Source organism: Sphaerodactylus townsendi, linkage group LG01, assembly GCF_021028975.2.
Source record: "Sphaerodactylus townsendi isolate TG3544 linkage group LG01, MPM_Stown_v2.3, whole genome shotgun sequence".
Classification (NCBI taxonomy): Eukaryota; Metazoa; Chordata; class Lepidosauria; order Squamata; family Sphaerodactylidae; genus Sphaerodactylus; species Sphaerodactylus townsendi.
The window spans coordinates 141,002,306-141,103,308 of record NC_059425.1 but is presented as its reverse complement, the minus strand read 5'-3'; the positions used below and the strand labels follow the sequence as shown (position 1 = coordinate 141,103,308).

The 101,003-nt window shown below is 43.6% G+C and overlaps 4 protein-coding genes and 1 non-coding gene across 9 annotated transcripts in view; 1 reads left to right on the top strand and 4 right to left on the bottom strand.

Annotated features, from left to right (window-relative positions):
* The window catches only part of LOC125437822 (cyclic GMP-AMP synthase-like), a gene marked incomplete at its 3' end in the record, with an annotated part of 19,205 nt that extends 8,727 nt beyond the window's left edge, over positions 1-10,478 (bottom strand). The window contains 2 exon segments of the mRNA XM_048505832.1: positions 5,365-5,593; positions 10,113-10,478. Of these exon segments, the coding sequence (XP_048361789.1) occupies positions 5,365-5,593; positions 10,113-10,478 (595 nt within the window).
* Positions 10,479-19,227: 8,749 nt separating this feature from the next.
* MTO1 (mitochondrial tRNA translation optimization 1) lies at positions 19,228-36,783 on the top strand. 4 transcript variants are annotated; one of them, XR_007244465.1, is made up of 12 exons: positions 19,228-19,542; positions 23,291-23,490; positions 24,537-24,654; positions 25,141-25,430; positions 26,685-26,797; positions 27,121-27,311; positions 27,826-27,956; positions 29,854-30,058; positions 30,144-30,309; positions 31,785-31,903; positions 32,403-32,531; positions 36,320-36,405. XR_007244465.1 is itself a non-coding variant. In XM_048495843.1 (12 exons), exons 1-12 carry the CDS (start codon positions 19,317-19,319, stop codon positions 36,572-36,574), a joined length of 2,172 nt encoding a protein of 723 aa, XP_048351800.1. In that variant the 5' UTR covers positions 19,228-19,316; the 3' UTR covers positions 36,575-36,783. The 4 variants fall into 4 exon arrangements, 2 of the variants coding, with proteins under 2 accessions (XP_048351800.1, XP_048351807.1); XR_007244464.1 differs by having other exon boundaries at positions 36,203-36,405; XM_048495843.1 differs by having other exon boundaries at positions 32,374-32,531; positions 36,320-36,783.
* Positions 34,879-35,069, bottom strand: LOC125425481. Its single transcript, XR_007243371.1, has one exon. It is a non-coding gene; the product is annotated as a U2 spliceosomal RNA (small nuclear RNA).
* A 4,001-nt stretch (positions 36,784-40,784) lies between the features above and the next one.
* On the bottom strand, positions 40,785-45,235 carry EEF1A1 (eukaryotic translation elongation factor 1 alpha 1). The gene is made up of 8 exons (XM_048495869.1): positions 45,083-45,235; positions 43,885-44,073; positions 43,187-43,366; positions 42,789-43,085; positions 42,390-42,540; positions 41,930-42,186; positions 41,595-41,829; positions 40,785-41,184 (listed from the first exon to the last, which is right to left on the bottom strand). The coding sequence occupies exons 2-8, from the start codon at positions 44,026-44,028 to the stop codon at positions 41,060-41,062; spliced, it is 1,389 nt and encodes a 462-aa protein (XP_048351826.1). The 5' UTR covers positions 44,029-44,073; positions 45,083-45,235; the 3' UTR covers positions 40,785-41,059.
* Positions 45,236-66,075: 20,840 nt separating this feature from the next.
* SLC17A5 (solute carrier family 17 member 5) lies at positions 66,076-100,527 on the bottom strand. Of its 2 annotated transcripts, none has more exons than XM_048495823.1 (11): positions 100,350-100,527; positions 95,979-96,175; positions 93,558-93,791; positions 91,714-91,801; positions 91,122-91,208; positions 90,124-90,242; positions 89,487-89,645; positions 77,694-77,826; positions 73,182-73,329; positions 68,213-68,303; positions 66,076-66,666 (listed from the first exon to the last, which is right to left on the bottom strand). In XM_048495823.1, exons 1-11 carry the CDS (start codon positions 100,456-100,458, stop codon positions 66,529-66,531), a joined length of 1,503 nt encoding a protein of 500 aa, XP_048351780.1. In that variant the 5' UTR covers positions 100,459-100,527; the 3' UTR covers positions 66,076-66,528. The 2 variants fall into 2 exon arrangements, with proteins under 2 accessions (XP_048351780.1, XP_048351789.1); XM_048495832.1 differs by lacking the exon at positions 100,350-100,527 and adding an exon at positions 97,619-97,721.
* Positions 100,528-101,003: the final 476 nt, after the last annotated feature.

The following is a 101,003-nucleotide window of genomic DNA, read 5'->3' as shown; positions in this document are numbered from 1 at the left end:
AATAAATAATGGATTAAATCTCCAATCTTCCTCTTTCCATATTTACCTTCTCCTTATCTCTTATCTTTTATCTAGATCTATTAATCCATTGCTCAAACTTGGAATACAGCTGTTTCTGTGGAAATTCCAAATTGTGTCTCCTTACGTGTACAAAGTAAATAGTGTGAAAACATTTTAAAATAGCAATATTTCATGATCTTCTAAAAGCTAGAACATGCAGAAACAAGATATAATAAATTAAGGGGGCTTAAAACCACAGCTGGTTGCCAAAAACTTTGGTTATTCTTCCAGGCATACTTAACAGAACATAGTTTGTTCATAACTCCCTATTATACTCTGTTCCACAGAAAGCATGAGAATTCTTACCCAGTCAGATGAGGTGCTGCGGTCGAGTAATATAGTCTGCTTCTGCATTAGAATATAGTATTGAATGAATAGGAGAGTTATTATTCAATTTCTGTGCTGCCTTTGTCAAAACCATTATTTTGTGCATTATTGAACATGGTTCTTTGATACAAGAGTACTTATAGTTTATTGAACAACTATCACCAATAGTTGCCTTTTGCAAACTGCGTGGACGTCTACTTCTGGAGAGAATTCTCTTCACTGTTATTTTAAATCCAATCGCAAAGAGCAGACAATTTGAAATCAGACCCAACAACTTGTCCTGAACGTATATTCACACATTCGGGAAGATCAGCTGAGCCTAAGCTGTTGCAGAAACCTCAAGGTTGACCAGCGTGTCTCCTATGCCCATCCACAGGGCAAGGAAGCAATGGCACACAGTAGGCAGAATTCTTGGGAAGCCAGGCAAGAAATGACCTCACATATTTAAGGCAAAAAAAAAAAAAGCAATGCAAACTGTTGCAGTTTTTCTTGCTGTGCAATTCAAATTATTGTCAAGTTGGTTAAGGAGTTTTTCTTTTTTTCTTTTTTTAAGTGAAAGGTTTAGAAGTTTTCTGCCCTTTGGTTTCCTTTATTTATAATATATATTATGTTAACATTAATATTTGTCAAAGAAAGAAAAACTTGAGAAAAAAAATGAGAAAGAAACAGGACTGTAGAGGAGGACATGCCTTCATCCCTTCTTCAAGCAAGCATGGCTGCTCTCTGACTGAGAAGGTGGGTGATGGTTTTTGGCCCCCTTCCACACCTTTTCTCCTTTATATATATTTTTTTTTTCACAAAAAAATAAGAAAAGGAACAGATTTAGAAGAAGAAAAATGACTGGATCTGCAATAATCAGTATATTGAAGGAAAACTTCCACTTAGATAAACACAAACTTTGGTGTCCTTGATATCCAACACATATGCTTAAATAAAATTTCACAATATATACCGTGAATGTCGAATCAGACCTTTCTATATTTTTTCTTTAAATTCACACTCTGGCTTTCTATTAACAAGGTTTGTCAGTTTGGTCATAATAAAGTATTCTCTCATCTTCCCAGTTTTCTTGAACAGGATATTCTATTTTTCCAGTTAGATGCAATAATAAATATAGAAATAATTCATGATGATGTTTTGGTAGGTTTACCGGGACAATTCTGAACAACGTAATTTTTGAGTCCATTTGAAATTTAATTTTTAGTATTTTTTGCATTTCTGTGGGGATTGTTATCCTTTTTTTTGCCTTTTTGCAAAACCACCACATAGAAAATAGATCCAATTTTTCCTAGACATTTCCAGAATATACCCTTACCTTTTTTATCCATTCTTCTAATATCTTCTGGAATTATGTACCATTTGTAAAGCATCTTATACCAGTTTCCTTTCAAAAGTTGGCATGTAGTAAATTTATGTTTTTTATCCATAATGTGTAATGTTTCCCACTACTGGAAGGTCAGTTCCCCTTGAACGGGTTGCATCCATTTTGGCACACACTTTTTAACCTGTTCTGTCACTGAACTGTGTCTAAGTGATTATTTCTAAATTCTACCCATTAATATTGTTTCTGCTGAGTGATTCTCCCTCAAATTCTGACATTTCTCTCGAAGTACCTCCTGTCACTTTTAACTCTTTTCTTAACCTTGATGCTGTTTGAAAGCATGTCATTCACTGTTAAGGAGGCATTCTTGAGGGGCCATCTGGGAAGAAGAGCTTGGATTTATATCTCCCCTTTCTGTCCTGTAAGGAGACTCAACGGGGATTACAATCTCCTTTCCCTCCCCGCCCCACACTGATGGTTGTGGCTGAGAGAGCTCCAAAGAACTGTGGCTAGCCCAAGGTCACCCACCTGGAATGTGTTGGAGTGCACAAGCTAGTCTAGTTCACCAGATAAGCCTCCACAGTTCAAGTGGCACAGCAGGGAATCAAACCCAGTTCTCCAGATTAGAGTGCACCTACTCTTAACCACTATACTACACTGGCTCTCCCTGCAGTCGGAAAGGGAATTGTTTGATTTATGCTCACTGTGGGAGCAAGTAAGGGTTTGTGGAGAATGCATTGCTTCTTTTTCAGCCTAAAACAACAGGCCATTACCATCAGGAAATGAGTGGAGACAACTTCAAAAAATGACTTGGCAAGTTGCTGCCAAAAGTGTAATCATCATGGATAATGCCTCTTATCACTCTGTGAGGTCTGAGAAGATCCCAACAACTGCATCCAAAAAAGGATCTCTGGGTAGCCAGAGCCAGTTAAGCCTGAGCTTGTTCTTCTGGTTCAAAAGCACAGATTTATTCGATTTCAAACAGAAGAAATGGCAGCTGTCACTGGGCATCAAGTGCTTCGCCTCCCTCCCCCACATGCAGAATTAAACCCCACTGAGTTAGTATGGAGTCAGATAAAAGGACATGCGACAATAAATAATGCCACCTTTAAACTGGATGACATTGAAAATATTCAAGGAAGGGGTGTGTGCAGCAACTCCCAAGATATGGACCAGTTTTGTCCAACATCTGATCAAAAAGGAGAGGCAATTTTGGGATCTTGACTTCCTCCAAGAAAACAATGAAATGTCCCCACTAAAGATCTATTTGGGGTCAGATTCTGACAGTGATTCCTCTGAGAGTGAAGAGAGTTATGAAAAACACCAAGGTGACAGCTTTTCTTACCAACAAGTTGTGGGGGAAGCAGACAGGTAGGCCCCCTGCTCTGGTGCAGCTGGGTTGTGGGTCTGTATGGCAGCGGCTCACGGCCGGCAAATGGGATCTGGATAAGGGAGGCTTGCAGCTCACTGCCCTTGGGCAGCTGGCACCAGCAGGGAGACCAGGATTATGGTGTGTGGGTGTTTGGGCACCATTGGGTGTGATTGTTATATAATTAAACTGAATGCCAAAATGCAGGGGTGTACCTAGGCAAACTGGCGCCCGGGGACAAAACCTGCGTTTGCCCCCCCCCCCCCCGCCCAGCGTATGGGAAGCCACCCTCCCCCACCATGACCAAACAATGATTTTTTGTACCAGCTCACAAAACACCTCCCACTCCCATCAAAACATACATGGCTCTCTCCCCACCAACCCTTTTCCTAATTTCTCCTACAGTCCACAACAACCCTATGAGGTAGGTTGTTAGCCTGAGAAAACAACCTCAAGCCAGTGCAAGTGGGTATTAAAAGCATGTAAAATCTCTCTACAAATCACCTCCAGCTAGAAACATTTACCAAAACAAATGTCAGCATCATCTCTCACAAAACACCTCCAGTGGAATCACACCCCCAAACAGCATCACTTTCAATGAATTGGTTTAAACTAGGGGAGCTCCAGATTCTTCTTTTAAATCCCGGTTAAAACAAAATTGAAAGTGATGCTGTTTGGGGTAGATTCTCCCCCACCCTAAGAAACAGCATCACTTTTGAGGGTTGGAGATTCCAGATAGAAAACAAACAGCAGATTTGACTGGAATCTGGGCAAATTTGGAGCACATTCGGACAAAATTGTCCAATTATGTCCTGCCCAAATATGAACAAATCACCGAGATGCAAGGTATTTGGGTTTTGGGGGGGAGCTATTATTTTTGGTGTTTTTTCGGCCTGCAAAGAGGAGCTAGCGTTTTTTAAAGCTAGTTGGCACCATGATTTCAGGGGCATCATCCAGAGACTGCCTTGATGATACTACCCAAATTTGGTGATGTTTGGTTCCGGGGAAGCAAAGTTATGGACTCCCAAATGGAATGCCCCCATCCCCATTGTTTTCAAAGGGAGCTAACCTGAGATGGGGGCTACCCATTTGAGGGACCATAACTTTGGTCCCCCTGAACATAACTTCACCAAACTTGGGTGGTATCATCAGGACAGTCTCTGGATGGTACCCTGAACTTTTGGTGCCGCTAGCCTTAAAAATGCGCCCCCTGCAGGCCGGAACGTGAAAAAACACTTAAAACGTTTATTCCCCATTGGCTACAATGGAGCAAAATCACTGCAAAACAAAAGAATCTTAAGGGCGAAAATCTTCTTGGGGAGTTGCTCTGGAAGGGTGTATTTTTTTAAAGCTAGTGACACCAAAATTTCGAGGTGTATCATCTGTTAACTATTCTTATGATGTCACTCCAAGTGTGGAGAGAGTTATGTTCAGGGGGGACCAAAGAGTTATGTGGCGGTCCCTCAAATGGAGTAACCCCATCTCCCTGTTAGCTCCCTATTGAAAACAATGGGGATGGGGCACTAACCCTCTTTGGGGGTCCACTTAACTTTGCTCCCCCTGAACCAAACATCACCAAACCTGGGTGGAATCATCAGGACAGTCTCTGGATGGTACCCTGAAATTTTGGTGCCGCTAGCCTTAAAAAATGCGCCCCCTGCAGGCCGGAACGTGAAAAAACACTTAAAACGTTTAAAAACACACAAAGCGACTCACTGAAATGTTGAGCTTCCACATGACCATAATGGGGGAAGGCGCCTGGGGACATAGGGTACCCCCTGTCCCTAGGCAGGAACGCCACTGCCAAAATGTATTTTTACTGTCAAACGAGGGAGGGGAGAGAGACAACAGGGCTAGGTAGGCACTAGGACCCAGGTAGAGCATTCTACAACAGGAGGTCCAGCAGGTAGGGAATGAATATACAACCCTACTGTCATCTTTTTGTGGAACAGAGTATATAGTCTGTTGTTTGTCTCTTTTCTGACTCAAGCAGAAAACCTGCATTCTGTCATCACACTGAACCAGCCATGGTTTATAAACTATTTTATTTTAATGTCTGAATGCATACTAATTCAGATGCTCACATACTATTTGGAGCACTAGTTAATTTTTAAATTTTTCTGATCACTCAAAGCCTTGCAGTTTTCTGTTCTGTGGGACCAACACTGTTATAAAGAGAGTTATGTGATTTTAACTTGTACTTTGAGCCTGTTGATTAAAATATGGGACTTGAGGGAACTGGTTATGAGGTAGTATCTTTTTTTATCCACAAGAAATTAATACCTACCCTTTATAGTCTTTACTTCATCTGTTATAATGGTCCTCATTTCAGAAAGCATTTTGGAAGCAGAAAGATATTCCCCATCTACGAATTCTTCTAGTTCCTTTAATTTAGGATTCCTTTTCAGTTTTACAAAATAATGAGCACCTTTGTAATCACTGTCATTCTCGGGCACCAGCTCAAGTCTTGCAGATGGCACTTTAAACATAATGTCAAATTCATCTGGTTTATTTATCTGTAAGACAACCATTAGAAGTTACAAAAGTATAATTTTCTGTGGAGATAGAGAGTTCATACCTCAAACACTTCTGGTAACAAGTCTCTGTTCTGTCACCCTGTTCGCCAAGAAGGAAAGGATCTAGAACGGGACCCCCAAAACATACCCCAAGAGGACACACTTTTGCATGCACCAAAACTCACTTCATGTGGCATATTGGACTTGGTGTTTCTTTTAATGTGGATTTTAACTTGGTATTCGTGTCGGCACATGAAAGAGAGCTTCTTCTGTCTGGCTGACCTGGAGAGCCAACGTGGTGTAATGATTAAGAGCAGGTGGATACTAATCTGGAGAACCAGGTTTGATTCCCCACTCTTCCACATGAACAGCAGACTCTTATCTGTTGAACTGCATTTGTTTCCTCACTCCTACATTCCTGATGGGTGACCTTGAGCGAGTCACAGTTCATCGGAACTCTCTCAGCCCCACCTGCCTCACAATGTGTCTGTTGTAAGGAGAGGAAGGGAAAGGAGCTTGAAAGCCACCTTGGGTCTCCTTACAGGAGAGAAAGGTGGGATATAAATCCAAACTTCTTCTTCTTCTTAAACTTCTTTGACCCCCATCCCTTGTCTTGTTTTCCTTCCAAGCTGAGGCACCTGGGAAGAGTATGAAGGGGATTTGGGGAGGGGGCAAGAAACTACACATTTAACTTTTTTTTCTGTTTTCCTCATTTCTCAAAATGGGTAGGGAACCTAGCAAAAAACTCAGAACCTGCTTTTTCAGTTCTGACTGAGACAAGATACAGTTTTATGGATGAGAAAGAAATCTGTATGGCTGTTTTGCAGTTTAACTGTTGCAATTCTCCCAAAGAGTGCGTTGAAAGACACTTTGAGACACAATACAGCACCTTTTCAAAGACCTATCCACTGAGTTTCAGCACTTCTTGGCTGTGTAGTGGGAACCAGCCCCTGCACATGGATTCATTTGTCTGGCTTGCTTCCTACCCTGTTTCTCCGAAAATAAGACATCCCCTGAGAATAAGACGTAGCAGAGGTTTTGCTGAAGTGCTAAATATAAAACATCCCCCAAAAGTAAGACATAGCAAAGTTTTTGTTTGGAAGCATGCCCATCAAACAGAACACCAGAACATGCAGCTGTGGAGCGGAAAAATAAGACATTCCCTGAAAATAAGACATAGTGCATCTTTGGGAGCAAAAATTAATATAAGACACTGTCTTATTTTCAGAGAAACACAGTAGTACCCAGGAGACCTTTTCTCTCTCAAGTTTCATACGTACTCTGACTCTCTTCCATTTCAACATAGACTCTTCACAGTCACTCTTCAGTGTCAACCAATCACCACGATTTCTTTCAAACCCACTCCCCCATCCTTCTACAACTTTCCTCTCATTTTAAAGAAACACACTACATCGTATGGGGATGTAGGGGATGTTTGCTTCATTCACCTATGGGCTACACTGTGTTTTTTGAAAGCAGAACATTGTGTCTCTATCAGAGAATGTTTCTGGACTGAAAGTATTTAAGGAGCTCACTCTGGCATACTGTGGGGGGGATGCCCTCTGGGGCAACATGTGCTCTGGGTGCCCCCATGCCCCCCACTTACCTTTGGAAGCCACAGGCCGGCTCATGACGCCCAAAGGAGGCTGTGGAGGACAGGAGCTGGCCCACCAACATGAAGCCCTGCCCCCTGGTCTCCCTGCATTTTCATTTTCCTGGTTGGCAATTCCTTTTTCTTCTGAGGAGGAGGGTTAGTTCCACATGTGTTTGCTGCCTCTAGTAGGTGATTCGGTATCACGCAGGTTTCTATCTCACCAATCCCCCTATAGATTTAAGCAGAAGGTTTTTATGCCAAACATTAACCTGTGTGATATCAAATCAATCACTAGAGAGAGCAAGAGGCACGCAAAATGAGGAAATACAGAATTTATAAGTGAGGAAAATGAGAATGCAGGAAAGTCATTAATTAGCATATGAAATTGTATTAATTTGTATATTTATGGAATGTAAACATGTAAGTTAAACAGTTAATTTTCTATTAACAAAATTTTAAATGTATCCAATACAAAACTATAGAGAATGGCCAACTGCTGCAACCATGCTATCGTATAACATTCATTCATTCCAATATATAGATCCTTCTAGAACAGTGATGGCGAACCTTTTCGAGACCGAGTGCCCAAATTGCAACTCAAAACCCACTTATTGATCGCAAAGTGCCAACACGGCCATTTAACTTGAATACTGAGGTTTTAGTTTAGAAAAAACGGTTGGCTCAGAGGCACGTTACTCGGGAGTAAGCTTGGTGAAGCAACTGTGCAATGCTTTGAATGGGTGAATCACGACCCTAAGAGGGTTTACTCAGAAGCAAGCCCCATTGCCAGCAACCGAGCTTACTCCCAGGTAAAGGATTGTGCTTTAGTTCTTCGCATGAAAATCAGTGGGGCTTAACAGCGCTTAACAGGGTTACCTGCACTGCTTCCCCAAAACTTGGTCTTAGGTTTAATGCTAATAATCGAGCCCAGTGGCTCAGGCCAGCCTAGATGTGGGGGATGACGACTCTGTTTGCGCGTGCCCACAGAGAGGGCTCTGAGTACCACCTCTGGCACCCGTGCCATAGGTTCGCCACCAGTGTTCTAGAACTTCCCAAAAGTTCCTCATGTTCATATTGAGGAAAAAAATTGGGGTGGGGGAAAGACCTTGGAAAAAACATGGTTATCTTGCATATCTCCTCATTTCTACTCCCAAAGCAAAAAAAATTACCCATGTAAGCTAGTCCTGTCCCTGTCAATCTAGGACAGGGAAGGTACAATACACAACTAGCTCTCTAGATGGGATAGGATGGACTGTGTGAGCACATCTGGTCCTCAAAAGCTGCTTGAGCAAATATATTCTTCCCAGGGAGCATTAAAGACAGCAACAGCTTTTTTTTTTTTTACTACAAACAGCATTATTAAGAACCTTGAAACCCAGGACAATCACTAAAACCAAGAATGTGTTCATGATTTCACCTTTTCTGACTCCAGTCTACTAAGGCCTTCAGCCTTACTGAGCTTGCAGGCACCTTTGGAATTCTAAGAGGGGATGGTCAGCATCAACCCCAAATGGCTGCTACAGAATGCAGAGTCAAACATGACAACATCTTTATTTTGCAAATTAATCATGGAAAGGGGATTTTTTTTAAAAAAGGAAGAAAGAAAGCTGGAAGGGGACACACAAAAAGCAGAGGAATAAACAGATGGAAACTGAAGGAGGAATAGAACCAGAAGCTTCTGTACTTACTAGTTCTCCTGATCCTCCAGTGTTTGCAGCTGCTATTGCAATTCTTGAAAACTCTTTAATTAGAATTAGAGCAGCCGGTAACTGCCCTGCCTTCCAATGGCTTCACCCACTTTTAGAAAATCTGGGTGGTTGTCAGGATTGGAATGGCTGGTGCCCAGTGGTGGGATCCAAAAATTTTAGTAACAGGTTCCCATAGTGGTGGGATTCAAACTGTGGCATAGTGCCAATGGGGCGGGTGGGGCACGACGGGAGCGTGGCTGGGTAATCCAGGGGCGGGGCATTCCTGGGTGGGGCTGTGGCAAGGACGCAGCTGCTGCGCCGGTCCTTGGGTGGGAAACGAATGCACGCAGGCGCAGGCTGCCACGCACGCCAGTGCACCTCCTGCTAGACTGCTTCAAGTTCTGCACGCTACTGCTGAGAGGAGGGGTGTAACTAAGGCAAAAATCATGTGGCAAAATCACCAATTAGTAACCCCCTCTCGGCACACACAAATAATTAGTAACCTATTCTCGGGAACCTGTGGGAACCTGCTGGATCCCACCTCTGCTGGTGCCCCAACTAGCACCCGTGGAAATCACACTGGTGAACCCTGTACTAGTGTCTTTCTGTGGAGATGACTAAAGATGTGTGCGTAGTGGTGTACCAGAGTCTCTTTCCAAGAACACTAGAAATGTGTCCAGCATCACCATCCTGACAACAAGATACCCAGTTTCTCCACTGCTTTTTGTTATCTTAATGTGTATTACTGAGAATGATGCTTGTTTAATTGAAAACATTTCACTGTGTGTAAAAATAACTGTAAACCAATTTGGAGAGGTGTAGTGTAAATGTTTCATTAATTAAACAAACCCTACTGTGCAGAAGTATTTGCTGAAGGAGTGGGAATCAGTCCTTAATCTCAGCATCTGGGATGAAATAACTATTAAAGTAAATTTTAGAGTTGGCAGGCTGTGTCGGGCTCAATTTAGCAGATGAAAATCCATGAGCTACTTTAGAGACAAAAAATTGATGGGCTATTTGAAGTATACAAAGCCTGCCCCGCCTAAGGTGTTATTAATTCCGCTGGGAACAGAAAGGCAAAGGGCTGCCAGTCATAGTTCGCTGTCAGGAGTCAGGATTTAGCAATAGATTTAGGGGAAGGTCACTCCGCCACAGCAACTGCACTAAGCAGCGAAGGACGCAGCTAAACGGCTGAAGGAAATCCGCGGTGCGCCCCCCCCCCCCCCCCGCCCTTTACCTTGAGCTGCTCGTAGTAGCTGCCGGTGCCTAATATCTCAACAGTGCTGAAGCACGTCTTCTTTCGGATCGCGTTTACCAGCCGGGTTCTCACCCAGTTCACCCGCTGAGACGCTTCCGAAATCTTCCTCTTGGGCAGCTTGAGGTTTTCCACGACCTCCCTCAGGAAGCTCCTCCGGGCAGGGGGCGGCGGGGGAACAGCTTCGGAGACTCTCCTTTCCTCCACAGTCTTTGCTTCAGGGTCGGATTTCTTCTGGGCTGCCTTTCGCCCTCGAGGGGCAGCTTCTCCCTCCTCCCGGCCACACGGTGCCTCTTTGACTACAAGGCTCTCCGCCTCCTCCAGAGAGACTGCCCTTCGCCTTGACATGGCTCCACTTCTCCCACAAGCGGTCCTTCGTCCTCTGGGAGTTCACTGCTTTTTCCTGCCCGGTCCCATTTCTGGCCTTTCTTCTGGGCTGCCTTTCGCCCTCGAGGGGCAGCTTCTCCCTCCTCCCGGCCACACGGTGCCTCTTTGACTACAAGGCTCTCCGCCTCCTCCAGAGAAGCAGCCGCCTTCGCCTTGACGTGAAGCTCCTGCTTCTCCCCTGAAGGTCCTTCGTCCTCTGGGAGTTCACTGCTTTTTCCTGCCCGGTCCCATTTCTGGCCTTTCTTCTGGGCTGCCTTTCGCCCTCGAGGGGCAGCTTCTCCCTCCTCCCGGCCACACGGTGCCTCTTTGACTACAAGGCTCTCCGCCTCCTCCAGAGAAGCAGCCGCCTTCGCCTTGACGTGAAGCTCCTGCTTCTCCCTGAAATCGCCGTCCTCCTGGGGAGTTCACTGCTTTCCTGCGGTCCCATTTCACCACCCAGCCCCTTTCTTCTGGGCTGCCTTTCGCCCTCGAGGGGCAGCTTCTCCCTCCTCCCGGCCACATGGTGCCTCTTTGACTACAAGGCTCTCCGCCTCCTCCAGAGAAGCAGCCACCCGGCGCTGGCGTGAAGCTCCTCGCTGCTCCCTGTCCTTAGGTCACTCTGGGGTTGTTTTCCTGCCCCGTCCCATTTCTGGCCTTTCTTCTGGGCTGCCTTTCGCCCTCGAGGGGCAGCTTCTCCCTCCTCCCGGCCACACGGTGCCTCTTTGACTACAAGGCTCTCCGCCTCCTCCAGAGAAGCAGCCGCCTTCGCCTTGACATGAAGCTCCTGCTTCTCCCCTGAAGGTCCTTCGTCCTCTGGGAGTTCACTGCTTTTTCCTGCCCGGTCCCATTTCTGGCCTTTCTTCTGGGCTGCCTTTCGCCCTCGAGGGGCAGCTTCTCCCTCCTCCCGGCCACATGGTGCCTCTTTGACTACAAGGCTCTCCGCCTCCTCCAGAGAAGCAGCCGCCTTCGCCTTGACGTGAAGCTCCTGCTTCTCCCCTGAAGGTCCTTCGTCCTCTGGGAGTTCACTGCTTTTTCCTGCCCCGTCCCATTTCTGGCCTTTCTTCTGGGCTGCCTTTGTAGCCCTCAGTAGCTTCTCCCTCCCTCCAGCCACCACGATTTGCCTCTTTGACTACAAGGCTCTCCGCCTCCTCCAGAGAAGCAGCCGCCTTCGCCTTGACGTGAAGCTCCTGCTTCTCCCTGAAGGTCAGCCGTCCTCCTGGGAGTTCACTGCTTTCCTGCCGGTCCCATTTCTGGCCTTTCTTCTGGGCTGCCTTTCGCCCTCGAGGGGCAGCTTCTCCCTCCTCCCGGCCACATGGTGCCTCTTTGACTACAAGGCTCTCCGCCTCCTCCAGGCAGCCCGTGGCATTGAAGCTCCTGCTTCTCCTGAGTCATACCGTCCTCCTGGGGAGTTCACTGCTTTCCTGCCCGTCCATTTCTGGCCTTTCTTGGGCTGCCTTTTAAGCCCTCGAGGGCAGCTTCTCCCTCCTCCGGCCACGAGTGCCTCTTTATTCTAAGGCTCTCCGCCTCCAGAGAAGCAGCCGCCTTCGCCTTGACGTGAAGCTCCTGCTTCTCCCCTGAAGGTCCTTCGTCCTCTGGGAGTTCACTGCTTTTTCCTGCCCGGTCCCATTTCTGGCCTTTCTTCTGGGCTGCCTTTCGCCCTCGAGGGGCAGCTTCTCCCTCCTCCCGGCCACACGGTGCCTCTTTGACTACAAGGCTCTCCGCCTCCTCCAGAGAAGCAGCCGCCTTCGCCTTGACGTGAAGCTCCTGCTTCTCCCCTGAAGGTCCTTCGTCCTCTGGGAGTTCACTGCTTTTTCCTGCCCGGTCCCTTTCTGGCCTTTCTTCTGGGCTGCCTTTAAGCCCTCGAGGTGGCTCTCCCTCCTCCGGCCACCACGGTGCCTCTTGACTACAAGGCTCTCCGCCTCCTCCAGAGCAGCCGCCCTTAGCCTTATTGAAGCTCCTGCTTCTCCCTAGAGTCCTTCGTCCTCCACAGAATCACTGCTTTTTCCTGCCGGGTCGTCGGGGGTTCTTTTCTCCAGGGAAGTTTTTCGTCTTCCAGGGTCAGTTTCTTTCCCCGCTTGATTGGCTCTGTTCCCTTCCTCCAAGAGTGACCCCTTGGCTTTGGCAGGGCGCTTGGAAGAGGATTCCTGCACCCTCGGGGCTGAAGCAGCCTTAGCCGTCCCTTCCTCCGAGGCTGCGATGGTTTTTCTCGTGCCATCTCCTTTCCCAGCTGCTCTCTGCTCCATTGAAGTAACTTTTTCTGGACAAAAAAAATGACTATGACCTGAACGACCCAGGCAAGCCCGATCTTATTGGAAATTAGGCAGGGTCCTTCCTGGTTAATCCCCGGCTGGCAGACCACCAAAGAGGTCCGGCGGCTCCACGCAAAGGCAGGCAAGGGCAAATAGGCTCTGAATGTCTCTTGCCTTGAAAATACTAAGGGGTTGTCATGAGTTGCATGCAACTGGATGGCCCTTTCCACTCGCACTCGAAACCTCCCGGATTGCTCGCCCAAGCACTTCCCGTCTCACTTAACGCCCAAGCACTTCCCGTCTCACTTAAATACACTGAATTATGGGAGGGGCTTTTCTCAAAAAGAAACGAAACCAATTCATAAGGAGAGGCAAGTTTGTGGAAATCCTTCTACACCCACTCTTGCCTTCCTCAAAGGCAGGTTTAGGCTTGGCTTCTTGACCGATCTTGTTATTTTTATGACAATAGATTCGGGAGGGAAATTTTAAAAAGTGGTAGCCTTATTAGTTTGTAGCAGCCAGTCTAATGGCACTCTAAAGATTACAGCATCAGTTTCAGTTCGTAATAATTAGGGTTGCCAGAGAAAAAAAAGTCCTGTCTATTTTATTGCATTGATACCCTCCCGATTCTTGACCGCAGTCAGGCTTGGGGTGGCTTACAAACATATAAAAATATGATATTAAATAAGGTTAAGAACACTAAAATCAGGACATACATCTCCAGATGGCAGAAATTATAATCCTTTCATGAAACCTACAGTCAGCATCCCCAATCTTTTATCTTTAATAGATTTAATAAGGGCAAATGAGCAGCTGAAGCCCACCCCTCATAAAGGTAAATAAAATCAATTAAGTCTATTAAAGGGACAAGACATTTGTTTTTCTCCAGGGAGTTGACAGTTCTCTCTAGCAGTGCCAGTGCCTCAATGGATCAAATTCCAGAATAACTAACAGTTTAATTTATCAGCTGGTCCCTTCCTCTCCTACCTAAGTCTAAAGAGCCTCTTGTTTCACCTGCAGCACCTCAGCACCTGCAGTTAGCAATCCATTGGTATCAGCAGAAGCAAAGAGGTAGGTATAGATTTTTTATGGGGGGATCAGGGGCAGGACCACACCCCCACCTGCCCCTGGGGCATGGCCATGCCTCCCCAATCCCCGCCCCCGCCCCCAGTGCTTTTAAAAGCAGCTCTCCAAGGCCGGGGACAGCAGACTCCCATGCCCTGCCCCCCCATCCCCCCCACCAGCTGGGCTCCCAGCCGGCAGCCCCTTCTGCCCTCCCCTCTGGGCAGAGGTGTAGCTAGGGAAAATGGAGCGCGGTGCAAAATCTGAGTGTCCCCCCCCCCCCAAGCGGCCGTTGTGATGTTGAAATCCACCCCAAAACAGCATAATTTTCAATGATGTTTAAACTAGGGAGCCCAGATTCTCCTTTTAAATCCACCTTAAAGGGAGAATCTGGGGTCCCCAGTTAAAACAACATTGAAAGTGATGCTGTTTTGGGGTGGATTATCCCCCACCCTGAAACAGCATCACTTTAAACTGGGGACCTCAGACCTTTATTAGGCATAAAATCAGAAGTACCATACATTCCAAGTACAATAACAGGATCATTGTTACACATCATGTAGAATACGGATCAAAAACGTGGCAACTGCTTCAGAAATTTCTACATTAGGGCTGTTCAATAGCTTAGACATTTTTCGTTTGTCTGAGAAAAACATAAATTCTAGAGGTAGTAAAGCTCTCAGATCGGTTCTAATATCATTATACCTCGAACAGTAAAGCAGGATATGAGGAATTGAGTCCATAGTGTTGGGACAGTACCGACAACAATGCTCACTGGAAACGACCTTGAAGATAGACAGAGGGGAATGAGTTGCACCTTGCTCTGGTCATGACCCATCTGCACTTATAGTTAACAAGCTTTTCTAAATGTATATTTAGAAATTTCTGGGGTGTGATCCCAAAGTATAGAGGGGAACAAGAGCTTTGCGCAGCGCTCAGGAGAGGTTGGTATTCCTGGTCATACAGTCTGGTCTTTAGACGATGGTACATTTCCGTGGCAATAAGCATATGAAGAGACTTCCATGAGAAACCCAAGGAGAAGATTTTTTTTTTCAATACGAAGCCACCACTTCGAAAGCTGAAGCTGCCTCATTTCTAGAAGAGATAAGCTTTTTGGATCTGTGCAGAAGCATAGTCGCAGCCAAAACTTAAATGTTACAGCCCATGCCCTAGTTTCTAATAGATGTTGCCCTGATTCCAGACAAAGCACACCATAAGGGACACAATGTGGGGTGCCAAATATCTTATATAGGAAGTTTGATTGGATGCGCTCCAGGCTCTTGTGCCAACCTTGGATCCAGACAGGGATACCATACAATAGGTACTGGACCACCTTGGCATTAAATACCTTCAGTGCTGCTGGAATAAACATCCCACCATGGATGTTAAAAAATTTCAGAACTGCAGTGGACAGATTCTTGCAACCTTTAATAGTGTTATCCCTATGAGTGGTCCAGCTTAACTTATGATGAAATGTTATCCCAAGGTATTTGAACAATTTGACTTGCTCTATGTCAACCCCTTGGATGGACCATCTTATGGGTCTAAAGATGTTAGAAAAGACCACTATTTTAGATTTCACAGGGTTAATAACCAACCTATTGTTTCGACAATACTCTTCGCATTTGATCAAGGAGTTTTTGAGACCTAACCTTGTTCTTGATAGCAAGACTGCGTCACCGGCATAAAGGAGGATGGACAAAGGAACACCATTCAGATAAGGACAATGAGGGTTGGAGTTATTCAAAATGGGGGCAAGGTCGTATTTAAAAAGGTTAAATAATACAGGTGCTAACACACAACCCTGTTTCACCTCCTTTGAGACCAATATTTTGGGTGTCAGAGGACCTGATGACGAATACCTTTCCACTCACACCCGACGGCCCTTTCCACTCACACCTGAAACCTCCCGGATTGCTCGCCCAAGCACTTCCCGTCTCACTTAAATACACTGAATTACGGGAGGGGCTTTTCTCAAAAAGAAACGAAACCAATTCATAAGGAGAGGCAAGTTTGTGGAAATCCTTCTACACCCACTCTTGCCTTCCTCAAAGGCAGGTTTAGGCTTGGCTTCTTGACCGATCTTGTTATTTTTATGACAATAGATTCGGGAGGGAAATTTTAAAAAGTGGTAGCCTTATTAGTTTGTAGCAGCCAGTCTAATGGCACTTTAAAGATTACAGCATCAGTTTTCGCACCCATCTTGTAATAATTAGGGTTGCCGGGGGTGGGTGGGTGGGTGGGTTCCTGTCTATTTTATTGCATTGATACCCTCCTGATTCTTGACTGCAGTCGGGCTTGGGGTGGCTTACAAACATATAAAAATATGATATTAAATAATATTGAGAACACTAAAATCAGGACATACAGCTCCAGATGGCAGAAATTACAATCCTTTCACTAAACCTACAGTCAATACCCCCAATCTTTCATCTTTAATAGATTTAATAAGAGTAAATGAGCACCTAAAGCCCATAAAGATAAATAAAATCAATTAAGTCTCTCTTAAAGGGACAAGATGTTTGTTTTTCTCTAGACAGTTGGGAGCTCCACCTGGCAGAGCCTCAACGGATCAAAAATAAGGCGCCACTATACTCTTTTCAACATAAAGAACTCAGGAGATGTGTGAATTAATTTGCCACATCTTCCCGGACCTGCTTTATGTTGGAATGCTCCGTTGGGTCCAAGTGCCTGCCTGCCCTTGTTATCTTCACTGGGAAACATAGCACTTTGACAAAATAGCATTATATTGCTCCGCACAGCTATTAGCAAGACTTGCCTTCTTGTGAAGTTGTGCCCGCCATTTTCTTTACAATGCAGGCACACTCTGCCAGAGAATCCACACTTCTTTACAATGCGGGTGCACGCTTCTCTGACTTCCACTGGAGCACTCATGACTGCGTTAAGTTCTTTTTCTTGAACAGAGTATAGACTACTCTTTCAAGATTAATAAGATTTTATTCAAGTGTTAAGTTTTCATGGACTTCAGCCTTTTACAACAGTGTTGAATTATACATGGAGGAGCATTCACAATAGTTTCACATTCCATACGTGACCTTAAGTAGTAAAATCTATTCTACCACTTCAGGGCTCTGCCCTTTTACTCCCCTACATGTCTAAACCATGCCTTAGCAATCCCAGCCATTTCACAAAAGCCTTTACTTAGCTACACCCTTTTCAGGATAAATATGACAGGAGATTTGTGAATTCATCCGCCATTTCCTGGGCTTTTTTTGCGGTGCTCCACTTGGATCCCAGTGCCTACCTAGTTCGGTCCCCAAGGCACTAGGACCCAAGCGGAGCATGCTAGAACGATCAATTCAGCACAGCAAATGTATAGCAGGTTGCGGTCATTATAAAGGAGCCCATTTTCCTTTTTTTTTAAATGAAGAAGTTAAAATGTTTTTAACAGAAAAAAAGAGATTTGCAAAGGCATGAGAAGGCAGGACGCTTGCCAAAATCTTTAGCAATTTCCCAGAAGGGAGGGTTATTTTGCCAAAGTAACAAGAACAGATCTGTTTAAAAAGCATTCCAACCATGCCTATGAGTAAAGACTGAAACTCACAAGTTGCTTCAGCTCACCGCAAACCACAGGCCAGAGGGTCGCTTAAACTGAAGTTGCTTAGTAGGCTAATAAATATTAAAATTCACGCCCCTGGATGAATAAGGGGCATTGGTAATGAATGGTAAGGGACTTGCTACATATGGGGAGGGGGCTTTAGTATGTTCATGATATGTATTATGTGGATCGGAAAGGATGTGACTCTGACCACCCTTGGCCAATGGGGGAAAGGAGAGGGACTACTGCAACATGGGAGTGAAGGGGAATATAATCAACTATAATCAGTGTGCTGGTTTGAGTAGAACAGTACACACCACCCAGAGGTGGGATCCAGCAGGTTCTCACAGGTTCCCGAGAGTAGGTTACTAATTATTTGTGTGTGCCGAGAGGGGGTTACTAATTGGTGATTTTGTCACATGATTTTTGCCTTAGTTATGCCCCTCCTCTCAGCAGTAGCACGCAGAACTTGAAGCAGTCTAGCAGGAGGTGCACCGGCGTGTTTGGTAGCCTGCGCCTGCGTGTATTCGTTTCCCGCCCAAGGACCAGCGTAGTGGCTGCGTCCTTGCCACAGTCCCGCTGAGGAATGTCCCACCCCCAGAATGCCTGCCCCCGCCTCCATTGTGCCCCGCCCAGCCCCATTGGCGCTATGCCACAGTTTGAATCCCACCACCATGGGAATCTGTTACTAAAATTTTTGGATCCCACCACTGACACCACCTGCTCTGCTCCCTTTATTAATAAAGCTGCTTTAAATTCTAACAACTGGGTTCAATGTTTCTCCTGAACCTGATAGAGCCAGTTGCAGAGTCTCTTAAGAACCTGATAGAGCATGTGTCTGAGTATTTATAACACTTCTTCCTGTTCACATACGTGCCATGAAGGCAGAGACTGGAGCCCACGGAAACAAAATGGGTTACTTTTGCACCTTTGCAAGGAAATGCTTCTCTCTCTCTTTTTAAATTTCCTGCTACACAATACAATTAGCTGCACATGCGTAGCTATGCAGGTGCAACACACATTTTAAAAATAAGAAAATAGAAGGGGGCCTCCCTGAAACAGCAGAGCACTGAGAGGCGGATTCTCCCTGACAGTGGACAGCATGGTGGAAGGAAGGCAAATAAAGCACCTCCTGCCTGGCTGTTTGCACAGGAGCAACACTTACTCAGGATTTTTCAGAAGGATTGCTGGTTTAGCGATTTACAAAAATCCCAGGTTGAAGGAAATAAAACAGGGTTGACTAGATTTGGGGGTGGGACCTGTGCAAAGTCCCCCCCCCAAAAAAGTTTATCTGGCATCCTACACCTGTTATATTTGCCCTGTGTGTGGCATCAACCAGTGTTAAATTCGTTGATTGCTGGTCAGTTCTGCACTCTCAAGCTACCTTCCAGGGTTGTTGTGAGGGTAAAATGGAGGACAGAACAACGTAGCCCACTTTGGCTACCAATGGAGAGAAAGACAAGGTGTTAGTGATGTGAACAAACAAATAAACATCAGCATGTCAGAGGATTGCGCTCCTTGCTTCTTTCTCTCCATCTACAGATATCACTGAGGGTGCAGAATGAACCTTCTCAGGATGAGAAGGGCAACACGCTGACAAGTGAGCGCGTGGACCACACCCTCCCCAAGCACCGCAGAGAAACTTTCGTTTCTAAAAAATGCCCCGCGAAACAGATGCCACCGTCTAAGCCAGGGAACGGGTCACATGACTTTTGTGCAATGAGCCGCCCGAGTCCCAGCGTGTGACAGACAAGCCCTCCTTCAACCCTCCCACCCCCGGTGGCGCATGAGGGAATGCGCCTGGGAAAGGGGTGGGTTCTGAAGTGCCTGTCAATCATCTTGTCGTCAGGGTTACGTCACTGGCAAGATGGCGGCGTTCACAGAGTGCGCTTGATTGGAGACCGGCGGTTCTTTGCAGCCCCTTAGTTGGGACGTTCTGGCCACGCGTACATGCTGTCCTGGTGTGGCAGCGCGCGCCGCCTTACCGCGGCTCCCGTTTCCCACGCGTGGCTCCGGTGTGCACGGAATGGCGCGGCCTCGGCCGGTCGAGACCTCCATGCTTCGAGATATGACGTTATTGTTATTGGGGGCGGCCATGCGGGCACAGAAGCAGCCTCGGCGGCCGCGCGGCTACAAGCCCAGACGTTGCTTCTCACGCATAAGATAGATACTATAGGTAAATAAGAATGGGAAGGAAGTCGATCAGTCTCGCTGAGTTAAAACCTTGCTGCTTTGAAGTCGTGTGCACAATAGGCGCGTGTCGCTCACATTTTTGTAAGAGAGCAAGTGTAGATTTATTTAGGTACTGTCGGAGGCTTGAAAGAACCTGAGAAAGTCAGGATATGTTCCTCAGGATGTCTTGATAGTTTAATGGCGGTTGGTTTTTTCCCCTCTCCCTGTCCTATACTACTGGTAATCGGCGTATCAAATAAAATTGAAAGTCAATAGATTTTATGGCATTGTTTAATAGCGTCTTGCAAAGTGAGGCTGTTGGCTTCCTTTAGTAAACCGATCCATTAATATTGGCTCTTCCTCTTTTCCTGATGCCTTCAACTTTTCCTAGCGTTATTGTCTTTTTCGTTGAGTTTTGGCTTCTTTTAATATAATCTCATTTTTTTTTTTATTTTGCAATGAGAGTTCAGGATTGATTTGATCTGGGACCCACTTATTTGTCATAGGATGGACAAAATTTATCCATATGACATGGCTAGCCATGTGGCTTAAAAAAAACCTTGGCAAGGTGCTAAATGATTATTTTATTTTCTGTATTAGAAGCTGCATTGCATTCTTCACAGCCTGATTATGGCTGTAGACCCGAGCCTTGTAAATTTCTTTGCCCTACCCTTGACTTTATTAACTAAAAGGGACTCTTTAGCTAGCAGATTGGTGGGGAACTTCCATTTCTAACCTGTGTGGGGGGGAGGCATAAACCAAGTGCTGGTAAAGATGAGTCATTGATGGACTGATGTCATAACTCATTGGTTACCAGCTACCTTCTGTGTTTTAAACCTCATCCCCACACAGAGCAGGCAGTGCATTGTGTGTGAATGTTGGTGTGGCTTCTTTTCCTGATGTATGAGAAATCCTCTTTATACTAAATGTTTGTTTTATGACTTGAAATACCTGAGGGAAATGACAGCTGTAACTCTGGTGTCAAGCACTGACATGTCCATTGTTGCGTCTTCAGTGCAGTCCTGCACGGGGACTCTACAGATGCAGGCCAGCTGTAGAGATGTGACCTGAAGCTTTTGAGCACTCTTCCCTCTAGAGCTGAGAGGAGGCTGGTTTCCCATCCAAATGGTCAGAGGAAAGGAGGTGGGAAAGAAGAAATTCGAAAACCAGTAGGAAATTTTATTGGAGGAAAATTCAGTATCGCCCGATAAAGATGCTATAAGGAATTATTATATACATTTTGGGATGTTATTATGACTCCCAATAAGGTTCTTTTTTTTTCTTTTGACACGTCCTATATGGAACTTAATTGATTGTTGTACACTCTTTGAGTGAGATAGTGAAGTCTTACATTGTATATTATATAAACAAAGAGATTGTGATTGTTTCTTTCTGTTGTAACTAGCTGTTAATGTATACGTCTTAGAGATTTCATTTTTGTAAAATTGTTATTCTAAATAAATTTTATTTTAATTTTTAAAAAGAAGGGAGGTGCAGAAAGCTGTTTTCCCTCAGTTGTCTCTTTGCCAATGTGGAGAGAGGAATCGTAGAACTGGAGGAGACCACAAGGGCCATCCTATCCAACTCCCTACCATGTAGGAACACACTATCAAAGCTCTTCGTTTAGGTGGAATCTCTTTTCTCATAGTTTGAATCCATTACTCCGTGTCCTAGTCTCTGGAGGAGCAAAAAACAAGCTTGCACAATCTTCAACATGACATCCCTTCAGATATTTAAACATGGCTATTGTGTCACCCGTTAACTCTCTGTTCTCCAAACTAAACATACCAAGGCCCCTAAGTCTCTCCCCACAGAACATGGAATCCAGACTTGTTACTATTTTGGTCGCCCTCCTCCAGGCTGGTCCAGTTTGTCAATATCCTTTTTGAACCTGCTCCGCTGAGCACTTCTGTTTTTACCTCAGGATTTCATTCCTTCATGATAGCTGTCTTCAAGAAATATTCTGAGTGTGGCACAAAGATGGCATCAGAATGATGAGCATGACGAGTGCCGTCGCTCCAATACCTGCACTTGTCATCATTTCTCTCTAAAGGATAGGCACAAATGGGTTTTGAGACTTAAGACTTCCCCTTGGGAAAAGTCTCTCCCTTCAGTTGATACTCCTTCCACAAAATCTTTGACGAGGACAAATACACCCTTGTATTTTTTTTGTCCCTACAGTTTGGTCTGGGCAGTAGTCTGACAATCGTCTGGGCAGGTTTGAGAAGCAGCAGTTAAAGCTGCACAATACATGGCGTATAGTGTCATGCTTTCAATACAGGGCTGAGGAAACATGCTTGACTCAGGTCTTCCTCATTACCCCTTCACATAAGGGCTATAGTTGAAGATCTTCCTTTTGAGGGCAAGATTTCTTTAGCAAGGAGACAGGTACCATGTTGGACAGGATAAGGAAAAGTTATCTCACTGCCAGGTTGTTGGGTATTACTACCCAGAGTAGTTCCATATCTTTTAAACAAAGGTACTTTCCATGTTGTTCCCATGAGCGTTCCAACTAATATTCTCCAGGATATCTTGGCAGCATTTGAAATTGTTGGCCGTTCTGTATTCCATGAATGTTCTTTCCATGGAACACCAGTGGATTGATTGAAGAGATATTGATACTCACTTTCATGGGATGTTTTTACTCTTGGCTGGTTGAAGTACTACCCATATTGAAGTGTCTCTTCTCATATACAAAAAAACTGTCGCATTTGTGACATTATTGATCTGTTTTTGCATAGACTGTACTGGCTATTGGATACTTTCACTGTGTTATTGGATCCACTGTTGTTCATTGTTATTGTTTCTTTAATAATACTGGTTTCAAGCAAATTTACTGGAACAACCTGGGGCTACATGGGCTTTTAGGGATTTTGTCTGGAAATTTTGGTTCATTTCACATGGTCAGAATTTATAAGTTTTTAGTTTAAAGTTACTCCAATCTAAACTGATGGGCTGCACTGTTAGACTTCTTTAGACCCATGTCTTGATATTTCATCGAAGCTTGTATGACCAATTTCTGAAATTTACCATAAGAAGTTTACAATGAAGTTGGTTGCAATGCAGAAATTAAGTGGAAAGTCATCTGGTTAACAGGCCATTTAACCATATTTGAGATTAGGTGATGTCTATTTATCATCTTTAGGAGCCGCGTGGCGTAATGGTTAAGTACTTGCACTGCCACTCACACGGTCAGGAGTTCGAGCCCCCTGTGGGTCAGATATCCTGGCAGCTGGCTCATGGTCAACTCAGCCAGCCATCCATTCCTTGGTTGGTAAATGAGTACCTAGCACATAGCTAGGGGGTAAAGAATAGCCAGGGAAAGCAATGGCAAACTACCCCACAAAAACGGTTTGCCTATGAAATCACTGTTCGCAGTGGTACCCCAGGGTCGGACACGACTGAAGGGGAAATTTTACCTTTATTTATCATCTTGTGGTTAATAGTAAGAAGATAGCTGGATTAAGACAAATGAGAGAGTCTCTGATTTCTGTTGTTTACTTTTTGTGTTTGCCATTTCAGTTAATTTCAGTGATTTAGCTGAACAATGGATAAATTGCATAAAGGAAATGCCAGTAATAAACCAAATGCTCACTATCTTTGGGTGCTGTAACTCAGGTCCCCAGTCCAATATGTCGTTTATGTTATGCCTCATTGGGGCAGTGAAGGGAGATGGGACTGAAGCCTAAACTTCTGATCTGTATACCTGTTGTAGTCCGATAGAAGTTCACTCTCTTTTTTTAACCATCTAGGACAAATGTCATGTAATCCTTCCTTTGGTGGAATTGGGAAAGGACATCTGATGAGGGAAGTGGATGCACTGGATGGGCTCTGTGCTCGAATTTGTGATCAGTCCGGTGTGCATTATAAAGTGCTAAACAAACGCAAGGGACCCGCTGTCTGGGGTCTCCGAGCTCAGATCGACAGAAAGCTCTACAAAGAAAACATGCAGGTGAGAATGTAGAAATGAATGGGGAAGAGACACACAATAGACTCTTGAGGTGTGGGGTGCAGTAAATGGGTGAACTAATCTGGATTATTTTCTGATTAACCCATGGAACATGACGGATGCTTGAGTGCATCCAATAATAGTGTGCATTTGTTTTTTAAATGTATAAATTGCTATCAACCAACCATTTTCCAAACTAATGTACAAAACAGTAAAATGAAGAGACTTGATCAGAAAAATGTATTCATTGCTTTTTTACTTAAATCTCTAAGAGTGTAACTTTTTGGGAAAGATGGGGAAAAGACTTAATGATTATTTTGAAAATGTGAGCCAAGATAGAATTAAGCAGTGTATCAGTAACCTTACATGCAGACTTCCACAAGTTTCACTTTCAAGGTCATGCTTTTCATCTGAAGTGGTCCTGGTTTAACACTGTATGACTAAAACCTTTGGATTCTCTCTTTGTACATAATCATTAATTGTAGGAAAAGCGGTATTGTTAAAGAAATGATGCTTCAAATCCTAAAATAAAATAATATTTTATTTAATTCCACCATTTCTGTGCCAAAGCAGGGCTCAGAGCAGTTTACAGCAAAAATAAAACAATATTTTAAAATACTTTATGGGAGCCCAAGGTTAGGGTATTTTTAAAATCTTCTTGGCTAAGGAATCAGCAATTTAATGAGAAATTGACTAAAAGTGATATATATCAAGGAAAATGTCCTCAGAATGGCCAAAGAAAGCAGATCAATTTTTCATATTTTAAAAATTTAAAGGAAAATTTCTTTTAACAGTCTCTTTTTGAGAAAGTTTGTGTTTAAATTGAAGCATAAATATAGTTTGTGTGCTTAGATAGATGGTGAAACATAATTGTTTATACCAGTTGAATTCAGAAAGGGCCACTGGAGAAATGTGAGGTGAAATGTGAGAGCTTGTATAAAGTTAGGAGATGTCCCTGAGAGGAAGAAGGCAGTTTTCTTGCTTAGGATTCCTTGAAAGATCCTGTCAGGATGTGTGCACATCTGTTAATATTTCTCTTTTCCTAGTAGAAAGAAGTTCTGCAAACCCCTTGTTTGACGATATGTGAGGCATCTGTAGAAGATCTTCTGCTGACAGAAGCAGAAGCTGGGCATCCTGGGAAATGTCGTGTCAGCGGAGTCATTCTGGGTTAGTAATGTAGGAACAAACCTGCCTTCATAAGTCACAAGAATAAAATATCCAGAAGTATTATCTTGTTTTGTAATATAACAGTAATAGAATATGTTATTTTTTACCTTATGTTATTCTTTTCCTGTAAGTTCACTCTATTAGTCAGGTGATTAGTCAGAGCTTGTATAGAGCTCATCTATGGATGAGAATGACTTCTTGTTGATCCTATGGCTCACAATATGACTTTTCTAAAGTTTAAACAGTTCATAAATGGTGGCAATTACAGTGCTGAGTTTGATATTGTACAATTCCCCTTTTTAGGATGTGAGTTACTTCCTGGTACTTCCTGATTTCTTTAAGGTGATGCACAGTAATTGCAGAGGAACTGGAGAGCAGGACTGCATGAGACTGTATCAATAAAAAACAAAAGACCAGCACCATAATTACCTTGAAACTTATCATACTGCAAGACCAAATTATTGTTGCTTTCTCTCTCTCTACAAGGGGATGGAAGGAGAGTGTATGCTGGGAGCATTATTCTGACCACAGGCACATTTCTGAGGGGAATGATCCTCATTGGACTGGAAATGCATCCTGCTGGGCGGATGGGAGATCAGCCCTCCTTGGGCCTTGCTCAGACGTTGGAGAAACTGGGATTTACTATGGGCAGACTCAAGACCGGGACTCCGCCCCGGCTGCTGAAAGACTCCGTTGACTTCAGTGTTATGACGAGACAACCACCTGACAACCTTCCTGTGCCATTCAGCTTTCTTAATGAGGCGGTGTGGATCAAGGTAAGGAGTCCTGAGCATGCATGCGGCTTGCAGAGGGACTTGTTTAGGGGACTTTGTACAGGAGACTGTCTATCTCTGAAGCTACTGAATGTAGCACTTGAGAAGGATAATGTGAAGCACCTGCTTTGATATGGAATGGACTTGATTGTTGGAACTCGCCAGAGTGCTTGAATGTCTATTATATTTACTGGTAACTATTCTTCTTAAAAATGGCTGGGAGTGGTGCAAAGGATTACTTTAAAGCATAGGTGTCAAACTCGCAGCCCTCCAGATGTCATGGACTACAGTTCTCATCATCCCTGCCAGCATGATGTTGGCAGGGGATGATGGGTACTGTAGTCCATAACATCTGGAGGGCTGCGAGTTCGACACCTATGCTTTAAAATCTTTCCTCGCCCTTTCTGTTACTGTCCTTCAGAACTGCCTCCTTTAGAATTCTTTGTCTTAAGATATCAACTCTCCTAGATATGTAGGACTGTAATTTAAATATAAGTTTCTTTCTTCACCAGTGGCTTCTTGCCCCTGAAATAGTTACCTTATGATGTGTAGATGAGGGAATTCTTTGATCCTTTCAGCTACATGCACTAATCCCCTCAGTTTGTCATTATTTTAAGTATGAACATTTTTTGTTGTTTAGACAAGCTGTTAAAATTATGAATGGTTCAAGTTAAATGTCTTCTTGAAGCACAGAGAGAACCATTTTAGAATCCTCTCTGCCTTTTTAAAGCTCATATCCACACAGAACAACCAGCATTGCTGGCTATCTGTTTGGGTTCTGGAATTGGATTAATATCTGACTCACTTGACTGTGCAACAGATTTCCTTTGTGACTTTGCAAAGGACTGCAGATTGAGTGAGTTATCAGAGTTACTCCAGTCTATGCTTATTGAAACTGATACATTGTACAACACTAAACAGTGTTATGGCTTAGAAAAGCTACAACTCTTTTTAAAACTACGTATTACACTCAGTAACCAGAGGATTGCATTGATAGTTGTGAGAGCCTGTGCTCTCTTTAATAGAATGGTGTGCTGGTAAAATAGCTTAAAACTTTCATTCTAGTGGCTAGAAGTTAACCTGCATTTCTGTGTTGTTAGCAGTAAGTAGAAATAGTGATGTTCATGCTTTGTGGTAAAGATGAACTGAAAACTGAAATGGTTATCCATAGAAGTTACTGTACAAACAAATCCCTGGGTATACTAATGTATTCTAAGTCATTCACTAAATCAGAGTGGTTCTTGCTCTCTTTTTCAGCCAGAAGATCAGCTGCCATGTTTCCTGACTCACACCAACCCCAAGGTGGATCAGCTCATCCGTGACAATCTTCACCTGAACAATCATGTCAAAGAGACAACGAGAGGACCTCGGTGAATTTCCCCTTTGTATTTTCACCTGTGTAGACTTAGGACACTTCAGAATGACATAAATAAAAAACAGGGATCTGTGTCCTGAGGAACTTACAGGCTAATGTTTGACCGAGAGGGAGGCTACAGGGATAGTAGGAGAGGGGAAAAAATGGGCAGGGTGACAGAGAGAATGTGTGAATGGAACTACACATATTGAGAAAAGGACTGCAGCAGAAGGAAAAAGTGCCTGACTCTTGCACTGCTTCAGGTAGTCACGAGGAATGCACACCTAACCCTTCTCAGCATGTCAGCATCCTGATCTGGCTGGTTATTCCTGTGCCTAGGTACTGCCCCTCACTTGAGTCTAAAGTTCTTCGTTTTCCAAACCGTGTGCATCAGCTCTGGCTTGAGCCTGAAGGACTAGATTCCAATGTCATCTACCCACAGGGAATGTCACTGACGTTGCCATCTGAAATCCAGGAGGAGCTTGTCACCCACATTAGAGGTCTGGAAAAAGCAAAAATTGTGCAGCCAGGTACGAAATCAAATTTCTCCAATCAAATGAGGGTACATCTCAGTACCTAGGAGAACATTCTGTATAATTTCACTTCTTGACTTCATTTGTATCCCTTTTTTTCGTCCATGGGGAACTTTATCAACTTAATCAGTTTCCTCTCTATTTTATCCTCACAACAACCCTATGAGGTAGGTTTAATAAAGTGTATAACTGCCCTTCCATGGCAGAGTGCGGGTTTCATCTTCAGTCTCCGAGACTAGCCCATGGGTCTGCAACCTGCGGCTCTCCAGATGTTGGCCATGCTGGCAGGGGCTGATGGGAATTGTAGTCCATGAACATCTGGAGAGCTGCAGCTTGCAGATCCCTGTCCTAGCCCAATACTGTAACCACTGCATCACACTGGCACATTGTGGTGCATGTTTTTATGGTCATTAAATGTGTGTGTTCACAGACGTCTGTCTTTGATGTTTGCCTGAATCTATACAGCGGGTGTTTCCCACAGTGATTCTTTTGATGATTTTGCTTCTCCTAGGCTATGGAGTTCAGTATGATTTTCTGGACCCACGTCAGCTGACTGCCTCCCTTGAGTCTCGTCTTGTTCAGCGGCTCTTCTTTGCAGGACAGATAAACGGCACAACGGGCTATGAGGAAGCTGCAGCCCAAGTTAGTGAGTTGGAGAAATTGTGGCAAAAGCAGATATATTGCTGTGAAAATCTGACTAACGTTACTGGAGGATTTCAGCCAAAAATTATTTAATTGATTATATCAAACAATAAAATGCCCGTCTGGCCCCAGCTCATCAGAGCTTGGGTGTTAAGCAGGGTTAGCCACTTGGATGAGAGACCACCAAGGAAGTTTGGGCTTTCTGTGCAGAAGAAAGCCTTGGCAAAGCATTGCGACTGGATGGCACATTCTTCATTTTCACTTCTGATTCTCCTGGCCATCTACACCTCTTCTCACGACTAGTTTTCCTGCCTCATGCTCAGGCCCTTGCCTTTTCATCTTGTTTTCTGAGCTGCAGAGGCGTAGCTGGGCCAAACTGCGCCCGGTGCGCATTCTAATTTTCCGCCCCTCCACGGCGCCCCCCCTCCCCGCAGCGCCCCCACTTCCCCCCTTCCCACATTTACCTTAGTTCCTTTCCTTTTTCAGAACTTTTTCAGGCTGCAAAAGGCCTGTTCACAGTAAAAACGGCCTGATGGGAACAATACTTCCCAGGAGACCTTGTGAGCCCCAAGGTCTTCTGGAAACTGTAGTTCCTCAGGCTATTTTTACTGCAAACAGGCCTTTTGCAGCCTGAAAAAGTTCTGAAAAAGGAAAGGAACTAAGGTAAGTGTGGGAAGGAGGTGGGGGGCGGGGGTAGGGAGAGGGGCCTGGGGGCGATTTTCCACACACCCCAGGTGTGCGCCCGGTACACGGCACCCCCCCCCCCCCGCTCCCCATCTCAGGTTGGGGCCCCATTGAAAACAATGGGATGGGGCACCCCCTTTGGGTCCATAACTTTGCTTCCCCTGAACCAAACATCACCAAATTTGGGTGGTAATTAATTAGGACAGTCTCTGCAGGAAAATTTCAAATTTTGGTGCCAGCCTTTAAAATGCTACTCTGCAGGTCGGAACGGAAAACACTTTAAAATGCTCATACAAACGACTCCTGAATGTTGGTTTCATCGCGGGACTAAATAAGTGCCCGGGACAAAGGGGCACTCCCCATGTCCCTAGGTGGTGGAATCGCCACTGCCCCTCTCCCCTTTGTAGCTCTCTGCCACAACTGCTGGACTGTCCCCCTTTCCAGCCATCTCTTCTGAGACCTATCTTGCGAGGTCACAAGATCTTTATTGTAATATTGGAAGAGGCAAACAGAAGAGGAGGAACAAAAGCTGCTGGATGAGCCAGGTGGAGGATGCGGAAATTCTGCAGGCAGGCAGGCAGGCAGGCAGGAGGATAAGCTCTCCTTCTCACTGCTGCATGAACCAGATGGGCAGAGTTGGAAGAACTGCAAGCGGGGGGCCGGGAGTTTTCGGGGGGCTGGGAGTTTTCAGTTTTTTACACATGAACCTTTTCTGGGTGACCTTGGGCCAGTAACGGTTCTTTCCGAACTCTCAGTCCTGCCTCACAATGAGAAAGGAAGGGAAGGACTTTGTAAGTCACTTTTCAGATTGAGAAAAATGTGGTATAAATCAAACTCTTTATACCATCATCAGAGAACCGCTCTGATGCAATTTTGTTTATAAGGCCAGCTCAAGCAGAGCTAGAGTCTTCTAATCCTGTTGATTTCTATGGACTTAAAAGAGTGCAACTCTGGTTACCATAATTATGGTGAATACAGTGGTTGGTGACAATAGCATTTTTCATGTGTGCACCACATGAACTGCTGCTCTTAACTGTGGTCTTCAGGTGGACATAGTTGTGTCTTCAGGTGGACAGAGTTCATTTAAAATACATAATGGCTGTGGCTTCTACACCCCCACCCCCCTTCCATCAGTGTGCTGGCATTCTGCTTGAAGTCACAATGTATACAGTGACTTTGCTTTGTTTCTTATGGCCTTGTTGTTCTCCACTAGGGTATAATTGCTGGAATTAACGCTGGCCTGCGAGTCAAAGGTAAACCTCCCTTTATCGTCAGTCGTACTGAAGGCTACATTGGTGTTTTGATCGATGATCTCACCACTCTGGGTACCAATGAACCCTACCGGATGTTCACAAGCCGTGTGGAGTTTCGGATGTCTCTGCGTCCAGATAACGCCGACTGCAGGCTTACCTTCCGAGGTAATGCGTTTGTCCAGCCATGTTTCTTTGGCACCCAGGATTCTGCCTTCCACCTCTCCTTATTTTCCACTTTCTGTTTCAAAAGGCTACACTGAAGCTGGCTGCGTGTCCCAAAAGCGATATGACCAGGCATCTCGGATGGACACAATGCTGGAAGAAGGGATTGAAACACTGAAGGCTGTTGAGTTCAGCAGCTCAAAATGGGCTCAGCTGATTCCAGATGCTGTCATAAGTACTAATCACAGGCTCAGGTATTGGCTTACCTTTTCTGCTGTTTGCAGGAGAGTATTTTAATAAGGCCTTCACAGAGAGATGGCACTGAATCACTGTACCTTGTGTTCTTGCCCTCTCAAATTTATCTTGAGTAGTAAGGGATTAGAAGGGTTTAATAATGCATTTTTTAGTATTTTTATAATGGTATTATGTTTCTTTTTTTCTTACTTTGCCTCAGTTCTTTGTTCATGTGAGATCCTGAATTGGAGCAAAAGTGAGCTCTAGATCAGGTGCTTTTTGCTGAAAGCATCAGTGAAATGAGCAATATTTTCAATGTGATCACCTGTCTCACAGAAATAAATCATTAAAATTCATTCACAATCCCTTCTCTCATTGTAACCTATCCTTCACCTAATGCAGTCTTTTTATTTCTATCCTTTCAACATTATCAAGATCCTGATACAAGATTGAAGCTCTGTGTGTGTGTGTGTGTGTGTGTGTAATAGAGAGAGCACACTACAAGTTAAATTGGGGCTCTTTTCACTAGGTCTCTTTTCTCCTTGGAGAAATAACTCTATGAATAATAATAAAGCAGCTCACACAGTCAGAGTTCAGACTTCTGTGCAGATTCAGAAAGTGAACTAGGGTTTGTAGTTAAAATAGGTTTGTAGTTAAAATAGAATTCATTGCTGGAATATACAAATAGAGACTGAATAGATGGTGCCAAGATAATTCCAGCTTTAGAAAAACAAACATGTATCCATCATAAATTCAAGTACATGAAATTAGTATTGCAAAAACTAGGCCTGATTCTTTATTTTTGATTCTGTTGCCAGATATCAGTTGTATTTATCCTTAGTTACGTTGTAGGCAAAAACATCCACTAGAATACTCTGTTCTTCCATTTTATATATTCACGTTCTATCCACTGTGAATTTCTGAGAAAATGTGCTGACTTTTGGTTTCTTGTATAGTTCTTCATAACCTCCTATCTATGGTTCTTATATTGGAAGACAGCTGTATTGTTTTGTACTTGAACAATGCCTAATGCATTATGATCAGGATTTATTCACGAACAACGTATTTTATTCAAGAACAACGTAAACCTGTAAATGCCTTAAAAAGCTGTGAGAATAGATATTAGCTAAGATAAATTCAAGGACCCCTGAGGCACAGAGTGGCAAGCTGTAGTACTACCAACAAAACTCTGTCCACAACGTGTGTTCGGTTAGCTGGCTCAAGGTTGATTCAGTCGTCCAACCCTTCAAAGTCAGTAAAATGAACTATAGCAGGCAACAGCAAACCACCAGGTAAACCAAGACTGCCTGGTAATCATTGTGATGTGACATTGTCCCATGACTTACTATACCTTTAAGATTCACTGTGGTAATGATCAGAAATGTTTTCTTTCTTTTTTAATTTTATTTTTATTAAAAGTTTAAGCATATTACAGTCCACCAAAAACCTTTCAAATTCACATTTCGGAAGTAAAGTTTTCTTTCTGATTGACCAGTGCTCTGGACATCCTTCAGTACCAGGAGGTGAATATGGAGGTTTTGGCAAGAATTTTCCCTGAGTCCCTGAGAAAGTTTGCTGAATGGAGACAACTGGCTCAGAGGCTGAAAATAGAAGGTAAAGAATAGCACCAAACTGCTAGGAAGATCTATATCCAGGAGACCCATTCTCTCAGTCAAGCCATTTTCTGCAGTTCCACGAGAAACTGTTTTGAGTTGTATAAAAATTGCTTATCATTGTTGTTATCCCAGAAAGCTCCTACCCTTAGGGAAAGATGTTATTTCTGTTCTCTCTGAAGGTGGCAGGTGGAAATGTGGATTCATTAAGTTCATTTTTATTGTGACAGCACAATATTGTTTTCTAAGTGTCCAGAACTTGTTTATTTGCCAGAAGCTTCCGGGGTGTATGCTGTTGAGTTTTTCAAGTCTTTTCCTGCTGGTTGTTTTTTTTTTCGGTGGGATTCAGCAGGTGATCTGCACTCCACTTCGCTGTTAAATGGCGCTTTGCATAAACAACCAGTTGTTAAATTATTTGAATCCCACCACTGGGATAACCCTTCTATTCGTTTTCCTTGTTATTCTTCAAAGCTGTATACAAGCAACCTGTGTCCATTCAGCAGGCAGAAATAGAAGAAGTGCGTCAAGATGAAGCTCTCCAGCTCCCGGAGGATCTGGATTATTTTGCCATCAGTGCATCTCTGTCCCAGGAAGCGCGAGAGAAATTGGATTCCCACCGACCTCAGACGGTAAAGAGCTGGCATGGAAGGGGGTGAAGTGTTACAAGAAAGTTGTGTCAACTATAACTGCCATACCTGCCTCTAAACTGAACTAATTTCCATCTGAATTGTTGTGGTAACTGAGGGAATCACTGGAACATTTGAATAAGGGGGTTGCTTGTTAAGGAATCAGATGTACTTTGGATCCCCACATTAATTTCTGGGTGTCCCCCTTTGGGAATGATAAACATTTCACTGATAGTAATTTTTCACTACTGCAGTGAATGTATGGTTGGATCCTACAATAAAAAAATATTCTTGTGGCTGAAGAAATTGCCACTGTTGGCAGAGCAGATCCATAGGCTCCAACCCATTCTTCCACTTGGTTTTTTAGTACTCAAAATGAAACCTAACTGAAGGAGGAGAAAGGGTGGCAGAAAGAAATGAAGCAGAGTGATTTGTATAAACTGATGACATGACCCAAATCTTATTATAGATATTGTCACTATTTCTTATATAATCCAGCATCATCTATCTCTCTCCTACCCCTTTGTAAAAGGAGTCCAAGATAGCCCATAATGAAAACATCATGGTATGTTGATATGATGGAGTTCAACCGACCCTTGCAAACTTAGTTAAACATCTTGGGGATCATACTTGACATAGCTTTGTTACTGGAAAAACAAGTTAATATGGCTGCGAAAGGCCCTTCTATCAACTTAGCCTAGCATATAAAAATGACCCCTTCCCTTGATGTGGCTGATCTTACCACCAGGATCCACCCCCCAGTAACATCTAGACCAGGGGTCGGGAACCTGCGGCTCGCGAGCCGCAAACGGCTCTTTAGAGCCTGTGGTGCGGCTCCACGCCCCTTCCTGGGCAGCGTGGGATTACTTGCTCCCGCGCAAGAGACTGCCGCTGCAAGTTGCGTCTCCGACCGGGGAGAGAGAAGAAAGCTGCCTCACCAGGCCGCTTCTAGAAGAAAGCGGCATCCGCGGTAAGCACCGCTTCGAGAAGAAGAAAGAGGCCGCTGTCACGCCACCCCCCCAGAGAAAAAGCGGCTCCGGGCCTCCGCCGCCACCCCCCCCGAGAGAAGAAAGCTGCCTCCACGCCGGCCACCCCTTAGGAGAAGAAATGGCCACCGGGGCCACCCCTGTGAGTAGAAAAAAGCCCCGGCCTGGGCCTCCGCCACTGAGAAGAAGAGCGGCCTCCCGGCCACACTACTGGCCACGCCACCACCCCTCGAGAGAAGAAAGCGGCCTCCACTACACCACCGCCATTTGTGGGAAGAGAAAGCTGCCCTCCGGCCACAAGCCACCACCACTTCCCAGGGGAAGAGAAAAGGCTGCCACACAAGGGCCATGAAGCCCAGTTTTCGCGGTCTTTGATAGTGAACTCTATCAGGAGCCTCAGTGTTAATCTTCCAGGGCTGAGTTGGGATTCTGACTGGACTGGGGATTTCGAGGCTTTATTCCAGACCGGTTGGCTTTTTTTTTTCTCTTCCAGGGGGGCCGTGGAAGCAGAAAAGCCAGCACTCAGCCAGTCTCGCCCAAAAAATCCTCTAATACAAAGTCCACGGACATCCCCCCAGCTCAGCCTCCTGGAGTTGGCAACGAGGGGATTTTTTTGATGGGTTTCTGCTTATGGGAGAAGGAGGGGGGAGTATGAAGCAGCAGCCAGCGAATAGCTGTCCGGGCTGTGAAAGTGGTGAAACCTGCCCGGAAGGTGGCTCTCTGCACCACTGGTAGCAAGAAAGCTGCCTCACATTCAAGGCCCGTCTCACTGACAGAGGCGGGGGGGGGGGAGAGAAGAAAGCGGAATCCCCCCCCCCCCCGGTGGGGGGCCCTGAATTTTCTTTTCCGGGGAAAATGGGCCCAAATGGCTCTTTGAGTCTAAAAGGTTCCCGACCCCTGATCTAGACTAAGCTACTATAATGTGCTGTTCACTGGTCTCCCCATAAAATCAGAAACTCCCATCTGGTTTAGAATGCTGCAGCTTGGCTGTTCATCAGAGTTAAACAGAACATGCATATTACTCCCATTCTGCAGATCCTTCATCGGCTGCCTACTTATTATTAGGCTCAGTTGATTTGGAAAGGAGGTCTATATTGCTGTATATAGTATGTAGGATCTTATTCCTTGCCAATGCGGGCATGCATCCACCAGGTTCACTAGTTTCACGAAGCGCATGTTTGCTGCCTCATGTACTGGCCAATTGGTCTCTTGACCAGCCTGTACAATAGTTTGGCGCAGCCAGGGCTCCCTTGAGTGCCTCTGCCAGAGTGTACTTACTATGTCTAGTAGGGCTGTGATTATATGGTCAGCCCCATAGAAAACTTCCCAATCTGTTTTTTAACTAGCAATATTCTCCCCAGGTGGGGAGGTGCACCATTCCTGGAGACACTGCAATACCAGGCTGATGCATGGAGTGGATGGAGCAAGCCCCTATTCCATCTCCCAGTCCCAAAAATCAGTTTAATATATAGTCCTCAAATAGAGGACATATCAGATTTTAAGCTGATAAGAACAGATACTACACTTGATCTTAGCCGATAGGCCGAGAAGCGATAAAAATGCTTTGCTGGAAAAGGAGGTTTGTCCTAAGGGATGCCTTTCATGGGCGGGGTGAGTGACACCAGAGGGGCCCAAGGCCACCACCAGCCCAACTGGGGTCAAAACACCTTCAGTCCCCTTCCCCAAAAGCCGATCTTGCTGCCTTGCAGGTCTTCACCCCTCCAAAGACAGACTGAAGCCATAATTTGGGAGATTCTCTCCACTCTGTCACTTTTGTGAATTTCACTGCCAGGGCTTCTGATCTGCATATCTCCGCCTTCTTTCCCATGATGCCCTGCAGTTCTGTTAACCATTTACAGTCAGGGCTGATGGCCAGAAGTTTCCCCTTCTGCATTCTTGTTCCTGGTTTTTCCAGGTCCAAGAACAGTTGTTCAGAGAAGCTGAATCTGTGTGAGTGAAATGGCAGAAGGGAAAGCACATCACAGGCATTAGTGCATCTGTTCTTTTAATTAAGGAATGAGAACTGTTCTGTGGTCAAACTCACCGCTTGCCCCTCCTACTCTGGAGTCATATTTCCTTCCTCATCCTTTTCATCCCCTTGTTGCTTTCTCTTACACTGTCCCTCCATCGTTTTCCACAATCCACATCTTGTGCCTCTCAACTAATGCTCAGGATTGGAGCAGCCGCAGACTTCCCAAGACCCAATCAAGATTGCTTTTCATTAAAAAAAAAAAATCAGACAGAAAAGTTACAATAAAATTGTCAGCCAGATTCCACATTCAAATGTTGGAAACGGCACAAGGGAGACAAATAAATTAATAAATAAGTGATGCTGAATATGTTAATGCTGCTGTGTCTTAAGGGTTTTAATATCACGGGTATTTTTTTGTTTTATTCATTATTTATTGTAATTTAATGCACTGATTTGTTGCAATAATCACCTACCATGAGCCCCTTCTAAAAATTATTAAAATGTAATTATTATTATTAATAATAATAATATTCATGTAATCATTGTTTATTTAAATACGTATGCTATGCTTCAGTTCTTTCTGTTGGTTTCCAACTTCTAAAATCTTCATTCATTGATTATTGAACGCCCTGCTTTGTCCAGTGTACAAAAATCACCATGAGTCCCTTTGAGAAAGGTGGCATATAAATTATAGAAATAAATGTTTCTCTTTCTAGATTGGAGCTGTCAGCAGAATCTCTGGAATTACACCAGCTGCTGTTGTCAATCTGCTAAGATTTGTGAAAGTCAACCGTAAAAGAGCAGAAGGATTTAAGTGACTTCTCCCTTTCCAGATGCAGATTTGCTGGAGCAGTGAAACCTCCAAGTTCCTGATGAGAATGCTTTTTGAGCAGAAGCCATTAAACTATTATTTATTTATGCTCTTTGGACATCTGGCTTTAAGATTGTTCCCACAGTACGAAAGGATGGACGACATACTGGTAGTAGTACAAAGTTACCCCAGTGACAGCATGCCACCTCATTGCACTGTGAAAAATGTCTGTGGTCAGATAAGACAGTTTCTGCTCTTTTATGCTGGATGCCACTAAGACATAGCAATTTATCTATTACAGTAGGAGAATATGATACAAGTAATTGCAAATGGATCTCATTAATAATGTCCCTCAGTAAACAAGTGCAGTACACACAGGCTGGTTATTTTGTGTTGTTTCTGGCAAGGAAAAGGAATAAAAGTGACTCTTCAACTGCATAGTAACCGTTTTTTTTAACAATAAAAAAATTACAAATACTATTGTAATTTTTGTAATTGTAAACTCATTGCAAGACACATTAGTAATCCAAAGAAGGATGAGATGGGTTCCACTTTTAACTGCACAGCAGAATGGGGATTTGAACTTTGGTTTACCAGCTAACCATTATGCTAACACTCCATAGTTAACCTGTGTTTGCTGTGGAAGCTCTCTGGGTGACCTTGGGCTAGTTAAATATTCTCAGCCTAACCTGCCTCTCATATGGTTGTTGGGAGGAGAAAATTGCTATGAGAGAGGAAGGTGGAATATAAATAAATATAGCTGGAAAGGTAGGTTTGCTTCTGAGTGGGGAGGAGGAAGCAGGGAAAAAAGAGGAGGCAAGGCCCTTTCCAGTGTTTTGGCCTGCGAGGGGGAAGACTTATCAGATTTGGCCTGACAGCAGTCACTGGGTAACTTCCTACCATGGAATTTAGGACTGTCTGCTTGTGAGAATTCAAGAGCAACCTTATGAAAGCTGGTGTTGCGTAGTGGTTAAGTGATTCAGACTAGCATCTTGGGAGACTCAGGGTCAAATCACTCTGCCTTAGAAACTGACTAGGGACCGTGTGCCAGTTACACATTCTCAGCCTAGCTTACCTCACAGGGTCATTGTAAGGACAAAGCAGTCTACAGGAGAATGATGTAAGCTACTTTGGTTCCTCATAATGGAACAAAGTAAATATAAAGTAAATATACCTCAAGACCAGGGTGCAGATAAAAGGGAGGTTGGTTAATGAGAAGAGGAGGCAGGAAAGGTGAGCATAGAAGTATTGGCCAGAAGGAATGAAAGTGCATGGACAAAGGGATACAAGAGAAATTAGATTCTTCTGGCAAGTTCTTGCAGTTCCTGTTTGTAATTTTATAAGAAACAAGTTTTGGTTGTAAACAAAGAAGAGTTTGCCATTTTCATCACTCTTCTGATTGTAATAGTCAAAGCACTATAACCTATGCTAATACACACACAAAGTAGTCAGCAATCTTGCCACTTCTACTGAAATTCTCTTAACCAAATCTATCACGCAGCACGGTGGCCACAAGAGGGCACTGAACAAGCACAGTGCAGGATAGAGTGATTATGTTGGTCCTCCAGCTTAACTAAGCAAACATGATAACCTGTTGGACGAAGTAATTAAACACTAGGAACGACACCCCCCACCCCCAAATTACAAGCTTTTTACAAGTTGAATTTGTTTGAAATAGCAAAATGTGGTGTTTGGGGTTATAAGCACACACTCTCCTTCTGAGAAGTCAGGCTGTATTATACACAATTTCACCATTTCAAAAACATGTACAAAATATCTACTTTGTATGCATTATGGTTCTTTTGGGAACACTGTACTGGCAGCCAGTTTTCTTCAGTTCAACTCAATGATAATGCTGTTTAAAGCACTTCATAGCAATGAAAATGTCTGCCTCCTGGAACGTTGGATGTGCCCAATTCACAAATGTGCGGACCTGGCTCCCATGTTCTGCAATCCCCAAAGCAGCTCTCCCTTGCACTATGACCTTAACCTTTTCCTTTCAGTCCATGATTATGTACTTTGCCTCTACTTGCCCCTCCTACCTGTACAGCAGCCAAGTAAATCTAATGTACCTACTCTTTGTAATGCTCCAATATTATCTTCAATTATTATATAATCAGTGTTCCAGAAAAGTTTGCAAACCAAAAATAATGCTGTTTTAAAAATGAATATGGGGAATTTGCAGTAAGATTCACCAAATGATGCAATTCCTTTCCAGTCATGACTAGACAGCCCAAGTTATTAGCAGCTCATTTGCTATTTGCATCAGGTCTGAAACTGTCAGAAAAACTGCTCACTAAACATGATCTATCCTACCTCAAAATAAACCACCCATAGAAGTCAAACAGTTCTAGTCTCAAAATTTATTGAAGAAACTAAAGTCCAAATGTTTGCTTACAAAATTTAGTATTTTTCATCAACCCAACATGTTACTATCACATATTCATTGGAAAGCAAAATTAAACTAAGGAAGGGAACTGTCATAAGACAAAATAGCAAAAGGTCAGTTTATATGTAATTTGGGCAGTATTTGGCACAGACCATGTCAAACCACCTATTTGCTCCCAAGGCGTAGAATACATAAAAGTCCGTATCACTCTCCATCCCCCACTACAAGCATAATTGTCATTTTACAAACTTGGGAATAACTTTATTCTGAAACTATCATCCTTTAACTCCAATATGTTATCCAGATAGTCTTATATTGTATAACATGAGATCATCAAACCTTGTTTATCTGCTGTTTTTCATGCCATTTCAGCAATGTCCCAGCAATTTATCTCAGGTGTTTCACCCAATAGCGTTTAGTTCTGTGACTCTGAAAATGCTGACAAAAGCAATGTGTGACACATACACCCTTATCTTTAGTTAAGGCTGTATTTGTCAGATCCTTTTTCAAACATTGCCAGGATTCTGATTTGAAATGTCAAGATGCAATGAAACCACATCAGTATGTGGAAGTCTTCCTGATCCATATCATTTTTCCAATTTCTCTAGCAATGTGTACTATATGCCTTTGAGGTCTTGTAACATCCCATTAATGCCTTTTCATATTTTATAACCTCTTGGTGTAGACCAGTGGTGGCGAACCTTTGGAACTCCAGATGTTATGGACTACAATTCCCATCAGCCCCTGCCAGCATGGCCAATTGTCCATGCTGGCAGGGGCTGATGGGAATTGTAGTCCATAACATCTGGAGTTCCAAAGGTTCGCCACCACTGGTGTAGACAGATGGGTTCATGGGGTTTATTTATTAGCATGTGATTAACTTAGGGACATTCATGTCCCATGACCACACACTCAACTCAGTGAAATTAGTAAGCCTTTAAAGAGTGGTTAAATTTTGTTGGATTGCTTCTTGTATGCACTAGTGCAATGGTTATCAAACACGTTATCTGCGATTATAGTACCAAGCAGCTGTTTAACGTTTTACTACAGAAAAGGCTATTGTGTTATGGCCATATTTAAAAGTTTACAGGTACAACATTACAGAACATGTGCATTTACACAGTATGAACCACTTAACACTAAATGAGTTTTAATGTCACTAAAAGATCATAGAAAAGCTATAATAGAAATTGGTTCTTACTCTATATTCAAATAGTCATCAGAGAATGCAGCCAACAACACGATTTAAAAATTTTCTGACTGGAATGTCCCAGCTTTCAACTAGCAGTACAACTTAGGCCTCACTGGATCCAAAGGGAACACTTACTATTTGACCATATTGATATACTTAAAATTAAAAGCCCTTGTCTAGTATAGCACCTAAAATTCTAATTTTAATAATATTTAGTCAGTCCACTATGTCATACTTGACTTGGTTTTATATAAAATATGAGATAGGGGTGAAGGCTCTTCTCAAATGTACTTTCTCATGTGTTAATCTCAAAGTTTATATGTCATGATTTTAACCAACTCTAAGCACAAGCAAAATCCAACCCTAACTTTGAAAGTTAGCAGCAACACACTTGGGAAATAACATTTCTTGAACAAAGTTAATGCATGGCATTGCATTTTTTATTACTAGCTCAAGAAATACTTAATCAGAAAATTTATACTCCTCATATATGGAATAAAACAGAATCATATCAAACCAGAACACTCACAATAAAGTGATCACTGAACTTCAAGTCATAACTACACCACTTAGCAATAGCTTGAATTAAAAGGAATAAGCAGCTACTTGCTTTGCTTCCTTGAATATAAAATTTGAAGCTATTAAGGCTGTGATCATACTTCAAGGGGCTTAGGTTCACTTACTACTGCACAGGATTGAATTTCTGCATCATAGCTCAGTTCCAAGAGTTGGCACAGACAGGATGTTTTTATGGTTTTTTGGTCATCCTAAACACTTTGGAGATGCAATAACTTTAGAAATATTCTCACAGACCACTGTCAGGTCAAAAAATTGTAAACCTTACATTTCAGTTTAAGTGCAAGAAGTCCAAGTTAATTACCTACCAACCCGAAAAAACACAGAGACTTTGCATTAAACTTTTTTAATGGTCTCAAAATTTGTGACAGATTTTGGTCAAGTTGTTTCCATTTAAAAAAGGTTACTGATTTTAAAAACTAATAACTTAAACTGCCACGAAACAAATGGTCCACAAACATTCCTTTCCTTCTGAAGCTTTTACGATGCATTGTAATCATTAACCAGTCCTTGACTATTAAACTTAAATGGCCAATTGAAACAAATACTTCTGAGACCATGCTTCCACCACTGATTAAGACTGAGGTGGCAGATGTACAGAATTTTCATTTAGCCTTCTGAGCCTTCTGGGCAGACTTTGTGACCTTGCCAGCTCCGCCTGCTTTCTTATCCACTGCCTTGATAACACCAACAGCGACCGTCTGTCTCATGTCACGCACAGCAAAACGACCTAAATATAAAAACAATTATAGTAAGTTTTCAAACATACAATTGCATCTCCATGTACTCAGCCATACAATTTTTTACAGCATAAAAATTATTACAAGATGTTCAAAGTAATCTTCCCATCTCATTCTCCTCTGCAGTACCACCATCAACATAGAGCAGAAGTCTACTGCATATGGCCAAAAAACCTCCTCTAGCACAGTTTGCTGCTCAGGCATCGACTCCAGTAGGGGAGGCTTGTGACTAGCTGTAAAACTTCCATAAAATAAAAATTTACTGCAAATGGCTTCCTAACCAAAAGCATCCCAAACAGCAAGAACTGTAACCTAAGGTAGCCCCAACTAACACATTTAAACAATCTGGAAGAACAGGGTAAGACTCTAAGACTCAGTTTAAGCATGAAATGATACTCACCCAGAGGAGGATAGTCAGAGAAACTCTCAACACACATGGGTTTGCCTGGGATCATGTCAACAATGGCAGCATCTCCAGACTTGAGGAATTTGGGGCCATCTTCCAACTTCTTGCCAGAACGACGATCAATCTTCTCCTTCAGCTCAGCAAACTTGCAGGCAATGTGAGCAGTATGGCAATCCAACACAGGGGCATAGCCAGCACTAATTTGGCCAGGGTGGTTCAGAATGATAACCTATTTGAAGGGTTTAACAAATAAGCCTGTCATTCAGCATCACTGTAAACCCTACCAAAGCTAACTGAAAATGTTAAAATGTTAAAATGATGCCAAGTACCTGTGCTGTAAACCCTGCAGCTTCCATTGGGGGATCATTTTTGCTGTCACCAGCAACATTTCCACGACGAACATCTTTAACAGATACGTTCTTCACATTGAAGCCAACATTGTCCCCAGGCAAAGCTTCACTTAGAGCCTCATGATGCATCTCAACAGATTTTACTTCAGTTGTAACATTGACTGGGGCAAATGTTACCACCATGCCAGGTTTTAGAATGCCAGTTTCCACACGGCCGACTGGAACTGTACCAATCCCTGAAAGGACAAAACAATTTCAACTTATTGCATAGCAATTTACGTTTTTCAGCAACTGGGCAAAAACTATCAGCAATAACAGCAGGACAAGCAGTTTTTCTAGCATCATTTGTACTTTGGGAGCAAAAGGTTGAGTCCATGTTTTATGGCTTTCATCAATTTAGAAACATCTATTCTTCATCTAAACTTCCAATAATACATACCACCAATTTTGTAGACATCCTGAAGAGGGAGACGCAGAGGTTTGTCAGTTGGACGAGTTGGTGGCAAGATGGAATCCAGAGCTTCCAGCAGTGTAGTGCCACTAGCATTGCCATCTTTGCGGGTCACTTTCCATCCTTTAAACCATGGCATCTGCAAAGAAACACAGTATAAAGCATCTTCTTGCAAGAGTTATCCAAGTACCCAAAACAGTGGAAATTTAATATGGTACTCGGACTAACATGTTCACTGGTTAAGGAATATGATTTTTTCTCGCCATCATTGCTTAGATACCAACACATTTAACATCGTGATCCACCTACAGTATCACTTTTCAGTCATGACCAGACCAAACCAACTTAAGTGCATTCCCTCATCCACACAACAGAAATACAACTTACGTTAGAACTAGGCTCCAACATGTTATCTCCATTCCATCCAGAAATTGGTACAAAAGCCACCGTATCTGGGTTGTAACCAATTTTCTTTATGTATGTGCTGACTTCTTTGACGATTTCCTCATACCTCTTCTGGCTGTAAGGTGGCTCAGTAGAATCCATTTTGTTAACACCAACAATGAGCTGTTTCACACCCAGAGTGTAGGCGAGAAGGGCATGCTCACGGGTCTGCCCATTCTTAGAGATACCAGCTTCAAATTCACCAACACCAGCAGCAACAATCAAGACAGCACAGTCAGCCTATATAAAAACCAAGTAAAATAAATCATGTTTGTGAATTATTCATTAAACCAGTAACACAATATTGAATTGTGAAATGTCCTAAAATACTGCTTGCTTACTTGGGAGGTACCAGTAATCATGTTTTTGATGAAGTCTCTGTGGCCAGGGGCATCAATGATAGTGACATAGTATTTGCTGGTTTCAAATTTCCACAGTGAAATATCAATAGTGATACCACGTTCACGTTCTGCTTTCAGTTTGTCCAAAACCCAGGCATACTTGAAGGAGCCCTTGCCCATCTAGCAACAAAATTAAAGTCATTAATGCACTACATACAAGACACCAGTAAGTATGTATGCCAGCAAACAGGCTCCTAATACAGCTTACATCTATGTTGTGAAACATAATACCATTTATATTTAGCCAAGTAGCACTTCTGGTGAGAGATTCCAGACAGGGTTCACTTGCCCAGCAATGAAACCTCAATCCATTACTTCCTAATATTACAACTGCTAAACATGGTCAGCCTATCCAGGTTGTCTCCTACACATTCCCCAATGACACTTTTTTAAAGCAGCAATTCTGCTAACAGATGTTCCACACTTAGAATGAAATTAAAAGTAATAAGATGGTGAACCTTTAAAAACATCCCAAGGTAAGTAATTTACAATACACTGTATAATTGTGGCATAATCTTGCACTACTGTAAAAAGTTTTAACTACCACTGTATAACTGCAGCATTGGCTACAAATAATCTCAACAGAAACATTCATTTATGGAAATTCGCCACAATTTGAGTCAATGAAAGAAACCCACCTCAGCAGCTTCCTTCTCAAACTTCTCAATGGTCCTCTTATCAATGCCACCACATTTGTAAATCAGATGTCCAGTGGTGGTAGACTTTCCAGAGTCGACATGTCCAATGACAACGATGTTGATGTGGGTCTTCTCCTTCCCCATTTTTGATATTTACGGGATGGTTCTCTTCACTTCAGATAAAACACCCTGGGAGAGGAAAAAAGTTTTAAAAGCTCCACTTACTCACAGTACCACGGGGGAAAAAACCTATCTTCTGCGGGAAAAAACCGACCTGAGTGTAAAACGAGGGGGGGGGGGAGTTCTCGATCAGCCAAGTGGGTTCAATCCCCAGCCTGGTCAAAACTAGGCCCGGGCCTTCCTCGAGTACTACAGCTCCACCCACCCAAGGCCGGAGGGTGATTGTGGGAAAAAGAGAGGAAGACGGCTTCGACTTCGAGGCCTTCCGCAGTCCGTTCCTTCGTCGCCATGCGGCCATTGCAGGCCCGGGGAGCGGCAGAGGGGCGGCTCCGGCTCCTTTGTGTCGAAAGCCAGGCGGGGCGCGAGGGAGCGTGAACGCGCCGCCGCCGGGGAGGGGGGAGAAGGCTGGCACGCGCCCCGCCCGCGTCCTCCATTTTGTGACGGCGGAGGGCGGCCATTTTTTTTAACAGCGCGAAGCAAACGAGGGAGACAGGCAAGCTGCTGGAAACGACTCCACAGAAAGAAAAGCAGTAAGAAAAGATGGAAGCGTCAATGCCGGAGCAGGCCAGGGACGAAACGGCAGCCCGGCGAGGAGTCCTGGGGACACGAGTGGAGGCCACACCTGCCACGACCACAACCGCCTCGCCCTCCCGCCGGCGCGGTTACCTCGTGTCTGCTCCGAAGCTCACGCGACAAAGCCCATCCCCCGCCCACCCGTTTGAGGCTGTGGCGAGCATAAGACACGGGGAAGTCCCCTCCTATTAACAACGCCCCAACCACCACGACGGGGAGGGGGGAGTTAAGGTACAATTCGGGTCCTGTCTCATGGACGCAAATGCGGCCCACACACCAACTCCCAACCCTTCCATCTCCTCGCCCCCCCCGAAATGTCGTCAAGCTGCAACCCTCGAGAATAAAGCGCCCCCGCTGAAAGGCTCCACGTGCCTCCCCTTATCGCCCCCACCACCTCCCCCCTCGGCCTGGTCTCCGTTCGTCCACCATGCCCACAAGCGCCTACCTCCGAAGTGGCGGCAAACCCGTTGCGAAAAGGACCGAGACGGCGAGCAGCGTTGTTTATATAGCTGGAGCCGGGAGGGCGGCGGCCTCGCGATACGTCATCGTTCCCGGCGTTCCATTCGCCGCTCTTGACTCACCCGCCCTCGCTTGGCGGGGCGCCACCCGGGGTGCGTGGAAAATTATGCCTCTTTTGCAGAAACGGAGTTTCGTTCCGTTACCATAGACGTAATGGGTGCATCACCCAAGCCCTCCGCTCCTGGCAAATCTTGAGAATTTGAAGACGGGCTCTTCTGCCTGCAATGCGTAGAGAAGGGTTCAGCTGGACACTGCAGGCATCGTCGGCTCTTTTGCCCTTCCCCCTCAGTAGAACGGCTGGGCAGGAGACCCTTTTTTTCTCCTTGTACTCGTACGTACATTGCACGACAAATTGTAAAGTCCTCCTAATTCCCTTTATTCCTGCCACAAAATTAGTTTTAAACAGTCTGTTGAAACACCAAAGGCACAGGGATCATAGTTAATGCCTTTTAACTAATAAGCAGCATCATTATCCCCCCCTTCCTTTGAATCTCTCTCCTTCCTTTGAAGTGTACTGCAACCCCCACCACTGTATTATGTACCACGTACTCCCCCGCCCCCCGGAACAACGTCCACTCTACGCAAAATCCATTCATACATTGCATCTTCACTAGTACACCATGCAACATTTTCCATTCCTCTTCATGCAGCACCAACAGCCCTTTCCCGACTTCCCCGCTTAGGAAGCAGGCAATTTACCAGAAAAGTTTGGTTTAAAAAGCGTTCACTTTGCCTTTAAAAGAGCATCTTGTAGTTCTTTCCCCTCAGTCACGATTAGCTACAAACTTGCACTCAGACTTAAGATGTCCTTTAATGTATGCTTTAAAATACAAAATATTACAGTTCTCTCTTGCATGTTCATTGTACTCAACTTCCACCTTAATCTTTTTACATTTTCATGAATTATGCCAGTAGAGCAACTTCCTAATAAATTGGTTCTGGTGGGTTTTGTTTCTGGGCTGTGTGGCTGTGGTCTGGTGGATTTTGTTCCTCAGGCTCCACTCCTCAAGTATCCAGGTATTTCCCAATCCAGAACTGGTAAACCTAGCTAAGTGTCATCATGCTGCTTCCAACTTATGAATTAGTGGTCTATTGTTAACAGCCTTGCTCAGGTTGTACAAACTGAAGGCCATGGTTTCATTTATTCAGTCAATCCATTCCATGTTGGGTCTTCTTTTCCATGTGGTCTTATTATACAATAACTCAGTTTAGTCATTTTTGCTTCTAGGCAGAGTTCAGGCCTACATTGGCAGAATGATTGTGTAGTATTAATATAATTCAATTACCTGCTTCCATGATGCATGATAAATTAATGAGAACACATATACAAAACTGTCAGCAAATTACCCCTAAGGAAACTATATTTGAAAAAAATCATAAATATTTTACAAGGTAAAGGCTACAGTCCAAATCAGTTGGATTTGTTTCCAAGTAAATATACTCAGGGACAGACTGCAAGTCACATTAACCTAAACTGCCCAAACACATTTCATTATTTTGTTTATTTTAAAAGTGACCTTCTTTATACTTCTCAGAGGAGGGCTAATAATTATAGATATTTAGAGAAAGATATACATACTGCGTGCAGGCCTGCAGCTGATTCAATTTATAATTCCTTGTTTATACATATATAGCTCCTTTTTTTCATATAGCTCCTCTTGGAGACTAGAGTGGGAATGTTAACACAGCCAGAGGAAATTCACAGTGCTCTTTAAGCAAGCATGCTTAACTTGCTCAAACAGTTTTTTCCACTTGGTAAAAACAGCTCATGGTATCCTAACAGCTAAATGTAAGGATGACTTAAAACACTTGGTTAATATTTGCTGAACTAATTAGTTTAATCTTGCTTTTCTTTTATCTCAGTTATATATTTATCACAATTTTGATGGCACTGAGTTCCAGTGTAAAGTAATCAACCTTCAAGTGTTGGCACACATTTTGCACAATCCAAAGAAAGACAAGAATGCCTATACCCCAGTAAAACAAACACATGCTTTAAGTCCTGTTGGTTGCAATAAGATTTAGTTCTAACTTTCTCTGTATTTGCATGTTGACTCCAGTCCATATCTATCTACAACTCTACAAGACTTTCTGAGCATTGTAGTATCTTGGCAGCATTCATATTTACCATTTCTTATAATTCTCATTTTATTATATATGGATTTTTTTAAAAAATGTCCTGAATTCTAAATGTGATATAGTTTCAAATATATATGTTACCACAGCAGAATAATACTGATTTAACTAGACACCTTTCAGCTATACAGGCTACAAAGCTAATGGGAATTCATAAGATTCTCTCTAAAATAATCTACAGGTGGAGAGGCCTAAAACAAACAGAACAATGTCAAACAAATCTTTGGTAGTGGTTTAAATATTACCACGAATGTGCTTTGTTTCAATATGAATCAGAATATTTGCCAGCTTCCACAATACTTAAATCATGTGTTAAACTGACTCGCAGATCACTAGACAAGATTCAGACTTTATTAAATATGTTAAAACAGTATGTGATATAGATTTTACCATACCTCATACTATGAATTATAATTTTGGCCAATTAATCTTTTTACCAATACTGTATTTGTTAATGTTGAATGATGGTATAATGAGAACAGGATACTTTATTTTCAAACTGAAGTTAGAAAAGTATTAATTTTCCTTTATGTACGCACACTAACCTTTATGTTGGAAGGTTTGAAAATTAACGCCATAATGGACTTGAGTGTCAGCTGCTTGGAGGAAAAAATCCTGTCCCTTTAATGAAGGCTCATGAGTTTTTATCACCTTTTCCTGAACCCCAAAGAGTCAATCCACCTTTTTGCTGTCAAATCACAGCTAACGCATAGCATCTGGCAACCCCATAGGATCTTCAAAGCAAGAGATGTTCAGAGGTGATTTGCCATTGCTGCATCCTTTTCACACCTCTGGTATTCCTTGGAGGTCTCCCATCCAAATACTTGCCAGTTGAGGCTGAGAGGATGCAGTTGGCCCAATGTCACCCAGCAGGTTTCCATGACAGAGTGGGGATTCAAACCTGGGTTTCCCAGATCCTAGTCTGACATCTTAACATCTACACAATGCTGGATCTCTGTAAAACCCTAAAATACAGTTATTAAATGCTAAAGTTCAAAGCAAACTGACTTGTAAATTAAAAAAAACCCATAATGACTGGATCCTAAGTTTCTGCTGTACTACCAACTGAGTATAATCAGACTTCCACTAATGGGGGAATGTTTTGTGGGCCATATTGTACCAGTGAAACAGAAATGCTGGATCCACCCTTCAGGTTCTTCTGGCACCTTAAAGATTAACAACATTATTATGGCACATGGAACAAATACAAGTTTCTTACATCCATGATAACTTGGTCGCCATCGTTCTAAAAGATGAATCTCAAAATACTGTCTGAATACAATACTGGCCTTTCCGCATGCCCAACATCACAGACTTTCTTAGCAGTCAGTACACAAGCAGAATCTCTTTGGGCATGGTCTTCCTGCACACCAGCCCTCCCTCAGTATTATTTCAATAGTGGAGGTAGTTTATTTATTTTAGATATAATGAAATAATCAGGAATTTAGAGCGAAGGTGTCCTAATCTGTGGCATCACAGGATCAAACCCCCCCACCCCTGCTTTTGAGTTGTTGCAACCTAAATATGTGAATAAGTTGCTTAGGGGAGCCTTCACTACGAGGGTATCCTTCTGTGCTGGATGCTTCTGAGATAAACATCAGAAGCATTCAGCTCTGATGGTTCTAGTCCTAGGTGGTAGATCAGTTTCACAAGGCAGTAGCGGAGAATAACCAGTGATCCCTTCACATTTGAACATAAGAACATAAGAACATAAGAACATAAGAACAAGCCAGCTGGATCAGACCAGAGTCCATCTAGTCCAGCTCTCTGCTACTCGCAGTGGCCCACCAGGTGCCTTTGGGAGCTCACATGCAGGATGTGAACGCAATGGCCTTCTGCGGCTGTTGCTCCCAAGCACCTGGACTGTTAAGGCATTTGCAATCTCAGATCAAGAGGATCAAGATTGGTAGCCATAAATCGACTTCTCCTCCATAAATCTGTCCAAGCCCCTTTTAAAGCTATCCAGGTTAGTGGCCATCACCACCTCCTGTGGCAGCATATTCCAAACACCAATCACACGTTGTGTGAAGAAGTGTTTCCTTTTATTAGTCCTAATTCTTCCCCCCAGCATTTTCAATGAATGCCCCCTGGTTCTAGTATTGTGAGAAAGAGAGAAAAATTTATCTCTGTCAACATTTTCTACCCCATGCATAATTTTATAGACTTCAATCATATCCCCCCTCAGACATCTCCTCTCCAAGCTAAAGAGTCCCAAACGCTGCAGCCTCTCCTCATAAGGAAGGTGCTCCAGTGCTCCAGAAATGTGGGTCGGGGTGCTAACAGGGGCGTAATGCCCATTGAGCAAGGTGTGCAGCTGCCCAGGGCACCACCTTGTGGGGAGCATCAAAATGCAGGGTTTGTTTTTGGGTATTTTAAGTGGTTTTCCATTTTTGGCCTGCAGGGGGCGCAGTTTTTAGGCTAGCGGCTCCTTAGCAAAGAATGGGGGATGGGACACCCCCTTTGAGGGTCCATAACTTTGGACACCCTAAACCAAACTGCACCAAACTTAGCAGATCCCATCAGGACAGTTTCCAGATGATACCCTGAAATTTTGGTGCCAATACATCCAAAAATGCGCCCCCTGCAGAAACATCCCAGAAATTTGCCCAAGAATCTTTGTTCTGCACTGAGTTTTCTGCATTGCTGTCAATGGGGGTTGCAGGCTGGGGGGGGGCACATTTCTGAAGGCACAGTCTCAAAACTTTTAGGGTCTCATCAGGAGACTGCCCTGATGATACCCCCCAGGTTTGGTGCAGTTTGGTTCAGGGGGGCCAAAGTTATGGCCCCTCAAAACTGTAGCCCCCATCTCCTATTAGCTCCCATTGGAAACAATGCAGGATGGGGCACCCCCTTTGGGAGTCCATAACTTTGGACTCCTTGAACCAAACCTCACCACACTTGGGGGGTAGCATAAGGACAGTCTCCTGATGATACGCTTAAATTTTGGTGCTGATATGTCTAAAAATGCACCCCCTGCAGGCACCAATGTCCTGGTGCAAAAAAAATTGGTCGTGGTGGAGTGGCCGCCCATGTGGGGGGGGGGGGCATCCAACTCAGGTTTTGCCCAGGGCTACAGTTTGCCTCGTTACACCCCTGGGTCCTAATGGGCTTTAGCTGTACTGTTCTTATCCAGCCAAGTTCTATGAGACCATGGATGTCCTGAAAAGAAGTTTATGGAGTGTAGCTGATTCGGATGAGCTTGCACTGCCACGAGAAGGGGCACAATTTGAGAGACTTTTTTTACCTAGGCTAATACAAGGTGATCTCCTGACAAGATAGAAGTTAGTAGAAAGGCAGACCTGGGTCTTGAGACCTTTCCTGTCTTGAATTGGACTTGAATTTGGCTTTTGAAAAGCCAAATTTGCAGCTTGGGAGTGCTGCTGACACAGCAGCCACCTTAGAAAACCAGGAGGCTGAGGTGGTTCGGAGTGCTTTTGGCTGAGAATCTCTTTTAACAAAATGATATACACAATGGATATTAATTTAGGTGGAATGACACAAATTCTTCTACTGCTACAAGGGAAAGCAAAGAATAGTCAGGCGACTCAATATACATTCAGAAATAATGGACAGTAGAAAGTAGAGGGTATGGTCATTGCCCTGTGCAAGTTTGGTGATTAACAAAATTAACATACAGAACACTGCTGTCAAATTTTGACTATTCCTTGTGTATGCGCCTTTAAAAGTGGTCTGATATGCAGGTGTCAACTGGTGGTAAGATGTAACTTCATGTCATTAAAAGTTTCCACAGATCAGCCATCAGGAGTAGTCCAAACCATTTGTTTTTCTGGCAAGTGGGAAACTTTAAGTACAGATTAGAAGAACATTGCTTTTCCCTTCAAACAACCTCAAGTCATTTCTCCTACTTTTGTGTCAAATTGTAATTTTATTTACATCTCGCTGGAGAATCTCAGATAAAGGATGACAATTCTTCAGCTCCAGATGACCTTGGCCTTGTATCACTGATTTCATGACAACTGTATTTACTACCTAGAGTTAAGGCAGCTCTTATACCCCTTCCTAATGTTTACTCAGAAGCAAGCTTGCATTGAATAGGAATTACTCCCTGATAATTCATAGGATTGTGTAGTTTAATTACTTTAACTAATCTGTGAAATTCCCTGTCAGGATATATGTAACTATGATTACAGAGATGCTTTTGTATCTGTCCCTCCATTCAAAAACCTGATGCTTGCTAATTCTTGGTTGTTATAGGAGAAACTCATACTTAATTAAAAGATAGTTATGTGTGAAGTCTCATAAAATGTGGTCACAAACAGTAGCAGAAAGGAAATATATTTTAATCTAGAAGTAGATCAGAGGTGTCAACCCTATATCTGAATCTCTTCAGTGCATGTATAGGCTTCCAAAGGATGCAGTTAAATAATAGTTAATGGCAGTGCCATAGAATAACAAAATGATTATCTTTTAAAAAAACCCAGATAAATCAAAAGAAACCAAAAGGGGAGAAATTTTAAAAGCTGACTATATACCATTATAAAGTAATGGTAGACCCATGAGATATACTAGGAAGAGCAAAATCTGAACATATTGGTTTTGTCTCATTCTTGGATAATAAGCAAATTCCAAACAGTTTCAGTGGCCACATTGAAGCTTAAATCAACTCAATTAAACGAACCAAGCAAAAATAGCTAGATGCAAATATACATTTGTGTCTTATTTTTCAAAAGATAAAATCCTCAAAGTAACTTGCATTCAAAAATACAAAAACTACTTTCCTTCCCTCTTTTCCAGTATATTCTCTCTGTTTGGACCTTGATACAAGAGCATTTATGCCAAAATGTACTTTTACTTTCAAATTTTCAAGCAGATGGTGGGAGCAGAGCTAGGTAGGCACTGGGACCCAGTCGGAGCATCCTGCAACAAAAAAGGTCTGGCATGCTTCGTTCTGTGGTGGAGGAATATACAATCTACTGTCATCTTCATGTGGAACAGAGTACAGGAATTTTAGTGAATGGACATGTTCACATGGGAGAAGGCAGCCCTTCATTAACCTATAATTAACCTATCATTAACCTATCAGAGGTGTTCGAAGGTTGGGCGGTATACGAAGATTAATTAATTAATTAATTAATTAGTAGTAGTAGTAGTAGTAGTAGTAGTAGTAGTAGTAGTAGTAGTAGTAGTAGTAGTAGTAGTAGTAGTAGTGCAGGAACAGTAAAACAGTAATATTTTGGTTCATTTCCATGACTATGAAGTCCTGAACTGCCATAGACAGAGGAGCCTCAGCATGGATATCCAACTCCACCAGAACAAAAAGACGAGGAATCACCAATGCCAAAGCCAAAACTACCTCCAGAATGCAGATAAAGAAATTGTTAGGCAGCAGGTTGGTAACTTCAACAGAATCTCAAGTCTGTCACTAGTGGCCAATGCCAGTTGCATATAAAATTTGAATTTGGATGAGTAGATGCATTGGAGAGAAAAAAGGAACTTGTGGAGACTATATGACAACTCCCCTTCCCTAACCAAGCCTATAACAGTGTGCTGCGCTGAGAATACAGGAAGGCACATCTAATCTCATTTGCCTCTCCTCCCAGACCACCTCCCAAGCTTGTCATTTGGGCATGGACCAGCTTGATAATCAGCACTCACAGGCTTGATGGCACATTAACACTAAATACTAGATGCTCTTGGTTGGGAGAGTCATGAGAGGGGAAAGCACACAAGTGTTTCCTCTCGTCTCCCTACCTTGCCTCATTTTCTCTCACCACCAACTCTCCCTCTGCCTGTTGCTGTACCTACAAAAGCATATCATCTCTCTCCTAACATAACAACTAAAAGGGGTGGGGGGCAACATAGATTTTTGCCTCTTTTCCTACTTGTAAACCCCTCACAAGGGGGTGATTACCAAATAAGAGCTGCTAGTAGTAAACACAGCAACATATTTGTTTAGCTGTATTATATTTGGGGATGGGTTAATGTTGATTCCTTTCCTTATGGCAGAATATGCAGGGAGGGGTATTCTTTTGCCATAGTGGCAATAAGGATGAAAGTAATTTAAAGTTTTTACTTGAAAGCTAGTACCACAAAAACTTTATCCCTGCCCCCACCATAGCAAGGATACTTACTGGCTTGGCTTGTATTGGCCTACTTTTCCTCTCACTGGGAACGTATTTGCTTTCTCCACTTCCACCCCAGATCCTACATGTAGAATACTAATGTGCTGAGGAAAAGGCTAGGCTAGACTCTTTTGTTTATTTCAAAAATTTCTGTGTAAAATCCTTTCATATAGAAAAATTGTAATCAGAAAAGAAATATTTTATGCACACAGTCTCAATATGCATGGCTTCCATTGCTCCCCACCAATGCCTTGAATTCTAGATGCAGGTTTACCAACTTGCTAACCTGATTCATCAGATCTCAGTCAGCCCTGATTACTATTTGGATGGGAGACCACCAAGGAAGTTCATGGTCTCTATGAAGAAGCACGCAATGGCAAACCACCTCTGAACATCTCTTGATGTGAAAATCCTGCTGGGTCACCGTAAGTCAACTGTGACTTGATGGCAAAAATCCCCAAAATTGTTTGTGAGAATAAAGAAACTATTAAGGTTCCCACACAAACATATACAATGCTGTTAGCTATGTCAATTTTTTGTTAGAACTTTGAAAGGTTAAAAAACTCATATCAAAGGCTGTTATAATAGACTTTGATTCTCTTGGCACAGGCTCTATTGTCAGTTACCTTTCAGAATATACACAATAAGGACAGCATGAAAAAAATTCTGCCAAGCGGTCATGTCAGCTGTGAAAGGTAAAACAGTGTCACTCCCCCCACCCCCGTAGAGTTAGTGTGACTTTAACAGTTAAATTAATCAATAGCTGCAGCTTTCCCTTTCATCATGCTGAGAAAAGCTGCTGCAGTTGTTAAATTTCAGTTTGTAGTGTAGTAGAATTTTTGCCAGGAAGTCCTACACCATGGTGGCAGGGCAAAAGGATCACTGCATATAAGAATGTAGTCCTTTGTTTAAACATATGTTCTACTTAAAGGAAGAAGAATCAGAATTTTTCTTTATTTTAACAATTTTCATCCTGCCTTTCCAAAGAGCTCAGTGAAGGTTGTAGTCCAAATTTAAAAGCATAACCAAACACTGAAGTCCACAAATAGTAAACCAGCAGAATCTGGAATTACAGTTTTGTCGCACTCATTCTCTAGGATGCTCTGAGCAACATATGTGGCTCTCCCCCATTTGATTCTCATAACAGCCCTGGGAGGTAGGTTAACTGGAGAGTATACAACTGATTCAAGGTCATGTGATGAATTGTATGACAGAGCAGGGATCTGAACCCTGTTCTAATTCAGCATTCTAAACACTGAACCACATTATGCTGAACACACTGTGGGTTTATATTTAAGGAGTTAGGAACATCACAGGAATGTCCAACTACACTTGCCAACAAGTCTGGAGAAAAATGTCCAGTCCTTTTAATGAGGTTTTAATGTGTGAAAATGCAAAGCTGAGGCTTTTTGGTGAAAGTAAATAGTATCCCATAAAAATTTTATTAAAGGGACAAGGTAAGTATCCAGGGCTGTTGATAACGCTGTGTCCAACTAACTATCTCAACTAACTATCCCTCAGCTGTAACTACAACCAGCCTGTTACATTATGTATGTTACTTATGAAGAGCTGTATGTAAAACAACTTTTCTCAACTGCAGCTAAAACTTGATATTGCCACTTAAAGATCAGAAGGCCAGGTTTCTAAAGAAGGTAAATGAAATAAATATCCATAATTGTAGGGAAACCACCAACAACAGCATGTTCTTTGGAAGTAACATCTTTAATAATCTAGTAAATTATCAGTTACTACTCTTCGTTTATGTCTACTGGTAATTCTTTAGCGGTAACTACCTAGAACAGGGGTAGGGAACCTTTAACACTCAAAGAGCCATTTTCGACCCGTTTTCCACGGGAAAAGAAAACACTTGGAGCCGCAAATAATTTTTGACATTTAAAATAAAGATAACACTGTATATATTGGTTTTTCTAACCTTTTACTCCACTAATTCTGAGAAGCGCATGGATGCGCCTGCCCTGCTGCCTGCAGGGCGGGCAAGGATGGGGCCAGCGGCTTGGGTTTGCCGGCCGCCGGGAAAATGCCCGCCCCGCTCGAACGGGGTGGACGAGAGGGGAAGCCCGCGGCACTGCCCAGCCGGCCACGGGCAATTGGTGCACCTGCCCTGCTGCCTGCAGGGCAGGCAAGGATGAAGCTGGCGGCTCAGCTCATGGAGCCGCAGTGCAAGGGCAGAAGAGCCGCATGCGGCTCTCGAGCCGCAGGTTCCCTACCCCTGACCTAGAATAATGTTGCACAATTATATTTTGCTGCCATTATAGTGATGAAAAAAAGATTTTTTCCCCTCCACCTTGGCCACCTTTTAGAATTTTAGTTTCTGTTGCTCATGAGATAAAAAGTTAATGCTTTGGAAGCCTGGGAATACATCTAAAACTTGATTTAAATGTGTCATTAGTGGACAAAAAACCACTTACCTGGTGATGTTCCAGGTATTCAGCATGTTTAAACCTGCTGTTCCTCGCACAGCTCTGCCATGAGTGTAATGCCAACCTCAGATGCCAGATTGTTAGCTGATTCAATACTTAAAATCGATTGGATGCAGTGATCTTTTTGTGTAGGGGTCTTTCCCTTACTTATCTTCATTATCAATTCATTTTTATTCCTAAGATCACAATAGCTATGTGGAAGTCACACCCATGTATGTCAGAGGGCTGCAGAGGGACTGTGAGGAGATAGTCCTCTTTTCTTTTCAGCACAGTTCCACTGATGGAAGAAAGATGATTTTGCCTTCTTGATCAAGCCAATAGCTGCCATTGTTCTTACAGTGGTGGCAAACCTTTGGCACTCCAGATGTCATGGACTACAATTCCCATCAGCCCCCACCAGCATGGCCAATTGGCCGTGCTGGCAGGGGATGATGGGAATTGTAGTCCATGACATCTGGAGTGCCAAAGGTTCGCCACCACGGTTCTAGAACAAAATTAAGTCATGGGATCTCAGAGCAAACCCAAATTCTCAGTTCCTCAACACTGTAATATGTGAGGGAATGTTTTTAAATGGTAGATTCTGTCACTACAGTGTGTTTCTCTTTAATCTTTTCTTGAAGGGACATAAATAACAGTTCAGACTTAGAACAGAGAGTTTAATCATCAATGTCATGGCCATAACAGGCTATAATCACTAATTCAGTGCTCTAGTACCAAAAGTTATTGCCTTCACCTTCATAAGAGAACAAAGCAGAATGGCTTCCTTTTGTGTTGTGTTACAAAAACATTTGAAGGAATCTTGTTTTCCCAGTTAGCAAGGGAATCCAAACTCCTGGTGCACTGATTTTGCTGGGGTGAGGTAGAAAGTTGAGCTTTCTGAGGTTTAAAACAGACAAATGTGATTTGGCATGGATTCAACTGAGGGGTTGCTTGGAGAAAAATGTGTACCTCGTGCTTTCTCCTTTTATTCAAACAAATAACAGGATAGGTGGTGTACATGGAGGTGCAAATGGAAGACATTTGAATATTGGTTCTCTGATTGTGTGCCACCTCAGTTCCTCTTGCATACTATACTATACTTGCATACTAGAGAGTCAAGGGGTTCACTGCTCTCAACACATCCCCTCTCCTGCCATCATAGAGACCTTTCTTAAGGCCCTGAAAGAAAAATGACAGCCACGTACATCAACATAAATTATCACAGACCAATTACAATTTTTTCATAGAATGTCTTCAGCCCCCTCCTCCAACTTCATTTAGAAAATGACCTTTCCCTATCTGATGTGCTGAAGCACTAGTCCATGCATATAGGACTGTTGTAAATACTACCAAGCTTACATAAAACAGATAGAATCATACACAATATTTTATTGATCTAATTATATTAATATTTTCCTGTAGCAATCTATACTTCCTCCATTCTCTGGGAAGTGGGTGGGGGAGGTGAGGAAATGCAACATCATGCTATTGACACTGGATGAGACTTGGTATAGAATTACACTAAAAATGAAATGCAATTAAAAGCACCTTGATTTTTCTAATCCTCGGAAAATCCTTAAAGCTCTTGTCACTTCATAAAGAATACATTTGATCTGCACAAACTACTGTGAAATGAAGAAAACAGATGCTAGGGAATCTCAATAGTAAAACAGCATAATTGAAACCATCTACAGGTGTAGTGGCTTCACAGTTGTCACATTAGTAATGCTGACTGGATCGAAACTTGTCAGAAAGGCTGATCACCACAAAGGAAAGTGATAAGACAGATTAATTTAAAGGTTAACAGGAAAAGATCAAAGCAACTTTTCTTCTCACATTCAAATTTAATTCTCAGCTTACAGAGATACAAAAATCAGAGAGCCAGCGAAGCTATTTCTCATCCACTTACCTTTCCAACTTCATTTTGTGTGTGTTGCTGTAGCTATTACAATATTACTAGTGAGTAGACTGCCAACTGACTTGGGAAAAATATTTGGCCGTTTCCGCACGGCCAGGATGCGCCCCCACGCCGCCAAGAGTTCTGGCGGCGTGGGGGCGCAAGCCTGTTCACATGAACGGGTGAAGCGGAGGCCGGCAGATTCGGCGAAGCGGCTCGCCGCGGGACCCATTCTTCCCGTCCGCCCCACTCACGGTTTCGCCGTTGTCGCCTGCTTCGCAGCCCGCCATCGCTGCCCTCCGACCTGGAGGTCGGAGGACAGTGTGGGCGGGGCTGCGACGCCCAGCAGGCGACGACGAGGACACCGTGAGTGGGGCGGGGACGGGAGACAGCGTCTTCCCGGCGGCGTGGTTTGCACCGCGCCGCCGGGAAGACGCTTCCTCCCCAACAACAACCCTTTAAAGGGTTGTTGTTTAGGGCGGCCTGACGCCGCCCTGGGGGGAGGGAAGCGCAGTCAGGTCGCCGCTGCTGCCCTGTGCGAACGGCGGCCTGGGGGCGGTGTTTTTACCGCCCCCAGGCCATCGTTAATGGGCCGTGCGGAAACGGCCTTTGTTTCTGACAGAGGTTTATAGGATGCTCTACTGCCATAGGTGCAAATTTCATGAAAAGGTCTAATTGTGATAATGATATTATCAGCTCTGATACTTTTCAAACTTTACATACTAAAATGCTACTCGATACGAACTGCCAGGTTGATAAATTGATGCATGTCTGAACACAAATGTTCCTGTATTTATTTGTCATTGATTTGATACAGCACATGGATTCTATTTCAACTGCTAAAATATTCTGATTTTAAAACCAATGTATGTTAGTTATCAACTTCCAAAGGGAGAGGTTGTGCCAGTACCCAGTGGAGCAAATAAATAGAAAATTGTCTTGATAACAGTAATAACTGATGAACAGCATGTATAATATAGTGGACAGAATTTTAAACAAGGGAAAACTGGGATAAACCCCACCTCCGTCCATTCACACAAAGTTTACTGGATTAGCTTGAGCCAATCATTTTTTAGCATACTCTTATTTCATTGGGTTGTTGTGAGAATAAAACATTGTGTATGTGAGAGCATGTATTAATTACCATTCCAATTCCTTGGAGGCAGAGTGGGATATGCATATAATAAAGCAGGGGTTCTCAACACGGTGGCCGTGGGTGCCATGAAACATACTGGGGCCGTTTCCGCACGGGCGGAATATGGTGGCCTGGGGACGGCAAAAACGCCGTCCCCAGGCCGCCATTCGCACAGGGGGCGCAGCTGCTTTGCAGCCGCGCCGCCCTCGCACCGCCCGCCCGGTGCCGAGCCGGCGTTTCCAGAGTGCACTGGGAAGCGCACTTTTCTGGCAACGCCGGCTGGAAGCCGCTGCCGTGCGAACAGCAGCGGCTTCCCGGCGCTCCCCCCCCCACTCCCTCGCTTCGACGCGCTGGAGAGCAGGTAAGGCGACGGGGCGACGGCGCCCAGTGGCGCTGTCTCCCCAGTTCTTTCTGGGACCGTCCGTGCGGACGGTCCCAGCGTCGTTGGGTCGGCGTTAGAAACGCCGACCCAAGCCCTTCCGCCTCCGTGCGGAAAGGGCCTGAGACTTTTCTGGTGCCTGCCAAAAGTTTTAAGAAAGTGGGTGGGGCCAGGTTGGGCTTTTGCTGAGCAAGGCTTCTCATTGATTGTGCAGTTTTTAAAAAATGTTGCTTTGGCAGCTGCCGCCACCACAGCACAAGGATCTATGATGTTTTCTGAATTAAGCTGTGGCGATCATTTTGTGGCTGGCTCCACCCCTGGCAGCAGCCATTTTATTGCTGTACTCATCATGGTGTGTCAGAATTCCAAATGTGTCTGTTGGCTCAAAAGAGTAGGGGACTCTGTAATAAAGAATATAGCCCTTAGAGATGGCTTCCATATGAAGAAGGAATTTGTGATATCCTCATTTCTGATGCAGTTGCAGATAAAGCACAGCAGCAAAGGGGCTTTCATATTGCACTTCCCCTGCCCCAGTCCCCTGGAAAGGCCATACTACAAGGGCGTTTGCATTAAAAAACAAACAAAAACAAACCAGCACTAGAATATTGTTATAGCCATATACTGTTCTCGGTATAGGTCTATGAATTCCCAGCTTTCTTTCTTTTTTGAAAGTGAGTCTCCAGCTTGTTTGGTTGCCAAGATATGCCTTTTTCCTTGTATCTCTGCAAGGAATGGGCTTAGAATCCTCATTTAAAAAATAGAAGATGAGAATGCAGAGAACTTGCTACATGTGTTGTCACAACAATAGATTGATATAACAACATTCTTGTACCAAATTTTATAAAAATCAGCAGCTTCTGGTGGCAGGAGGAAATGGCTGCCATTCAAGAAAAAGATCAAGGAAAAGGGCGGACATTTGAACTTTCTGACCCATACAGCACCCAGTCAGGCTTTCCTGCAACCTTTCCCAAAAAGTTAGAGCAAAGCAGGTTTGAGGAACATCAGAGAAAAGCTGAGGAAACTCCCAGAGATGCACAAATGCACTAGGTTGTGGGAAAACAGAGAACAAACCTGCTTTCTAAAAGCATTGAACTTGGGGCAGTTAACCTGTGTGGGAATGACTGATGAAAAATGTTTTGTAATTCTTATTCTTGCCAATTCTGTGAGGACAGTTGTCATTTTCATTTTTTTCAGGAAGCAAACTGAGGTTGAAAGATCCCAACCTGACTAAAAGTAGGAATATTTGTGAAGTCAGGGGTGGGGGGGCTGGTGTGGTGCCACAACAACACACCGCACTGAGGAAGATCAGAGCCAAGGCTGGACTGACAGCAGTTTAGTCAGTAATAATTCCAAAGATACCAAGATACCAAATCTGTGGGAGAGTCCAATGTTGATCAAGTCAGAAGTCAAAAGCCAGGAATGTATACAGCTCAGTTAACTCTTCCTCGGACGAGCTGACAGCTGCAGCGGGAGGGGCCATGACTATATTGCTCAAGGTTTTCAGCCAAAGTTTTCTTAGCAATTACATAACTGCTTTGCTTCAAGTACACTTACCCTGAGGTGATAGCATCTTACCCCAGTATACTGCAGATTTTGCCTAACTTTGACATGAAGAGACTGAAGCAAAAGCGGTTGTTACAGAATGATGTTGTGATTCCTGTTGCTATCTCATAGAAATAGGTTCTCATGGAAGATAATGAGGTGATACTTTTTGACAGGATCCACTGATTTAAAAGCAAACTGTTATACTACCATCACAGCACTCAGATAAACATAAATACATTTGAGAAAAAACGTTTATGAGCTTTAATTGACATTATGTAATTACATTATTAATGCTACATTTTTTGTGAACTCATTGGAGGGCTTTGGAATTGTTCAGATTCCACTGATCTGTCCTTTGAGAGCAGTGAAAGCCCGTGCTGAGATGGGGGAAGGGTGGTGGCAGCTTTTCTTTAGCTGGTGTTGCTCTCGATTGTTCCAGAAGCAGGCACCAGCTCAGCATTGTGCTGTTAGTCACTTTAAATCCCCCTATTTGTCTTTTTCCTCTGTCAGAAAAGAAGCTCTAAACACAGCAACCTTCTTGCATGGAACATTGTGATAAAACAATTGCTAGTTATATAGTTATGCTTCATATCCTAGCAAAAAGATATAGGAATGCAATTGAACCCATATGATAACAGCCCTTTTCTATGGAACAAAAACACAGCCACCCTGAGGCAAACGTGTCAAGAAAAGGTAAGGTAAAAGTTGATTAATAAATAAACACAATTGGTCACCAACACAGAATAAAATTCTTTTACAGAAATGATTTGAAATGTATATGTGGCAAGGGGAGAAAATCTGAAGTTTTAAATGTCACCAACACCCAGACTAAACAGTTTCCCCCCCCTGTAAATAGTTCCATTTGACATTTCCTTCTGCTGTGAAAACATTTTTGTACAGTATCTGATATTCTTTAATAAAGATGCTGGGCTTAGAATGGAATAATGGAAGCCAAATTGGTTGGTAAAAAGATTTTTAAACTGTTGGCCTTAGTAATATCCTTACATAATGTGAATGTGACTAGGAAGCTCTGAATGCTAGCTGAAAGGAAGGCAAAACGTTTCCTGTACTTTTAGTACCAGTTGCTATTCATACTTGGAAAGCTGTTACCAACATTTACATTCTGATAACTGGCAATGATTGTGTAGCCTGACACAGCTGGAAATTAAGTTTCTTCTCACTAATCATACAAAGGGCACAATACTCAAATTATAGGGGACCCATGAAAGGCCAAATCCCCTGCCTTTTAGGATAAGTCCCTCAACGACTCTTCCAGAAGGCTCCAGGACATGTGAAGGCTCCCTCAACGACTCTTCCAGAAGGCTCCAGGACATGTCCACTAAATGGTATTCGAGGGCTCCCACAACCCCCTGCATATCTCTGTGGTTATATGTCTGTGGTTATATGTCAGGCTGCTTACGGCCTCCAGATCTACTCATGCTATGGTGCTAGGGAGAATCTCTCTTTAGCCAGAGGGCTGCCTGCTTCCTGTCTTCGTCCATGGTCAGTTAATTCCTTCCTGTTGACCAGTTTCTTCCCATACACCAAGAGCAACTCAGAGCCTGGTACAAGTATTGTCTGAGACAGTTTTCCTACCAAGTACTAACCAATGCCTTAATACTTCACTTGTATCTGGGCCAAAGTCCGGATTCAAAAGCCTTCTGGTCCCAAGGTAGCAGCAGAGTTAGGTGTGTGGTATATGAGAATCAGCAGGAAGGGTAAAAAACTGAAGAAATTTAGTAGCGGAACTTCTGGATTTCATGTTTATCATGAGTCCAGTGCATGTTACACTTAAAAGGAGTACTTATGCACACAAATCCATCAGCGAGTTCAGTCTGTAATAATCACTGGAACCAGCATGGACTGTGTAGTAATTCCTTATGAGTTTGTACAATCACCTGCATTATTTTCCGCAACATATCACATTGTCTACTTTTATTTGGAAAGAAGCTATATGTATTTCAGCAGAATTTCCTTCCCTATGCTGACACAATTTGATAGATCCAAGATGGTGCTCGGAGCAGACCGGCAGCGTGGTGCTCCAGGATTTAGATTTTTTTAGGACCTCGGAGGGGTCAGGTGTGAGTTTTTCTTTCACTGTCTTGGGGTTCTGTTAATATTAGTTAATAACAACATCATTAGAACTTAATTGGACTGGGTTGCAATGGCCAGCTTATCTTCTGTAGAAGGCATCTTCAGTCAGCTTTTGATCTGACAAACAGCAGCCCAGATGATGAGGGTTTGAGCCAAGAGATGCTGCAGACTCCTAGACATGTCAGGTGAGGGGAGTTGGTGGCAGAGACCCGTCAGCAATGCCTGATTGAGACCTATGAATGATATCTGGCTGGGCAGACCTGGAAGGAGTTGACTGTGAGCATGTGAGTGTACCGCGCTAGACAAAGGTTTTTTTTGACCCTGGAGAAGCCCGGACGGTGGTGGGGGCCTGTGGCAGGGGCCCCCATACAATGCAAGAAGCCCCCCATGTGGGATTAGGACACAGCAGCGGAGACGGGAACCGGTGGCAGGGGTCCCCAAACACAGCAGCGGCAACAGGGACTGGTGGCAGGGGTCCCCAAACAACCTCCAAAAAACTCTTATTCAGAAACAGAAGCTGGGCATGCCAGCAAAAACATGGCACCAGTGGTGGCTCTGAACCTGGTTGCCCTCAGAGTTTGATGGACATTGTTCTTCGATTTAACTAAAAAACTAGGGGGTTCATATAGTTAATTTTGGGGTTAAATTGGGTTTATTAGTAGGATATTTAACAAAGAGTGCTTTACCGTGGTTGTTGAATTCTTTTCACCATGATGATGATATTTAGGCTGTTTATTAGGCAAGGTATAGTTTTTGGTAGTAAATTGTATTATCGGTTAGAGTAGGTAGTGCTGCTAAATCTTAGTTCGTGTTACTATAGAAATCTGATAGGAAATCACTATCTGGTTTTTCTTAGGTTGCATTATGCTAACCTTGCTATAAAATGATTTCTGTTGTCTTATTGGTTGGTTTTTTACTGTTCGTCATGTTATTATATGGTGGTATAATTATTGTGTGATTTAGTTGTGATATTGGGATGTTGTTATACTGACATGTTATGTGATGATGTTATTATTTATGTTGTATAATATAATATTTATGCTTTTTACCATCTGCGGCAGGCACGGCAACTGGCCCCGTACCTCTCCCGTTCTGATCTAGCAACGGTGATCCATGCAACGGTCACCTCCAGGTTAGACTACTGCAACTCGCTCTACGCGGGCTTGCCTTTGGCCATGATCCGGAAATTAAAACTCATTCAGAATGCGGCAGCCAGGCTGCTTACTGGCAGTTCAAGCAGGGATCATATTACACCGATCCTATACCATCTGCACTGGCTGCTGATTGAGTTCCAGATTATGTTTAAAGTGTTGGTTTTGACCTTCAAAGCCGTTCGCGGTCTCGGACCTGCATACCTGAGGGACCGCCTCTCCCCATATTGCCCCGGTAGGCCCCTCCGCTCCTCGGAGGAGGACCTACTCATGATCCCTGCCCCCAAAATGATCAGGCTGGCCTCGACCAGGGGCAGGGCCTTTTCAGCCCTGGCCCCTACCTGGTGGAACAGGCTCCCTAGGGAGAGCAGGGCGCTGCGGGACTTACAGAGTTTCCGCAGGGCCTGCAAGACAGACCTGTTCCGCCAGGCGTTTGGCCAGCCTGGTTAAAAAACAAACAAACAAACAAACAAAACATCTACCATGACATCTGGCCTCCCGTGGGCACGGGGAGGGGAGTAGTCAGACGCCATCCACATTTTAAAATGGACTTTGTTTTTATATAATTGATATTAAATTATGTTTTAATGTTTGTTTTAACCTGTTGTGAACCGCCCTGAGTCCTCAGGGGGAGGGCGGTATATAAAACTAATAATAAATAAATAAATAAATAAATAAAATATTATGACGTTAGGATACTTTGACATTGTTATATTAACAAATGTTATGATTTTATGATGTTGATTATATTTTGTTATGAGGGTTTTGTTACATATTATCATGTTGATTCTGTTTGAGTATTGTTGACATTGAAATATTGCCCATGGTTTATTGATCTGCTGTTTATTACTGATGTTATGGCTATTGTTATACGTATTGTATTATTATATTGTTGTGCACCACCCTGAGTGGCGGAGGGTGGTGTAGAAATTAAACATGCCACTCCAATTGTAGATTTAAATTGAACAGACTTTAAAAGTCAGATGTAGGTATCATTCAAGGTATATTCTGGATTGTAATTTCAGATTGCAGATGGTTGCTGTATGAGAGTCGTTTTGTTGTGGAATGCCCTGTCTACATGTTTGGGATGGATGTAAAAGTTCTATTTCTCAAATGGTGGTGCTTTCCTCTGATGCAGCTATTTAGCCATCCTCCCTGTTTGTGTGTTTTTATTTGTAGGTTTGTTTTAAGATGAATACAGTTATATTTTTGAATGCCTTTTAAACACCTGGCATGTAACTTTTGCCATCTTGGAGACCTGAATTGGGTGTGAAGGCAGCAAATGTTTTAAATGGATAAATTAAATGTCCATTTCACTAGAGGAAAAGTTCACTGTTAGCAGAATGGAACTTTTGGATCCAACTTGTAACATAACCAGAAGGATTCAACCTAAGCTTCTACTTGGCATACTATTTTTCTGTGCATAGCAAGTATATTTTTCCTATTGATAAACTTCTGTCCTCCTTAATTATGCATATTTAATTTGCAACTTGTGGATTGATCCCCCTTGCACATGCACCTTAGTTGATAGTACCCAAAACATCCCCAGCAAGTTTGAATATGTGACATGACCAGAACTGCTAACATTTTTTTTGCAGAGATGAACAGTTACCAGACAAATGACTCTGTGGAGGAAAAGGCACAGATTGCTACATCCCCTTTCACACCCTTACAGGCTACCATGTTGTTTTCACTGAAGCTCCCACACTGCTAACATGGTTCTGGTTGGGCACAACTAGAATCCAAATTATGATTACAAAGGAACTAGTTCCTAATAATAATACAATTAATTAGGCTAGGCTGGGTGAATATTCTTTAGTTCCTAATCATAATTATTGTACCATTCATAAATAATTAATAAAATATTATTGTTGTTATTAGGAACTAATTGCCATTTTTCTCCCTGAACCACTTCGAAAGTTTGTGCACAGGAATCCCTTCCCCTTAAAGTTTCCTGCTTGAACCGTTCCCCATGTGGTAGAGGACTGCTTGGCTTATTTTCCTTCTTAAATAGTAGTGTGTAGCTCCTAGGACTGGCAGACTTCCCAGTAGTCATTTGCTGACAAATGCACATTTGAGGAGGGCACAAAGAAGAAACACATTTTAATTTCCATTCCTTATTTTGGTTATAAAGGCACAAAATTAAATACAACTGAACAGAAATGATTCTAACAAAATTTACTTCGGGTAAACAAATGAAATCGATACGCTTCATTATATTTTCTTTATGTGACCTCTTAATTACAACTTACCTCCAGTTCAACAATAAGGTTTCCTTTCCAAAATTTAAATTCAGACCCAACCTTTCAGAAAGCTGATACATTAATTGACATGTATCAGATCTTTAGGTATTCAATATTAAGTGGAAATATAAGTCTAATGAAGGTATTGTCCAATTCCTTATTATAAAATCTGAGTACTAAAATATGGAATGACTCCTAGTTCCAATAGGAAAGAGTTCCAGTAGGTGTCATGTGACAGGCTTGTCAGGTCACATGATTGTAAAACCTGGGGATTAAACCCAGAATTTCTTCAGTTCCTATGCAAGTGGTAGCCATTGACTGCCCAATCTTGTACATCTCCACTGCTGAACAACGCAAAAAAAATGGCCCCAAATAAGTTAATGGAAGCAGCAATGTAGAATACTACCTGCCACTCTCCCACTGTATTCTGTCAAAAAATAAGGAACAAAGAAAAAATCACTGAACAGAAGTGTACACAAGAATGAGTTATACTTCAACATACTTTCTAATGTGACATAATTTTTGTTTACTATCTTACTCCACTTTCACCTGTCCCTAGTTTTCTCAAAAAGGGCTACTATTAACTGCATCAGAGAAATCCCAACAGGCCCCTTTCCCTGTGTCAGGCATCTACATAGCAGCATCTGGACTCAACACAATATAGTTATCTACACTATCTAAAAAAGAATATTAATATTTCCATCATTTTTACCATGGATGAAGAAGCACATACATAAAAAATCACTATGTAACATTAGACAACAAGAATGGTAACTTAATACAGTAATTAATATAATGCTAATTCCAGAGAAAAGCATCCAACAGACTGCAACATGAAATCTTAATTTCAGTGAAACCAATATATTCCCCTCCCTACAGCAATCCTCTGTGATTCCACAAATGGCATTGGTGGCAGTATGTAGATAGAAATAGGATGAATTTTCCCCCATTTAACTTTTGGACCAATGGAAAGTTTGCTGTGCTGAACTTCCTCCATCAGTAAAGAAGAAGGTTGAGACATTTTGCCTGATTCTCCTCCGTTACTGCTACCCATCTCCCAACTGGGCCTAGTGGCTTTTAGGGCATGAAGGTTCTGTGACCTGTTCTTTCCCCTCCCCCACACTCCACAATGCCCTTCTAGGAGGAGCAGTGGACTGGTGTGGTAAGAGGTAAACAGATGATTCAATGCTCTTCAGCACAATGCTGCAAGAGACTTATAGTCAATGCAGCAGTGATATGAACTTTACCACCATCTTCTCCTTAATATTACCAGTAAAATAGTTTCATTATGTAAATTACACTTAGCAGTATATGGTAAAAGAATTTTTTTTAAAAAAGAAACTAGTCTGGATTACCATTCTGGATTTATGTCATCTGCATTTAATTTAGCAAAACAAAGTCAGAAGGGAAGCAAGATGTGAAGATTAGATAAAATTATGTTAGGAAAAATGTGTTTACTTGTTCAGGAGAAAAAATATGTAAACTGCAACACAAAATATGGTTCAAATTAGGAGTGCTTCTTATGAATATATAAGCAACACTCAATGATAGTTCAGTGAAAAAGATAAATCACAGGGGGCTTTAACATATACATGCAGACCTGCTCCCATCCCCTTTTCTTATCCCCAGGCAGTAGGCAAGAAGGAAAGCATCTTGTCCTCATTTTGTTTTAGCTGTACTTAAAAAAAACTATTTTGTTGAAATCGGAAGGGTTACTATGGCAAAGCTGAAGCAGCAAGCAACTAAAGCATATGGTTTTTAAAGTCTAAAAAAATGGCCATTAGTACAGAAAGTCTCTGAACAGATGTTCTCTCTGTGCTACAGAACATACCGCTAAATAAATTGTGCAGTTTTACTGTTCCATATCAATAAACAGAGAAAAAGTAGAAACCTTCTATTGTTATTAAAATGACCTTATACTCAAACACATGATAACATTGTCAGTATTTAGAATCAACCACGGAGTTACTTACATGATGAGTTAGTCCCTTAGCAATGAGTGGACCCACCATTCCTGGGATAGTAGCAAATGAGTTTGTGATTCCAAGGAGTATGCCAGCATATCTAAGAAATTAAGGCAGCAGCTTGTTACTGAAGTCACAGTTCCTTGAAAATATTTCCAGAACTGGGGAACAAGGCTAGGTTTAAAAAAAATATTCTTCCTCCAATTCGTTCGTACAGCATACCAAATGCATTACAGAAAACTAGGCAGGCATAAAAGAGAAGATATTCTCAGTGCCAACCAAAATGTTTTGGCATCCAAAGCCTCCTGACATATTGAAACAAGAGACCCCGAAAAGAATTTCACACAAGACAGCCTGAGGAGCAATGACTCATCCACTTGTCCAAAAGGGATTAAAAGAGCTTCTCGCACACATCAGCTTGTCAATGAAGCATTTACAAGGGAAATAAAATCTAAGTGCTAAGCCAGAAGCATGTTAACTTAGTGAGAGTGACGCTAAGCACGCAGCACATGGCTCAACTCCAAGTGCTCACTTATATTCACTTGCACACTGGCAATACATTCTAGAGAAAATGGCAACTGTATGTTTTTTGGGGGGTATGTGTGTATTTATGTTAGAAACTGAACTGACATTTTAAGGGTCACATAGCAATAGCACAGAAGACAAGGAGCTGAGGTTTATTCTAGGTGGGATGTTAGCCATGAACTAAAGCATATGAGAGGGAACACAAATGGTGGCAAAAGAGAAGCAAGTTAGCTGTAAGGGAGGCAAAAAAGGATTATGAGGAACGCATGGCTGCGAACATCAAAACCAGCAACAAACAGTTCTTCAAGTACATCAAAAGCAGGAAGCCAGCAAGGGAAGCGGTAGGCCCATTAGATGACAAAGGAACAAAGGGTGTGCTAAAAGATGACAGGGAGATTGCAGAGAAGCTGAATGAATTCTTTGCATCTGTCTTCACCCAAGAAGAGGTGAGGAAAATTCCTGCACCTGAACCAAGCTTCTTAGGAGGCGATTCTGAGGAACTAGCGATGATAGTGGTAGACAAGGAAGAAGTTCTGGCAGCCATTGATAAACTAAATGCTACCAAATCCCCTGGCCCAGATTGCATTCACCCAAGAGTTCTTAAAGAGCTCAAGCATGAAAATGCTGATCTTCTCACTTTAATATGCAACTTATCCCTGAAATCTGCCTCCATCCCTGAAGACTGGAAGATGGCCAATGTCACATCAATCTTTAAGAAAGGATCTAGGGGGGACCCGGGAAATTACAGGCCAGTCAGTTTGACATCTGTTCCTGGCAAATTAGTAGAATCTATCATTAAAGATAAAATTATAAAACATGTAGAAAAGCAAGACCTGCTGAGAAAGAGTCAGCATGGCTTTTGCAGAGGCAAATCCTGTCTTACAAACTTACTAGAGTTCTTTGAGGGTGTAAACAGGCATGTGGATAAGGGGGAACCAGTGGACATTGTCTACTTGGATTTCCAAAAGGCTTTTGACAAAGTTCCTCACCAGAGACTACTGAGAAAACTCAGCAATCAAGGAATAAGAGGGGAAGTCCTCCTATGCATTAAAAACTGGTTGAGAAACAGGAAGCAAAGAGTGGGTGTAAATGGGAAATTCTCACAATGGAGAGATGTAAGGAGTGGTGTCCCCCAAGGATCTGTTTTGGGACCAGTGCTCTTTAACCTATTCATAAATGACCTGGAAGTAGGGGTGGGTAGCGTGGTGGCCAAGTTTGCAGATGATACCAAATTATGTAGTGTGGTGAGAACCGCAAAGGATTGCGAAGAGCTCCAAGCGGACCTTGATAAATTAGGTGAGTGGGCTAAGAAATGGCAAATGCAGTTCAATGTAGCAAAATGTAAAGTGATGAACATAGGGGCAAAAAATCCAAACTTCACATACACGCTACAGGGGTCAGTGCTATCAGTCACAGACCAGGAAAGAGATTTGGGCGTCTTAGTTGATAGTTCCATGGGAATGTCAACTCAATGCATGGCAGCTGTGAAAAAGGCAAACTCTATGCTGGGGATAATTAGGAAAGGAATTGAGAATAAAACTGCAAAGATTGTTATGCCCTTATATAAAGCAGTGGTGCGACCGCACTTGGAGTACTGTGTTCAGTTCTGGTCGCCACATCTCAAAAAGGATATTGAAGAGATAGAAAAAGTGCAGAGAAGGGCAACAAGGATGATTGAGGGACTGGAGCACCTTCCCTATGAGGAGAGGCTGCAGTGTTTGGGACTCTTTAGTTTGGAGAGGAGACGTCTGAGGGGGGATATGATTGAAGTCTATAAAATTATGCATGGGGTAGAAAATGTTGACAGAGAGAAATTTTTCTCTCTTTCTCACAATACTAGAACCAGGGGGCATTCATTGAAAATGCTGGGGGGAAGAATTAGGACTAATAAAAGGAAACACTTCTTCACGCAACGTGTGATTGGTGTTTGGAATATGCTGCCACAGGAGGTGGTGATGGCTAACTTGGACAGCTTTAAAAGGGGCTTGGACAGATTTATGGAGGAGAAGTTGATTTATGGCTACCAATCTTGATCCTCTTTGATCTGTGATTGCAAATGCCTAACAGTCCAGATGCTCGGGAGCAACAGCCGCAGAAGGCCATTGCTTTCACATCCTGCACGTGAGCTCCCAAAGGCATCTGGTGGGCCACTGCAAGTAGCAGAGAGCTGGACTAGATGGACTCTGGTCTGATCCAGCTGGCTTGTTCTTATGTTCTTATGTTCATATGCTCCTGAATTTCCACATAGGGCAGTGGTGGCAAACCTTTTCGAGACCAAGTGCCCAAATTACAACCCAAAACCCACTTATTTATTGCAAAGTGCCAACATGGCAATTTAACCTGAATACTGAGGTTTTAGTTTAGAAAAAGTGCTTGGCTCCGGGAGTAAGATTGGTGGTAGTCGGTGGCTTTGCTTTGAAGCAACCGTGCAACTCTTCCAACGGGTGAATCATGACCCTAGGAGGGTTTACTCAGAAGCAAGTCCCATTGCCAGCAACTGAGCTTACTCCCAGGTAAAGGATCACACTTTAGTTCTTCGCATGAAAATCAGTGAGGTTTAACAGCTCTTAGCAGGGTTACCTACAGTGGTTCCCCAAAACTTGTTCTTAGGTTTAATGCTAATATTTGAGCCCAGCGGCCCAGGCCAGCCTAGATGTATTTGGGGGGAGGGTGACTGTTTGCGTGTGCCCACAGAGAGAGCTCTGAGTGCCACCTCTGGCACCCGCCATAGGTTCACCACCACTGACATAGGGTAATTCTGGGGAAGGAAAACTACCCATAAAACATGAAACTCCAGTTTTACTGTTTTTGGTGAAAAAGTCAGCAATCTATGTGAAAGAAATCCATTCAGCTTTGCAAAGTGTGCCCCAGGTCACATCAACTGATATGTTTACGTGATGACATGAGACCCAAGGCACACCCTGCCTCACTTCTGGATTGCTGCTAGTGCTGCCAGGAAGCACGTGTGGCGCTGGATGCAACATCAGTTTAATTTTGATTAGCACTGTGTGCAGGATAGCACTGACATAACAGATACACTGTGTACAGTCACAGGAGTCATGAGGAATCCCAGTATCCCTATTCAGACAAACACACAAACAAACAAACAAACAAACCCCCAGTAAAATGGGTTGAAATTTGGATCAGAGAGCTGGAAAATTACTTATGTTTTTTAAAGTTTCAGCATATGAATTATATATTGCTTAAATAAGGAATGTGGCATTTATATGTCCTTTGCTAACCTGGAAGTACTTAAAAATTAATGACAATGAAGATAAGCATCAAAGAGCAAAAGACTCACAGGACAGATAAGTGCATAACAAGATTCCACAACTCCTTTAGTGGTATAGCTCTTTATTTTGCCCTTGGTATGTTTAAGGGCTGCAATAGCATTAACATGTTCTTTGCGAAAAATAACATATATCGTATGGGCTATACCAGCAGTGGCGAACCTATGGCACGGGTGCCAGAGGTGACACTCAGAGCCCTTTCTGTGGGCATGCGTGCACAGGGTCTGTCATGTGGAGGGGTGGAACATCACACACACACATCCCACACACACATCTAGGCTGGCCTGGGCGCAATCGTTTACCTGGGAGTAAGCTTGGTTGCTGGCAATGGGGCTTGCTTCTGAGTAAACCCTCCTAGGGTCGTAATTCACTCACTTGAAGCGTTGCACGGTTACTTCACCAAGCTTACTCCCGAGTAATGCGTTTCTAAACTGAAACTGTAGTATTCAGATTAAATTGCCATGCTGGCACTTTGCGGTAAATAAGTGGGTTTTGGGTTGCAATTTGGGCACTCGGTCCCGAAAAGGTTCGTCCTCACTGGGCTATACAGAAGTATTTCTTCACATAAGAACAACTTATGCAAGTAGCTTTGCGAACACTGAGAGATGGGGGGGGGGGGGGGGGGGCTTTCAGGAAAAAGCCACAGCACATCACAGCTACAATTTTATGCATGCTTTTGGGAGAGTAAACCCTACTGAGACCCATTTCCATGCATGCAACGGTCCTTGTGCAAGTGGAATGGCTAAAAGAGCTCCTTGCTGTCTTTTTGTGTTAAACAAAAGGTTGTGTCCTCACTATCTCCTTTGCATGTGCAAGACATAACACAAGGAATGAAATCATTTCAAACTTTTTTACACCTTCCATTTCTCTTCATATACATTGTCACATATATTTCTGCAGCCACTGCACTACCTGTATTTAGTTCACTGTTTTCCTTCATGACTAAATCCCACAGAGTGGAACCTGACCATGGTTACATGATAACCAATGGCTGTTCTTGGATGGATCTGGGTTCAAATCAGAAAGTGAATCATATTCTCACTAACATGCATCTAGCATACACATGTTTCCCTGACTTCTTGTGATAGCAAGGTAGCTCAGAGCTTTCAGGCAAACATATTGAAAGTTTAGCATAAATATAGAATAGTTTTTGCAATACTTACGATGGTGCAATATCAAGGTGGTTGATGCTGTAACCAGATGTACAGAACCCCCCTAGCGTTGTTGATATGGTTACAAATGCAACAGCCAGTTCATAATTGCAACCTATGAATCCAGCTGCTAAGAGGAATACCGCTGGGCCTATCATTCCTTCATTAAAACAAAAAGATAATGAAACACATTCCAATTTCATGTATTCTTTGAGCAGTAGATTAACTTGCATTATTTGCTCACTACAATGCTAGCAATGCTCAGCTGCTACTCTGTGGAAATCTCCCTGGTGTTCTGTGCTCAGTGGCTTTGCTAAAATAGGTCTGCAAAGGGAAGACAGGTGTTGGTTTTTACTCCAAGAATGGAGGATTTTCTCTACTCTGGAATCCAAGTTGGAACAGACTTTTTCAGAGCATCCATACAGTCTTGCATTCTAATTGTGCACCAGTCATCCTTCCCACATCTGCAATATGTTTCTTCCCAAACCTGCTGTGCTGTGGTGTAAAGAGCATGTTATTGTGCCATCTGGACAGAAAGGAATGCGTTTCCCAGGGCTCCACCCACATCAGCACCGTTTTATTTTGCCCGTCCATTTTATTTTAGATTTAGATTTTTATCTTCACCCCACTACAGCAGGGCTCAGGACGGATAACAAGTGAAATATACATTAAAAGACAGGAACAGTTAAAACAGATTAAACTTTGTGGAATAATAAATAATAATAAAAATAAAGTGGTGCCCTAAGCTCCCAGCACAGCCAACTCCTGAGACTAACAGGCCATCTACAAAGAAAGTGGAGAGGGGGCTCTACCCAGCAACAGGTAGATGTAACAGAGCAGCTGAAAGTACTCCACCATTTGCCTGGTGGAGCACCTCCATCTTGTAGGCCTTGAAGAACTGGACCAGATTCATCACACAGAGAATTCCACCATGTTGTAGCCATAGCCAAAAAAGTTCTGGCTCTGGTCGAGGACAACCAGACTGCTCTCGGGCCAGGAACTTCCGCCATAAGAACATCTGGCCTCCCGTGGGTACCTAAAGGGGGAAGGAGGGGTTGAAGCCATCTGTAGTTTTAGTATTATATTATTTTATTGTAAATTATGTATTTGATGTTTTAAATTGTTTTAGTGTTGATGGACACCGCCCTGAGCCTTTGGGGAGGGTGGTATATAAATATAAATAAATAAAAATAAATACTAGAGAACTAGAATGCTTGAGAACTAGAATGAATAATCTTTGGGGAAACGTAGCAGAAGAGATATAGCCTTTAAGGACTTTAAAGGCTGAAACCAGTACCTTGTACCTGATCCAGAAGCATATCAACAACCAATGGATCTGGTGTCCTTGTTAGGGCCTGTGCAGCTGCATTTTGTACTAATTTAAGCTTCTGGAGTAGTGTAAGAGAGCGCATATAAATGTTGCAGCAATCGTTTTCCCCACCATATCAAGAGAGGTCTTTTTAAGGGCTAAACAACAACAAAATCAGTAGTTGCTACAGCACTATAACATTGTAGCAATTACCTTTTTTAAAAAACAACAACAACCCTGCAGAATCCTTCTAATGGAATAGTGAGAAAAAGTACCAGGAAAACGGTGGCTGACAGAAATTTCTCAGGTGTATCTCTGCCCTCCAACTCTCATTTGTTTGGCAGGCAGAATCAGACCATGCCAGTGTCACTCTGGAGGGGGGGGGGGGAGGCTCTATCATTCTCCCAGATATGTGAGTGTGTGGATTGCTGCCCCCTATATAAAAGCTCCCACCAGTTACCAGGAGAGACCTGTGAACCCTAACAGCAGTAGTAATGGAAGCCTCTGCCTGATTAATCTGTTCTGAAGGGCAGGGAGGTGTATCTGAAAAGAAACAGGTCTCCTTGGGATGGGTCACATGCAACTGATAGGGATGGAGGACTAAAATTTAATGTGCCATTTTCCAGAGATCCTGACTTCTGCAAAATGATTGTTTGTGTAGAAGCAATGCTGTGCGATGGTTCTGTCTGAGCTGTCTCATACTTGTTTGGGCTGAATAAGTGCTATCATAATTTCATGAGATGTGCAGCACAAGTAGGTGCATGTAGCCTAAGCAAGAGATTCATAGTTCTTTTGGGTGCAGCTTTTAAAGTGGGGTCCAGCCTTCAAGGTGTTTAAATCTCGAAATCTTGATGCCTTGTTATGGATTGGTTACTACCATCATTTCTTTGCTACACTAAAGAACATTCAATTAGGAAAAAAGTGAAAGTGATTATTCTGCATTGTCGATTGCCACCTAGTGTACACACTGCATCATTGCAAAATTCAGTTCAGAAATTCATTTTTGGGCACTCTGCTCTGTAATAGAATCCAAGCTCTTGGATACAGTCAATTCTCATTAAGGATTACAAGGCTGACGTTTTTCTTCAAGTAAAACCATTACTGGTAATAAAGACACACAGAAGCAGATGTCTTGTTATGGTCAAGACTAGTTTGTAACCAGAGAATGAACCGAGAAAACAGATGCTCAAGAATGTTGATTAAAATTGTTGATGCAAACTGTATGCTGCATGATATGTTTGTGATGTGATCACCATCAAGTTGTGCAATTTCTATTTCAGGTTGTTCCAGAAGACTGCTGCAAGGATTTTATAGTGGCTGAGTAAGGAAAGCAATGCTGTGGAGGTTGGAGTTAAGGGATCCCTCAGGATCCCAGTGAATACCAAACACTGTCCCACTTCCTACTGCAGCCCAAAGTACACCTCCAGTGCTGTTTTTGGGAGACAGGGAACATACAAAGGTAGTTTGGAAGGGGAGCTCTGCTGTGGGAAGAGAGGTAATTGGCAAAAATCAACACCTTCCACCTACAGAACTTTTAGGCACAGTCCAAGCCATGGCCAAGGAGGGCAATCTTAATGAGGACAACCCTAATGCCTTGTGTTCTGGCCACCGGAAGTTCCCTCTAACATGTTTTTTCCCCCAAAAAACCCCAAGGACTAAACACTTAATTAAAAACAAACCTGAGATTTTTAGGATGCCAAACGGCTAGTATTCTGGGAACCAATCGAAGTAGAAAACACACACGTCTTGCTTATTTTGTTCCTATCTGCACAGACATGCACACAAATACACAAGTTCTCTTCCAAGAGGAATCAGGAAGGAAGCTGGGTTAAAAACTAATAAATACTGAAGCGCACTATATAGACCAATGTTTCTAAGGGCTAACATTGTGGTGGCGAACCTATGGGACTCCAGATGTTCATGGACTACAATTCCCATCAGCCCCATGCTGGCAGGGGCTGATGGGAATTGTAGTTCACGAACATCTGGAGTGCCATAGGTTCACCACCACTGGCTAACTTGTGACCTGCTGAACTGATAGGGGTTTGACACTGACTTATTTTGGCAGTTCCAGGTAAACAGCAAAAATAGGAGGTTTCATTGAGCCTCCTGATGGGTCACATACATATCTGTTGAGCTAGTATGCATTGATATTTAATTACATTCCTAACTTTATTTTTATAGTTTTATTGCTTTTTTTGCTGTGGTTTTTCACCATTTGTACTACTTATTTGTTCTTTTAGTATTACTGGTTTTACGGTTTAAATGGCATAAGCTTCTCTTTAGCTGAGAGGGAGGACAAATGTTTTTATGAACATTCAGGATTAGCAGGAACAACATATATCATTCAAAACAATACACAGACCTTTATAGAAAAAGTACCATGAATTTCTGGCATGGCCGTTATTTGACACTGAAATAACTTGTGATAACTAACACTGTCCAAAAATTACCTCCCATGGGAAGAACAAAGCAAGAATCATATTAACAGTACAATCCTAAATAGAGTCACACTCTTCTGAGTCAGGTGAAGTCAATGGCTTCAGAAGGTTACAAGCAGAGTAACCACGAGGACTTGAAGAAACATCTCATTCCCCTCTGTATCACCCTCCCCTACATTAGTTCCTATTTCCCTCATCCTGGCAGTTCCCACAGCTTCACTCCTTTCCTTACATCCTTTCCTCCCTCTCACCTAACCAACCAAATAACATTTATCTGCTCTCCACATTCAGCTTTGCCTCCTTTCCTTTCCTTTCCTTCCCTCTCCCCTACACACCTATCCACCTTTTCTGTTCTCCGTCCTTCAGCTTCTCCCCTTCCCTGCTTCCTTTCTTCTTCCCTTTTATCTTTTTCAGTCTTCCCTGGCTTTGACTGATGGAAACCAGAGTTTTGAAAGCATCACCCAGCTACTGTGGTTCTGGTTGCCAAGCATACCAAGAATGGCCACTAAGATCTTAGAATGTCGTATCAGAGGATCTCAACAGGAATCAATATCTTAAAGTTACAGATGTTGCTTCTATTATTTGGGGGCTTGAATCCCCCATTATATTTTTTAAGATTTCAGATTTTTCTGCAAATCTTAAAATGCAAATTTTTTTATCTTGACTGTAGGTTTAAGATTACTTATAACAATAAATCTGTTTAGGATTGCACTGTTAGATCCTTTCTGAACGACAGTCTACATTTTAAAATCAGCACTCCCCATACCCTCTTACCTATTAGTGTAAATATTCTTCGCACCCAGAGTGTGGACATGTTTTGCTTTTCTCGTAAGTAATCAGCAGCTTGACCAGAAAGAATTATACAAAGCCAACAGCCAAAATAAGGCAGCGCGGATAAAAATCCATTCTGGAGGGGGAAAGAAGAAAAAGGAACAAGATGCAATCAAGGAGGGAAGTTATTTTAAAACTGTTTTGAATGTTCTTAAAAAGTCTTTCTTTTTCAAAATTAACAGACATTCAGTTGTTCATCAAGACAACTACTGAAGATGTGACATTTTATGATAAGAGAAGCTGACATATGAGCTCAAAAGGAGTGTGATGGCTTCAGAGAGCAAGGCATGTCAAACTTCCTCCCCAATGCTGGGCTCCACAAACTGACACTGAGGTGTTTTCTGTAAGGAGTTTATTTCAGCATCAGTTCCTACAGTGGGTGAAGCCCATGGCCATAGCACCTGGGACCGCCCCCGTCCCCCAATCTTTGTGACTGCAAGAATCTTCGGCCTTGCAACTCATCCACTGCTTCCTGGGTGGACGCTTGGCACTCCTTAGGGCCTAGCATTTCTGTCTGTTGCAGTCACTGCCTCTACCAGGCTGTGTGGAGCCTTCATTCTCCCCTCACCCCGGCCCAACTTCCTTTATGCCAGGGCTTACTTCAGCTCTGTACCCCCACTCTTCCCATGCAGCTTTTCCTTCCCTCTGTCCCAATAGCCACAGCCTTCCCCACTCCATGCATTCGCCAAGCTGCACAGCTTCACCCCAGCCTGAGCCTGTTCAGGTATCTGCCATGCCACTGGCTCTACAGGTGTTCAGAGCTACCACAAGGCCCTGCATGGACCTTCCCAAGGTGCAGTCTTTGCCCCGCTCTAGACACAGGTGAGTGGATTCCTCAGTGGTGGGCCTGAAGTGGTGGGCCTCAGAGGAAGTCAAAAACATTACATTCGTACTGACTACAATGTGATTATAGCTTTATAGCTAAGTTCCAAGGGATGTGTTTAATGAATGTTATTTAACTACAAAAACAAGGCAGAAAAGCCAATAAACAGGCAGACGTATTTGCGATAGTTTCATACAGTTATAGGATTGTCAAAATGTGAGGGAAACCATCTTTAGATCTAGGCACTTCTTATGGGAGGTACCCACTCCCTACTTGTCCTCTCTGTCCAGCTTTGTTTTTTGTACACAGCCCTGTAGAATCAGGACATGCTCATCTGCATGGTATGAAAGCTACTCTATTTGTTACCATGTAGGTTAATTATGCTGATTAATTATGATCATTTTGTATTAATTATGATTAATTATGCATGGCTTCTACAGTAAGGAAGGGCTATGGAGGCCGTGCTGGAGCAGCAGAGTCAAGTTGAAAATTCCCCTGCTTGGACTCTGGTGCCCCCTCCCACTCTGTGGCTTCCACATTCCTTGTGGAGGCTGCAGTGGAGCAGTGGAGTCCGGGTTGGATCCTATGACTCTGCAGTGGAATCTTCTACAGATGAAAGGAGCTCTTTGTCAACAGACATGTTTCTGCTAGCACAAGGTTCCCTGTACCATACAAAGGTCCATGCTCATCAGATGCAACATCTACTTACAAATACACTGGAAGGAAATACTTACTCCCCAGTAGTGGATCCCACTGAAGGATTCAGTCTTCTGCATGAAATGGAGCTTCCCCGCTAAGTAATTGTACTCAAGAATACGAGTTCCAGCTCGCCTCTTCAACAGCAAGCTAAACTACTTATTCCTGAGTAGCTTTTCAATGGACCTTTGCAGGAATAAGCAAACCTCCACAATGTCTGTGAAAATGCTGCTGGATGGTCAAACAAAAGCAAAGTGTTTGTATGTGGGGAGAAAGGCTATACTTAGCCAGACTCATGAGATGCAATGATGCTGTCAGCATTTCAGGGGCTCCCTGCAGCCCCCCTGGGCAGAGAACTGGTCCCACATGGCAAGCAAAATGGTCCGGTGTGCCACTATTTGCTGGGGGTCGCCTATCCTGTGTTGATGTCCTCTCCTGGGGAAAAACCCCCTGTTTCGTTGCCCATGATTTTGGCAGAGATTTTTAAATATATAACAACTTGAACAGAGAGGAATCTGTCTGAAATAATTAATTCGATGACAACTTAGAGGTAAAATTCCTAGCTCTCCTAATTAATTTTAGCGAAGTTGGTCATTAGATTTCCATATTTGCTATTTGAAAGTAATTAATAAGCAGAGTAGGTGAGTTAGTCAGGCTGCCTTGTTAAGAAGTTTCAACTCTATTTTTTAATGAATGTTCTTTAATGATTTTAGCCATTAACCTCAAAATGCATCAGAAAAGAATAATGGTGCCATTACAGATTAAAAATGAACTGCATTTCTAAAAGCAATATTGCTGGCTTAATTGGATACAAGTAAAAAGAAAAAAGAGAGTGGTTCTCACCAAAATGGATTCCCTAGCAGTTTAGATGTTAACTATGATTCTGTGCTGATTTACACGAATAGTTTTGATGCTCTTGCATTTCCAAATTTTCCACCTTTATTCATGGGTCACATACTGAGATATATACATATATACATATATACGTATATGTATGTATGTATGTATGTATGTATGTATGTGTGTACACGCACGCACGCACACACACACACACACACCCACCACTTCCAAGGCTGCATATTGAGCACGGGGCTGATTAAGTGGAAATGTATATCAGAGTGGGAATGGGGAGACTTAAATCCCCACTAAATTATGCAGCTAACTGGGTAAAACTGGTCCAATTGCTATCTGGTAATATATAACCCACCAGCCATAATCTACAACTGCTAAAAAAAAGAAAATGTTCTGAAATCTCCTGAATATTCAAGGGCTCACAGTGCAGTCCTATATAGAATTACTCCAGTCTAAGGTCACAGAAATCCATGGACTTGGAATGGAGTAACTCTATGTAGGATTGCACTGTTAAGTGCCAGAAGTATCAAAACATACTGGAATTATGGGTACAGAATTAATATTATTCTTAAGACTACTCTTTTTTTTGCCTGGCTTTCCTGAAATAGTGGGAAAACTTTTGATCTTCTTGCTTTCCATATGTACCTGGGCTGCTGTCAGAATTCACTGGAACAGAGCCTGTGTAAAAAGTCAGCTCTCCTAATTGATAAACCAAACCATGTTTCAGACTTGCTGAACAAAATATTGCCCTACAAGTTGATGCTTCCTTCCGGGCATTAACAAAGGTGCCCAGTAAGTTACAAGGTTTTGTAACTTGTAACTTGCTCAGATAAACAAGCTTTTGAAGCGCAGCCAAACACAAAGTGCAGACACAAACAGAGTGCAAGCGAAGAAACTTCTCAGGAACTGACCAGCACTCTGACTGGGTAAGTTGACCTGCACTCTGACCGGCGGAGCAAACCAGCTGACAAACACAAGGAGAAGGTATCTCTCTGAAAGGTGAAAGATTGAAGGACTTTTGAATTTGGATTCCTGCGTGTTAACATCAAGTTAACACACATCGGCGAACTGGGGGCTTGGAAGAGAGGACACTGGAGGAGCCGGTGAGAGAGACTCCCCCTGTGCCTGTGCCTCCTACTCGGGTCTGGGCCGATGAGCGTAGTGACGACGGTCTTGACTCGCCCCATAGCGCTTTACAATACTGGTGCCCTGCACCCCGGCGAACTGGGGGCTTGGAAGAGAGGACGCTTAGGGGAGGTGGCAGAGCCTCACGCTGGCCCAGCGCGGGTTTGGACCAGGCCGGACCGGGCGCCGGGTTCCACCCTGAAAGCGCCTTACAACCACGAGAAATCTGTGGCACACGGAAACTGGGCCAGCTCCCTCACGCGGTGAGAAGTCGCCAACAGGGGAACTCCAGGCATACCGCCAACCCCTCGCTTAAGCCTGCCGCGGTGGCAGCGCCTCTGCATTTTTTCCTGAGCGGTTTCACGGGAGTAACATCGGCAGTGGAGCCAGGCTAATAGACCTTTTCCAACACAGGCAGCCACATATCTCGCCCACAAGCTTAGCTTAAACGACACGACCATTTCACAAGTGTCAGTGGCCATTTCAGGCCAGGTTGTAGCGCACCGGCGTGAGAGAGCTGAACACGCCATGCTATAAGGAGCAAGCATTCGATATATAGTTAGCACTCTTGCTAGGGCCTTACAAGGAGCAGGCGCTGCGGTGGCAGGAGCCTCCTGGTTATTGCCTGGCATTGTTGGTCTTCTAGTGGGATTTTCTCCGACCTAGATGAATATCTGCGTAGCAGTGGGCTTGGATGACGCGGGATCCCTACTCTATTGGTCACTTTGTTCTGTGCAATAGCTACATTTCCTACATGCCTTACTGTCCTCGCCAATACAATAACTGCATTACTGTCTCCAGTAAGAACTGTGGTGGATATCTATTCAGTCTGTCCCAGTAAGGCGCATAAGAATCTGGTGGCAGCATGTTTTTCTTCATGACCATCTTAGCCACTCTCTACTGTCCCTCCTGTGCCTGATTTCTGGGTGTGGCTTTATAACTTTGTAGATAGCATTAGGATAGGAATGTTTAGCTGTTATAGACCGCGATTGTATAAATGTTAAGTTTTTTTGTGAGTAACCTTCAGGATTATACCATATTGTTAGTTGTAGTTTGGGTCCTAATTCTTTCTCAGCCTCTGTAGGCTAGTATTAGTTAGTTAGTTAGTATTAGTGAGACTGGACCCATTTTTGTGGGAGTTTGTTCGGGCTGCTTAGAGGGAGGGAGATTAGTAGGAAATGGGGCTCTTGCTTTGGGACCATTAGGAATCCCGGTGGTAATGGGGCGGGTAAATATAGCTGTAGGCGGTGGCTAGGGATTATAGAAGGCGGACGAGATATGTGGAATGCTCGCTCGCCTTCTGACCGGACTCTATCTCGAAGAACGAGGATGGCAGGGTTCGTAGGAATACTCCGCGTCATTCCTTGGTGTTGATAAATGCCAGGTCCATTAATAATAAAACCGGGCTTATAATTCTCGAGATTTTCTCGGAGGCTACAGCAGATGGACCTGGCTTCTTGTGTCACCGAGACCTGGGTGCGTGAAGGTGAGACCGCCGCCTTTGATGCGAGGGTCGCTTCTTCCAGGTTCTCAGCGCGTGCCTCCACCGGGTCACTCTAACCCGGGCCGGGGTGGGGTGGCAATGTTCATCCGCGGATTCTATCCCCTTCCAGGGCTGCCCCAGTCCCGAGATCTCTGGCATGGAATGTGTCGGTTTTGGAGTGGTTGGCCTTGGAGAGGCTTGGCTGTCTTCCTGGTGTACCGGTCGCCTAGCCGCATCATCAGAGCCGTAGCCTGCCGTCATGTTGCTGGAGGTGGTGCGCAGACTGGGCATTGGCGGGTACCCTTAGACTTTATAGTCTTGGGCTTAATTTCCAATGTCCATGGCTCCACATTACCCCACCTCGTGGTGTAGCTGCTGCCAAGTGACCTAGTGTCACCATCCATGGCTACACTGGGCCTCTCCTTCTTAGTAAATTCTGGCCCCACCCATGAAGCCGGGTCACAGGCTAGGATTTGGTCTTCGGGCTGGGATTGATATGGTCGTGGTCCTCTGTCGATAGAGTGCCATGGTCCCACCATTACGCCTCTGGAGGGTTCTCGGGTGGACTCTGCCAAGTACAACACTCCGCTGGCCTAGGCGACGGGCTTGATTTGGCGTCTCGGGCCTCGCTGAGACTTATTATGGATCCACTTGGCTTCCTGGAATGTTCTTGGCGGGATCCTGCCCCCCTGCCGCACACCTCCGGGCGAGCAGGTGGATGACTGGTATTCCCGGCTTCTCTCCGGGATGCCATCGAGCAGCAGTTGTTGCCCCCCGGCGCCTTCTAAGGCGTCCCCCGTGTTCGGCGCGTGGGTTCCATGGTATACCGGTGAGGAGCTCCGCCACATGAAACGTGGGGTGCACCTCCAGACGTTTGAGCGAAAAGTGTGGGAGGGAAATTCGTGGACGGGAGCCGCCAGCGAACATCTTATAGGACGCTTATGAAAGCTTAGCATGATGCATGGCGATGAAGGAGGCTAAGAGAACTTTCTTCCTCCTTCTCTCGTGACTCTGCTAGCTCTCACGCTCCAGCACAATTGTTTCGTATAATTCCGTCCCCTGACCTCCTTATCGGAAGGCTCTGTAAATCATCAATTGAAGCTATTAGCTGTGAGGCATTTATGAGCTTCTTTGTGCAGGACAAAATCTCGCCGCTCCGCCAAGCAGGATCTTCCCTCCACTTTGACTACAAATGAGGAACTGGAGGTCTCCCCTTGCCAGCTCTCCGCCCCTTGTTTGGCTCCAGTTCTCCCTAAGCCTCCGGGAGGCCGCTTGCTGACAGGGCCCTGGCTGCTGCTAGATTCCTACTACTCTGCCCTTCTGGATCCGCGGCTCCCCTCCTGGTTTATATTAAAACCTCAAGCCGGGCGGAGCTACGCATCTCCCATCTGTTGGAATAATATCATCAATAGCTCCCTTTGAGCAAGGAGTTTTTCCGGATGGGTTGGAAGGGAGTGCAGTGGTCCGCCCTACTCTTGAAAAGACCATCGCTAGGATCCAGGGGATCTGGACACCACCGCCTGCCGCCCTCAATCTTTCGCTTCTGGGGAAGGTAATTGAGAGTGCGGTGTTGGAGCAGCTTCAGGGCTTCCTGGATGACACATCGCCTTTTGACCCCCTTCCAGTTCCAAGCCTCGCGGCTGGGCAACGTGGACGGAGACGGTTCTCGCCGCCATCACAGATAATAAAGCCCGCATGCAGTCTTCTGGACCAATCTGGGCGGATCGGGCGCTGCTGGTTTTGTTAGATCTTACCGCGAAGCGCTTTGATGTGGTCGCATCACGCACCTTTTGACCTGGCACCGCCTGGCTGTTTCCGCATACCGTGGGCACTGTCCTTCAAATGGGATTTCGCCTCGCTTCTGACCGCTGGACCGCTTGCCAGCAAGTGCGTGGTGCGGGACCAAGCCTCTCGGAGGTGCCCTACTTCAATGTGGGTGCCTTGCAGGGAGCGCTGCTGTCCCCGCTTATTATTTAACATCTATATGCCACCACTCTGCTCAGCTGGTACGGAGCTTTGGGCTGATTTGTCACCAAAGTACGCTTGATGACACTCAGCCTCATTCTGTTGATGGAGGTGGGGAGGTGTCACGCCCCTGCAGCCTCTAGCAGCACTGTTTTGGAGTAAGGCGGTCAACGCTGGTTGGTTACAGCAGAGCAGGCTGGAAACTGAATCCATCAAGACGGAGATCCTTTGGCTGGGCCGCTGGGGGGGAGGCAGGGATTTCCAGCCAGCCGGAGTGGGAGGGGACCATTTTGGCGCCGGCCCCCTCTGTCAAGGCAGTCTGGGGGTCCACCTGGATTCGCTCTCTTTCTAATGGGAGACCCAGGTGGCCCTTGTAACCCGGACTGCATTTTTTCCATCTTCTCGGCAGGCCCGCCGGCTGGCCTCTTCTCTCTCTCAGGCAGACCTTGGCCACTGTGATACACATGCAACGGGTCAACCTTTCCAGGCTTGACTATTGTAACTCGGCTTCTATCAGCTGGCCTTCCCTTGCTCTGATTCGAAACTGGAAACTGGTCCAACATGCAGCGTAAGGCGCGCTTGCCTTTCACAGTGGGGCTCTTCTGTGATCATCATATTCAACCTGTGAAGCTATGCCAGCTGCACCTCGGCTTTCCAGTGGAATTCGGTCAATCTTCTTCAAGGTGTGGGTTTTAACCCTTTAAGGCTCCACGCCGCCTGGGACCCCTCAGGGATTCGAGAGACCGTGATACTCCCCATATGCCCCTACTCGGCCTCTAAGTGCATCAGCAGAGGCCAATTTGCTGGCGGTTCCTGGCTCCTCCTCGATGATGCGGTTGGTTCCTTCCTTACACGGGCCAGGGACTCCATTACTGCCTCTGAGCCTCCAGCCTGGTGGGAACACTCTTTCCTCCAGTTGCTGTCCTGGGCCCTGCTATGGGACCTTGATGAGTTCCAAGAGGGCCTGTAAGACCGAAGTTGTTCCACCGGGAGCCTTTGGAGGGTCCAGTCAGCTGAGTGGCGCCTCCCTTCCCTCCTCTCCTTCCCCTGCTGCATCTCTTGCACATACTCATCTGTTGCACTTTTTTACCACCTATTATCCCTCCCAGAGAGGAACCTGACCCCTCCCTTTTTCTTTTACTGGGGTGATCTAAATTGAATTGGCCATAATAGGGCACCTATTATGATGCTAACCGCTGTTTTTAAGTAGCTTTTAATGGTTTTTAGTATTATATTGTTGTTATCGATTTAATTAATTGTATATGTGAATGTTGTTCACCGCCCAGAGCCCCCAGGGGATGGGGCGGTTTATAAATCGAAACAATAAATAAATAAAATAAATAAATAAGTTCCTTTATCGTGTGTGAAAATCTACCCTGAGAGCATTTCAGTCAGAGGGGAATATATGTTCTGGGAAATAGAGGAAGAATTCCTAAGCAAGTTAGAAGGGGAATTATACCCAAAGAAGGATTCCCTGTCTAGTGTATTTGTGATCTCATGAGGGAGATTTCTATAGAGTGAGTGTGAAACAGTGGAGAGTCTACGTAAGATTGTACATAGCTTACTCCTGCCTGATTTCCACCTGCAGATTCTCTTCTTAATTCCATCTTTGTTCAATACATTTTCCCTGTTCAAACATGCCTGAGTTCTCCAATGTCATTTTAAAGGGGATTTGTTTGAAAAGAAAAGGCATTCTATACCATAGTGTGGGAAGAAATTAGAACTATAGCCTGAAACTATCACATGCTACCAGAAAGGCTACTTAGTCCCAAGGAACCCAAAAGGAAAAAGGTGGGAAAATCTGCCTCAGAGTGATAAAAAGGTGTGGAGTGGCAATTGGGTAGACAGGCAGTGGCAGTGGTTTTAAGGGTATGAACTCTTGAGTGGACCTATGCCCTGTACTCCCTTTGTCAAATGTATTGTGAAGAATTCTAGGAGATTATAGTTTTATGTGGAAACAAACAAACATGTCTTTGGTTGCTGGATGTTCAATAAACCCTGAGGAGAGAGTGACCATTCTGCCAGATCTAGTCTCTCAAGGCTAGCTAAACTATATGTTCCATTTTTCCTTTCAGATGTTGCATTGGAGGACATAACATTGGTGTTCATCTAAGGCCAAAGAAGAAAGGTGTCTTGGTGATAGGGTTGCCAGTTTTGGGTTGGGAAGTACCTAGAGATTTTGGAGGTGGAGTCTGTGGAGATCTCCAGGTGCTATGTGGAGGTTGGCCACCCAACTTAGTGAAAGCAGATCAACTTAGCCTCCTTCTGTTGATGAATAACTTCTGTTTCAAATTATCTGTTCTGACTAGGATATGACAGATCTAGTTCCTAGTGTTAGATGGATAGCTTGACGTTTCAGCAAATAAATATTGTTGTTGTTATTGTTATTATTGCTGTTGTTATTATTATTGGTGTTGCTGTTATTGTTATTATTATTTATTGGTCTTATAGACTGCCCTCCCCGAAGGGTTCAGGGAGATGAACAACCATATAATAAACCAACACCCATATAATAAAACCAACAACCATCAGATAAAAAACAGCATAAAATAAAACAGGAACCATATAAAAGCAGATGGCATCATCCCACCCCCTCCCCACCCTTGTGCTCATGGGAGGCCAGATGTAACAACAGCGATGATCCTAACCAGGCTGGCCAAATGCCTGGCGGAACAGGTCAGTCTTACAGGCCCTGCAGAAACTCTGCAAGACCTGCAGGGCCTTGATCTCCCTCGGGAGCCTGCTCCACCAGGTGGGGGCCAGGTGCTGTGAAAGCCCTGGCCCTTGTAGAGGCCAGCCTGATTGCTTTATGGCCAGGGATCACCAACAGATCCTCCTCCGAAGAACGGAGCGGCCTGACGGGGCGATATGGGGAGAGGCAGTCCCTCAGGTATCTATCTGAACCAAGAATCTAGGGTTAACAGATTCAGGAGATATACACCCCAGCTGGTCAAACCTCCATCATGAGAATCAGCTGATCTAGGCTTACTAGGGAAATAACTGGGTCCTAAGGAGCCTTTCACTCCAACGACTACAACCTCACCATAATTAGGATTATGTTAATTTAGACTGAAGTGGGTCCCCAGAGGTGGAAGACAGAACGGCCAATTCTGCTGAAGGGGAAAAATGCAGAAAATTCCTGAGTCCTCCCGTGCTGTGTCCTGGGTACAAATAAAACTTTGAGGCTGCCGGAGCATGAAGCAAAGGCAACTTTTGATCAGTTGGAACTGTATGTGAGAATTGCTACCTGTCTCCCAGGCTGTACCTTGAATAAGTCTCTCACCCTCCTGGTTGATAAAGGGAGAAGAGCAATTACGGTAGAAAGAAATAAAGATGAAATTGTGGTGAAACCAAAGTAAGTAACATAAAAATAGGCAGAGCTACAACAAGAAAATAAGTTAACTTGTCACTGATCACCCTGGGAGGATGGGCCTCCTTGGAGGAAGAGGAAGACAACCTGTGCCCATGCCTCACTGAAGGATCCTGAGCCAACACCAATACTGCCCCCCAGACCAGCAGAGAGTTCTGGCATGGAGGCCCCAGAATGGATCCACCTGAGACCAGATCTGCCACAGTCTCCCGAGGCTCCCCAGGAGCAGAAAAAGTGAAGGGCAAAAGCTGAGGCATTGACCAGGCACTGGAGTGCATGCCTGTCAGCCTACAACCTTCCCTCTCCAAAGGAAATGCCAGAAGAGACTGGTAAATCTCCACAGGATCTGGGTCATAGTACTCCTCATGAGTAGAGGAGATACTTGTGGGGAAGAGGCTAACGTGGAAACCATGGGCACCTGTAAGGAAACTCCTTACATAAGGCTGTAGCCAGTATGGAATCAACTTGTTTACAATGTTCCTTATCACACCATCAGTTACCAAACCTATTTTGTAGCAATTATTGGACTCTGCTGTATGCCTCCTGACCTTTGACGACCTCCTGATTTCACCTTTGACTGTGTTATTGGACCTTGGACTGTGACCTGAGAACCCCTGCTTTCAGACTTTGGGAGTTCCAAGACTTGCCTCCAACATCACGGCCAGGATGTAACTACATCTGTTTTCTGGTTCCATGCAGAAAGAAATAGACTGGGAGTAGGAAACGGATTATTGCAAATACAAGTCATTTTACAGCCTCTTGCCCCTTTGTCCATAGAATGAGATCTCACCTTTTGAAGAATGCCTCTGCTTGTTTTACAGCCCAATCCAGATGGGGGAGGAGGTATGGGCTTATGCTGATGTGTTTGCCCTACCAGCCAGTGTAAGCGGCATTTATGCTGGCTGGGAGGGCAAAAAGGGAGGCGGGCGGGTGCTGTGGAGCTCCACAGTGCCAGACTTGTCTCCCAGCTGCCACTTCCAGAGTTGTGTCAGCTTAACTTGTAGGCCAGCACAACTGGAGGTGTCCAGGGGCCATTTCTGGAGGTAGGCTTTTGCCTTGAAAATGCTGGCAGTGGGATGGACAAACTTACACCAGCCTTTTGTGTGGTATAACTCCATTTTCCCCTATGGAGGGCTTTGGGGTGACCATGGAGGCTTTTTGTTTCTTCTATCTTCCCGTGCCACCTGAAAGCCCTCTGAAGGCAGAAGGGCAGCACAGGATTGGTGCCATCCCCAGCCGCCTCTGGGATCTGGAATGAGCTGTTAAAGCTAATGTGTTTAAAGCATATTGAGTATTATTTTAATCTCTGTGGTCAGCAACAGCTGGAAAAACTAATGCCTGCTGAAACCCTACTCTTACGCTCTGGATTATTTCTGGATGAAAGTTAGACATTTATAAACTGGAGAATAAATAACTTCTTACCTCTTGCACATCAAACTTCAGAATGTCCTTCATGTAAGTAGGCAGTAAGGTAAGGAGTGTATAGAAAGTCCAGTTATAAGAAAAGTGTGCTACAACAATAGCCCAAAGTGGAAGAGAAGTCAGCATGGCACCCCAAGGTACAGATTTCTGTGTAGAAAGCTACAAAGAGAACAGATGGAATCAATACAGATACTTTAAAAAACCTTTAAATCTAATTAAAAACAAAACAAAGCAATAGAACAACAATGTTGTCTGAACTACTGGGACTAGCTCAGGTCTAACTGAGTTGTCCCTTAAACCATGGTTAACTTCACTTGAACCCTCCTTCTTTCACACGTTTCCCACATCCTTAACCGTGGTTTGTCATTTCTTTTGCATTAATTTCAATGATAAATTTTTTTCCTCGGGGCATTGCTTTTTAGTGATTTGAAACCCACCCCCCCATCCCCAAAGGAGAGAGCTATGTTTTCATTTGATAAATTGATACTGATATTAAAAATCCTTGAGCCCACTTCTGAGAATACAAACTGTTATTTTCTTCCACCACCCACAGACTCTCATCTTGAAACATTACAACAAATATACAGTACCTAGTATTTTAACAGAAATATAGAAAAGCTTTGCCAAGCTTACAAACCTGATCTGAAAGAGTAGAAAGGATATATTCCTTTTCTGCAAGGGAAATTCTCTTGTGATTTTCTGGTGTATCACTAACCACCCAAATCCAGAAGAGGAACCACAGCACACCTAGGGACCCTTGTCATAAAGAAAATAGAATGCTACTTATTAAACTGAAGGACTTAAAATGTACACACAGCAAAAAAACAAATGTACAGACAATATGGGGTTAACTCTACACAACCATATAAAAACCAACAACGGATTCAATAAAAAACTCATTCCAACCCACTTATATGTATTTTCTCAGAATGACTCCAACAAAAACCTGTGTGCAAACTGTTATTTCAGAATCACATTCAAAACAAGTTCCACTAGCCCAGATTAAGTATTAATGTGGTGTGGAATTCTTGATATTTGACATTTCTTGACTATCTACATGCATATTCCCTTGACAGAAAAATGTCACACAAACAATAGCTCTAAGTGGTTGGCAGGCACAACAATGATATTTTTTGTTTATTTTCAATGACCAGAGCCATAAGAATGTTCGAACAACCTGCTGGCTCAAACCAGTGTTCCCCTAGCATACTATTTTGAACAGTGGCCAATTAGTTTCTCTGGAGACTTAAACAAACAGGACACATTGGCTAAGGCCCTTCCCAATGCTCTTTTTCAACACTAGTAGTCAGAGGTTTACTACCACCATAGATGGAATTTTCCTTTACTTACCAGGGTTAGTAGCCATGGATGGATCTCACCTCCATGAATCTATCTAATCTCCTTTGAAAGTTATCTATGCTTGTGGTCACCATAACCTCTGCTGGCAATGAATTCCACAGTTTAATTATTCACTGAATAAAGAAGTAGTTCCCTTTTATCTGTCCTGCACTTATTTGCCAACAACTGCAATGGCACTCCTAAGTTCTAGTATTATGGAGAAAAAGCTATCCACTTTTTCCACTGTCCATAAAAGTCTCTCTCTCTCTCTTATATTCTTATAATAAGAATACTTACCAAATATGTAGAATATATACATCCAGTCCATATAAAAGCTGATTATGCCAGACAATGGAAGAGAAACAACAGTTCCTAGTTGTGCACCTAGAAATTAAAGGGTTTTTTAAATATTGCCAAAACATATCCTAGGAGAACAAAGAGCAAAATCAATGATCGTTACACATTCCAATACAAATTTAACAATGAATCATGGGATATCATTGGTGGTAAGAATAGTAGCTGAAGATTGGGTAAAGGGAATGTAAATCCCCTGATGTATTCCCAGTTTCTTCATTCTGCTTACAGACAGGCTAGCAAACCCTGTGCTGGTTTGACTTCGACATTTTACCTGCAGGGGCATATTGCCTGGGGGGACATATGGGGTCAAATGTCCCCAGGTTGCGGCCATTTAGTCACAAGGGGGCAGAAAATCGCCCCTTGCACCCCTCCACCTTCCCCCCAGGTGAATACACTGACTTCCAGACCTGGTGCAAAAAACCCCATTGTTTGGTCGTGGTGTGGGAGGGCAGCCATCCATATGGGGGGGGGGGGGGCAGAACACTCAGATTTTGCACTGGGCTACATTTTCCCTAGATACGCCTCTGCTCACCTGCATATGAAATGCTAAGAAGTTTACTGCGTTCCAGTGGAGGAGCCCATGAGGACCACATGACGTGCATGGCAGGAAAGGTGACACCCTGGAAAATGAGTTTTGTGTACAGTAACATTAGCTTTCATTTTCAGAGCGAACATTTTACTTCAATGAAACCTCTCCCTTCAAAACAGCCCCAAAGACTTCTGGTTGAATTTAGAAACAGCTATTTTTCTGAACAAGCATGCATAGCTCATGGGCAATTAAGCTGAACTAATTTTTTGCCAGCCTCAATTCTTCGGCTGAATATCCTTTGTGGATATGACAATTACACTGAACTTTTGGGTTTCTGCTAAGCAACAGCTACGCAAATATTTTGGGTTCAACTGATTTCCACCCTCACTCCTAGTCTTGATTGTTAAATGTCCATGTTTCACTTAGTCTAAAGCAGAGTGTGGAAGGAAAGAGATCATTCTACATCAAATGGAAGACTATAAAACAAACAAAGCCTTTCGCAAGAAACTACAAACATAGTATGGATTTTGAGCAGCAGTGGCGTAGGAGGTTAAGAGCTCGTGTATCTAATCTGGAGGAACCGGGTTTGATTCCCAGCTCTGCCGCCTGAGCTGTGGAGGCTTATCTGGGGAATTCAGATTAGCCTGTGCACCCCCCCCCCCACACACCAGCTGGGTGACCTTGGGCTAGTCACAGCTTCTCAGAGCTCTCTCAGCCCCACCCACCTCACAGGGTGTTTGTTGTGAGGGGGGAAGGGCAAGGAGATTGTAAGCCCCTTTGAATCTACTGCAGGAGAGAAAGGAGGGATATAAATCCAAACTCTTCTTCTTCTTTGAATGAGATAGCTGCCCCTGTTGCTGGCATTAACCCTAAGTGTCCTATTAGCCTCTGAGAGTTACAGGATGCTGCAGTTCTGAACGAGTGGAAAAAACACAAAAAATGCAGAATTGGGTGCAAAATGCAATTCTCAGAAGTTAACTGCATTAAACAGGGTTTTTTTTCTATCTTTAAAACTGCAAGACAAGCTTGCAGAGTATGACCAATGTTAATGGCAGTATTGCTATTCAGAACATTGACTGCTGTATGTAAAAAACAAGGAGAAGTTAGGCAAATGTGTATATGGTACAGAATTTAGCTCTTTGGTGATAAATTTGAATTGTCTAGGCAGAAAACTAAAAAAAAACCTTTAGAGTACTCAGCTATGGCAATGCAGTGGGTACTTTTCATTACTCTCTAATGTTACTAGCTAACAAACAGAGAATAAAATTCTCTATTTTCTCTACTTATCCCCAGAGACAATTTCAATAGTTTCACCCTTGCACACAATTGGAACAGCCTTTTATCATCTCACACTGATAACTGATGAAGTGCTTAACAGTTTTTCCTATGCACGAGGTCAACAGAGGAATGGGAGGTGACTGCAGAACAGCCATTTTGCCTGGGCATCATACTCAAAGGGGGCCTGAAATTTAGACATTTGTTAACCTTCTGGCATTTGAGCTAAGACCCTCAACAGCTGTACCTGCCCTTGGTCTCTATGGGACCTTTGAGAGCACCTGACTACAAACCTGACCTCAGAATATCATCGTTCTCATTTTACAGATAAAGTTATTTTAAAAATTACTGTTTTTTTTCCTCATCAGTCCCTGTACACATCTGCCAAAGCATAATCTTCTGTCTCTAACTGCTGAACCACACCAAGAGATTAGATGCAGACTACAGTAAGGAGCTGATTTGGCAGAACCAGCGCTCCATGAGTATGAGGCTATGACAGGGTAGCTGGTCAACTTAGAAAGCTTGTACCGTCTGCCTTTCTAGAATGTCAACTTTAAGGAGGAACAAATTACCTCTCCCACGCCTTCCAAAGCTCTCACAGCTATGAGGTATCCAACTCCTAAATCTGCTGCTAAAGGTGTGAACAAGGTAAAAATAGCAGTACCCAGGACACCAAAACCCATTAGCAGTTTTCCCCCAACTCGACGGGCAAGGTATCCACCAGGGATTTGAGTAATGATATAGCCATAGAAGAAGGAACCAAGGATCCAGCCTTGAGTATCTGCATTCCAGTTATACTTTTTCCCCTGAGGAAGAAAAATGGAAAGAAGTCATGTAGCAATGAACAAAAATTGCCCCTTGCCATCCAATTACCATGCACATTTAGGACATTCAGGTACTAACTGCATGACTCATTGTTTCTGGGTCTGTCCTGGGACTGTCAAGCAGGTAGAACTTAGATTTACAAGGTCCCAGCCTGCACTGGGGGAGAGAGTACACTTAAGCACTCTGTTCACCAGTTCCCCTGGCCTTAACCTTGCAGCCATGCTGAGGGGGTTGTGTTGCACACTGGCAAGGGGATAGTAGGCCTGGTGAAGGATCCAAAGGATGAGAAAGTTGGTGCTGTTACAGTCCATCAACAACCCCAGTTGATCCCTCTCAGGGGAAATGATGCAGCCTGCCTCCCCCCGCCCTCAGGAACCACACCCCCAGCATTCATACCGCAGCAACAAGCCAAGAAGAGATGGAGGTCAGTGACAAGGCAGTCATCCCCTCTACGGTGGCTATTAGGGCTGAGAGATGGAAGTGAGGTGGTCATGGACCCAGGGAATGGCAGTGAGGCCAGGCATAGCATGGGAATTTTCCAGTGACCAATGTGTTACTTTCCATTGCTCCCTAGGCTTCATTACCCTGACCTTCTATACCAGTGTTATGCAGCATCTTTCCAGCCTCAATCCTTTAAAATAGGCCATGGAGGCCAGATCAGTTGTCCTGTCCTTGGGCATAGGGAGCTCTCAGGATGAGTGGTTGTGGTCACAGTGAGTGAACCCCATATCCTCAGTGGGTTGGGGGCCACATTGAATGGGGGAGGCTGCCAGCGTGCCCTCAAGCCAGTGTGATCCCTGGTAGGGATGAGATTCAGAGTTGCTGTCTGGCCTCCTGGGTGGGGCCCACACCAGCACCGGACAACTCACCTACCCTTTCATCCATGTGGGCAGTCATCAGGAACTGGAGAATCAGTGCAAATGGAGGGACACTGTGGCCTGTGGTTAGCAGTGTGTGAAGGAACTCATGGCAGCTCAGGGGGTACCTACCAAGCACCTTGGGAATCGTGTGGCTGTCAGTGGGGATAAGGCTAGAGGGCAGGTATACATTGGCTATTGGTGGACCTTTCAGGGGCCATTCATAGCCCTGAGCTATCCCTTGTTCCTTCCCACTTCACCCAGGCAAGTAGTGAGTCCCCATTCGATTAGTTGAAATAATATTTTGTTCCAACTCATAGTATCTCTAAATGGAGACTTAAGAGCCACAACCCATTCTGTCAGGATAATGGTTTGCCTGCATGAGAAATCTGCATATGAAAACAAACCATAAAGTGAGAAGGTAATGAGAAGGGCTTAAAAAACACTAAAAGGAATGTTATGAAGGCTAAAAAGGTACCTTTGTTTTAGCAGATAAAAGAAAAAAAATCCTAACTCCTTTAAGTGTCTAGTTGAAACTAAGAGTTTTGATTGCTTGCTTGACAAAAATAGAAATGTTATTCAATAAAGAAGTCTGGGATAGGTAGTATTTCAGTAGCCACTGGAAAATAACTGCCATATGAAAGAATGCTAAGAAATATTTCTGCATCAGACAAATTTCTTCACAATGGCTTTTAGGTTTTTTTCTTTTAAACAGTTAGTTGCATTAATAAATGCTTAACAGAAAACATACACATCAATTTAAGCTCCTGGAGTGAAATCTGAGAACTGGAACAAACAAAAGGTCCTGTCTGACTTCCCTCCCTACCTTCTTCCATAAACCTGCTTTGTAAAGGAAGAAGCAAGCAAATGGCCTGCTTTTCTTGCAGACAAAGAAGTCACACTCAGGACCAAACCAAACATACACTGGGAGTTATGTCTTCAAGAACTCCCAGAGGTGTTCAAACTTAAATGTAATCTTAATTTTTACACATGTGGATCAGGGATTTGGCAAGCAAGGAGAGCGGATTTAATCCTTTCCCAAGTCATCTTCCTGATCTGAAATGGTTCCACTGAGCTAAAGTGCAAATTTATGGGTATATTTATTGGGGGGGGGGGGGGGGCTCTTTCTAATTAGGGAACTTCCTCAGCACATCTGGTTTGGTTCTAAGAGGCGGGTTTCTCACAAGAAAGCCTACCCTGGTGTCCTCTTAGCTTTCCATGGACTATACAAGCTCCTTACCATCTTCCTACTGTTGAAAAATAAAACCTTAAAATAGCACACATTTTAGAAAATAGGTCTGGTAAAGTTACCGTAGTATTACGAGGAACAACTGGAGCGGAAGAATGGGCTTCACAGGTTTGAGAAGTTGTATTTTGCGTCAAGGTTGTATTCGTTTCTACCATGTCCACGAGGGCAACACTTAAGTTCACACGGAGGGCGTATAAGAGAAAGAATCCAAAGAAGGCCCATACTGCTAAACTGTAGCGAGCTGAGCAGCATATTGGTGCTGAAAAGAGAAAAAGAAAAGGAATGTAATATAGTATTAATGGCAAAACAAATAAATAAATATCCTATAGCTCTGGTTGGTAAGCATTTTGAAATAGGGGGAATATTTTCAACTTATTATGGGCTCTGAAGGGCCAAGAACATTGACTTTGGCTGTGGATCCCTACCTCAGCTGAGCCATAGGAAAAAGGATGCTTTAATTGCTTTGCCCCTAGATCAGTGATGGCAAACCCTTTTGAGACCGAGTGCCCAAATTGCAACCCAAAACCCACTTATTTATCGCAAAGTGCCAACACGGCAATTTAACCTGAATACTGAGGTTTTCGTTTAGAAAAAACGGTTGGCTCCGAGGCATGTGTTACTCGGGAGTAAGGTTGGTGGTAGTTGTTGGCTTTGCTTTGAATCAACCATGCAACTCTTCGAACGGGTCAATCACGACCCTAGGAGGGTTTACTCAGAAGCAAGCCCCATTGCCAGCAACCAAGCTTATTCCCAGGTAAAGGATCGTACTTTAGTTCTTTGCATGAAAATCATAATCATCAAACCTACCAGAAAAATACAGCAGATCCTACGCTCAGCAAAGGACAAGAGAGATCCCCCACTTCTGCAGGGCTCTATCACATTCCCTGCCACTGTGGAAAGGTCTACATAGGAACTACAAAACGCAGCATTCAGACTCCTATTAAAAGGCATGAAAGACACGTCGGCTTAACCATCCCAAAAAATCTGCAGCAGCAGAACATGCTCTAAACAAAACTGTACATATCATTTTATTTGAAAACACTGAAATTCTGGACAACTCGGATGGTTACTATGTCAGTCTACACAGGGAGGCTACTGAAATCCACAAACACCAAGACAACTTCAACAAGGAGACTCTGAGAATTAACAAAACTTGGCTACCAGTACTTAAAAACACCAGAATCAAAAGCCAAGGGCATGCTAGGTTCACAGACAATGAATTCCACCCAGACCCAGGATTTGCATTCACTAATATAGTTGCTACTGCAGAGAATGCAAATGCGAATACGAATGTAAATGGACTGAAAACCCCACCTGCAATACAATGCAGCATAACAAGTTCCACCCAAGTTCTACCCAAACACTTACTGATTAATTCCCCATCCTGGGACATGGGCAATATAAACCCCACTAAACATTCCCTTCTCACTAACACACTTCTCTCTGTCATAGACCTCTGAAGATGCCAGTCACAGATACATGTGAAACGTTAGGAACAAGATCTACCAGATCATGGCCACACAGCCTGGAAAGCCCACAACAGCCAAACATTAACCAGTTCAACCAATATCTTAGAAAGCTGAAAAATATTGTTCACACTTTATGTTACAAATCATTATTTTTTTGCAAGAGGAACAATTCTCTCTCACTAGCTCATTTACTTTCAGGGCTTCAAGACCAGGCACAATAGTTCATTCCTTACCTTTAGCACCTCCATGGCCTTCTGGTTTTAAAACCAGCTGTTTTTCTGAAAACATGTTTTATAATCTCCCAGTTACAGTTTTGCTGGCCCAACAATAAATGCCTAGAAACTGAACAGGAAGTCCAGAAACACAAAGTTCCTGAAATATTCTGCTTCAGGAAGTTGATTGGTATATTTAGTCTTGTGACTGAGGAAAGGTGGAACATTGTGCAAATACAGGAGTCTGTTGTTCTAGTATCTAGTCTCTCATCGAGCACTGACAAGACCAAACCTGTTTAGTTTCCCTGAGGTCGCCTGTATTCAGACCATACTCTAATTATCTCCCAGTCACTCATATGAAAGAAACAACAGAAACTTGTCTGCTGGCTACCAGCTGTACTTCTGCTATAAATTAGGCTAGATGAGCCATTGTACTGGGGACATGTGAAGGAGCACAGATAAGAAGATCTGAAAGATTACAGCACAAACTTAATCTCACTGCATCAGTTTTTCTTCCTTCCACTAAGCAGCTGATAAAATGTTTGCTGATCTGCATTTTCAAATAAACTCTCCTTTTAAAAACAAGTTTATTGCCCCAGAGATATGCACAACTGAACAAAATTTATGATGCGAGTGCATGCAATTCTGGGAGAAGGAACAACATATTTACAAATCTCACTGTTAATCTTTTCTGCTAGGCAGAATTAATGTAGCCAGTAGAGCAGAAGACACACAAGAACAGCCTGGCTGGATCATTCCAAAGTTCCTCATTCTGTTACTTAGGGCTGCCACAATGCCTGTGGATGCTCAGAATTGATGTGTTCAAGTAATCCCCTCCAGCATCTAGTAACCAGGCCTTTGACTTTGAGTAGAGAAGCTTGGATCATTCATGAAGTGATGGGCGTGTCATGGGCCTTGGACGGGTCACGATCACAGTCTGGAGCCTTTTCAAGCAACTTCCAGTCCCAATCTTTTGAGATATATTAGCTGAAATATAGTAACTGTTCCAAGGTCACCCAGTGAACTCCTGAGCAAGAATTTGAAACCAGACAAATTCTATTAATAACACAATACTGCTCCTAGATAACTTTTGGCTCCAATGTGGGGAAAAAATGCAGAGTTCACTTGTGTAGATATTAGTGTGCTAACAAAAAATGAGAGAGAAATAGAAAAGGTGGGAGGGAGATATCTTTGGCCAGACACAATGGGAAGGTCCAGAGATACTGGCATTTTAGGATTTCACTTGGCTGGAGAACCAGCCTTGGATGTTGAACAAAATGATAAGGCATGCTGCTGTTCAACTCACATGGAGTGGGTTGCACAGTATCTGTGCATTACATGCTAAATTGGCTACTAAACCTTGCAGCAGCTGCCCAAAGAAGACTTAGTGTATGAAATTCAAGAAAGATGTCTGTTCAATTGTTTATTTACCTTTGTCTGATTAAATATAACATCATTTATTCTCTCCTTGGGTAAGAAAGAATCCCTAGCTTACTCAAACAATATTATTCATGGCATTTGATATGGACTTCTAATGCCCAAATGAAAGACCTTTTTAAAAACTTAGTTATTGCACAGTTTTTCAATCAGGACACCGTATTTTGCTCTGATCTGAATGCCCAGACTAGCTTTCTCTCATCAGATTTCAGAAGTGAAGTAGGGTGGGCCCTGGTTAGTACTTGGATGGGAGCCACTAAGAAAGTTAAGCTTTACCTGCTACACAGGCAGGTAATGGCAAACAATTCCCGTTTTTCTCTTGCCTTGTAAACTCTACAGGGTGGCCATAAGTTGGCACTTTCTGCCAACACACAGTATTTAACAGTGCAGGTAGTATGGAACACAGCTCTGCTGACTCTGAATCATTTGCATCGATTAAATTTCATTTAGTACATGAGACCTAATTTAGTACATAAGACCTAATATATTTGCATAATGAGTGTCATTTGTAACATTTGCAGAACATTTGCTTCCAAATTTGTAATAAATTAAGATCTCTGCAAATATGCAGATCTTTCACTACTGCTTACTAATGCAATATGGACCCTGGAATGATACAGCTAATCACATCTTGGTGTAAACAGATGGACTTGGATCCAAAATGCTACTTGAGTTAGCCCACTGGACCTTTACCCTCTACCCGTTTTCTTGGATGCTTCCCTTTCCTGCAAATGTACATATGTTATAGAATCATGACATATGCCAAACTACACATGGGTTTCACAGTTTCACAAGTGCTTTCAGTGTAGGACATCTGCAGTATCAAAGTTACCTTAAACATATTTATTCAGAACTAGACCCTTCTGAGTTTAATAGGCCTCAGTCGCTAATAAATCCACTTTGGGAACACACTCAATGGTGCAATCTTACAGACATTTATGTAAAAATAACTCCTGCTTCTAAGTAAATAAGACCTGCTTCTAAGTAAATGTGGACATGAACTGGACTTCCAGACTGCATTTGCTTGGAAGCTTCCCACTGAATTCAGCTTGGGAGTAAAAAATAAACATGTTCAGGACCAGACAGTTAAACATTCCGTCCACCGCAGGAGTTTACACTGCAACAGAGTTCCATTTTAAAACTGTGATCGTACATGATCCCAGAGAGTCTCAAATCGTGAATCCCACATGTGAGGGGGGGGGGGCAGCCCCTTCCTATCTACCTCAAACAATTCCTCAATGTAAGGAAGGCGGGTGAAAAAAGGGGGGTGCCCTTAGATCAGAATGGGAGAACCATCCGCAAGTTGCTCTCTCACCCGCTTTAGTGGGTTGAGATTCTCCTAGCAGGAGCGACGTGCAGTCCTCTTTCTCCTTTTCTCCCTCCTCATCCTCTTCTTCAGGTTCCGAGGTCCTCAAGCTCCCCATCAGGATAAGGGCAGGAGCCAGACTGGATCCTCCGCCTCGGCCAGGATCTCACCGGTCTCTCCGACGCTTAGCGCCAGTCAGCTGATAAGAGTCATGTGACAGCAGCCTGGGCAGAAAGGAGCCACAGTCCGGATTCACCGTAGCTTATTCTCCTGTATTTCTCCGCCATCTTTGATACTGGCGCACGCCGATTGGCTATTGGAGGAACCTCACGGGTTCAGTCGCTGGGTTCTCTTCTGTGTCCAAAAGGAATTTTCTCCCACCTCCCCTCCCCCCCGCATCGGGCCCATAGACAGCTGACCCTCATGCCATACGAACTTGATTTCGCTGTCTGCCTGGCAAGATACGCCTTAAAACAGAATAATGCGCATTTTACAAAGCGACGCTGGCTGTTTATTGGACTGTCTCCCATGGGAAATTCCTGGGTATTTGGGGGCAAAAGCTGGGTAGAGTGGAATTTGAGGAGCAAAGTTGTAATGCTGTCTTCCAAGGAAGCCATTTTCTGTAGGGGAATTAGTCTTTATAGTTGAGATCAGGGGTAGGGA

Bases quoted from the DNA above. Each gene is read 5' to 3' on its own strand.
- MTO1 (XM_048495843.1), top strand. From the start codon at position 19,317: ATGCTGTCCTGGTGTGGCAGCGCGCGCCGCCTTACCGCGGCTCCCGTT. The intron at 19,543-23,290 runs GTAAATAAGAAT...TTAACCATCTAG, and splicing joins GCATAAGATAGATACTATAG to GACAAATGTCATGTAATCCT. The intron at 32,532-36,319 runs GTAAAGAGCTGG...CTCCCTTTCCAG, and splicing joins ATTCCCACCGACCTCAGACG to ATGCAGATTTGCTGGAGCAG.
- EEF1A1 (XM_048495869.1), bottom strand. From the start codon at position 44,028: ATGGGGAAGGAGAAGACCCACATCAACATCGTTGTCATTGGACATGTC. The intron at 43,086-43,186 runs GTAAGCAAGCAG...GTTTTTATATAG, and splicing joins TGATTACTGGTACCTCCCAA to GCTGACTGTGCTGTCTTGAT. The intron at 42,187-42,389 runs GTATGTATTATT...TTGTCCTTTCAG, and splicing joins GGATGTCTACAAAATTGGTG to GGATTGGTACAGTTCCAGTC.
- SLC17A5 (XM_048495823.1), bottom strand. From the start codon at position 100,458: ATGGGGAGCTTGAGGACCTCGGAACCTGAAGAAGAGGATGAGGAGGGA. The intron at 90,243-91,121 runs GTAAGTATTCTT...CTTTATGACAAG, and splicing joins GTATATATTCTACATATTTG to GGTCCCTAGGTGTGCTGTGG. The intron at 89,646-90,123 runs GTTTGTAAGCTT...TTCTCTTTGTAG, and splicing joins TTTCTACTCTTTCAGATCAG to CTTTCTACACAGAAATCTGT.